This window comes from Esox lucius, chromosome 16 (assembly GCF_011004845.1).
Source record: "Esox lucius isolate fEsoLuc1 chromosome 16, fEsoLuc1.pri, whole genome shotgun sequence".
Taxonomy (NCBI): Eukaryota; Metazoa; Chordata; class Actinopteri; order Esociformes; family Esocidae; genus Esox; species Esox lucius.
Window position 1 is genome coordinate 33310117 of NC_047584.1, and position 144179 is coordinate 33454295.

At 44.1% G+C, this 144179-nt stretch overlaps 7 protein-coding genes across 28 annotated transcripts; 4 read left to right on the plus strand and 3 right to left on the minus strand.

Annotated features, from left to right (window-relative positions):
• Positions 1-1784: 1784 nt before the first annotated feature.
• On the plus strand, positions 1785-43337 carry mcf2lb (mcf.2 cell line derived transforming sequence-like b). 8 transcript variants are annotated; one of them, XM_029113651.2, is made up of 33 exons: positions 1785-2609; positions 17925-18008; positions 23548-23662; positions 28450-28540; positions 29588-29707; positions 29827-29943; positions 30896-31045; positions 31177-31301; positions 32022-32136; positions 32449-32568; positions 32694-32885; positions 32970-33161; positions 33398-33557; positions 33920-33984; positions 34097-34167; positions 34617-34683; positions 34799-34914; positions 35121-35190; positions 36170-36262; positions 36378-36470; positions 36628-36753; positions 36919-37140; positions 37380-37472; positions 37583-37661; positions 37828-37900; positions 38012-38103; positions 38502-38582; positions 38706-38765; positions 39292-39366; positions 40562-40662; positions 40815-40927; positions 41027-41130; positions 41447-43337. In XM_029113651.2, exons 1-33 carry the CDS (start codon positions 2003-2005, stop codon positions 41524-41526), a joined length of 4062 nt encoding a protein of 1353 aa, XP_028969484.2. In that variant the 5' UTR covers positions 1785-2002; the 3' UTR covers positions 41527-43337. The 8 variants fall into 8 exon arrangements, with proteins under 8 accessions (XP_028969484.2, XP_034142808.1, XP_034142809.1 ...); XM_034286916.1 differs by having other exon boundaries at positions 1788-2609; positions 37831-37900; XM_029113649.2 differs by lacking the exon at positions 1785-2609 and adding an exon at positions 7894-8314.
• A 1899-nt stretch (positions 43338-45236) lies between these two features.
• Positions 45237-51856, plus strand: LOC105016622. 7 transcript variants are annotated; one of them, XM_010880573.5, is made up of 8 exons: positions 45237-45531; positions 47870-47982; positions 48170-48207; positions 48330-48400; positions 48594-48660; positions 48826-49029; positions 49337-49408; positions 50775-51856. In XM_010880573.5, exons 1-8 carry the CDS (start codon positions 45283-45285, stop codon positions 50876-50878), a joined length of 918 nt encoding a protein of 305 aa, XP_010878875.3. In that variant the 5' UTR covers positions 45237-45282; the 3' UTR covers positions 50879-51856. The 7 variants fall into 7 exon arrangements, with proteins under 7 accessions (XP_010878875.3, XP_010878871.2, XP_010878874.1 ...); XM_010880569.5 differs by lacking the exon at positions 45237-45531 and adding an exon at positions 45550-46221; XM_010880572.5 differs by lacking the exon at positions 45237-45531 and adding an exon at positions 45553-46210.
• Positions 51857-52098: 242 nt separating this feature from the next.
• Positions 52099-64479, plus strand: phf11 (PHD finger protein 11). Of its 2 annotated transcripts, none has more exons than XM_034286765.1 (14): positions 52099-52849; positions 53315-53419; positions 53621-53754; positions 53889-53938; positions 56109-56182; positions 56343-56365; positions 59644-59705; positions 59807-59876; positions 60524-60555; positions 60760-60806; positions 61175-61247; positions 61731-62315; positions 63476-63547; positions 63734-64479. In XM_034286765.1, exons 1-14 carry the CDS (start codon positions 52724-52726, stop codon positions 63808-63810), a joined length of 1530 nt encoding a protein of 509 aa, XP_034142656.1. In that variant the 5' UTR covers positions 52099-52723; the 3' UTR covers positions 63811-64479. The 2 variants fall into 2 exon arrangements, with proteins under 2 accessions (XP_034142656.1, XP_034142657.1); XM_034286766.1 differs by having other exon boundaries at positions 52101-52849; positions 56115-56182.
• Positions 64480-64568: 89 nt separating this feature from the next.
• Positions 64569-76627, minus strand: LOC105016624 (RCC1 and BTB domain-containing protein 1). 4 transcript variants are annotated; one of them, XM_010880579.4, is made up of 12 exons: positions 74742-76622; positions 72601-72859; positions 72370-72520; positions 72075-72241; positions 71491-71649; positions 70905-71012; positions 70687-70829; positions 69467-69657; positions 68707-68833; positions 67609-67760; positions 67217-67347; positions 64569-65920 (listed from the first exon to the last, which is right to left on the minus strand). In XM_010880579.4, exons 2-12 carry the CDS (start codon positions 72724-72726, stop codon positions 65780-65782), a joined length of 1596 nt encoding a protein of 531 aa, XP_010878881.1. In that variant the 5' UTR covers positions 72727-72859; positions 74742-76622; the 3' UTR covers positions 64569-65779. The 4 variants fall into 4 exon arrangements, with proteins under 4 accessions (XP_010878881.1, XP_010878880.1, XP_019910219.1 ...); XM_010880578.4 differs by having other exon boundaries at positions 70687-71012; positions 72628-72859; positions 74742-76624; XM_020054660.3 differs by having other exon boundaries at positions 70687-71012; positions 74742-76623.
• Positions 76628-76791: 164 nt separating this feature from the next.
• LOC105016625 (importin subunit alpha-4) lies at positions 76792-95028 on the minus strand. 2 transcript variants are annotated; one of them, XM_010880580.5, is made up of 17 exons: positions 94757-95028; positions 89134-89178; positions 85102-85191; positions 84908-84937; positions 84700-84752; positions 84370-84465; positions 83706-83791; positions 83399-83485; positions 83127-83296; positions 81889-81933; positions 81662-81793; positions 81453-81581; positions 81251-81355; positions 80865-80936; positions 80552-80714; positions 80277-80371; positions 76792-79596 (listed from the first exon to the last, which is right to left on the minus strand). In XM_010880580.5, exons 1-17 carry the CDS (start codon positions 94823-94825, stop codon positions 79498-79500), a joined length of 1566 nt encoding a protein of 521 aa, XP_010878882.3. In that variant the 5' UTR covers positions 94826-95028; the 3' UTR covers positions 76792-79497. The 2 variants fall into 2 exon arrangements, with proteins under 2 accessions (XP_010878882.3, XP_010878883.3); XM_010880581.4 differs by lacking the exon at positions 94757-95028 and adding an exon at positions 89353-89376.
• Positions 95029-95462: 434 nt separating this feature from the next.
• Positions 95463-101792, minus strand: spryd7b (SPRY domain containing 7b). Its single transcript, XM_010880584.5, has 5 exons — positions 101527-101792; positions 101194-101310; positions 100475-100641; positions 96973-97075; positions 95463-96526 (listed from the first exon to the last, which is right to left on the minus strand). Exons 1-5 carry the CDS (start codon positions 101630-101632, stop codon positions 96429-96431), a joined length of 591 nt encoding a protein of 196 aa, XP_010878886.1. The 5' UTR covers positions 101633-101792; the 3' UTR covers positions 95463-96428.
• Positions 101793-102309: 517 nt separating this feature from the next.
• On the plus strand, positions 102310-105215 carry trim13 (tripartite motif containing 13). 4 transcript variants are annotated; one of them, XM_020054756.3, is made up of 3 exons: positions 102310-102413; positions 102568-102629; positions 103341-105215. In XM_020054756.3, the coding sequence occupies exon 3, from the start codon at positions 103344-103346 to the stop codon at positions 104538-104540; it is 1197 nt and encodes a 398-aa protein (XP_019910315.3). In that variant the 5' UTR covers positions 102310-102413; positions 102568-102629; positions 103341-103343; the 3' UTR covers positions 104541-105215. The 4 variants fall into 4 exon arrangements, with proteins under 4 accessions (XP_019910315.3, XP_010878885.4, XP_010878884.4 ...); XM_010880583.5 differs by adding an exon at positions 103182-103252 and having other exon boundaries at positions 102321-102629; XM_010880582.5 differs by having other exon boundaries at positions 102335-102409.
• The last annotated feature ends 38964 nt before the right edge of the window (positions 105216-144179 follow it).

Consider the following 144179-nt stretch of genomic DNA (forward strand, 5'->3'; position numbering starts at 1 on the left):
CTCAGTCCAGTTCTGTATGCTAAACAATCATGGGGAAGACTGCTGACTTGACAGCTGTCCAAAAGATGACCATTGACACCTTGCACAAGGAGGGCAAGACACAAAAGGTCATAGCTAAAGAGGCTGGCTGTTCACAGAGCTCTGTGTCCAAGCACATTAATAGAGAGGCGAAGGGAAGGAAAAGATGTGGTAGAAAAAAGTGTACAAGCCATAGGGATAATCACACCCTAGAGGATTGTGAAACAAAACCCATTCAAAAATGTGGGGGAGATTCACAAAGCGTGGACTGCAGCTGGAGTCAGTGCTTCAAGAACCACCACGCACAGACGTATGCAAGACATGGGTTTCAGTTGTCACATTCCTTGTGTCAAGCCACTCTTGAACAAGACACAGCATCAGAAGCGTCTCGCCTGGGCTAAAGACAAAAAGGATTGGACTGCTGCTGAGTGGTCCAAAGTTAAGTTCTCTGATGAAAGTACATTTTGCATTTCCTTTGGAAATCAAGGTCCCAGAGTCTGGAGGAAGAGAGGAGAGGCACAGAATCCACGTTGCTTGAAGTCCAGTGTAAAGTTTCCACAGTCAGTGATGGTTTGGGGTGCCATGTCATCTGCTGGTGTTGGTCCACTTTGTTTTCAGAGGTCCAAGGTCAATGCAGCCGTCTACCAGGAAGTTTTAGAGCACTTCATGCTTCCTGCTGCTGACCAACTTTATGGAGATGCAGATTTCATTTTCCAACAGGACTTGGCACCTGCACACAGTGCCAAAGCTACCAGTACCTGGTTTAAGGGCCATGGTATCCCTGTTCTTAATTGGCCAGCAAACTCGCCTGACCTTAACCCTATAGAAAAACTATGGGGTATTGTGAAAAGGAAGATGCAATACGCCAAACCCAACAATGCAGAAGAGCTGAAGGCCACTATCAGAGCAACCTGGGCTCTCATAACACCTGAGCAGTGCCACAGACTGATCGACTCCATGCCACGCAGCATTGCTGCAGTAATTCAGGCAAAAGGAGCCCCAACTAAGTATTGAGTGCTGTACATGCTCATACTTTTCATGTTCATACTATTCAGTTGGCCAACATTTAAAAAAAAAAAAAATTGTATTGGTCTTAAGTAATATTCTAATTTTCTGAGATACTGAATTTGGGATTTTCATTGGTTGTCAGTTATAATCATCACAATTAAAAGAAAATATATCAGTCTGTGTGTAATGAATTAATACATTATACAAGTCTCACTTTTTGAATGGAATTACTGACATAAATCTACTTTTTATATTACCAGCACCTGTACACGCCAGCGTCCTACATGTCTACATTGTCATAATGCGCGATCGGAATTATGGCCTAACGACGCCACTGCATTTCTATTTCGCTCAAAACCCCAGGGTTGGCTGCGCCTATCCATACAACACTGGCAAAGGTAGGCAGGGTCGTCAGATTTCAAACTGTAAACCACCCAATCACCCGCGGTCTCAAAAAAAATCGCCGGAAACCTATTTTATTTATATACAACCTTATCTGTAAATTACCGGACACTGTCATTATAAATTGCCCAGTTGTTAGGGAAATCTCCCTATCTGGCAATATTGAATGTAGGCTTCATAAATTTTTCTCGTGAATTGAGAGGGAAGGACACGTTGCGTTTGTGGTCTCTAAATGAGCGATTTCGGTCTTTCAGTCAGAACCAAGTAAGAAATTCACCCTATGAAAGGAATATCCATTCTCATTCAATAATTGACCAACTAAAACAAGTTGTTCAGCTACTCGCAAACCAATCGGTAGGAAAAAAAGTTATACTTGACCAAAATGTACGGATCAAATCTGGCCCAATATTGTTTTTGCAAAACGCCCACGACGGACCCACCCGATTAATCCCACAACTCGACGTCCACGGATGTCGTGTGAGTCTGCAAAAATCGGATGTATCAGCAAACCTGTCAACTCCCTAACGTCCCTGGAACCTGTGTGGGACTGCATGTTTGCGCATGTTGAGGGTGCATGCGTACCTCCGTGAGTCCGCCCAGGCTTTCTCCTTCCCTCCGCCCCCTCTCCGTGCAGGAATCCTCTCTGCATCTCTCCTTCACTGCAGCTGGGGACGTCTGCGTCCATCGCAGCTTCAGCATCCTCCCTCTGCGCCCCTCTCTGCAGCCAGCATCCTCCCTCTGCGCCCCTCTCTGCAGCCAGCATCCTCTCCTCTACAACATCTCTCTCTTCCCAGTCCTCCCTGCGGCCAGCTTCTCTGCTTGCTCCCTCATCATCTGCAGTGTGAGCCAGGCAAGCCTCCTGTCTGTTTCTCTCCCCTCCGTAGCATCCATCTTCCAGGATAGTGACTGCAGTGACCCCCCCCACCCACCTTGCCTCCTCTCCCTGGGCTACGCAGCTCCGTCGGTCCCCCTCAATCCCTCCTACACAACATCGTCTGTCTGGAGAACCAGGCGGACAGACAGGCAGGCAGGCAAGCTCCATCACACTCCAGCCACGGAGTCCTTTCTCTGGCTAGCCGGGCTCCCGATCTCCCTCCTGAGGATGATCCTGTGGATGAAGACGGAGGAGATGGCCCTTGGTGCGATGATTGAAAGACTCAGACTCGTCACCCAGAACATAGGTATGTACCAGCCTGGTTCTTTATGTGGGTTGTGTGTTGGTATGTCAATGACAGACTACCTGTAACACGGGGAGAAAATGTGATTATGTTCGCCTGTGTGTCTTAGGAACGCTTTAAAAACGTTTCTACACATGTATGTTTTATTGGTGTATATGTGGGGATGGATGTATTCCATCCCTGTCACTGACCCACCCATGATTCTGGTGGCGGTTCTGCTGTTCTGTGACGTTGTGTTCCGGGGCTAGATTATGAATATGTGATATACATGATGTGTTTGTTTGTTGATATCTATGGTAGATATGAGCCATGAGAGGGTTTGGTATATGGCCAAGTGGTTCCTAGACACGAGAGCCTGGATATGACCCTTAGCTGTGGTATATTGGCTATATAGCACACCTGCGGTGCCTTATTGTGACGTTATAACTGGTTCCCCGACAAACATCTGTAGCCTGACTGAGATAAGGGTTCAATTCCCCGCTCTGACCCTTTAATCTGTCTCCCATCTCAATGTCTCCAATCTGTCCTAATAAAGTGACATAATACCCCCAAAATCTATCTTAAAAACTGATTGATCAGTGGGAGTGTTTTATTTAGTGGTTTTTCCATCGACTTAACATGATGGTTTACTTGCATTTTGTCTACATATAATACCAGATGTGTCCTGATGAGATATAATACCAGATGTGTACCATGTTTAATGTCCTGCTGAGTATCCTCTCATGGCCACAGGATGGATAAGAACTAACCCTCTGGATAGATCTCATCCTATTAGTGTGACTCCTGCAGGCCAGGCTTCCTCTCTGGCTTTCTATTGAGTTACATCTCTGGCTTCATCCTGTTAGCTAACTGTCTGACCAGGCTCAAGAAACACACACACTCACACACGCACACACACAGACACACATTTTTGATACTTTAATTGAATCCACAGATCAAATTACTTAATAATAATCCTTTAAATGTCACAGTCATTGTATGCTAGGACACACAAAGGTATGAAAGCACCTTCTTCTCCACAGACCTTGGCTGCCCATAACATCTGTGACAGACCAGTACTGTTGCTCCAGTCTAAGGCAGGCCTGCAATCCCAGGGCCACATACTGCCAGCCTATGGTGTCTGGATGAAACCGCTAAATATCAGTTGCAATAACATAAACACACACACATACACACACAAACACACAAACACACAGGATCTACTTTAGGGCCATGTGTGCTCTTCGGTTGGCAGTGGTCAAATGGATGTTGGTCAGGCTTAGAGAAAGGATAGATCCTGACATCACACTGATGGTCCCTCCACTCTTCATCACACTGATGGTCCCTCCACTCTACATCCCACTGATGGTCCCTCCACTCTACATCACACTGATGGTCCCTCCACTCTACATCCCACTGATGGTCCCTCCACTCTACATCACACTGATGGTCCCTCCACTCTACATCACACTGATGGTCCCTCCACTCTACATCACACTGATGGTCCCTCCACTCTACATCACACTGATGGTCCCTCCACTCTACATCCCACTGATGGTCCCTCCACTCTACATCCCACTGATGGCTGGCCTCAAAAGTAGGGACAGTCTTGAGTAGTCTCTGGGTTGGAGACCAGATGCTGGTGGTGTTGGTAGGCCAGTAGGGGTCATCAAAACATGTAAAGAGACATTGTAAGGTGTCGTCGTTAGTTTAAACGAGTGTTCTGACTGTCTGTGGTCACTATAGAAAGAGTTGGGGTGTTAACCCTGTTGTCATGGATGCATTTCCAGTCTGTATCTCTTATCGTCATGGCCACCTAATCATCCCAAAAATGAACTCTATCATCCCCTCCTCCACCCATCAAAAACAGTGTGTGTGATACTGTAGGTACTAAATGTGTGCAAACAATAATGTTTATAAGTCTCCTGAAGGACTGAAAGGAGGCATGACTCAGCACTGCTTTAGCTATGGTTCTTAAGATACATGTTCTATGGTTTTACTGTACCCGTGGGGTCCGTGTTTGTGTGTGAGATGGAGATAGTGGAGAGGAAGGAGTTATGGACTGGTGAAAGACATCTTCAGGCTCTTCCATACTTCATGATACTGCAACAGAAGATTGAAGGTTTTATCCTGGGTTTTTTACAGCCTGCCAAAGAGGAGGATTCTCTCCAGCCATGAAAGAGAAATATGACTCTTACAGAGAGGAGAGATCCCCTAACCATGTTTTAACACAGAGAATGTGAGAGAGGAGAGAGAACTTGAGGGAAAGGGGAAGAGGGTGAGTGAGAGGGAAGAAGAAGCTAAGGAGGGAGAGAGCGGTGGAGAGAGACAGAATTTACTGCGACTGTCTAAGGAAGGATATTTAGTCATCATATATTAATGTCTGGGTGTCCAGGCAACACACACACACACCTTGGCTGTCTGAGCAACCTCAGTTGTGCTGCAGTTTGCTGTTTTTCTCATTTCTAGTCGTAACTGTGCCTCAGTGCAGAAAGACATTTTCTCTCGTCAGGATTAAAGAGTTGCTATCAGCGGAGAGTGGGCAGAGATGTTGGGCACCAATCACTGCTCTCTTCCTCAGTTTCCTCACCGGCTTATTTGACCTACTTCCAGTCCATGTATATTCACACTGACACATCTAGATCACACAAACACTGGCTGGGTATTTGTTGGGGTTAAATGCATGCGTGTGTGTGTAAAAGAGACATTTAGACAGCTGAAGAAATGGAGGGTTTGGAGACATTTAGACAACTGAAGACATGGAGGGTTTGGAGACATTTAGACAACTGAAGACATGGAGGGTTTGGAGACATTTAGACAATTGAAGACATGGAGGGTTTGGAGACATTTAGACAATTGAAGACATGGAGGGTTTGGAGACATTTAGACAACTGAAGACATGGAGAGTTTGGAGACATTTAGACAATTGAAGACATGGAGGGTTTGGAGACATTTAGACAACTGAAGACATGGAGGGTTTGGAGACATTTAGACAATTGAAGACATGGAGGGTTTGAAGACCTGGGCGCTTCAGCTTTGCAACAATAATAACATCTGTTGTTGACCTTTTGTCCAATTAACTTCCTGTCTCCTTTAAATTAACAAAACAAAAACAGTATCCGAAATAACATGATAATGTTGATGGTCTTGGATATATTTGAACGGTTTTGCATGTATGTCTTTAACATGTTGTATTAATCTGTCTTAATACTGTAGCCATCATGATGCTAGATCTGCTCAGTGTTACCTAGCAATGAAACACCTACTAATTCAAATTCTAATACTGAAATGTTTCTGCTAATGGGTTTAAATGTCAATGCTTTGACAGTTTTCAAATGATTTTAGAACTAGAAATCCCCTGTTTTTTACTGCTTGCCGGATTTGAGGCAGCTGGAAAAGTCATCAGGCATGTAGCCAGGACAGCTTCAGCTTGAGTCCTGTGTTGTTTTATGTTACCAGGATCTCATGCCTGTTTTAGATCAGGGTTGTTTAACACATCCCCTAGGGACCACCTGGGTCTGCCACAAGCCTGCCAGACAATTCCCAGGTTTTCCAGATTTATTCCAGAAAGAGTGTTGTTGCTTCTGTACCCCTCAGTGCTGTTCTCATCGGAGTGTATGTGAAGCACTGACTCTGGGGGACCATCAGCCTGGTATGGACTCCATACAGATGTAAATGCGGGTGAGTGGGGTTGTGTGAAAGCAGAATTATAGAGGTGGTGGATGGAGGCATAAAGGAGGTGCAGAGAGGTTAGGGTAGATGAGAAATTGAGGAGGTGGGAGATAGTGGATGAGGGATGAAGGAGGAGTTATGTGTTGCAGGATGGGGGGGTCTCTCATTTACAGTGTTGGGAAAAGTGTGTGTGTGTGTGGTAGTGTATAAAGGAGGGGTCAAGTTCACCTTCATGAGAAATAGCTGCAGGAGCAGAGGGAGGGAGGGAGGAGTGAATAGGTGTTGAGGGGGAGGAGGGGGAGGAGGGATGATGAGGCTGTTCTGTTGGCCTGTCCTCTGTCTCTGCAGTGTTCTCATTAGTATGGCAGAGAGTCCTCTTCCCTCCACAGCCTGAAACACAACAACAGCTACTCCCTGTCTGCCTGCCTGTTGGCTTCAGCTGTCTGCCTCTCTGTTGCCTTCAGCTGTCTGCCTCTCTGTTGCCTTCAGCTGTCTGCCTGCCTGTTGGCTTCAGCTGTCTGCCTGCCTGTTGGCTTCAGCTGTCTGCCTCTCTGTTGCCTTCAGCTGTCTGCCTCTCTGTTGCCTTCAGCTGTCTGCCTGCCTGTTGGCTTCAGCTGTCTGCCTGCCTGTTGGCTTCAGCTGTCTGCCTGCCTGTTGGCTTCAGCTGTCTGCCTCTCTGTTGGCTTCAGCTGTCTGCCTCTCTGTTGCCTTCAGCTGTCTGCCTGCCTGTTGGTTTCAGCTGTCTGTCTCTCTGTTGCCTACTGACGTCAGATCAATGTCTGTTTATATTTACGTTTGGTTGATTTGTCAGCCCACATGATTGAAATGTGAAATGTAGGGGGACATTTTTTTTGGATTTGGGTTTGCAGTCAGATGGGAAAAGTATTTGCAAATGACGTGGAAACAGCATGGATTCAACACATTTGAACATTTCTCATCAGACACTGCCTGGCTGCCATCCTCCTCCTCCTCATCTATCCACAGTTAGAGACAATGAGTCTAAAAATACGGCCAACTTCCTCATTTTGAATGACCAGCAACGACACTTAACATTCAAATCCTCCAGCAGTACAGAGCCTTTTGAACTGTTCAGATACGTCTGATTCACTGCCATGCATAAGGGTTTTCTTGTGAACATGTATAGAAATCTAGACCATGAAATTAGGGGATAGACGAGATTGGGGGTGGGGGGGAGAGAGAAGGGGGGGGAGAGATTACAGCAGGAGAGGCAATGGCTAGTATAATTAGCCCCAGCAGAAGGGGATTTGTGATTAAACGGCTGCCCCCCCCCCCCCCCCTCTCCTCTAAGTGTGTGTGTGTGAGTGTGAGTGTGTGTGTGTGTGTGTGTGAGTGTGAGTGTGTGTGTGTGTGTGTGCTGCATTATGGCTCGTCAAGCCATCGATAGCACGCCCTTCGTGAGTGTGTGTGTGTGTGTGGGTGTGTGTGTGTGTGTGTGGGTGTGTGTGTGTGTGTGTGTGTGTGTGTTCAGTGGTGAGTCGGATGTATCTTCTCCACTGAGTTCAGTCAGTCTATGCAGGAGGGATTGACGGTCACCATCTCACCTCTGTTGTGCTGCTGGTCTTTCTGGATCTCTGCTTGGACTTCCCAGGAAGCCCACGTCCCCTGGCCGCCTCAGGGCTGTGTGTGTGTGTGTGAGTGTGTGTGCGTGCGTGTGTGTGCACGCGTGTGTGCTGAATCACTCCCGTTTGCAGCTGAGCCAGGTCTTCTCCTGTGTATATATCGGACCAGAACCCCAGGGTGTGTGTATCGGACCAGAACCCCAGGGTGTGTGTATCGGACCAGAACCCCAGGGTGTGTGTATGAAACCAGAGCGGCTCATAGTGTGTATCGGAGCGGCGCCTGACAGGGAGATCCGAATGAGCGTCTGAGCGTCATGTCTGTCCATGAGCTCCTGCGGGAGGGTGCTGGAGAGGTACCCTCCCGGGTCATGAACACGTTGAGTCAGCTGATCCAGAGCCTGGACATCTCAGGCCTGTCGTCTTCCTTCACCCCCACAGCCAGTCGCAAGACCTCCAGGACCCACTGGGACTGGAACGGTAGGAGAGTGTGTATGTCTCTTTGTATGTGTTTCTGTGTGTGTGAGTGAGTGAGTGTGTGTGTGCATGTGAGTAGACTTGTTACCCAGCAGTGCTGATGTGGAACCCATTTAAAAGTATAAAAAGAGGCATCCAAGCGGTCATCTCCTCAGAGGGAGGCAACACAGCAGACAGAAGAGCCTCGCTGTGGATTCAAAAGTACAAAGACACGCGTAGTCTGTTGATGTGCTTGCAGCGACTCCGAAGTGATGCAGCAGAATGTATGGTTGTGTTAGCACAGTGTTGCGGTGTTAGCCACAACACAAACCAGCTACTGGGATTTCCTTTTTTTTTTTTTTTTGCTGTAGATGGTTGCACAGTGGGGGTTGATTTTAAGAGGGACCTGTGTAGCAGTAGACCCCCAGAGTGTGCTCTCCAGACAGGGTGGGAGACATGTTGGGGAAGCCCAGGAGAATCTCTCACAGACGGGGTAACAGCAGCACGGAGATACTGCCTTTAGTTCCACTGAGATCGCGTGAGTCAAACAGCATATCGGCTTAGCTGTGTGTATGCGTGCGTGCGTGTGTGTGCGCGCAATGGGTTTTTCTGAGCGTGTGTGTGTGTGTGTGTGTGTGTGTGTGTCGTGTCTAGAGTGCCCTGCTGTGATTTATTCAGCCTTGCTCTGTAACTCTTGTTGGTGGGTGCTAAACTGTCTCCATGACGGTTCTGCAGATATCTAACCCTGAGTGTCTGACTGACTGTCTCGTGGTGAGTTCTCTCTCTGCAGTGGTGAACATTGTTATGGGAGGTAGAACATTGAAAGGGCTGATGTAGATCTGGGGGATGTGCCCTTAAACCCTGTCATATCAATATCGTTTTCTTTTAAAATCCCTATGATAAGTGTCTGGTGTGGTGGGTTTAATACCGGTTCAGGCTGATCTATGTCGTGTCTGAGTCCTGTTCTACAGGTCTGTCTCCTCGCAGCAGGAGTTCTGTTGAAGTCGTAATGTGACTTCCTGATATGACTCTCTTCCTCCCCGTGTTGAGCAGAGGAATGGAAACCAACTTCCATCGCCTCACACTTATGAACAGAATTTGGCTAGAATGAGTCTTTCACAAAGGATTTCTTTGCATGTTCTCTCACTCTTTTTGTCTTTCTCTCACCCTCTCTCTCACTCTGTCACGCTCCTTCATTCGCTCTCTTTCACTCTCTCACTGTGTCTTTCACTCTCTCTCTCTTTTACTCTCTCACTCTCTTTTACTCTCTCGCTCTCTTTCACTCTCTCACTCTCTTTCACTCTCTCACTCTCTTTCACTCTCTTGCTCTCTTTCACTCTCTCTCTCTTTCACTCTCTCTCTCTTTCACTCTCTCCTCTCTCTGTCTCTCTCCTCTCTCTGTCTCTCTCCTCTCTCTGCAACCTTCATTAATTATTATTTCATGATAAAGTTTACCACAGTAGTCCACTATATTCTTCTCTCTCTCTGTGTTTCTCTAACTCATCGTCCGTGTCTCCTCATTCTGCTCAGAAAGAGTGGTCATTGGAGCAATATAACCCTAATAACCTCGGTCAGAGAGCTTGTCACACAAACATCGTCATTTCAAAATGCTACAAAAATAAAACCTTCCAGGAGATGAAATACAAAACTCTGGGATCATGAAGTGAGTGTGCGTTACGGTCCATACATGTAAAAACAGGAAAGTTAACATAAAAGTAGTTACAAAATATTCATCTGACAGTCACACAGTGACTGAGGCTCACTAATTATTGCTGCAGAGTACAGGGCTAGTTAGGATTGGGATCATTTAAGTAGAAAGGCTAAGAATGGCATCATTCAGGGGTCCATGTAATGGGCTCTTAATGGTCATGTTTAGTCAGAACACTGTCTGCCATTGATCAGTCCCGTTAGAATACAGGCTCTGAGGGTTTTTATTAGAATGAACTCTTTGAGGCTGATTGTTGGAGATAGAATGTTAGTTAGAATAGACTCTGAATGCAGTGTATCAACTGTTAACAGGGTTGTTGAATGGAGCTGGTCAGAATGGCGTCTTTGTCTTGTTGTTTCTGATGGGCTGAGATAAGGCGTGAGACCGGCCAGTGTAGGCCCAGCTCTGTTAGTACAGGTGAAGAATAAGGGAAATTTGCCCCGTCCTGCTGTCACAAAGACTTTCAGAGTTCTGACCAAGGATCTGTTCTGCCTTCCAGACAATAATGAATAAGACAAGGGGGCGTGATCTTAGATTACCACTCCTACTCCAAGATGCTTTCAGACCCATCGCTATGGTCCCTGAAAGGTAGAAGTCTGACAGGTAGTCTGTCTTTCATAAAATAAAAATTACAAATATGACCAAACACACCTCAACCGACAACATGAAATCTACCCAGAGGTAAACACCTCAACCGACAACATGAAATCTACCCAGAGGTTAACACACAACCGACAACATGAAATCTACCCAGAGGTTAACACACAACCGACAACATGAAATCTACCCAGAGGTTAACACACAACCGACAACATGAAATCTACCCAGAGGTTAACACACAACCGACAACATGAAATCTACCCTGAGGTTACCACACAACCGACAACATGAAATCTACCCTGAGGTTACCACACAACCGACAACATGAAATCTACCCTGAGGTTACCACACAACCGACAACATGAAATCTAGCCTGAGGTTACCACACAAGTTAACACACAGATTAACACGCTTGGGCAGCTAATGGTGCTGAGGTGGGCGTGGCCAGTCAGCTTCCTGTGGTGTAGTAGGTGGGGGTGTGACCTGAGGTGGGCTGGGCCTGCCAGCATTCTGTGGTGTAGTAGGTGGGGGGGGGCAAAATTGTAACTTGAGGTGGGAGGGGCCAAAATTGATTGGTGACTGGAGACACGCTACAGGCCATAGAGCAGCAAGAGAGGGACACCTGGGAACAAGAGAGGGAGGAAGGGGAGGAGTTAGAGGGAGGGTTGAGTGGGGGGGGGGTAAAGAGAAGGACGGGGGCAGAGGGAGAGCGAGGGAGGGAGGGAGGGAAATGAGTGAAAGCCGCATTCATACCTGGCTCAAGCTGCAGTGAAACCAACAGAGCAGTGAGAGGAACTCCAGGACACAGAAGGAGAGAGAGGGACTCCAGGACACAGAAGGAGAGAGAGGGACTCCAGGACACAGAAGGAGAGAGAGGGACTCCAGGACACAGAAGGAGAGAGAGGGACTCCAGGACACAGAAGGAGAGAGAGGGACTCCAGGACACAGAAGGAGAGAGAGGGACTCCAGGACACAGAAGGAGAGAGAGGGACTCCAGGACACAGAAGGAGAGAGAGGGACTCCAGGACACAGAAGGAGAGAGAGGGACTCCAGGACACAGAAGGAGAGAGAGGGACTCCAGGGGAGACCAGATTACGGACAGAGAGCCCAGGATGGGAGGTGAAAAGGAGGCAGATTCAGGCTTTGCAATGGAGGAAGAGTGTGAGGCAGAGTTGGACTCCAGCATGTCTGAGGAGGAGCAGTGGGAGCTCAGTGCTGGCCAGATGGGAAACGGAGGAAGGACAGAGGATGAGTGGGATGATTGGCTTAACATCCAGGGTCAGCTAGAGTGTTTACCTGGACGTCAGGGAAAGTTACAGTTGGTGTCGGACTTACCCGTGACACTGGAGAAACTGGAGGGTTCAGACATGAAGCAGCCACCAGGTGAATGTTCACGGGAAACATTGAAGCGACGGAGGAAGAATCATGGGACAACTGGGGGGGTGGAGGAGGGTTTGGTGTCTGGTGTTTGGATGGAAGGGGAGGAGGACAGACGTCAGGAGGGAGAGGTGAAGTTGCGTTTGGGGCCAGTGGAGGAGAGAAGAGGGGTGTCTGTTCGGATTTCTCTGGAGGAAGTGGAGAGATACTATCGCTTCTCTCGCTGTTGCTACTGGTTACATAGTGAGTGTCACTGCATCGCTCTGTGCCTCTCCTGTCTCACCTTTTTTCTGTCTCTCTCACCCATTCTCATTCTGTCTTTCTCTGCATCTTATGTTCTAGCATCTCTCTCCCAATCCTTCCCAATAATTTTTTGGTTGTGATTTGTCTTTCTTTTGTGCAATTGTTAAATTTTCCCTCCCTCATTGAATTTATAACCCTCTCTGACCATCCCTCTCAGACTGTCCCACAAGAGCGTCCCCATCTCAGACGGTCTCCCCATAAACCGTCCCCCTCTCAGACTGTCCCCCTCTCAGACTGTCCTCCTCTCAGACTGTCCCCTCCAGACTGTCCCCTCTCAGACTGTCCCCTCCAGACTGTCCTCCTCTCAGACTGTCCCCTCTCAGACTGTCCCCTCTCAGACTGTCCCCTCCAGACTGTCCCCTCTCAGACTGTCCCCTCCAGACTGTCCCCTCCAGACTGTCCCCTCTCAGACTGTCCCCTCCAGACTGTCCTCCTCTCAGACTGTCCCCTCCAGACTGTCCCCTCTCAGACTGTCCGCTCCAGACTGTCCCCTCCAGACTGTCCTCCTCTCAGACTGTCCTCCTCTCAGACTGTCCTTCTCTCAGACTGTCCCCATATAGACTGACTTTTGAGACTGCCCTGCTGGTGTGTGGCCTTGGTGATAAGGAAGTGGCTGTTTGTATTTGATCTTTATGGACATCATTGATGACATGATAACATTTCCTTTCATTGAATTTATAACCCTCTCTGACCATCCCTCTCAGATTCTGTGTCGGTACTCTAACCCCGTTAGAACAGATTCTGTGTCGGTACTCTAACCCCGTTAGAACAGATTCTGTGTCGGTACTCTAACCCCGTTAGAACAGATTCTGTGTCAGTACTCTAACCCCGTTAGAACAGATTCTGTGTCGGTACTCTAACCCCGTTAGAACAGATTCTGTGTCAGTACTCTAACCCCGTTAGAACAGATTCTGTGTCAGTACTCTAACCCCGTTAGAACATATTCTGTGTCAGTACTGTAACTGTGTAAGAACAGGTGTGTGAACCAATAATGTTTGACTCCCACAAACGTGAGCTGTAGTGGACAATAATCCCCCCGATGTAGCTATTTTAGGCCCTTAAGGCCATCATCAGCAGGTGGAGTGTGTGCCTGTGTATCTGTGTGTGTATCTGTGTGTGTATGTGTGTGTTTGTTTTTGTGACTTGTCAGGACATTTTGTCCCCATAACTATACTAAAACCTGAACAATGTGACTTGTGGGGACATTTTTCATGTCCCCACATTTCAAAAGTCATTTTCTGGCTCAGGGTTTAGTTTTAGGGTCAAACTTACAATTAACTTTAGAGTTAGAATTGGGGTTTCTTTAAGGTCCAGGTGTTGTTGGTTAAGTTTAGGGTTAAGGTTAGGCATTACATCTAGGTAAAGTTTAGCCATAAATGTTACTTTATTGAGGTTAAGGTTAGGGTTAGGTTAAGGTTAGGGTTGGGTTAGGGTTAGGGTTAAGGTTAGGGTTAAGGTTAGGGCAAGGGAGCATGGAATTTTGTTTTTCATGTCCCCACATTTCACAAAAAACAGTCTGTGTGTATCTGTGTGTGTATGTGTGTTTCTCTGCTTGTGTAAACATGATCAAAGAACATTAAAACTGTAGAACCACATACAGCACTTGGAAATTCTAGAGTCAGAGCACAAGAATAGCAGCTTATTAATGAATCTTTGGGATGGAAACCTACCAATACACACAAACAGTAATAGAAGTATGTTGGCTGTGAGGGGTCAAATGTTTGATTTCCTCTGCCGTAAGGATGTGGTTTTACATCTATGCATTCCACATATAACATGCATTCCACATATAACATGCAAGCCCTTGCAGACATGAGCAGCGGCAGCATCCTTACAGAATGATATGGTTCAGGGAACACCCACCTGATGCCGACCACACCCACTGGGCAGGCTGGTGGGTCATTGTTGTTTTATACTTTGTGGATGAAGGGAAGAGACATGATACAAGTGAAAGGGCCAGAGGACAGGGAAAGAGCAGCTCCAAGTGTTTTAGAGGTTGGTGGGGGGGGCGTGGGGGGGGTTGACATGATATCTCTGTGGGATCTGTTGGGGGAGGGGCGTGTCTGGTGAGACCGTGAGAGTGTCCATGAGCGGTCTGCAGGTGCATGAGAGCGGTTGTCTGTATTCTGCCTTGCTCGACTGACCAATCACCTCAGGGCAACTGTAACCAATAGGGGCATGGAACCAAAGTATCAGAAAGTAGCAGTAACAAAGGCGTGTACTGTAATTAGTTAGAGTTTTTCAATTGTGCAACTTTTGACCTGTCAGAAACCCACCCGCCCATCTGCTGTGGTTTCTGTTTCGGTTGTCTTTAGTCCCTCTTGGCTCAGCTCAGGTTGCCTCTCTCAAGTCCCAGGATACAAGAAAGAAAGGTTTTGTCTCTTCCACGATCAATCACTCAATTATTACCCTATATATCCATATCTGTAGGCAACCGCTTAGGGACAGTGGAATGACTGGGCTGGGGTTCATTAATACAACTTTAGCAGGAGCCTTTAGGTATGTAATCATTAAATACCCTGTTGAACTGACCCTGAGAGGATGTGGCTGTGCACTCTGACCTCTAGAACCTAGGACAGGTCTCTTTCAAGTGCTTTTCTAGTGCTCTGGGTCCCAGAACGTTAGGTGATGGCTTGACTCTGGACTCTATCATTCCTTTATGTTGTGTCTTTGGGGGGGTTCTGAACCCTGGATTAGTTTATTCAATTGCCACAGTCTCTGTGGGTTACCTAGCCTGCTGTCAAGCCAGATTAAAACCACCTGCCACTCTAAACCTGAGCAGAATGTGCCACTGCTCTCTCTGTGATGTCACGTAGGTGTCTTTCCTAATGTTGACAGACAGTCGAGTATCTCTGTGATGTCACATAGGTGTCTTTCCTAATGGTGACAGACAGTCGAGTATCTCTGTGATGTCACATAGGTGTCTTTCCTAATGGTGACAAACAGTCGAGTATCTCTGTGATGTCACGTAGCTGTGTGTGTGTGTGTGTGTGTGTATGTGTATGTGTCTGTGTGTGTGTGTGTGTGTCTAAGAGACATCTAAGTGTGATGACTGTAATTCTGGTGAATACAGTACACAATGGTTCTCAAATAACTCCTCTGGGACCAGCAGCTGTTCCATACCTTTGAACTGTTCCAGAGCTGGAACCCCTGGTCCACCTGATCCACCTGATCCACCTGGTCCACCTGGTCCACCTGATCCACCTGGTCCACCTGGTCCACCTGATCCACCTGATCCACCTGGTCCACCTGGTCCACCTGGTCCACCTGATCCACCTGGTCCACCTGGTCCACCTGATCCACCTGATCCACCTGATCCACCTGGTCCACCTGATCCACCTGATCCACCTGGTCCACCTGGTCCACCTGATCCACCTGGTCCACCTGATCCACCTGATCCACCTGGCCAACTGGCCATCCCTCTGTAGATGATGTGAATTAGATGAAATAGTTTGACTGTTAGTGTTGCATTACATTTGTGTCTCGAACCTTAAACGGATGCCCACTCTGGAAAGAACGGCTTGGCCTTTGAATCATTGAAGAGGTTCTCGATTTCCTAAGATTAGGACCGGCAGATACTTCTGTGATGCTGAACTTTACAACAATAAGATGTTGGTGGTATCAGTCAGATATTTCTTTCGTCATAGCGACTTCAACTTGTAATGTTCAGGGCAATGTGCAGTTATGACCATAGTATAAACAACTGGACCTTAGGAAACCCCATCTGTGTAGTGGAGTATGACAGGTTTGGTTAGGGGTGTCACATTCTTCAGACAGACAGGTTTCGTTAGGGGTGTCACATTCTTCAGACAGACAGGTTTGGTTAGGGGTGTCACATTCTTCAGACAGACAGGTTTGGTTAGGGGTGTCACATTCTTCAGACAGACAGGTTTTGTTAGGGGTGTCACATTGTTCAGACAGACAGGTTTTGTTAGGGGTGTCACATTGTTCAGACAGACAGGTTTCGTTAGGGGTGTCACATTGTTCAGACAGACAGGTTAGGTTAGGGGTCTGATGTCACATTGTTCAGACAGACAGGTTTGGTTAGGGGTCTCATGTCACATAGTTCAGACAGACAGGTTGTTGTGTCACCAAATGTCTACTGGACTGAGTGGTGTTGAGGATAGAGTTTGGGTTTTCAGGGTTCATCTTAGGGTTAAGGTTTAGTGTTCAATTTAGGGCTGGAGATTGGAAATATGTTGGTCCTCACAAGTATAGTGGGACCAACCTGTGTGTGTGTGTGTGTGTCTGTGTGTGTGTGTCTGTGTGTGTGTGTCTGTGTGTGTGTGTGTCTGTGTGTGTGTCTGTGTGTCTGTGTCTGTGTGTGTGTCTGTGTGTGTGTGTCTGTGTGTCTGTGTGTCTGTGTGTGTCTGTGTGTGTCTGTGTGTGTCTGTGTGTGTGTGTGTGTGTGTGTGTGTGTGTGTCTGTGTGTGTGTGTGTGTGTGTGTGTGTGAAATCCTATATCAGCGTAACAAATCACAGGGGCCTTCTGTTCCATCGATCGGTTTTGCTCCTGAATGTTAGTATCAGTTTCAACAGCAGGCCCCCTGCCAGACTCCCACAGGATACACACCTGTACAATGCCACTAGAACACACAGGGCCCTGTTTATACAGGGATGTAGATGTGATTTAACTACAGGAACCTGTTTATACAGGGATTTAGATGTGATTTAACTACAGGAACCTGTTTACACAGGGATTTAGATGTGATTTAACTACAGGAACCTGTTCATACAGGGATTTAGATATGATTTAACTACAGGAACCTGTTTATACAGGGATTTAGATGTGGTTTAACACACAGGGATCTGTTTATACAGGGATTTAGATGTGATTTAACTACAGGAACCTGTTTATACAGGGATTTAGATGTGATTTAACTACAGGAACCTGTTTATACAGGGATGTAGATGTGATTTAACTACATGAACCTGTTTATACAGGGATTTAGATGTGGTTTAACACACAGGGATCTGTTTATACAGGGATGAGAACTGGGCCAGGCTCAAATCTAACTGGTTATACCTGGGCCAGCCTCCAATCTTCTAACTAGGTAGAACTGAACGAGCCTCCAATCTGGAGTGATTACACACAGATGCTACATAAAAAACACATGCATTAATAATGCAAACAACTATTTAATACATCACTAAATAATTTAAACAACTGAATAATGTATCACTTGAAAATGTATAAATAGAGTTTTAAGAGACAGGCCTCCTTGTTTTGTTCTCCTGTACCAGACAAGACAACAGTCATTCTCTCCATGCTGGCCTGGGCTGGTCACAGCAGCCTGGGCCTGTAGTTATTCATCCCCCCATCCCCACCTTCACTACCTGGGGGTACCGTGCTCCCCGCTGCTCTCTTTTGGGGGTCAGGCCCATAATCGGATTATACTAATCCCCCTGATGGGTGTTCATGGGGGAAGGAAATGCAGTCGATCCTCCAGTAGTGTTGTGCATTAACCCTTAGCATTCTGCTGGTTGGTTGTAAATCTTTGTTTGTAAATGCAGTAAAGTCTTCAACTTTTGGCAGGGTTCTTTCAATTTATTCTATTCCAGATAAACCAAGTTTTAATCACTTACATTGTAACATGTACAGTACCCGGTTTGACTCTGGGCTTGTGTTGTGTTTCTCTGCTCCAGATGAGATCATGCAGCAGGAAAGCAGCCCCCTCCGTGCTGTCAACATAACCCTTGACCTTAGGAAGCGGTTTGCCTACCTCTCAGGTAACACTTTGTGAATTTGTCTGCCAACCTATCTCTGTCTGTCTCTCTCTGACAGTCTGCTTGCTTGTTTATGTCTGCCTGTCTCTCTGTCTGACACTCTACCTGCCTGTCTCTCTGTCTGACACTCTACCTACCTGTCTCTCTGTCTGACACTCTACCAACCTGTCTCTCTGTCTGACACTCTACCTGCCTGTCTCTCTTCCTGACACTAAACCTGCCTGTCTCTCTGTCTGACACTAAACCTGCCTGTCTCTCTGTCTGACACTCTACCTGCCTGTCTCTCTTCCTGACACTAAACCTGCCTGTCTCTCTGTCTGACACTAAACCTGCCTGTCTCTGTCTGACACTAAACCTGCCTGTCTCTCTGTCTGACACTCTACCTGCCTGTCTCTCTGCCTGTCTGTCAGTCGTTCAGTTGGCCTGTCGTATGACGTCTTCTTTACAAGAGCTTTGCTCATAACAGGGAATTATTTTCCTTTGTAGTGTAGCTGTCGTTCAGCTGTATTACCTGCTTCATTCTCAGTATTTGCCATTCAAATTTCTCCGCTCCAGTTTCCCTGCTTCTCATTTGGTTATCAGAGTCCAGAGGTGGACCTGCCTACCAACTCTGTTGGCTCTTTATATTTGCCTAAGCCTGTTAGTTTAATATCAGCAGGTGTGTTAATGTGTATGTCGGCCTCTGTTTGATTAGAGCTGATATGGAGACTCTGTCCATTCACTGGCTTTACTGTAGTTTGACTGGTAAGAAGCTCCACAGAGATCTCCTGGGATAGAAGCTCTACAGAGATCTCCAGGGATAGAAGCTCTACAGAGATCTCCTGGGATTGAAGCCCTATGGAGATCTCCTTGGACAGAAGCTCTACGGAGATCTCCTGGGTTAGAAGCTCTATGGAGATCTCCTGGGATAGAAGCTCTACGGAGATCTCCTGGGATAGAAGCTCTACGGAGATCTCCTGGGATAGAAGCTCTATGGAGATCTCCTGGGATAGAAGCTCTATGGAGATCTCCTGGGATAGAAGCTCTATGGAGATCCCCAGGGAGAGTGCATTTATTTGAAAAACAAAACAGGAATGCTATTGCATTAATGCGTTCTATACCTCATGGTATAGAACCCCCCCACTCCCCCGAAAAACACCCAGAGAGAGACACATACACTCACGCAAACAGAAATATTCACACATAAACACGTGAATATACGGACTTAAACAGAAACACACACTTATACACGTACACAAAGAAAACACAAGCATGAAAACACGAAAACAAACAGAAACATTCACCAAAACACATGCAAATATACAGACACAATAAACAGAATATCACCCCCTCCTAAAAATTACTTGTAAACCCAACCAGGTGTAGTTAATCACCTTCTTAATAGCACACGAAGCCAATTGACTTTCAACTGTGATCAGCTGTGGTCATTTTGATTAGCTCAGCATGAAACAAGCTTTTCCTGAAGCATTTCAGTTCTTGGTAGTGCAACTGAAAAACACAATCAACTATGGGTGGCAAGGCATTGTCAAAAGATCTCCGGGATAAAGTTGTGAACAGGCACAAGTCAGGAGATGGATGCAAAAAAAATGCAAAGGCTTTATCAGTGCCTAGATGCACAGTGAAGTCTATTATTAAGAAGTGGAAGGTATTTGGTACAACACAGACCCTCCCTGGGTCAGGACGTCGCTCCAAACTGGATGAAAGAGCCAGGAGGAAACTGGTCAGAGAGGCTACCAAGAGGCCTACAGCAACTCTGAAGCAGTTGCAGGAATTCATGACAAAGAGTGGTCATTGTGTGCATGTGACAACAATATCAGAAATTCTCCACAAATGTGGCTTCTATGGGAGGGTTGCAAGAAAAAAGCCACTCCTCAAGAAAGGCCACATGCAGTAACGACTGAGTTTTGCCAAAACACACATTGAAGATTCTAAGGCCACGTGGAAAAAGGTGATATGGTCAGATGAGACTAAAATTGAATTATCTGGCCTCAACGCCAAATGATGTCTGGTGAAAATCCAATACAGCTCACCATCCAAATAACACCATTCCTACAGTAAAGCATGGAGGTGGTAATATCATGTTATGGGGTTGTTTCTCTGCAGCAGGGACTGGAGCACTTGTCAGGATAGAAGGAAAAATGGATGGGGCAAAATACTGTCAAATTCTTGAGGGAAATGTGCTGTTCTCTGCCAGAAAGTTGTCAATGGGAAGAAGATTTTTCCTTCCAACATGACAATGACCCAAAGCACACAGAAAAACTGACCACACAGTGGTTGAAGGAGAAAAAGGTGAATGTCCTTGCATGGCCTAGTCAGAGCCCGGACTTAAACCCCATTGAAAATCTGTAGAATGACTTGAAGACAGCAGTCCACAAACGGTCACCATCAAATTTAACTGAACTTGAGCAGTTCTGCAAAGAAGAGTGGTCAAATATTGCAATGTCTAGATGTGCAAAGTTAGTAGAGACATATCCCAACAGACTAAAGGCTGTAATTAAATAAAAGGTGGTTAAACAAAATACTGACACAAGGGGGTGATCCTTTTTCCAAATTAGTGATTGTTTTTTTGTTTTTTTTCTGACATGTTGGTGTTATATCTTTCACTTGGATGTTATAAGTTGCACTGAGTAAATACAGCTGAATGAAACAAAAACAGTGTCTGTCTTCATTTCAGGCTGCAAAGCAACAAAATGTGATTATTTTAAAGGGGGGTGATTCTTTTATATACCCACTGTATGTATGTATGTATGTGTGTATATATATATATATATATATATATATATATATATACAGGTGCTGGTCATAAAATTTGAATATCATAAAGTTTAAGTTGATTTTTTTCAGTAATTCCATTCAAAAAGTGAAACTTGTATAATTTATACATTAATTCCACACAGACTGATATATATCAAGTGTTTATTTCTTTTAATTTTGATGATTATAACTGACAACTAATGAAAACCCTAAATTCAGGATCTCAGAAAATTAGAATATTGTGAAAAGATTCAATATTGAAGACACCTGGTGCCACACTCTAATCAGCTAATTAACCCAAAACACCTGCAAAGGCCTTTAAATGGTCTCTCAGTCTAGTTCTGTAGGCAACACAATCATGGGGAAGACTGCTGACTTGACAGCTGTCCAAAAGGCGACCATTGACACCTTGCACAAGGAGGGCAAGACACAAAAGGTCATAGCTAAAGAGGCTGACTGTTCACAGAGCTCTGTGTCCAAGCACATTAATAGAGAGGCGAAGGGAAGGAAAAGATGTGGTAGAAAAAAGTGTTACGAGCAATAGGGATAACCGCACCCTGGAGAGGATTGTGAAACAAAACCCATTCAAAAATGTGGGGGAGATTCACAAAGAGTGGACTGCAGCTGGAGTCCGTGCTTCAAGAACCACCACGCACAGACGTATGCAAGACATGGGTTTCAGCCGTCGCATTCCTTGTGTCAAGCCACTCTTGAACAAGACACAGCGTCTCGCCTGGGTTAAAGACAAAAAGGACTGGACTGCTGCTGAGTTATGTCCTCTGATGAAAGTACATTTTGCATTTCCTTTGGAAATCAAGGTCCCAGAGTCTGGAGGAAGAGAGGAGAGGCACAGAATCCACAATGCAGAAGACCTGAAGGCCACTATCAGAGCAACCTGGGCTGTCATAACACCTGAGCAGTGCCACAGACTGATGGACTCCATGCCACGCCGCATTGCTGCAGTAATTCAGACAAAAGGAGCCCCAACTAAGTATTGAGTGCTGTACATGCTCATACTTTTCATGTTCATACGTATCAGGTGGCCAACATTTCTAAAAAAAATATATATTTGAATTTGGGGTTGAATATAATATACAAGTTTCCCTTTTTGAATGGAATTACTGAAATAAATCAACTTTTTGATGATATTCTAATTTTATGACCAGCACCTGTGTGTGTGTGTGTGTGTGTATATATATATATATATATATATATATATATATATATATATATATATATATATATATACAAATATACTTAAACACTTATAAACACAAACATATACACACAGACACTTTCCCTGTCCTGCTGTGTTTTGCATGGAAGGTCACCTTGGGAAATACTACAGAGGCTTTATTGGATGCTCTCTGCCTGTCGGGGTCCATTTTGCTGAGAGCCATGTCTCTTTTCAGATGCAGCAAAACTGACAGAGCGAAACAATGACCAAGCAGTTCCTGTTGCTACGGTGATAATAGAAGAGGGAAAAGCATACTGATTAATATTCTAATCACATGGCCTATTAGAACAGGTGTGTGTGTCTGTGTGTGTGTGTCTGTGTGTGTGTCTGTGTGTGTGTTTGTGTGTGGATATCTGACTATTTGCCCAGTTTATGAATGTTAGAAACTCCGCATAAGACAGACCTTTCTCTCTCTTTCTTTTACAATTCAGTTGGGTTTTGTTGGCACTGGAAATTTGTTCAAACATTAAAAACATATATATATAATGATTAACTGAAGTTAAATTCACTGTCTCTTCTGTGCCCATTTCTATTTCATGTTTTCAGCAGGATTGGTTTATAATTCTTACTGACGCCCTCTAGTGGTAGTATAAATGAAGTTGCGTCAAGCATCACAGCAGAACCTTCTCAATTTTAGTGAAGTACACTAAACCTTCTCTGTTCTACTGAAGGACACTAAACATTCTCTGTTCTACTGAAGGACACTAAACCTTCTCTGTTCTACTGAAGGACACTAAACATTCTCTGTTCTACTGAAGGACACTAAACATTCTCTGTTCTACTGAAGGACACTAAACATTCTCTGTTCTACTGAAGGACACTAAACCTTCTCTGTTCTACTGAAGGACACTAAACATTCTCTGTTCTACTGAAGTACACTAAACATTTTCTGTTCTACTGAAGTACACTAAACATTCTCTCTTCTACTGAAGTACACTAAACATTCTCTGTTCTACTGAAGGACACATTAACTTCTCTGTTCTACTGAAGGACACTAAACCTTCTCTGTTCTAGTGACGGACACTAAACTTTCTCTGTGCTAATGGCTCATAGCAGTTTTACTTACTCAAACATGTTCTGAGGGCAGAAAGAAATGTGATTGGTACAGGCAAAGACCCAATCGAAATGGAGAGGAGGCGGTGCTCATGAATTCTTCAAATTACATCAAGAAGCGTGCAATTCCGCTAAGGTCTGCAAAAGAGTTAATAATAATGAAGATTACTTGAATACGTGCTAAATGTGATGTAATGTAGCTAACATTCAGTGGTGAAGTTTTGGTCTGGAAAACATTCACTTGCTCTTTCGATCCAGCTTGAAATGTTCATGAGCATCGTGTCCTTTGCGTTTTGATTGGGTGTTCGCCTGAACCAGTCTTATTGGTTCAAGCGAACATCCTGAACCAATACCCTGGACCCTGGATGTTTGTGTAAGTAAGACTGGTATGTGCTTCTAGCAAAGAACATTAAACCTATTTTCTAGTAAAGGAGAATGCCAGAGCCCTCTCTTCTAGTAAACATTCAGTTCTAAAGTCTTTTGGGTTTCTTTTCCCAGGGGGCCGAGGGCAGAACGGCAGCCCCATAATCATTTTCCCAGAGTTCCCAGCATTTGGAGAAATTCAAGAGAGGGAATTCCACAACGTGCTCACATACCTGACCAGCGTCCCCAGGTAAGACATCACTCACACCCACTCCCACTGACATGGCTAATCAGGAGGGAGCACCAGAGGGCGTTGTCAATCCAATCCAATCCAAAGGGGCTTTAATTGCTTTGGAAACACCTGGTCCTGTCTGATGGAGTACAGGGTTGTTACTACTACACCTGGTCCTGTCTGATGGAGTACAGGGTTGTTACTACTACACCTGGTCCTGTCTGATGGAGTACAGGGATGTAACTACTACACCTGGTCCTGTCTGATGGAGTACAGGGATGTAACTACTACACCTGGTCCTGTCTGATGGAGTACAGGGATGTAACTACTACACCTGGTCCTGTCTGATGGAGTACAGTGATGTAACTACTACACCTGGTCCTGTCTGATGGAGTACAGGGATGTAACTACTACACCTGGTCCTGTCTGATGGAGTACAGGGATGTAACTACTACACCTGGTCCTGTCTGATGGAGTACAGGGATGTAACTACTACACCTGGTCCTGTCTGATGGAGTACAGGGATGTAACTACTACACCTGGTCCTGTCTGATGGAGTACAGTGATGTAACTACTACACCTGGTCCTGTCTGATGGAGTACAGGGATGTAACTACTACACCTGGTCCTGTCTGATGGAGTACAGGGATGTAACTACTACACCTGGTCCTGTCTGATGGAGTACAGGGATGTAACTACTACACCTGGTCCTGTCTGATGGAGTACAGGGATGTAACTACTACACCTGGTCCTGTCTGATGGAGTACAGGGATGTAACTACTACACCTGGTCCTGTCTGATGGAGTACAGGAATGTAGCAACGACACCTGGTTCATGTATCCAGACCATATTTATTCTGAGGTGAGGCTGCTGAGTGTCTCTACATATGCCAAAGGAGAAGCGAGCCGTTCCCAAAGCTGCTCAGAGCAGATAGACAGATGGCCAGGGACATTCTCAGGCTAAAACCACCTGTGTGTGTTTGTGTAGGTGCATGTGTTTGTGTGTGTGCGTTTGTGTGTGGGTGCATGTGTTGGTGTTTTAGTGTGTGTGTGTGTGTGTATTTTTTTTGTCTGCGAGAAAGCAAGAACAAGGAGCTACAGAATCTTGAATTTGGAACCTTCTAATGATTAAACACAATATATATTCCTGAAAATATATTTGCCTAAATGTGTCCATTTTAAAGTGTAAATTCCTTTGAAGAGATGAATCTATGTTCCTTTTTGATAACCCTCTGACAGGGCATGTGATCTGTTCATGTCCTAATCCATATCCTGTTTTCCATCCGGTGGGAAAAGCCTGTTTACGCTTCAGTTCGCCAATTACGCTAAACGAATTAGCAGTGATGTCCTTGGGCAGAGACCAGGTTTGTCTCTTTCGTCTCCCCTCCCTCCCTCCCCCCCCCCCCCCCCCCCCGGGAGGTAGATGGGTAAGGTGGTAGGGCACTGACAGAAAGGTTTGCAAGAGACTGAAACATGAACTGGAACGTAAACTGAAATGTGAACTGAAATGGAAACTTAAATAGATATCTTAAAGCTTATTGAATCTAATTTTAAGTTGATTTTTCTGTCTGTCCTGAGGCAGTTAGAATGCCTGTCATATGGGGGGTGTTACCTCTTCCACTGCCCTTCGGTTAAGCAGTCCCACTCCAAAACACAGCTAAGAGACGCTCCACATACATTGAACAATCGCTCGAAGACCCAATTATTTAGACACCCCCTCAAGTTAATCCTTTACTAATCAAAGAAGAACTCCCCCATGAATATTTGAATCTAATTTCACATGCATTATCCCTCGGTATGTTTCTCTGTGTGCATTCAGCTGTGCCAGGGTGTGTTAAGAAACTGTTTGTGAGGAGGAAACAACGAAACCCTGGAAACCCTGAACCAATTCCTCTGTTTATCTTTTAATCTGGAATCCTTTGAACTGGATCTTACCTTTGTTTTATAAGACAAAGCAGCAACTCTAGTTGATTACATCATCTATACCCTGTACTTGCTTGACTATCTCTCTTTCCCTCTCTCTCTCATTCCCTCTCTCTCTCATTCCCTCTCTCTCTCATTCCCTCTCTCTCTCTCATTCTTTCTCTTGTCCCTTTCTTGATAGCAGTGGGATTTATTTGTATGGGAAGCCTTTGTTTGGCAAAGCAACTGGGTAAATAAGAAACTACTATCAATAACAGCAGTGACTCTAATCAAACATGATCACTATTGAACATTGTATCTCTTATATCTCTGTTAAACATAAAATTATTTCCAGCATAATTCCCTAAACTGTTCTTCATAAAGGTGCCAGCACAGGACAATCTTCCTTCTTCTACGTCTCTCTTGGTCTCCCTCTGTCTGTCTCTTTCTGTCTGTCTGTCTCTTTCTGTCTGTCTGTCTCTTTCTGTCTGTCTGTCTCTTTCTATCTGTCTCTCTGTGTCTGTCTTTTTCTGTCTGTCTGTCTGTCTCTGTCTGTCTCTGTCTGTCTGTCTGTCTCTGTCTGTCTGTCTGTCTGTGTTTGTCTGTCTGTCTGTGTCTGTCTGTCTCTTTCTGTCTGCCTGTCTCTCTCTGTCTGTCTCTTTCTGTCTGTTTGTCTCTCTCTGTCTGTCTGTGTCTGTCTGTCTGTCTCTTTCTGTCTGTCCGTCTCTCTCTGTCTGTCTCTTTCTGTCTGTTTGTCTCTCTCTGTCTGTCTGTGTCTGTCTGTCTGTCTCTTTCTGTCTGTCTGTCTCTTTCTGTCTGTCTGTCTGTCTGTCTGTCTCTTTCTGTCTGTCTGTCTGTCTCTCTCTTTCTGTCTATCTGTCTGTCTCTCTCTGTCTGTCTCTTTCTGTCTGTCTGTCTCTCTCTTTCTGTCTCTTTCTGTCTGTCTGTCTCTCCCTTTCTCCTGCACTGCGGCCGAAGCTGAAAATAATCTTTAGTCTTAAAATGTTTGAGCAGGAATAAGACAGTGGGAAGAGGAGGAGGAGGAGGGTGAGGAGGAGGAGGAGGGTGAGGAGGAGGAGGAGGAGGGTGAGGAGGAGGAGGGTGAGGAGGAAAGGAATAACGAGACAAATGATAAAGGAGAACAAACAAAAGAACGATAGAGGGAGTGAGAGAGAGAGAAACAGATAGAATGACAAGAAGAGAGAGTGAGAGAGACTGCAGCGTCCCTCCTGTATATCTGCCTGAGCCCTCCCCCACATCCCAGGCTGTTGACTGGCCGCTGGGGCTGTCTGTCAAAACTTAGCCACACTGGGAATGGCTGGTGGCACTGCAGACCCTGGCACATCATTGGTTGAGTGGTGAGCGAGGTGCAGTGGTCTTGCTCCCTGTCAGACACAGCACTGCTTGCACACACACACACTCACACAGACAGATACACACAGAGACAGATAGACAAAGACACACACACACAAAGACCCACACAGACAGATACACACACAGGCAGTGCTTCTTTTCTCCATGGTCTTTTTTCAGTATTTTTCTGTGGGAGCAGGTGGAATAGCAGAGCGTTTGTCGTTTGAGGAGGCGAGGAGACATTCTGTTATTCAGTCTGAGGAGACCGTTCAGTGTGTTTGTGTGAGTATGTTCTGCTGACAGGCAGCACAGGGGACACTCCTTCCTCCCCCTGACACCTCCTCCTGGGACTACGCTGGGCTGGTCGGAGTGGGAGAGGGGGAGGGATCAGGGGTGAGACGCTTTAGGGCCTTTTTAAATTTTTGGGGTGCAGAACTCCTACAACTCTGTGAATTAGACTCTGTCTCCTCTGGGGCATTCATACCTGGGAGTTAAACAGGCTAACACGTCTCTCCCCCTGGTCCAAGGACAGTGGGTTTAGTCATCTACACTTGGTTTGTATTCAAGCTGCCTAAACGAGGGTATTTCCTCTATTCAGACCTAACTGATGCAAGAACGATAGAACCAGAGTTGTGACAACAGAATCATTAGATCATTCTATTCATCCATTCATGACAAGTGGTCTTATTTTAACTGAATATTAACTAGAAAGTTATTTGTTAAAGGAAGGAGATTATATTAACTTCTATTGGTCTGCCAGTGATGGGTGGTGACATGGATCAGAGCGATACCACCATAGTGGAGATCATGGATCTCAGAGACCTTACTGTAGTGGAGGTCATGGATCTCAGAGACCTTACCGTAGTGGAGGTCATGGATCAGAGAGACCTTACTGTAGTGGAGGTCATGGATCAAAGAGACCTTACTGTAGTGGAGGTCATGGATCAGAGAGACCTTACCGTAGTGGAGGTCATGGATCAGAGAGACCTTACTGTAGTGGAGGTCATGGATTAGAGAGACCTTACTGTAGTGGAGGTCATGGATTAGAGAGACCTTACTGTAGTGGAGGTCATGGATCAGAGAGACCTTACTGTAGTGGAGGTCATGGATCAGAGAGACCTTACTGTAGTGGAGGTCATGGATCTCAGAAACATTACCGTAGTGGAGGTCATGGATCAGAGAGAGCAAAGCAGCAACTCTAGTTGATTATTATAATTGTTACCCTGTACTTGCTTAACTCTCTGTCCCTCTCTTTTTTGATCAAGGATCTGAGAGGCAGTATCGTAGTGGATATAATTAGTATTTGATTGTCATTTGTATTCTCTGTCATCATTCTGGGTCACTATTTATTATCTGGTCGTGTTCTGTCTCTGTGGTCCAGTGCGGTCTGCTGCTGACCATATTCCTGTCTCTGTGGTCCAGTTCAGTCTGGTGCGGTCTGGTGCTGACCATATTCCTGTCTCTGTGGTCCAGCTGTGGTCTGATGCTGACCATATTCCGGTCTCTGTGGTCCAGTGTGGTCCAGTGCTGACCCGTCTCCTTCTTTTTCCAGTCTGTCTGCAACAGGAGCAGGTTTCATCCTGGTCATCGACCGTCGGCAGGACCGATGGGCAGCTGTCAAAGGGACACTGCTCCGTATCGCAGTAAGTAATTGGTGTGTGTGTGTGTGTGTGTGAGAAACTGTCCCCCACACTCAGCCTGAGGGAAAGGGGGTTTGGCAGGCAGGAGGTGTCACGTGTGTCAGGGAAAAGGGATTAATATCCAAACTGCCTTAAGGGGGAGAATGTAAACCCCTACTACACACACACCTACAAGCATACGGACAGGCAGGGCCAGACTGAGAGCTGGGCGTCCCACGTCTCAGGGACAGACACTCATCAGGCAGAGAGATGATAGATCTGAGGAAATTAGGATCAAACCAGTGTTCTCCCCACATCACGTTTGGACAAAGGAAAGATGCTCGAAAGACTCTCTTATCTCCCTATTTTTCACATACTTTTTGAAAATACAGCCAGCAGATGTTCAGGCGGTCCCTCTTCACTACTCTCTTTCTCTGTTTTTCTCTCTCAGCTTGATGTTAAATGGATGTGGGGAGAGATAGATGGATGTGTAAATAGGCAGATGTGTAGAGAGATGGATGAATATATGAAGAGATGGATGTGTAGATAGAGAGGAGGATGTGTGGACAGAGAGGAAGATGTGTGGACAGAGAGGAGGATGTGTGGACAGAGAGGAGGATGTGTGGACAGAGAGGAGGATGTGTGGACAGAGAGGAGGATGTGTGGACAGAGAGGAAGATGTGTGGACAGAGAGGAGGATGTGTGGACAGAGAGGAAGATGTGTGGACAGAGAGGAGGATGTGTGGACAGAGAGGAAGATGTGTGGACAGAGAGGAAGATGTGTGGACAGAGAGGAGGATGTGTGCACAGAGAGGAGGATGTGTGGACAGAGAGGAGGATGTGTGGACAGAGAGGAGGATGTGTGGACAGAGAGGAGGATGTGTGGACAGAGAGGAGGATGTGTGTGTGTGTGTGTGCGCAGACTAACCTTATTCTTTTGGGGTTTTCACTTGACCATAGCTGTTTATCTCTCCCCCTATACAAACTAGTGTATGTGATAGCTACTACATTGTACATGCAGTCCTTTTGCCTTTCACTAATTTGTGTGTGTGCGTGCTTGTGTTTGTGTAGGGTTCGTTCCCAGGGAACCTGCAGTTGGTTTTGGTGTTAAGGCCCACCAACTTATTCCAGAGGACATTGTCAGACATCATGTTCAAGTTCAACAAAGACGAGTTCAAGATGAAGGTTCCGGTACGTACAGACAGCCAGTTACACATGAACAAACAGACCCCCTAACACAAATGAACACGCGGCCACAGACACACACACACACGTTTGGAGACAACCTTTTAAAGGGTTGTGTTGTGTAGGTGATCATGTTGAGCTCTGTGACGGAGCTGCACTCCTACATCAACCGGACCCAGCTGACCATCGAGCTGGGAGGAACGCAGGAGTACTGCCATGAGAGGTGGATCTCACACCGTACTGTGAGTGCACACACACACATCCAGCAAACACACACATCCAGCACACACACACATCCAGCAAACACACACATCCAGCACACACACACATACAGCAAATACACACATCCAGCACACACACACACATATAGCAAATACACACATCCAGCACACACACATCCAGCAAACACACACATACAGCAAATACACACATCCAACAAATACACACATCCAGCAAATACACACATCCAGCAAACACACACATCCAGCACACACACACATCCAGCAAATACACACATCCAGCACACACACACATATAGCAAATACACACATCCAGCACACACACATCCAGCAAACACACACATACAGCAAATACACACATCCAGCAAATACACACATCCAGCAAACACGCACATCCAGCAAACACACACATCCAGCACACACGCACATCCAGCACACACACACATACAGCAAATACACACATCCAGCACACACACATCCAGCAAATACACACATCCAGCAAATACACACATCCAGCAAACACACACATCCAGCAAACACACACATCCAGCAAACACACACATCCAGCACACACACACATCCAGCAAACACACACATCCAGCAAATACACACATCAAGCAAACACACACATCCAGCACACACACACATTCAGCTTCAAGTTCGATGCCTGCGGACACACTTCATACAGGAGAAAATATTTGAGCTGCTGACAGAGTTTGCCAAGCGACTGGCAACCGGGCAAACATGTCCCCACAGACTGAACAAGGACCTCTGTGCCAGTTGATTGTCGGTGTCCATGTTCTATGTGCCACAACACAACATCCAGTCACACTGGACACATCATGGCTGTCCGTAAGCCAACAGGCCACTCCCAGCATGCATCTGGTATTTGTTTTTGTTCCTTCGTTTTATCTATCAGGGTGTTTACATCTGTGTTTTATCCATTTGTGTTTAGGCCATTGAAGGCTTTGCGTTGATGGTGAAGAGTACAGCTCAGATCCTGCAGTCGTTTGGAACCGAACTAGCAGAGACTGAACTACCCAATGACATCCAGGGAACCACCCACCTACTAGCAGCACATGCCAACAGGAAGGACATGATCAAGGTGTCAGCAACAACCTGCCTTGTTTCCGGGACAGAAGGCTGATTTTGCTACTTTTTAGGTCACGTTTTCTAACCCCTAAGCTTCCCTGTCGTCGTGGGTAGCTGTCTTATGTTGTGTGTGTGTGTCTCCAGGAGGATCTGCTGCTGGCTCTGGAACAAGGCAACACACTGTTGGAGAGTATAAATGAACCAGTGGCCAGAGACCCGGAACACAACATGAACCAGGACGAACTAGAGAACTTTGCCACCGTACAGAGGTTAGAACACACCTTGGTCATCTACATCTCTGGGGTTAGAACACACATTGGTCATCTACAACTCTGGGGTTAGAACACACATTGGTCATCTACAACTCTGGGTTTAGAACACACATTGGTCATCTACAACTCTGGGGTTAGAACACACATTGGTCATCTACATCTCTGGGGTTAGAACACACATTTGTAATCTACATCTCTGGGTTTAAAACCCACATTGGTAATCTACATCTCTGGGTTTAAAACCCACATTGGTAATCTACATCTCTGGGTTTAAAACCCACATTGGTCATCTACATCTCTGGGTTTAAAACACACATTGGTCATCTACATCTCTGGGTTTAAAACCCACATTGGTCATCTACATCTCTGGGTTTAAAACCCACATTGGTAATCTACATCTCTGGGTTTAAAACACACATTGGTCATCTACATCTCTGGGTTTAAAACCCACATTGGTCATCTACATCTCTGGGTTTAAAACCCACATTGGTAATCTACATCTCTGGGTTTAAAACCCACATTGGTAATCTACAACTCTGGGGTTAGAAAACATTTAACCTTTAACCTCACAACACAGAGGATCATGTCCAAATGTCTCTCCTCTATTCCCCTGATCTTCTCCCCATTTCAACCATTTCTCCATCCTTCTCTCCCCATATTTCTGTACTTTTACCTCCTTCTCTGTCCTCCCTTTCTCTCATCCCTGTTGTCTCTCAGGTTGCTGTCCCAGTTGGATGAGACAGAGCGGGCATTTGACGAGTTCTGGTTGAGACATAAGACCAAGCTGGAGCAGTGTCTGCAGCTTCGCCACTTCGAACACAATTATAGAGAGGTGAGGGACACAACACACACACATGCACATGCACACACACACAGATATACACACACACACTAGTTACACTTGAGAACAAAACACCTTGATAGGCTTAGGATTAGAGTTTTAGGTTTTAGGGCTAGGTTAAGTTTAAGAATAGAAGTTTGGTTAGGGGTTTTGTTTAGGGCTAAGGAATAGGGAATATGGATTTCTGGGTCATGGTTATTTCTCAGGCAAGACAGGTGTGCACAACCGGTTTATAATGTGTATAATGGCCTGGTTGTTCATATGAAAACTGTAAGTCTTCTAATGGCTGTTATGCTGTACCAGGTGAGGGGTCAGCTGGACCAAGTGGCAGAGAGACTGACAGTTTTCTCTGAGGTGGGAATAAGCCCTGCACATGCCGATCACATCTTTCGCGAGCTGAGCAGCCATGAGGAAAGAGTCTGCGTAAGTAAATTGATGATTGAAAATATTATGAAATTATGAGGGTATGATCAAATAAATTGCTATAATCATCTCCCAATTTCCTCCCTCTTTTTCCATTTCTCTTTTCGCTTTCTTTCTCTTTACAGGAGGTGTTGGACCAAACCCAGGCTCTGGCCAATGAAGGTGACCAGTTGATCCTGAACTCTCACTATGCAGAGGACTCCATTCAGCCCAAATGCAGGGAGCTCCGAGCTTTGAGTGAGGAACTGAGCGCCAGCCTGCAGGCACGAAAAGACCACCTGCTGAGAGCCATGGAGCTGCATCGCAGTCTGGAGAGGGTGAGACACAGAGAAACACACAAACACAGATATACACACACCACAAACCTGTAAGCACCTTTGACACGTGTGCTATTCTCCCAGGCATCTATGTGGTGTGACAAAGGGGTCTACCTGCTGGCCTCTCAGCCTGTAGACAAATGTCAGTCACATGACGGGGCAGAGTCAGCCCTGCAGGAGATTGAACGTTACCTGGAAACAGCAGAGCAAAACCAACTGACTGATCCTAGTAACATCTACAAGGACTACGAGACGGTGATCAACCAGGAGTTAAGGGTAAGGAGATCCACAGATCAGACATGCGTTCAGGCCTGGATTCAAGTCATTCCAATGTGTAATCATTATGTGATTCATTTCAAGGAAAAGATGTGGCACAACTACCATCCTGTGACAGACCACGATTCATTTGGTCCTTGGTCCTCACCTTTCCTCATGGCCACCTCCTCACCTCCTCACCTCCTCACCTCTCTTTTCCCTACCTCTTTCCCTTCTCTTCTCGGTTCCTCTCTCAGGACCAAGTAGAGAAGGTGTTCCAGAAACAGGTGTCCGTACAAGAGATGTTTGAGAAGAGGAGGATCAGTCTGAAGAAGCTTGCAGCCAAACAGACCAGACCAGTCCAGCCTGTGGCCCCAAGACCTGAAGCATTTATTAAGTCTCCACTGTCCTCACCTGGTAAGTCCCGACAAACCACGTCCCGACAAACCACATCCAGACAAATCACGTCCCGATAAACCACGTCCTGACAAACCACGTCCCGATAAACCATGTCCTGACAAACCACGTCCCGATAAACCACATCCAGACAAACCACGTCCCGACAAACCACGTCCCGACAAACCACGTCCCGATAAACCACGTCCTGACAAACCACGTCCCGATAAACTAATATGTACATATACTCTGAATGCCACCTTTTTCATATACCACATTTGCTTATGTGCTACAAACAAAGGCTTTGCTGTCCTGAATTAATGTTTTTCTTTTCACTACAGTTAATGTCTTAACACTCCTCAATCTCTCTCTTTCTGCTTTAGCAAAGAAAGTTCTGGAGAAGAGCTGCTCAGAAGGGGACTCTGTGAACGGACTTGGCTGTAGGAAGGTCCGCAGATGTTCCTCTTGCTCTGGTCTTTCCCTGGTTGTGTCAGTATGCACAGTGTCCAGTGAGCCTGTTGCTCCAGAAGTTTTAGCAGGACACTGTTCTGTATTCTCAGGTCGAAGGTCAGCTGGTGAATAGAAGTACCTCTCTGTCAGAAGAGGACGAGAACCTGGCCATCCTCAGAAAGTAAGTTCCACTTGGTTGTGTGTGTTTTGTCTGATGTTATCATGTAAAACGCTATGCCATCAGTATGTTTTGCCTGTAGAACATCTGAACTGTAATCTCTCTCTCTTCTGTTCCCTGTCCTCTGCTTTCTCTCTTTTCATTCCCTGTCCTCTGCTTTCTCTCTTTTCATTCCCTGTCCTCTGCTTTCTCTCTTTTCATTCCCTGTCCTCTGCTTTCTCTCTTTTCATTCCCTGTCCTCTGCTCTCTCTCTTCTAATTTCCTGTCCTCTGCTCTCTCTTCTCTTTTCATTCCCTGTCCTCTGCTTTCTCTCTTTTCATTCCCTGTCCTCTGCTTTCTCTCTTTTCATTCCCTGTCCTCTGCTTTGTCTCTTTTCATTCCCTGTCCTCTGCTCTCTCTTCTCTTCCCTCCCCTGTCCTCTCTCCCCCCTCCCTTTCCCCATCTCTCTGTAGACATGTGATGAATGAACTGTTGGAGACAGAGAGGGCCTATGTGGAAGAGCTCCTCTGTGTTCTTCAGGTGGGTTTTATATAACAGATCTACGACCAGCTTACATTATCCACATCCTGAGTTCAACTACTGCTGCTTGGTCAACAAACTGGGCCAAGATCAGTCATCCTTGTCTGTCCTCCAGGGTTATGCCTCAGAGATGGACAACCCAGCCATGTCCAGCCTGATCCCCGCTCCTCTGCAAAACAAGAAGGATGTTCTGTTTGGCAACATGCCAGAGATCTACCACTTCCACAAGAGGTGAATGGGCTTCTCCTGTGGTTAAAAAGGGAGTTTACGAGGTGCTAGAACTGCCAGGCGTTAGGCATTGTACTGGAGAAGGGAAGGCCAAAACCTCGAGGACCTCATTGCCTTCTTTGCCTCAGCTAACACTCCTGACTCCAGTTATCAACTAACCATGATATTCAGTTTAAAACACAGTGAGTTGAATGATTTGGGTTTTTCAGGACTTTCCTGAGGGAGTTGGAAGAGTACCAAGACAGCCCGGAACTGGTGGGTCGGTGCTTTCTGGAGAGGGTGAGTGTTCTGAGATTAATCTGTAATATCATGTATCCTTCAGGGGATCCAGTGATCTAATCCGCTGCCTCCAGCCCACATGTACTGTTACAGGGAGGGTTCAAATCCAGCCCACATGTACTGCTACAGGGTGGGTTCAAATCCAGCCCACATGCACTGCTACAGCGTGGGTTCAAATCCAGCCCACATGTACTGCTACAGGGAGGGTTCAAATCCAGCCCACATGTACTGCTACAGGGAGGGTTCAAATCCAGCCCACATGTACTGCTACAGCGTGGGTTGAAATCCAGCCCACATGTACTGCTACAGCGTGGGTTGAAATCCAGCCCACATGCACGGCTACAGCGTGGGTTGAAATCCAGCCCACATGTACTGCTACAGCGTGGGTTCAAATCCAGCCCACATGTACTGCTACAGGGAGGGTTCAAATCCAGCCCACATGTACTGCTCCAGGGAGGGTTCAAATCCAGCCCACATGTACTGCTACAGGGAGGGTTCAAATCCAGCCCACATGTACTGCTACAGCGTGGGTTCAAATCCAGCCCACATGTACTGCTACAGCGTGGGTTGAAATCCAGCCCACATGTACTGCTACAGCGTGGGTTGAAATCCAGCCCACATGCACGGCTACAGCATGGGTTCAAATCCAGCCCGCATGCACGGCTACAGCGTGGGTTCAAATCCAGCCCACATGTACTGCTACAGCGTGGGTTCAAATCCAGCCCACATGCACTGCTAAAGCGTGGGTTCAAATCCAGCCCACATGTACTGCTACAGCATGGGTCCAAATCCAGCCCACATGTACTGCTACAGCATGGGTCCAAATCCAGCCCACTACTCTTTCATAAAGTCTTTCATCTTTCTCAGATTTGTTTGTCCAATAAAGAATAGAAAAACATCTCAATCATCTAGGTTGATTGTAGTAGAGGTATTTCCTCTTCACACCATTCTTATTACTCTTGATTTTGTACTCCATCAGATGACAGACCTGCAGATTTATGAGAAGTACTGTCAGAATAAGCCTCGCTCCGAGAGCCTGTGGAGACAATGCTCCGACTGTGCCTTCTTCCAGGTACACACCCGAAACATCTCTCAAAAGTCAAAACCAAAGACAGAAAGTTCTCTGGTCCTGAGGTAAGAGTGATTGTCTACTAATGATGTCTGCTTCCTATCGTCATCTGGACCAGGAGTGTCAGAAGAAGCTGGAACATAAACTGGGCTTGGACTCCTATCTCCTGAAACCCGTGCAGAGGATCACGAAGTACCAGCTCCTGTTGAAGGTGGAATCATCTGTCTCACGATCCTCAAGTTCAGAGCATTTATGTCCTTATAATTCCTAAGGTTTTGTTGTCGACTGTCATATGTCAACTCAATGTGTGTGTCTGTGTGTTTTATTCTCTGTTTGTGTGTGTGTTATTCCGTGTCTGTGTGTGTTAGGAGCTGCTGAAGTACAGTAAGGGGTGTGAGGGGTCAGAGGACCTCCAGGAGGCTCTGACCTCCATCCTGGGTATCCTGAAGGCCGTAAACGACTCCATGCACCTCATCGCCATCACTGGATATGATGTGAGTTCATCACAGCTTAATAATGCATGAAATGTCCTGCGTATTCCCTCCATACTGTCAGCAGGTCAGCATAAGGGCGTGTTTCAACATGTTCATATTAGAGATGCTGTGGACATAAAATGAACTCCTCCTGGTCTTCTGACCTGTGACCTCTCCTCCTGATAGGGCCACCTGGGTGACCTGGGACGGCTGTTGATGCAGGGATCGTTCAGTGTGTGGACGGAACACAAGAAAGGTCATGCTAAGGTCAAGGACCTTGCCCGCTTCAAGCCCATGCAGAGACATCTGTTCCTGCATGAGAAGGCCCTGCTGTTCTGCAAGAGACGTGAGGAGAACGGAGAGGGTTACGAGAAGGCCCCCTCCTACAGCTTCAAGCAGTCGCTTAGTGTGAGTCTGCCTGCCTGCCTGCTTGCCTGTCTGCCTACCTGCTCACCTGCCTGCCTGCTTGCCTGTCTGCTCATCTGTCTGCCTGCCTGCTCATCTCTCTGCCTGTCTGCCTGCCTGCTCATCTGCCTGCCTGTCGGCCTGTAGTGGATCAAACCTGCAAGTGTAATGATCATTAATACAAGTGAGTTAAAATGGAGCTTTCCAAAGCTAACATTTACCTGAACCCAATGTTCTACCAGATGAGTGCTGTGGGCATCACCGAGAACGCCAAAGGAGACAACAAGAAGTTTGAGGTCTGGTGCAACTCGCGAGAGGAGGTGTACATAGTCCAGGTGGGATCCGAAACAACGACCACATGTCTTCAAATGTCAATTACATACGGAAATCACCTCAGGCTCACTCTACTTAAATAACATCATGAATGTGTCTTGTTAAATTTCAGGCCCCAACAACTGAGGTAAAAACGACGTGGGTGAATGAGATCCGGAAGGTTCTGACGACCCAGTTGGAAGCGTATAGAGGTAGAGTGTCTGTGACAAACCTGGAGTCCAAGAGCCTGTCGTCGTTCTACGAGTGTATTATAACTATAGTTTATATTAACGTTATATCGTAGCTATGCAGGTAACTGTTACATTAACTGGTGATGGTGCCGTGAGACTGTAGTTGATCTCCCTGCGTACGTTCCAGAAGCCAGCCAACAGAAGCCCTCAGACGGAACCTTCCAGTACCCATCCATCACTGGAGGACCTGTGGGCCTCAGGTCAGTCACCTGACCCGTACTGACCAATCACAGAGTCAGGGCAAACCCAGAACACTGAATCTCTGGCAAAAACATGCTAATCTGACCTGTATGATCCTCCTGCCTCCTCAGTCCGTTCCGAAGAGGGGATAGGAGCATGAAGGAGAAGAAGGGAGAACCCAGCAGTCCCGACGCTAACTCCTCCTCCTCTCCAAAAACCAAAGGTGAGGGGGGAGAGTTATATAACAATGTTAATTTAAAAGCCATTCCTTAACCTCGCCGTTTTCTAACACAACCGTTTTCTAACACTTTCCTAAAGCCATTGTTTCATCCCAAATGATGGTGAACTAAACTGAAACTTACTTTGAGACTTTTACACTTTATATTATATTAGCTTCTCTCTTTGATGAGATAATAATCTTTCTCTTCACTTCTGTCCTACATCATTTGTTGTCTCCTCTTTACTTGCATCTCTTTCTTTCATGTTTTTCTCTCATCACTTCTGTCCCATCTTTTATGTCTTGTACACCTCCCCCGGGGGTTCTCTTCTTCCTCACCTGACACTCCTCTCCCTCCCGCTTCCTGCTCTGTCTCCCGTGCTCCCCTTGTTAACCTGGCCTAGACGAGGCCGTGACCAGTCCCACATCAGACAGATCAGCTAAAAAGCGCTTTACCCTGCAGGGCTTCAGCAACTTCAGCAAAGGTAATAGCCCTGGACGTCCACCAGGAGTCGCCGTAGCACTCATGTAAAACAAGCTACTTTATAAAGTAAAATCTGTAGCCGGCGACAGGACAGGTTAAACCAATAGCTCGTTTCCTTCCACAGAGCTCTCACCTCCTGACAATAAAAGCTTAACTTTTCCCAGGATGCCCCTCTCCCCGCCAGGTACTGGACAATTAAGCTGAAGACCATAGAGTAGAGCCTAGGTAGTGAACGTTGCCCCATAGCTTTAGTGGAAGCTGTAGCTTTCAGGAGATCCCTGTAGAAGTAGATCCCTGTAGAAGTAGATCCCTGTAGAAGTAGATCCTTTGTTCACTTGCAATTTGTGCCAGTATGCTGTGTACTGAAAGGTAAAAATATCAGTGCACAGAATAACATATTATTGAACAATGTTTATGGATGGTCTTTGTTCAACCTAAACAGAGAGTAAACACTGCAATACGGGTTTGATTGAATAGCGCTCTTAATGTAGTGCTTCTTTCGTATGCCCACAGCTCCCTGCATTCTGGAACCTTCCCTCTAAAGACCTTGTTACTACTATTGGTGTGTGTTATTTCAGCATTTTGCTTTTTCCTCTCTTTTTCTCATCCTCCTTTTCTCCATCTCTCTATTCCTCTCCCTGTCTCTCTCCCTCCCTCCCTCCCTCCCTCTCTCATCCCTCTTTCATCCCTCTCTCTGTGTGGATGGATAGGATCTCTCACGAGCCCCGACCATAAAACCAAACGTCATGAGATAAAGAGTGATCCCACTCCGTTCGGCTTTAAAGGTACAACATCCCATAATGTTTCCATCCGTCTTGTCACTGCACTGGATCATATTCAAATACGGATGTCAGTTTCTCCTCAGCGTCATGGTAACCATGGTTGACAGGGTGTCGCCTGCCTGCAACCGCAGTCATAGTAACCATGGTTGGTCGTTGGTCGTGGTTTGGCCCGTACTCTTTGACCGTGTTTCATTGTTGTGGTGTTTGTCTCTCAGACCCAGGCCCCCACGCTCCTCTCCACCTGGGCAGAGTCAGATGGCTCAGCTCCTCTAGTCTCTTACAGGCCAAGAAGAGAGGTACCGTACAGGATCCGACTGGACTGGACCGGTTTAGACTGGATTAACATGAGTGGTCATCACAAAATGGCTGCCACATTTCACTGAGAGATTTGTCTCTCGTCTTTCTCACTGCCTGGACACTTCCCTGCCTGTGAGAATGTGTGACCACTTAAACATACATCTGTTGATCCTTTTATGGAGACACAGTCTGCTTCCTGGTTGTTAGTGTTTGCGGTTCTGCATGGTCCAGCACCAAAGTAGTATCACCAGATCAGTGGGTTTTGACTAGAGGGGATTCCGCTAATTTCTGAAGAAGTATTAAGTATTAACGCTGCAGGTTAGGAGAACAAGGTTAACATTAGGAGAAATCACACAGGAGAACTAATGAAAGGTTAGGAGAACTAATGCAGCAAGTTAGGGGTTAACTTAAGGTTTGGGAAAGCACGGCCCCCATGGTGGTTTAATGCACTGCAACCCACGACGCCCCCTACTGACCGTGGCGAGGAGTCGCATATCGACCGTGGCGCAAAAGGGCCCCAGACTTTACCACCTCGTCGTCGTTGTGAGTCCAGAGCCTGCAAGTTAACTGTGGTTGTAACTTCCTGGTGGACAGATTTTTAACCTCCTGCAAGCCCACTAGGAAGTGCTGCAAAGAGGCAACACTGCAGGGTCCTGTTGGCAACCAGAAACATGGAGAGAAAAGAGGGTATGTTTGAAAAAAGAATCTGACATCTCTTGGACATTAGCGTGTTCCCTTCTAGTCCCGACAGGGTGTGTTTCCACTCAACTGATTCCTGTTCTCTGGCACTGTGGTCCAGCTAGGGGTCGACCCACCCAGTCTCAGCTCTCATTGTACCTCACCTGTCCGGCTGTGTTTTAGACATGACCCCACATGTGCCATCTCTCCCTCCCACTGCCAGGCTGGACCAAGGGCTCACTCTCCCTGGACGCCCAGGACGGGTACTCGAGCACCGAGGAGCCCCTGAACTCCGACCCCGAGGACGAGGGGGGGAAGAAACTGGTGAGTGACGGGTGTTGACAACCAATCAATCAAGGGCTTTTTACATCAGCAGCTGTCACAAAGTGCTTGCAGATACCCAGGCTGAAGCCCAGAGGAGCCAGCAATGCGAACAGAAATCCACATCCAATCTGACACTTTGTTTCTGCGTGCAGCATGCTGGGAAGTATACCGTCGTGTCTGACTATGAGATGGGCGGAGCCCAGGACCTGTCAGTCAAAAACGGTGAAACAGTGCACCTGATCAGAGAGGGAGAAGACGGACAGTGGTGAGCTAAAGGGCTGAAATGTAAACTGATCATGATGTCATAGCGTGGTAACACATAGAAAAGAGCTGATCTGGATTGTGTGTTTCAATGTCGGTGAAGGTTGGTGAAGAACCTGAGGACTAGACAGGAGGGCTGGGTGGCTGCAGCAAACCTCCTCAGTCTGATTGGACAGTCCAAGTCCTGCCAGTCTCTCACAAGCTCAGGTTAAACAGCGTTTTTTTCTGTCTAGGTAGAAGCATGCATGTGTTACCTCTACTCCTCTGTGGGTGTGACCTCTAACCTCTGCTCCCCTGTGGGTGTGACCTCTGAACTCTGTTCCCCTCTACATTTTATCCCAAGCCACTGCTCCCCTGTGCATATGACCGCTAACCACTGCTCCCCTGTGTGTGTGACATCTAACCTCTGCTCACCTGTGCGTATGACCTCTAACCTCTGCTCTCCTGTGCGTGTGACCTATAACCTCTGCTCACCTGTGTGTATGACCTCTAACCTCTGCTCACCTGTGCGTATGTATTCCAGAGGGCAGCGGGTCTGGGAACCTCAGCACTTCCTCCAGCTTCTGTGAGACCTACACCAGCTTGTCTGACATTAAGCCCTGAGCCTGCTCCCCTTCACTGGCTGGAACAGGCCTGTCCAGACCCAAATCGTCCGGCACAGCTGGTGGTTCCCCCAGCAAGACAGCACTTTCTCCTATCAGCCAAACCCAAATGCCCCCCTCCTTCCCCAGAGGCAAGCCTCCGGATTTAGGACGTTGGTCTTCAAGAAGATGCCAGCAGAAGATTTTACCCAATTTCAATGTTGCAGTGACCAGTCTATTTGAGTGGTGTTATTATGGAGGATGGACTCCAGCGCCTGGGTGTAGTTGGAAAGACCTGGTGCATTGTGGGAGGCCAGCAGCTCCCTCCGTTTATCCACAGGATGAGAAGGTGGGGGTTTAGACATAGATCTGCAGTCAGCTTGGCTCTTTGTCTTGTTAAGGGTGGCAGAAGGTTCCGCTGATTCCAGGGTGGCTAGAATCAGTGACACTACAACCAACTGAAGACGGGACCTGAGATTCATTTGGAGCCCAGGGGCACCGACCTCCAATTTTTATTTTATTATTAATATTTATTTGTATTTTTGTTAAGAAAATAGCTAACTTATTAAATGTCAGCATATTTTGCCATGGCGCAGAGAAGAAATTACTAGTTTTGTATGGCTATTCTACACATGAAGCTGACAGTCCTGTAATTGTACACATTTAGCCATTGCATTGAGAAAACCTAGTTGTTTTATAGCTCGTCATTCAGTTGTTTAAATTTTGCCATGAGGCTGAGATACATTTTTGTAGTTTTGAATCATATTTCCTTCACATTCTAGTGTCTGGAGGCCCCAGACCTGCAGAAAAACATCCAACCCACCTCAAATTATTATATATTTTATTGCCAATCTGGAGGTCGGAGGTTCGGGTGACCCGGCCAATGTGCTGGTTCATTCATCATTCCTGCTGACCAGTGCCAGCCCTAGCCTTTTGGGGGCCCTAATCAAAATTTTATTTGGGGGCTCCCTCCCCCCTAGCGGTTGGTCCCCCCTAGCGGTTGGGGGCCCTAAGCACTAATGCCTATGTCACTAATGCCTAGGGCCAGCCCTGCTGCTGACAAAAGCATTCTAGTATTAATTAAAATCCTAATTCTACAATGAACCCCTGTACCTGCAATAGGGTTAAAGACATGGTTCATGTTCATGAAGACAATTGTAAGGACTATATCACATGCTGTCAGTCTGAAACGTAGTGCGTTAGATTGTCTACAAATAGCTGGTATTTTTCAAATATAATGTTATTGTAAATAAAAGATAATGAATGCAATGGACAATATGTATGACATGTTTAGCCCTCTAGATGCTACTAGTCGCCTCATATATGTTACCATGACGACGACTTCCTTACTGTTTCATCTCTTTCGAAGGCCACTTGAGTAATGGACAGTTACCGTTTATTAGAAAGTCAAGGGAAGAGAAGGACTCCTGTTATTCCGTGATGATGTTACATCCTAAGTCTTTCTATCCCTGTGATTTTACATTCTCTCTCTCTCGTCTTCGTAAATAGGATATCCTGTCCAGCACCATATATTGTCTGTGGTTCAGACAGATAAGTCACGGCATTCATTGTCGTTAGTCTTCTGTCCCCGTAAGATGCCTACAGATGAAAGTCTTTCGGATATGTATTGAACATGACTGTGGTGGTGATGTAGCTTCCTGTAATCGTTAAGGTGTTCTCATCCATATGTGCTGTGGATCTGTCTTTTGTTAACGATGCAGAAACCACCATGAGGTCTGGACTTGTTTGTTGTAAAGCAGTCATCATGTGTATGTAGATATTGTTTGCTCTCGCACTGTTCTTTTTCTATTAAAGCACTGGTAGTACAGGTTATTATCTGCTTCTGTGTGGGTGTGTAAAAGTGTGTTGTTTTTGTGTGGGTGGGTAAATGTGTGTATGTGTATGTGTGGGTGTGTAAATGTGGGTGTCTGTGGGTGGGGGGGGGGTGCATACACATACATGCTTTACGATCCTGTAGGGTACCAAAATAATTGTCTGTGTGTGTGTCACAAAAAACATTTCCTACAGTATGGGAAAATAACTGAATTGACCTAGGAAAAATATCTAGATTTAAATGAAAAGTATTTTTAATTTCAGTGGACTAAAACATCCAGGAGATTAAATAATCCCAGACACACCAGTTCAAACTGGTTGGGCGTTTTTTGAATAGAACTGAGATCTTTTCCCATGTTTTTGTTTGGTCCAATCATCATCAAGCATGACATAAGCAAATATGCAGCCCCGATGCTTCCTCAGAGCATGCTGCAATTAAGAAAAGTTTGTATACGCATTTCCTCATCAACATTATATGCCTGGGTGTTATCTCGGTATGGAGAGGATGCATGTGAAGTTGACTGCAGAGGTGACAATATTTCTGAGAACTATTTTTGGATGAAAAATTCTCAGTATATTTTTGAATAATATTTTCATTTAATTACAGGTAGGGTTTATCGTAATCTAAAAGTCAGCTGATCAACAACAATTATCATCATCAGCATCATCAGAGACCCTTCACACCCATGCCTGGTTTGCCCCCCTACCATCTGTTTGCCCTCTTCCCATCAGGCAGGCAGTACAGGTCTCTTCGTTCCCGCACCAGCAGGCTCAGGAACAGTTTCTTTCCATCTACAGTAACCCTGCTGAACTCTGTGACCCATCTCATCACTAACCATACCAACCCGCCCACAGCTTAGTACCGCCTCTCAAGGACCTTGTTCACTACTCCCTTGTTGTACTGGACTCTGACACTGTATTTATTTGCAGAGTCAGAATTTAAATGTTTACTTGCATTTGCCTCATCGCACAACCATTCATTTCCCACTTGTGCATACATATATTTAATACCACCCATGTTTGCATTCATTGCTCATTTAGAATTGCCATTTGTACTGTATTTGCACTCATTGTAAATCTATACATTCCACTTGTAACACACTATATCTAATATTTGTAAATTTCCTGCCCACTTCTATTTGCACTTCTGGTTATATTCTAACTGCAATCAATCCACTACGAACATAAATCACAGTTGATATATAAAGACTTCACTGCAAATCCAAGACGGAGAGACCCCTCCCAGATTTACCATTCTGGTTTAGCAAGCACAGAATTTAATTATTTTCTGGGGGGGCATATTGAGGAACTTTGCTCTTCTTTCCTTGGTATATTTTGTTTATTTCTTCCTTTGACTGGCAAAAGCAAGAAGAAAAACATCCAGTAAATGTTTTGTGACAATTCCTGGTTTGCCCGCTTGTTTGTATTCCATGAAAATGTATTTGTTCCAGTATTTCTTTTTAGAGTGTGGAACCCTCTCTGTGTATGTGTGTATATGGGTGGCAACCAGGTTGGGATGCCCAAAAAAAAAATGTTTTTTTTATTGCTAAATGTTATTTGGACTGTGTATAAGACGCTTACACCTGAGCTATAGGAACCTTTGTTAGTGAACTTCTTTGCACGCATTAAACAAATTGCAGCGGCCACAAATAACGCGTTCCTTTGCTCAGACCCTGCTGACACATGCCAGATCTTACAATGCCTGGATACGTTATTTAAGTACCGGCTAACCACATCAAGCGCTATAGCAATCTGGCAGTAGATGACGAGGTATACACAATCGATGACGACGCAGGCCACCATTGGTCGGTGCGTGCGACGTCTGAGCAGGGAAACGCGACAACAACTGAATCACAATTACCATTATCCAAAGGACAACACTCTTGAACCTGCAGCGTTAGTTTACCGGTGCGCCACATAAATAAGATAAAAACAACAACAAAAAATGGAAATCAAAAAGCATACCACGGAAAACCAGAATTTGACTGAAAAAATTAAAAATAGGGAGCTCAGAATTGTGAAAAACAGAGCACGGGTTAAATCAAATGTTTGGAATCATTTTGGAATAATCATAAACGCTGAGAAACAACATGTGGATGGATTCGCAGCTTGCAAAAAGTGCAAACGGGTGTTAAGCTATGATAGTCAAAGAACAGGCACGTCCAGCTTGAAAAAACACATTGGGAGATGTACGGTAAGACGGCTATTGGTTGGACAGTAGCGGACTGTAGTGCATAAGAGCTAGTTTAACATGTACACTTATTGTCTATATCTCGGGTCGGGTTGCAGTTCTCGTCCATGCGGTTCGGGTTGGGGGAGGGTACAATCTCCAAATTGCGGTTTGCAGTCGGGTTCTACCGATGTATTGTTTTAGAGACAGTAATGATCTTTGGGGTGTGCTTGGCAGACATACATGCATACGAGGTTATGTTAAGGTGCTCGTGTGAAAGTTGGCTACTGTAAAGAGTAATCATTGATTTATTGTGTCCAAAATGTGCTTTGAGGTGTCAGCAAAGTGGAGCGAAGAAATTCGTCAGTTCAAGTATCGCGCATGCGCAATGATATATCAGTCTAACCCAGAATTCTAGGTTGGTAGCAACTGAAGCTATTTCAAGAGAGATTTCCATTACTTGAAATAAAATTGACGCTGTGAGACATGGAAAGTACAATCAGAGACCGTAAAAAATATAGAAGTCACACTTGGAGATATTTCAATGAAATCTCGTTCGAAAGTGTGACATGCAAGATGTGTGGAGCTGTTCTGAAGCGGACGAGCGGTAGCACAACATCCATGTTGAACCATTTAGAAAGGATCCATCATCTGTCGTTAAGACATATCAAAACACAGCAAGAGCTTATGGATATCGCTAGAGGTAAGACACATGTAAGTGTTTTATATAGTTATTAGCCGGGGATATTACGTAACTACATTAAATGTGTTTGATATCTGTGGACTGGTCTACAAGTTTATCGGCTTCGCTGGATCAGGTTGTACCGTATTTACTCTTTCACGGTGTCAGTATTTTTAATTGCAGGATTTAGTTTCACCACAAATGCTGTTAATACGGTATATGGTAAAACGTATTTCAGTCGCTAGTATCCTTTTCGATCGGGCGGCGTCATATACATTTATATAGTCAAGTTTTCCACTGATGCTATTCATTCATAAAATGTCTACGCCAAGTTTTCCCAGCGTTGGTTCAAATGCGCGGCGCAGGTTCGACAGAATAGAAGCTTCGGTGGCAAAATGTAAACACTGTCGCGGGAGTTTCAGGTGTAAACGAGGTTGCAATAGTGGAAGGATAAGGCATTTGGAATCTCGACATCTGAAAGGGCGGTAGCATACATAATCAAATAATTAGAAAAGTGTTTTCAGACAAGGCGATGACAACAAGACAAAAGCAACAGAGCAATGCGTGGAGTATTTTGAACTGCCAAAAACTCGTTTTAAAATTATTGACAACAAAATAGTCAGTCCCTTTTAATTTCCGGGGTTTGGCACACCATTCACTAATGTATCTAATAAACGCCGGGTCTAAATTCATTATTGTAAGGCATGGCGCCTCCAAGAAGAAAACACGACATCAAATTCAAGATGGCAGTGATCAAATTTGGAGAGCGAAATTCAGGCGAGGCAACAGCCAGGCATTTTGGAGTAGATCCAAAACGAGTGAGAGAATGGCGGAGTCAGAAAGTCGAACTTCAGCGTTTGTCTGAGGTGAATCAGAAGAGGGCTAGACTTCTAGGTGGTGGGAGGAAAAAAGCAAGTATTTTAATAGATGCTTGGCTCAAATAAAAGCCTGTGTCTAGTTCAGGTTGTATGCAGTGCTTAAAGCTATATCATAAGTTAATAATACATTATATTTCCACTAAACAAATGAGCAGATTTTAGCTTTTTATGCTGCCTGAAAATGTTTGTTTTGGAAAGCCATGTATGCTTGATAGCATGTATAATAAAGACAAACCATAAGGGGTCTCAGAACTAAAGATGTATCATTAAAGGGAATTAACAGACGATTAAAGACGATTAAAAAAATTGAAAAGCTGCCTAGTTTACGTAGTCCAAAATATTATACAACCTACATAAAGGAAAAGTCTGTGATTGTAGAAAAGGCATTAATAGGAATGGAAAGGGGCGCTAAAAGGAGCACAGCGCGGAAGTATATCCAGTAAAGGCGCGTTTGTCGAATATGCAAAAACACAAATACTAAATTATCTGCATGTTAAACCACATTTGGTACAAACACCAGGCTTTGAAGTGGTCGCTTTAGGTAGTAAAACAAACTATTAGCAGTGTATATAGCTTTTATCGTTATCATCCATCACGCAAGTAATTATTTTGGAAAATATATAACTTTAAACTACAAAACCATACAAAAAGCCTACGTGGTCGTAATTTTATTTTCAAGCTATAGTATTTTGTATACAACAGCCAAGCTATGTGTTTCTGTATAGATTTGGTAGTGGAAATGTAATATGCTTGCTTCAATTGGAAAAAGTGCCCTTGTTGATTAGTATTTGTTTTTCTTCAGTCATTGAAATACAATAAAAAAGAATCAACGGTAAAAGTGGAGAAAACGTTATCTAAGAGCACTCATGACGAGGATGAGGAAGAAGAGCTGCGCCCCAAGAGGGAGATGTCAAAGTGGGTATCCTGTAAATTGTTAGATAAAACAGTGGCCCCATCTTTTAGATTCTCTCTAAAAGAATTGTTCTCAGAAACATATTTAAACTTTTTAATTATTGATGTTTGATTTCACAATTCTAATGTCCAAGACATTTTCAAGGTTGTGATAGTTTGTGGGTTTCATTTTGTTTCTCTTTTTCTCCAGGGACAATGAAAATGCCTCTCTGGTAGCCTTGACAGAAGGTTGGTATAATTTCTATGTGTTTTATATATATCACATTATCATTGTAAGATGTTCTGTATACGTGAGCTTTTAGCTGATCATAGAAACCTTTTATCTGTTTCTCACCGCCTTGTGCCTGTAGTGGGGGCCCCAGAGCAGTTTGAGTTTCAGTATGGACTTGAAGGACCAACGTTTCACACTGATAACGGGGAGGTGAGTTGACACATGATGGAACGTGGTGATGAAATGAGGTTTTTCTCTTCCAGTTTTTATCCCATTGTGCTCCACACCCAACTTTTAATAGTTGAACATCTGTCCATGTGCTACCAGGCATGAACTTAGTCTACTTTTGCTATTCCTTATACTCAAACGGTTTGAGTCAAACCTCCTCTTTTCTTCTGTTCAGGACTCCAAGAGACATCTGTCCATTATCAAAGTGGAACAACTAGACCCTGTTCTCCCGGAACAGACCGGTAGGTGTGGACGGTCTCTTGATATATTCGATGTTTAGGATTTATTGCTAGTGTATGTACTAAACTAGTTTGAGATATAATAATTTATTGGGCTATCTCTGGTCAACCTACCAGTCAGAACATCCAATATTCCCTCATTCCTGGTCCAAAACATGTTTTCCCCAGACACCAGCTGTGGTTCTGGGTCACCCGATGGTTCGGGGCCCCCTGGCTCATCTGGGTCTGGCTCTGGGTCCGGTTTGAGTCCAGCTGCACAGTTCTTCGCCAAGTGCCACCAGGCAGGCTGCACACAGTTTGTCTTCTCAGAGTTCGCTTCACGCCTCAGCATAATCACTGAACGGATCACATCCCAACAGGCCAGCGAGGATGGTAAGTGATACCAGTCCAGTACATTGCGCTGACCGGGACTCTGCTGAGACTACTGATTTGAATGAGTATTCAATATTCTGGGTGCGGGGCTAATCCGAAAGATTGTCATTAAATAGGAAGCTACTCAGTTCAAGAGTTGACGGTACCTGATTGGCTGAAGTCCAGCTGATGATTAAGGAAACTTCTGATTGTAGCACAGGATCAGAAAAGGGAAAGATAGTAACAAAAATGACGGCCCCTTTCCACTGGGAGCGCCTCCTTGTTGTCTGCTTAGACTTATGAACATTTAAAAAAAATCTGTTCACAGATTTCAACCTCACCCTGAAAGTGCTGGAGGCTTCTGGGATGCTGCCAGACATCTTTGCTAAGAGAGACCAAGGTGATGTATTTCATTCACCTGCCCCATGATTTACAATTGTTGTAGTGCGTTTAACCCTTTGCTCCTCCATATTGGAATCCTGGTGCGTAACCATGACTACCTAATCACAGACTCAGAACAAAAATATTTAGTAATGATTGATTAGGTTCTGGTGGAGCTGTTTGAGAACCGGAAATGTGTGCCAAACATGGGTGGAACCTCCTCTTCCCTTTCAAACAATTCAAAGATTTTTCCGTCAAACATTTATCGGTCTGAACGGCAGTGATTTATAAACTGGATGATTAGCTTTAGTAGTTTTCAAATTGTAAGTATAGCTTACATCACAGTGATGGATTTAAAAAAATTAAACATCTTTTAAACTTTGTCTATTTGGACTTTAGTCATAGCTAAAGAGATGAGAATCTCACTGAACTTTGGTTAAATTAGGGGTTGAAGTAAGCTGTTTCTACATCACCTCATACAAATGAGCGAACATGTCATCAGAGCCGAGTTGGTCTGGATATTTTAGGGAGGGGCTGTCAGAACCAGGGGACGGCGGGCCGTCAGAACCAGGGGACGGCGGGCCGTCAGAACCAGGGGACGGCGGGCCGTCAGAACCAGGGGACGGCGGGCCGTCAGAACCAGGGGACGGCGGGCCGTCAGAACCAGGGGACGGCGGGCCGTCAGAACCAGGGGACGGCGGGCCGTCAGAACCAGGGGACGGCGGGCTGCTGGACTTTCATTGTCTTCGGACACTGCAGTCTGAGGACGGGCGCTACAACCATATGCTGGTATTACTGAAGTGCCCTGCTTGGTCACGCGTGCCAACCTCGGCGGTGTCCTGTCAGCAGACATGGGTCCTGGAGGAAAGATGCCACTCTAATGCCATGCTAGGAGGACATGAGATCTTGTCCCACACCTCCCGAGTACCAGGCTCTAAAGACTCGTTGCTGCCACTGTCCAAAGTCCTCCTGGCTGTGTTGCAGATCAAGACGATACCTGACGATTTCAGCTGCCAGTCTGATAACCAGCCCCCTCCACCCAGTTGTCTCTGTCCTTGTCCGTCTGGTCATGTTTCTGACCTTGTTTAGGATTTATAGACTCTGGATACAACCCAAATGCATTTACTAATTATTACAATTTGTACTCTTAAAATGTTCACCCTGCACAGACAGAAGAGGACTGGTCACCCCTCTGAGCTTGGTTCCTCTCTAGGTTTCCAAAATGTTGGTCCCTTTTAGGGAGTTTTTCCTAACCACTGTGCTTCAACATTCTTGTTGTTTGCTCCTTGGGGTTTCAGGCTGGGTGTTTTGTAAAAGCACTTTGTGACAACTGCTGATGTAAAAAGGGCTTTGTAAATGAATGTGATTTCTCTCCCGTTGCTCAGAAATGGAGAAGAGACTGAGGGAGCTGCAGAAGGAGACGGAATCACTGAGAACGGCCCGGTCTGCCATGAGAGATGCCTGTATCATGAGCTTCTCTTCAGCATGACAGTCCCCTGCCCAACACCACACCGGGTTCTTTGTAGATCATGTCGTTATTTGTTTCCCTTCGGGACCAAAGAAGGATTATATCAGTCTGGGTACCCAAACTTGCACTGGCCAAACGCTCCGCCCACAAACGTGTTTGTTCTCTGCAATGAGTCTGGATTAGGGTACCTCTATTGATTTTTAATACACGCTTTCTAACCGTTTTGATTGGTCACAGAAATAAATTGGTTATCACAGCCAGAACTTGTGGTTAAATTAGCATTTCGAAAATGATTTGATTCTGATTAGGTTGACATGATTTGTACAACATTTCGACGTCACAAAAAACGTCAGTGGTGACAGTCTCGGACTGATGTAGTGAACGACAGAGTAGCAGAATATTCCGATTTTGACTCGTCGGGCAAGAAAGGTTTGGGACCTGGAGGTTTTAGTGTGTCTGATCACCTGTTCAGGAGAACTCACATGCCTACTTCAGGAGAGTGGAAACGGACTCGTAAATATTTCTGTTTTTCAAGGATTTTGTCAATCGTTGGAATCATAAGTAGACAGAGGAAAAGGGTGGATGCATGTGGAGACGGAGGTCAAGGGCGGAGACTGGTATTAAACTTCGTTCCCCCTTGTGGTGCCGCATGTGTTCAAGGATCTGGGACTTTTACCACTAGAATATGGATCCACACACAGATCCTACATTTAACCAAATGTAAATCAATGAAACTGTGTATATTTGCCATATTTTTCTACCTCTTGTTAAAACTTTTTAAGTCTGTTATGAAGCAGTTTATTGCAGCATGCCCACTGAGTTGGGATATGTAAATAACTAGTAGATCATCTCTGAAGGTCAGAGGTTGTAACAGATGTAATGGTTAGGTCAGTCTTTTAGGATGACTTCAGAAAATATTCAGACCACTTTCTCAACATTAATTTGTAACTGATGTCATTTTTTCTAATAATCTTACACACATCAGACCCATAACGACAACGAAATTTGAGACAATTTGAAAAAGTAAATATTTAATGTATGTAAGTATGAATACTTCCCCAAGCCACTTATGTAGTAATGTGTCTGTAAACCAATGGATCAACTTTCCGGTTGAATTGTGTGCTTGTGTACCTGAGCAAAGCTGAGAGCTGTTGCAATGTTTTGAGAATGCATTAAACATCGGTTTTGTCAATTAGAAATAGCCTTTAAATTATTTAAGTTAATTTTGTGCTTACAACTACAGAAGTGTAAATCTTACATTTAACTTGTTTCTTTCAGTATTTGAATTTCCGAATGGACAACGTTTTTCTTGCAGTTACTAGATCTTTGGCTTCAGTGGCGTAGCTGTCGGCAGTGTGGCTGCACCTGGGCCCGCGTTGTGGGCCGTGCAAATAAATATTTATTTTATATTGTGGTATTCTATATGATTATCACATTCATACGTCGGCTGTGAGGTTTGTGGCGACTGTAAGGAAAGGTTGCACCACGGCCCGGGGTCATCACGCTACGTCACAATTTGGCATGCATAATGTAGGCTGCACAACCTCTCTCTGGGTCCCCCAAGTGCACTGAAACTGATACAACACCGAGTTTTGCTTTCGCATTCCGAAGAAACGAAACTAATCCACACCACAACTCTAGGGCAGCGTTGCCAGATAGGGACGATCACCTATGTTGAGCATTTTTAATGATAGTGAGCGGGCAAAAATGGGCCTGGGCAGGTCGATTTACCGATAGGGTTGTATAGAACACTGGGCTAAATGCAATAAAATCTGGCAACCCTGTTTGAGGGGTGATGCAACGGACGTTGTCGAAGCCCGCTGAAACTTGCTAGAACCTAATGTTTTTGGTAAATAAATCTCAAGAATGGCTCCTGATCGAAGTGGAAGAGAATTGGAAGAGCAATGCCTACTTTGTAAAAGTTCTGAGGAGAATGAGACCACTGGACCGTTATCGACAAAAGAGAATGTTACTGCCCACCAGAACTGCTTGGTAAGATTTATAAATCTGGGTTTCTGTGATTAGTCCCCGGGGTTACGTTGTGTTGCTTGTGAAGATTCAATGATGGTAGCAGACTAGTAACGACACCCTTGCATGAAAATTGTACAAAGAAATTGGATTATGTAATTATTTTATAAAAAAAAAAACATTTGTCACGCAATTGCGAAAACTATTCATAGGCCTAGCTAATTATCCAAAATCCTAAAATATATTACTACTACTTTACTCCATCAACCCCCCCCCCCCCCCCCAAAAAAAATAACGTTTTGTACTCTGTTGTTTTTAAACAAACATCTTAGAAGCATCTAATCTTAAACTCATTAGTGGCCTGTCACTTTATATATTTAATTTGTTTTGTTAAATAATATTGATCAAAAAAAATGTTATCATCTGTCCAGCTTTTTTGGGGAATTCTCGACGGCCCCTTAAATTCTTCTCCATATGTTTTGTGTGCAGTTCTACTCATCTGGGATATTTTGTAAATGCACTCCTGAGTTTGACGACTTGTTTGGTTTCTCTGTGGAAGATGTCCGCAAAGAGACAAAGAGGGGAAACCGACTGGTGAGGTTATTTGAATGTTCCCTGTGGTTGTTTCAGCGTTTCCCTTGGTTGTTTGAACATTGTTTGAAAGAATTATGCCCAACACAATCATTTTAACAAATTAAGTCAAATATGTTTTAATAATGGTTGATGTTTAGTCCGGTGTGATGGCTTAGCTTGGCCTAATATCTTGGTAAAAGCTGTTCTCTTCCTCCAACCCAGACTTGCCATAGGTGTAAGAAGAAAGGGGCCACGGTGGGTTGTGAGGTGAAACACTGTTCGAGGTCCTACCACTTCCCCTGCTCTGTGCTCGACAAGGCCTACATTAGCGAAGACAGCACAAAAGGGGAATATATGTGAGGCACAATGCTTTCTTTCCTAATGAACAACTGTAAAGTACATTAAAGAGAACTTGTTCATAAATTTGGTACTACCAGAAACCGGTCAAGACCTTGGTATGGAATGAGCTTCTCTGCGTTTTTTTTTTCAGGATGTACTGTCTGAAACATAATCCAAATTCATCAACTGAGATGGTCGCTGGTGAGTTTTATGTCCGGATTAATTCTGGCAGGCTAGGTAGATTGCTAGGTATATAACAGGAATCAGTTAATCTCCCTGTTTCCATCTGGATGTGATTAGTCTGATCAGTCAGACAGGGCATGTGTTTTCTTGGCTTGTATCCAGTCCAGCTGGTCGTTTCAGCAGAAAGCAAGGAGTGAATGAGATGTTCCTTCGGCTGGTTCTTGACAGTTGTTTTCTCCAGTCCTTGTTGTGAGGAATCAAATGCAGATTGAAATCCCTTATCAGTGTCAATTTGTAAACTAAGTATTTAGCAAGTAAAATATACATAAATATACATAGTTTTTATTCTGCTTTGGATTATTTTTGGTAATGATTTGACCAACTTTATTCTGGGCCCCTCCCACACATTGAAGCTCCGCCTCCAAGTGCATATACAGTGGGGAGAACAAGTATTTGATACACTGACGATTTTGCAGGTTTTCCTACTTACAAAGCATGTAAAGGTCTGTAATTTTTATCATAGGTACACTTCAACTGTGAGAGACGGAATCTAAAGTCCAGAAAATCACATTGAATGATATTTAAATAATTAATTAGCATTTTATTGCATGACATAAGTATTTGATCACCTACCAACCAGTAAGAATTCCGGCTATCACCGACCTGTTCGTTTTTCTTTAAGAAGCCCTCCTGTTCTCCACTCATTACCTGTATTAACTGCACCTGTTTGAACTGGTTACCTGTATAAAAGACACCTGTCCACACACTCAATCTAACAGACTCCAACCTCTCCACAATGGCCAAGACCAGAGAGCTGTGTAAGGACATCAGGGATAAAATTGTAGACCTGCACAAGGCTGGGATGGGCTACAGGACAATAGGAAAGCAGCTTGGTGAGAAGGCAACAACTGTTGGCGCAATTATTAGAAAATGGAAGAAGTTCAAGATGACGGTCAATCTCCCTCGGTCTGGGGCTCCATGCAAGATCTCACCTCGTGGGGCATCAATGATCATGAGGAAGGTGAGGGATCAGCCCAGAAGTACACGGCAGGACCTGGTCAATGACCTGACGAGAGCTGGGACCACAGTCTCAAAGAAAACCATTAGTAACACACTACGCCGTCATGGATTAAAATCCTGCAGCGCACGCAAGGTCCCCCTGCTCAAGCCAGCGCATGTCCAGGCGGTCTGAAGTTTGCCAATGACCATCTGGATGATCCAGAGGAGGAATGGGAGAAGGTCATGTGGTCTGATGAGACAAAAATAGAGCTTTTTGGTCTAAACTCCACTCGCCATGTTTGGAGGAAGAAGAAGGATGAGTACCACCCCAAGAAGACCATCTCAACCATGAAGCTTGGAGGTGGAAACATAATTTTTGGGGATGCTTTTCTGCAAAGGGGACAGGACGACTGCACCGTATTGAGGGGAGAATGGATGGATAGGGCCATGTATCGCAAGATCTTGCCCAAAAACCTCCTTTCCTCAGTAAAAGCATTGAAGATGGGTCGTGGCTGGGTCTTCCAGCATGACAACGACCCGAAACACACAGCCAGGGCAACTAAGGAGTGGCTCTGTAAGAAGCATCTCAAGGTCCTGGAGTGGCCTAGCCAGTCTCCAGACCTGAAGCCAATAGAAAATCTTTGGAGGGAGCTGAAAGTCCGTATTGCCCAGCGACAGCCCCGAAACCTGAAGGATCTGGAGAAGGTGGAGGAGTGGGCCAAAATCCCTGCTGCAGTGTGTGCAAACCTGGTCAAGAACTACAGGAAACGTATGATCTCTGTAATTGCAAACAAAGGTTTCCAAAAAAAAAAAAAAAAAAAAAAATCTTTTCTGAGGTATCAAATACTTATGTCATGCAATAAAATGCAAATTAATTACTAAAAAATCATACAATGTGATTTTCTGCATTTCTGTTTTAGATTCTGTTACTCACAGTTGAAGATTACCTTTGATAATAATTACAGACTTCTGCATGCTTTGTAAGTGGGAAAACCTGCAAAATTTGCAGTGTATCAAATACTTGTTCTCCCCACTGTGTGCCATACAGCATGGGTTCAAATCCCTCCCACTGCTCTTTCCACAAAAACTCTTTCCTGTATTTTTAAACATTGTTAATATTTATGAAGGATAAAATGTGAGTGGAAAGGTATGTTTATAAATGCATTTCTTTATGTTTTAATTTCAATTGACTTAGAGGCTGGACCCTCATCACACAATAATGTCTCCAAAACGCCTGAAAACCAACATCAGAAAACACTCAAGGTCTATATTTGAGCATTTTATATTTAATATAAAAGTAACTTGTACTTTTAATGTACTCAATGTCCTAATCTTAATATAATCATAAAACAATATTGTGTTGGTAATGTTATGGTAAGACAATCTCCTAGTGTTAATGGCTTTCTCTTTGCTGTTGGAACAGAGACGACTGAGCTTCTCTAATGAGTAAGTATAGGTTTAATGTACAGTGCTTTTGGAAAGTATTCAGACCCCTTCATTTTCTCCACATGTTGTGTTATAGTCAGAATTTAGAATGGATTACATTTATAATTTCTTTGCTATGAACCTAAACACAATCCCGCATAGTGACTGAAATGTGTGCAAATGCAAGTTAAAAAAATTCAATATTTCATGTAAATAAGTATTCAGATGATGTGCTTCGGGTCCCTGCTATTGTGAAAATAACAATGCCGACTGTTTTGAGTACAAGCTAGTTTTGAGTACAAGCTAGTACAAGCTAAGCTATCACTATTCCTGTGTTGATTAGAAATAGAAGGAATCGTGAGCATGCAACCCATAAAGTAAACTTGTCTAATCTGTTAACTGTAACACGTCAACCTACTAGTCCAGGAACCCCTATTATATCTATTAAGCTGGCTTTACTTAAGATCAGATCTCTCGCCAACAAATCATTCTTGGTCAATGACATTATAATATCCTACAACCTAGATGTTATGTTTCTCACTGAAACGTGGCTAACAGAAGATTGTAGTACTACTATTCTTAACCAGACAGCAGCTGAAAAATGTGGCTATATGAATATGTGTCGAAATGGTAGGAAAGGAAGAGGAGTGGCTGCCCTATTCAAAGATACATTCCAGTGCAAAGAAAATACACTAGGTAATTATATTTCATTCTAGGTAACAGAATACCTCTGTTTTACATTGAAGGGTACCCCCAAAATTGTATTTTTAACCATTAACAGACCTCCACGATATTCTGCAAATGTTTTTGATTTTGCTGAACTACTCTCTGTTATATCAGTTGATTATAACATGTTTATTATTACAGGGGATTTTAACATCCACGTAGATAATAGTACAGACAATAGTGGCAAATAACTTTTTGCACCACTCTGACACTTTTGATCTCACTCAACATGTGAAATAGCGTACAAACACTCAAGGCCACATTCTAGATCTCTAAAGGTCTGGATATTTCCTCTGTCATGGTTAAAGACTTGGCCCTGTCTGATCATTTCTGTTTCTTTTTTGATTCACTTATCTCCCCAAATGTTCTAGTAAACTCTGTTTCTGTTAAGAAAAGGTACATTAATGAGAGTACAAATGCTCAGTTTGTTGAAACCATAGCTATCTCTCCAACAATAATTGCTGAGTCGGTTGATGTACTCCTGGATAATTTTAATGCCAAAATATTGAATGTCATGGATCGTGTTGTACCGGTAAAGGTAAAGAAAACTATGAGCAAACAGAAAACACCATGGAGAACCACCATGATGGTAAGAACCCTGAAAAGAGAATGTAGGAAAGCAGAACGTAAGTGAAGGAAAACTAAACTTCAAATCCACTATGACATCTATATACAAAGCCTTGGTAGCTTCAACAATGAGTTACACAGGGCCAGACAGCAACATTTATCAGGAATGATCAACAAAAATATCAATAATACCTGCACTCTATTTGTCATGGTCGACAAGCTTACAAACCCAATAAAGCAGATAGCGTCAGAACTCATGTCCACTGTGAAATGTAATGAATTTAGATGAACCATCAGAACTACACAGTCTAACAAGGACTCTGTACCATCACAACGACCACCAAGACATAACTTGGTTATTATGTCGCATTTTAATACAATTGATCAAAAATCCCTAGAAGAAACAGTTCGACATCTTAAAGCTTCCACTTGCTGTCTCGACACACTGTCATCAGACATTTTTTTTGACAGTTGTTTCTATAACAATGGACCTACAGCAAATAGTTAATAGCTCTCTGCAATTAGGCATTTTCCCAATGTCTCTAAAAACTGCTGCCATTAAGCCCCTATTAAAAAAGAGAACACTGGATGCATCTATAATGAACAACTATAGACCTGTATCAAATCTCCCTTTTCTAGCCAAGATCATTGAGAAGGTTGTCTTCAATAAACTCAGCAATTTTGTGACCTCAAGTGGTCTCTTAGACACATTTCTGTCAGCTTTCCAACCTCACCACAGTACTGAAACGGCCCTGATCAAAGTTTTAAATGATATACGTCTGAATACTGATTCTGATAAAATAACAGTTCTGGTTCTATTAGATCTCAGTGCAGCATTTGACACTGTAGATCATAGAACACTTATAGGTAGGCTGGAAAATTGGGTAGGACTCTCCGGGACAGTCCTTGATTGGTTCAGATCTTATCTAGATGGCTGGAGTTACTTTGTCACCATTGGTAATCAGGAATCTGATAGGGTGGCTATGACATGCAGAGTTCCCCAGGGATCAGTTCTCAGACCGCTTTCTTCAATCTCTATATGCTACCTCTGGGCCAAATTCTACAGAACAACAACATTAACTACCACAGCTATGCCGATGATACTCAAATATATATGGCTCTCGAACCCTATGACAACAGCTCAATAGACTCTCTGTGTCACTGTATAGAGCACATAAATACCTGGATGAACCAAAATTGATCACAATTAAACCATTATTTTGTGTTTGGCAACAAAAATAAAATAAGTATTAGTAAAGAGCTGGATTCTCGGGCCCTTAAAACCAGGGATCAAGGGCGTAATCTTGGTGTTCTGACTCAGACCTCACATTTACCAGTCATATCAAAGCGGTCACCAAAACAGCATTCTATCATCTAAAATATATAGCCAGAATCAAAGGCTTGGTGTCCCAAAAAGACTAAGAGAAGCTCATCCATGCTTTTATCTCTAGTAGGGTTGACTACTGTAATGGCCTCTTAACTGGACTCCCGAAAAAGCTGTAAAACAATATAAATAGACTTGCTTGCTTTATTCAGCACTTTGTAGAAGTGCCTTTGACAACGATCACAGCTTTGAGTCTCATTGTTCCTTGCAGAACCTCTCCAACTCTTTCAGATAGAATGGGCAGCTTGGGTGAATCTGCAGGTCTGCCCACAGTAATTCAGTGGGGTTTGGCTGGGCCACTTAAAGATATTCCCAGACTTATATTAAAGCCGTTCCAGCTTTGTCTTGTTTGTGTGCTTCCAATTATTGTTTTGCTGGATGCATCTGAACTCAATGCGGAGTGTCATGACCAACAGTCTGAATACTTCTATACATGAGATTTAATGTGTCATTTTCAGTAGGTACTTTTCTTTTGATGCTGTCCAGCTTTCCTGTCCTGTCCTGTTTGATGTTTTAAGTGCATGTTTCTTTCTTTTTGGTTGTAAGTGAATGAGTCACACATCCGACTAGAATATTTTGTCATTATTTTCTAACTAGTATCTGTTCTCTCATTCTGTCACAGACAGGAAGTGACATCCCAAAAAAAGGTTAAGGGGAGGATAGTGGATGATTCCTTCTGCTCAGGTTGCTATGTCATTCTAGTCACATCTTTTCCTTTCCTTCATTTTATAAAAACCAATATATAAGCGATACATTGTATTCATTAGTAGTTTGATCCTGAACAGGTGGAGATGTGGATGAGGCTGACATTGGGCTCCCCCCACTGGAGTCGGATCTGGAAGACTCTGCAAACCAGTGAGTAATGGGCTCAATTAGTTGTTTGTGTTTGTACACAACCATAGGTGCAGAGCTACTATAGAATACTTAATTAGGACACTTAGAATACTTAATTAGCTTAAAAGGCTAATACTGTTCTTTTATTAAGAGAAGAAGAGGCAACAAGGCGTGTCATTGTTTAAAATGTAGTCTTGTAAACAGTAGAGGAAGAGTTCCACTCAGTGCCCTTTTAATAACTAATGCTCCTAATTCCGTGATTTTTGACAATGTTTGGCCCCGCTGGATGTCAGGTCAATCAGACTTAGTTATGCCAGTGTCAATCAGACTTAGTTATGCCAGTGTCATGTGACATGACCGTGGCCCGTGTGACGCTTGGTGGAGGTGGGAACAGGCCAAGTCAGCACACTACAACACATGTTCAAGTATAATTGAAGTAACAAGTAAACACAAAATATTCAGTACGTATTGTATTGGATCATAAGGCACAAAAGTCTATGTTTGGTCTGGGAAGTGAGAAAACACAAGCGTGGCACATTCTTGGTGAAGTTGTTTTTATAGATGGTGGTCTTTTCGGTGCTGAGCTGTTTATTGTACAACAAACATTTAGGTTGCATGCCCTTGTGCTGTGTCGTGATACTGGAAAAATCATATTTCTCTATTCACAGAACTCCTGCGGAAGTCTCCACACTCACCTCAAGTAAAATACACACACACACACACACAATGCAATACACACACACACACAATGCAATACACACACACACACACACACACAATGCAATACACACACACACACACACACACACAATGCAATACACGCACACACACACACAATGCAATACACACACACACACACACAATGCAATAAGGCTCACTATCAAACTGAACTTGTTTTTCTCAGAAAACGCGCTTGAAGATATAGATGACGATGTAACAATCATTGACTCAGTAGGTTACACAGCTTTCTGAGTATTGTTTTCAACTGTACAGTGTCTCTGTCCCCGGCAACTGTAGAGTATATATCCCTGTCAACTGTATGGTATCTCTGTCCCTGGCAACTGTATGGTATCTCTGTCCCTGGCAACTGTATGGTATCTCTGTCCCTGTCAACTGTATGGTATCTCTGTCCCTGTCAACTGTATGGTATCTCTGTCCCTGTCAACTGTATGGTATCTCTGTCCCTGTCAACTGTATGGTATCTCTGTCCCTGTCAACTGTATGGTATCTCTGTCCCTGTCAACTGTATGGTATCTCTGTCCCGGTCAACTGTATGGTATCTTTGTCCCGGACCAACTGGTGGTTTGATCTCCCTCCAGGATTCAGAGTCTGAGAGTCTGCTGTTGCCGGTCACTTTGTGTTTGGGGTCTATCAAATCCTATCAGGAATCAGGTGGCTACATCCCTCCTCCTGCATTTCTTCACCTATCAGATTAGTTCTAGAAAAAACACCAGTGGAGAAGTGTCCGCTGATGCAAAACATTATTTTTAGAATGAGTACTTTCTCAAAGTAGAAAAATACTAATCAGTTTATATAGAGTACTGTTGTTATAACCAAAGAGAACTGTCTCATCTTGAACTACAATGTTAAATCTCAAAGCTCAAAAAGTCCAGTCAGAACCAGTTTCATCCAGGCTCATGAATCGGACATTGATTCAGTGACTCTCCTTCTACCATTTCTGTACTTTTGCACATATTCTAGACACGTACATAGACACAAGTAATTTGTCTCTAGGAGACACAGCGTGACTGGTCAAAAGACCAGTTTATGAAGAGAAACATCAGAACCGGCTGTGTCTTCTCTGTCCTCCCAGAGGGCAGCTCCAAGCCGTCTAATACAGCTTGTCAAGATGTGGTTCTGTGCTTCACCTCTTAGGTCGACACGGCGGCTCTCTCACTGCGAGTCATAATCCCATCTCGCCTGCCGACACCGGCACCCCGGAATGCACAGTCTCCCGGTCAGCGTCCCCTGTGCCCCCGGTCTCCCGGTCAGTGTCCCCGGTCTCCCGGTCAGCGTCCCCTGTGCCCCCGGTCTCCCGGTCAGCGTCCCCTGTGCCCCCGGTCTCCCGGTCAGTGTCCCCGGTCTCCCGGTCAGCGTCCCCTGCGCCCCCGTTCTCCCGGTCAGTGTCCCCTGTGCCCAAGGTCACCCCAGAGTCCCCTTTCTCCCCAGTCTCCCCAGAGTCCCTGGTCCCGGCGGTCCTCACTAAGTCCCCTGTTGCCCGGAAGTCCATGGTCCCCCCAGAGTGCCCCCTGGTCGCTGCGTTGCCATCTTCCTCCGTTCCTTGTTTTCCGGGTCCGGATTCACCCAGCGGTTCTGCTTCTGACTCCAGCACTGCGGTCAGCAGAATGTTCTGGAGGAGGTGCAATGAGGCTCAGTGCACAGAATCCTTGTTTGATGCCTTAATATTGGACCTGGTTGGCATGTCCAAGAGGATCATTTCAGACCGGGCCAGTCAGGAAGGTGAGTGGGACAGCTAGGCGGTGAAACCAACCCCCCCAACATATCGATCACTGCATGGTTACAATAACCCCCCCCCAACATATCGATCACTGCGTGGTTACTATTAACCCCCCCCCCCCAACATATCGATCACTGCATGGTTACTATTAACCCCCCCCCAACATATCGATCACTGCATGGTTACAATAACCCCCCCCCCAACATATCGATCACTGCATGGTTACTATCAACCCCCCCCCCAACATATCGATCACTGCGTGGTTACAATCAGCCCCCCCCCAACATATCGATCACTGCATGGTTACAGTCAAACCCCCCCCCCAACATATCGATCACTGCATGGTTATAGTCAACCCCCCCCCCCAACATATCGATCACTGCATGGTTACTATCAACCCCCCCCCCCAACATAACGATCACTGCATGGTTACTATCAGCCCCCCTCAACATATCGATCACTGCGTGGTTACAGTCCCCCCCCCCCAACATATCGATCACTGCATGGTTACAGTCAAACCCCCCCCCCCCCAACATATCGATCACTGCGTGGTTACAGTCAAACCCCTCCCCCCAACATATCGATCACTGCGTGGTTACAGTCAACCCCCCCCCCCCCCACATATCGATCACTGCATGGTTATAGTCAACCCCCCCCCCCCGACATATCGATCACTGCATGGTTACAGTCAACCCCCCCCCCCCACATATCGATCACTGCATGGTTATAGTCAAACCCCCCCCCCCCAACATATCGATCAGTGCGTGGTTACAGTCAACCCCCCCAACATATCGATCACTGCATGGTTACTATCAACCCCCCCCCAACATATCGATCACTGCGTGGTTACAGTCAACCCCCCCCCCCCACATATCGATCACTGCATGGTTACCCCCCCAACATATCGATCACTGCGTGGTTACAGTCAACCCCCCCCCCCCCCCCCCCACATATCGATCACTGCGTGGTTACAGTCAACCCCCCCCCCCCCCCCACATATCGATCACTGCATGGTTATAATCAAACCCCCCCCACCCCCCCCCCCGACATATCGATCACTGCATGGTTACTATCAACCCCCCCCCAACTTATCGATCACTGCGTGGTTACAAAAGCATATTTCATAACTCTCATTTAACCTCTGTCACATCTGTTTTTTCAGATTGTGACCTTGCTCTGAACGTGATGAAGGCTTCTGGGAAATTACCCCAGATGCTCTCACAGCAGGAAGACGGTGAGTTAGTTTGTTAATAACGGGTGAACAGGTGTTTGTGTTGCGAATAAGCTGCTTGTTTTCAGCCCCTATGACGAAGCCTATATTTGTTCAGACCACACCCCCTAGTGTGCTTCAGAAGTGTTTCTGTGTATTGCCTTAAAAAATACCAAGTCAAATGTTATATCTTCTCCTTCCTTTATTCAGAGTTTAAGAAGGCACAGAGTGAGCTACAGAGAGCTGCAGCAGCCATAAGGGAAGCCAGATCAACTTTGGAGAAATAAGCAGCGCTGCCAGACAAAACCCCATCTCCTATAATAGTGGTGGGGAATTACTTGTCCTTATGGGATTTTAGAGTTCTGCTGTGAAGAAATGTGTTCTACTTTCAAACCTTCTTATAATCTTAAAAACTAAAATTTTATGCTTTCAAACCACAAACTTGGGAACAAATGATGAAACAAGCAGAAGTCCAACAAAGCTCCTACAATCACCGTCCACTTTGTGGTATGCCTGTCTCGTACCCGGGTCCCTGTTTACTGCCCTCCATTTCAAGGTTGACATTGTGCTTCCAGAGAACCTGCTACACACCACTACTGTAAAAAGTGGATATTTCAGTATTTGTGTCACTTTCTGTCACCTGACCTTTCTCCTTTCATGAACTAGTGTCCGGTGAGTGTATATGTATAACTTCTGTACTGTGGACCTGTTTTGGTTCAGTCTAGTCTGTATTAATTGTGACTGAGCCAACACACAGCACTCTGCATGGGAGCAGTTAACAATGGAAACAGTGAATATACATCACATTATTGCGATGAACTTGTGCAATACAGGATTTAATCAGGGCCTAACAGGATTTAATGGAGGTACTGCCAAATCATGTCAGGAGAATTGCCGGCCCATCACAAACTGCTCCTCCTCATTCTTCTGTTTAATAATTTGTATTTGCTCACTTTTTCATTCTAGCCAAATGCATACATTTCTGTGATGCCATATTTGCATTTTTTAAACAATGTTGTGACATCCTTTGCATTTCATACATACAAGAATCCACACAATAATACCAGTCAAGTAGTTGTATAGTTGTGAAATCACTTAAAATGTGGTAGGTTTTGAACTACTATCGATTTAGTAATCAAAACTTAGCCCTTCTGTCAAAGAAGCCTTTTCTATCCAGATCGGTTTCATCAGCTTGCTTTGGCGACACATTGGAGGGGCTGTGAGTTTGCCAATATGAAGGCATAGTCAGAGAAAAGACAACTGCTTAGTTTTAAAATTGTTACTGTACTTTGTATACAGATGGACACTCATACACATACACTCTCCTTGCTTATTTGGCCATCTTGACTGCAGGTAATTGTTTAAAAATAATATTTTATAGGAGGAATCACGTGGAAGTAGTATGACTGTGAAAATATTACTGATAGAACATAGACTTGTATAATCTTATGGTGATTAGCCCATAAGATTATAGACCACCTCGTAACCCCAGATCCTCTGCAAAATGCTGGAACATTGAAGCGCCAGAGAGATCTGTACATAACCATTACTCATGTAATCACTCTCTCACCCAGAATCCACTGCACATCACAAAGTGCAATTGTGCTCCTCATTTGCCAAGAACAAAACAATCCACACATAAGAATGGAAGGAAACAGGAGTTCTACCCAACAGAATGCATAACTGGTTCTCATACAGAGCTCCGCCACAGTTTGCCTACTCCATACGCTGCCATCACTGCTGGATTTAACTCAGACTGATATGTATATTTCATGAATGGAATCACTGAAGGATCCTACATGGATGTTCAAACCTGAACAATTTCCCTTCACAAAATTCAATGCGATTGTATCCTGTGCTATTACATTCACACCTGTTGTTTTCTCAGAATACTGCAGTAACTGTACGTTTGCAGACGTCGATTCAGTTTTAACCTAGCTGTACTACACGGTTCTGTGGAGCAATCAGAGAATAAACAGATCATGATCCCCAACTGGCATTTTTCGGCAGACTAAAGAAAAGCACAGTGGAAATCTACCGGCATTTAAACACCTCCTCTAAACTGTTCCATAACACTCTTTGGGCAGCAGTCAGAGGAGCTGCTTCTAAATGTCTTCTGGCACCCAACAGTTAGCCACAGTGCTAACAGGGCAGCCTGACGGCTGAGTATCAGGCTGCAGGGCCAGGACCTGGTTAGCTTAGCTTACGCCGAGCCACCATGTGATGAAGACCACGACAGGTGAAAGGGTTCAGGGGTCAGTTCTTGAAGGCTCCGCAGCGGCTGGCTCGGCAGATGAACTGTTTGAGCAGGTTACCCTCAATCTGCCAGAAGGCTGCAGTCTGGGTCACCTCTGTCAAGCGGTTCACACAGAACTTAAAGCAGAACTCCTCCAGGTCCTAGAAACACAGTTAATAGGAGATTAGCTCTCCAACCAGGAAATAAGCTGTCACTGTGGTCCTGTTCCTTAAACAAAAATAATAAAGAATAAACAATTGATAAGGGTGAGGAACTGTTTATCCTGTTCATTTACTTTTTACTACATGCACTCTAATGCAACACATACCAAACCCTTTTGTTGACTTCATCGGGTGTGATGCTACCTGTGGCTATCACCGGTAACTCAACCCCATCACACCTAGTCACCGGTAACTCAACCCCATTACACCTATTCACAGGTAACTCAACCCCATCACACCTAGTCACCGGTAACTCAACCCCATCACACCTAGTCACCGGTAACTCAACCCCATCACACCTAGTCACCGGTAACTCAACCCCATCACACCTAGTCACCGGTAACTCAACCCCATCACACCTAGTCACCGGTAACTCAACCCCATCACACCTAGTCACAGGTAACTCAACCCCATCACACCTAGTCACAGGTAACTCAACCCCATTACACCTAGTCACCGGTAACTCAACCCCTTCACACAGTGTCACCGGTAACTCAACCCCATCACACCTAGTCACCGGTAACTCAACCCCTTCACACCTTGTCACAGGTAACTCAACCCCTTCACACCTAGTCACAGGTAACTCAACCCCATCACACCTTGTCACAGGTAACTCAACCCCATCACACCTAGTCACAGGTAACTCAACCCCATCACACCTAGTCACAGGTAACAACCCCATTACACCTAGTCACCGGTAACTCAACCCCTTCACACAGTGTCACCGGTAACTCAACCCCTTCACACCTAGTCACAGGTAACTCAACCCCTTCACACCTAGTCACAGGTAACTCAACCCCATCACACCTAGTCACCGGTAACTCAACCCCATCACACCTAGTCACAGGTAACTCAACCCCTTCACACCTAGTCACAGGTAACTCAACCCCTTCACACCTAGTCACCGGTAACTCAACCCCATCACACCTAGTCACAGGTAACTCAACCCCATCACACCTAGTCACAGGTAACTCAACCCCATTACACCTATTCACCGGTAACTCAACCCCATCACACGTAGTCACAGGTAACTCAACCCCTTCTCACAGTGTCACCGGTAACTCAACCCCTTCACACAGTGTCACCGGTAACTCAACCCAATCACACCTAGTCACAGGTAACTCAACCCAATCACACCTAGTCACAGGTAACTTAAGTTGAGGGTTGAGTTACCTGTGACTAGGTGTGAAGGGGTTTTAAGTTACTTGTGGCTAGGTGAAGGGGGATGGGACTGACCTCTGCATCATAACGCACAGCTGCAGCAAGCAGGGAGAAAGCATTCTCCACGGTGATGCCTCTCTTGATGGTGTGCTGACACAGGCGCTTGAGGCGTTTCTCACAGTAGGACGTGGCCAGATCGAGCAGACCTGCCAACCACAAGTCACTTCAACTGGATGTTTGCTCACATTGTTTAGTTTCTTATGTATGTTTTGTATGGACCGTCGCAAAGGCTTAAAATCAAACCCTAATCTAGCAGTTCTGATTTTATTAACAAAAACCTACAGGTGGCAGTTCAACTGGACCCAGAGGAACCAATAGGAGCTTATAGCATGTGCCTGAAACCTTTCCCTATTGAACAACTCCCCTGTCAGGAAGGCTTGGTGGGCGTGGCAGACTGTGGTACTGACCAATAGCGTCCTCCGGGGGCAGGTCTACGTTGTCTGTGTAGAGGAACTGGAGGAAGGCACGGTAGACAGGATAGGGGAACTGGTTGATCTCAATCACCTCCTTCATGTCCTCATTCCAATGAGACTGGAACATAGACCGGAAGTGCTCACACCTAGAAAAAGAGGAAGATAAAGAGGACAGTTTTTAGCCAGCTAACATCTCAAACTACCCTTCATTTAAGAGTGTGTTTTGTTATTCTGAATTTTCCCCGCACAAAAAATATTTGCAGTGGATCTAGTAAAATAGCTGGACTTACTAGCCCATTCAAATATAAACTGGGGATGTTAGCTGGCTGACAGAAACATCTGTGAATGTTTGGATGTTAGCTGGCTGACAGAAACGTCTGTGAATGTTTGGATGTTAGCTGGCCGACAGAAACGTCTGTGAATGTTTGGATGTTAGCTGGCCGACAGAAACGTCTGTGAATGTTTGGATGTTAGCTGGTTGACAGAAACGTCTGTGAATGTTTGGATGTTAGCTGGCCGACAGAAACGTCTGTGAATGTTTGGATGTTTGCTGGCCGACAGAAACGTCTGTGAATGTTTGGATGTTAGCTGGCCGACAGAAACGTCTGTGAATGTTTGGATGTTAGCTGGCCGACAGAAACGTCTGTGAATGTTTGGATGTTAGCTGGCCGACAGAAACGTCTGTGAATGTTTGGATGTTAGCTGGCCGACAGAAACGTCTGTGAATGTTTGGATGTTAGCTGGCCGACAGAAACGTCTGTGAATGTTTGGATGTTAGCTGGCCGACAGAAACGTCTGTGAATGTTTGGATGTTAGCTGGCCAACAGAAACGTCTGTGAATGTTTGGATGTTAGCTGGCTGACAGAAACGTCTGTGCATGTTTGGATGTTAGCTGGCCGACAGAAACGTCTGTGAATGTTTGGATATTAGCTGGCCGACAGAAACGTCTGTGAATGTTTGGATGTTAGCTGGCCGACAGAAACGTCTGTGAATGTTTGGATGTTAGCTGGCTGACAGAAACGTCTGTGTATGTTTGGAGGTTAGCTGGATAACTTGCTCTTGCTCCATGAGTCAAGTAAGCACTGTTCTGACCTGATCTTCAGGACAGCTTTGTGGACATGGATGTATTTGCCCTCCACACTGAACTTTAGGTCGGCCGTATCCGGACTGTCAAACTCCTTCTTCAAAGACTGGGCTACTGTCAGAAAGTCATCATGCTCTGTAGACCACAAAGACACAACGATCGTCTCATTCTGTAAAAGTTAAATTTCCATGGGTTTTTGGCAGAGAACCAGAAGTTCATGTCTTCTCATTACTGGGCTGGTGGAATTGAGTTCTGCTTGATAGGGGACTGAAGGACAGTCTAAAATCATACATCATATTTTCAAAAGGCATCCAAAAAGGACAGCAAAGTGAGACACCCCCACTTAACCAGAGTTCAGCCCCCGACATCCACTTAACCAGAGTTCAGCCCCCGACATCCACTTCACCAGATAGTTCTGCCACCGACACACCCACTTCACCAGAGAGTTCAGCCACCGACACACCCACTTCACCAGAGAGTTCAGCCACCGACACACCCACTTCACCAGAGAGTTCAGCCACCGACACACCCACTTCACCAGAGAGTTCAGCCCCCGACACACCCACTTAACCAGAAGGTTCAGCCCCCAACACACCCACTTCACCAGAAGGTTCAGCCCCCGACACACCAACTTCACCAGATGGTTCAGCCCCCGACACACCCACTTAACTAGAAAGTTCAGCCCCCGACACACCCACTTAACTAGAAGGTTCAGCCCCCGACACACCAACTTCACCAGAAGGTTCAGCCCCCGACACACCCACTTACCCAGGGAGAGGAGTCTCCACGTGACGGAGGGCGTGGCAAAGCAGGCGAAGACATCGTCTGTGCAGGAGAAGAGCGTGAGGAATGGCAGGACAATGGACTGACCCCGACACTGACCCCACATGTAGACCTGTCCACTCTGGGTCTTGGCTGCGGACGTGTGTGTGGAGTGGCAGGCTGCGATCTCTACGATCCTGTTGGAGCGAGTAGGATGTCAAGGGGTCTGCATTCAAACTGTCCCTCAACTCTGTCTGTCGCTGCTGATGAGACTACTGCGGGTTTGGGTACACATGGCCAAGTCCATTCAAATGTATTTGAAAAAGAAAACAGAAAAGGAAACTTTGGATGTGTCTGTAGAATCCTTCGGGGGAAGGTTCATGGCCCAACATGTGAAGGGATGGATTTTGACAAGTTAGTGATATTATACTAGAAATAAGCTTTATGGGTGTTTCATGAAATGGACAAGCTTTTTGGGCAGAACAAAGGCATAAATCTTAGGTCAAAACATGAATTTACAAAATGAAGAAAAGCCTTGCCTGTACACAAAAACAATCAAATTAAATGTATTTAGTTTACGTTATAACTTTAAAGAGGATATTTTGACTGTTACAGAATCTAAAATAAACATTTTAATTAAAAACGAAATACTGCCAAATCCCCTTGTCTGGAAAGTACAGTGTTGTTAGAAGAAAGAAATGAATAAATCCAAGAATCATATTAATATGCAGATATTAGTAATTGTTTTAATAAATAATACACCCCAGAATAAGTAGACAATAGCTTCTGAAGCTAAGATATTTTACTATCCATCAACTTTAACAAATAACTGAATTCAATTATATTGGCAGTAAAAAAACTAAAAAAACTTTACAACTTTAGATTGTATAAACCCTTGCGGCTTTCAAGAGTAAGTTTCAAGCGGATCCCAAATGAGCTGCATATTCTACAAAAACCTTTCCTAGAAACCCTTTAAGATGTCATGCAGTCTCTGCAGACTGAACGTGATTCGGGCCTGCTGGTTCCATCTAATATTCATGACTCTGGGGAAACAAGTTCTGTTCTGCTCTGAAATGCCAATACTTATACTAGTCAAATAAAGTCTGTACGCAAAATCATAAGCAACATGATCATAAGGAACATGGTTTCTATTACAAATTGTCAACTGTATTATTGACCTTGACTTGGAATCTACCTCAAACACACAGACAGACAGACACACTCACCTCTCCTTCTCAGTCAGGATCTGGACAGGGCTCAGCTGGTTGCTCTTGTTGCCCGTCCCCAGTTGCCCGTAGGTGTTGGCCCCCCAGGCATACAGCAGGCCCTCATCAGTTAGGGCCAGGGAGTGGGCGTAGCCCGAAGCTATCTGGAGGGGGAGAAGGGTTTCTCCTGGAGGAAGGTTTGTGTGTGTGCGTTTGTGTGTGTATATGTATGTACTTACTTGTAACACACGCAGTCCCTGCAGACCCACCAGTCGACAAGGGGTCAGCTGATTCCCGTTGTTGCCCAGCCCCAGTTGTCCGTTTCCATTGTAGCCCCAGCCGTAAACCTAGGACACACCCTCTCCCTAATGAGTGTTCTGCACAGTCTCTGCCTGCCTGGAAACCTGCTACGTTACAACCAAATACTGAAACTTAATATCATACCCACGTCCTCATTTATCTTGCAACCCAAACTCGGCCCAGCCAAGGACTACGCCACACTCAGGGATGTCTGTTTCTACTTGGAAAGGAGTCTAGACCCAAAAACTGATGGGTTCCCTCTGATTCTTCCCAAAAATCAATAGGTTGGGCCGAAGCCAGAACACACAAATACTTTCATTTAGAAAGATTTTTCATTGGCTTTGATACTCTGACTGGTTATAGATAATCCAATCACCGATGGCTTTTGTTTTGTAAAACACTTATCATTTTCTCATCACTTAAACTAACGCAATGGAGGGAGTCCAGATTGAAATGTCTAGCCAACATTAGAAGCCTTTAGTTTAAGTCATCAGAAAAGGTCAAACTGAGGCCACTCTCACTCACCTCTCCGTTCTGGACCACAGCCAGGGAGGAGGTTTGACCGCAGGTGATGCTGACCACCACCTTGTTCTGCAGACAGTTGGACACTCGTCGGGGGGTGGGCTGGTTGGCCGTGGAGCCTGACCCGACCTGGCCACAGTTGTTGTACCCCCACGCATACACCTGACCAACCAGACAGGACAGATAACCACGTTGAACGGAACGACTGGATTTTAGACACGGCTCACAATAGGAAACTCCACGGTTACAGCTACTATAACAACCTCCTCCCTGACAACACAACCCGGTTCATTCTAGAACGGTTTCACATTCTCCGGAGCCGTGACCTGGCACAGACTCAGTGAAAGAACACGGCAACAAAAGGGCCTTTATAGCAGCGCTTAGGATGGCTGGTTTACAGTAAAGTAGTGGCTTTCGACCAGGACCCAGCAGTCTGGAGCTGTTTCTCAACCTCGACCCCTGGGCTTTGGAAGGCGGTTTGTCAGCCCCCCCAGTAGGTTAGCTCACAGACACACAGACACAACCCTAACCCTAGCCCCCATCTCTCCACCGCTGTCCATTCGCTGTCAGTCCGTTTCTCCTCTTACCTCACCAGCGTCGGTCAATGCCAGGGAGTGATGTGACCCACAGGCCACCTCCGTCACCCTCTTGTTGAGCAGGTTGGCCGACACCAGAACCGGAGCCACACCCTGGTTGGTGGTTCCGTTGCCCAGCTGGCTGTAGCTGTTGTGACCCCAGGCAAACAGCTCGCCATCTGAGACAAACGATGTAGGAAAACGATCAGCCCAGAATAGTTCCAGACTCAACGGCGGCTCTGTTGTGAGACATTTGTCCAAGGCGATCTGGACGCGTTTTCGTGGTAGACACGCTGGGACTCCTCACCCTCAGAGGCCAGGAGGACATGGGGCCCACTCCCGTAGCTGAGGCTGACCACTTTCTTCCCACACAGGACGTCTAGCTTCTTGGGCAGGATGGAGCTCTGGCTGTCCCCGGTGCCTAGGCAGTTACTGCAGTTCAGCCCAAATGCCCACACCTGGTCGAGAGAGAAACACAGAGGGAGATGAGGTTCTGGCGTGTGCACAGCGTGTGTGTCGGCCTCACCTGAGCACCTACATGGTCGTTTTTCGTGATGTAGATGACCTCGTTGGCAGAGGTCCCGAACACGCAGGCCTGCCGAATGGATGACAGCACCTGGTCTCCCAGCAGGCTAAACAGAGGCCATTTCGTCACATCCACCATAGTGTGCCACCGGGGGTTGCCGGGAGGACTGGGGGTTGCCGGGAGGTCCGGGGGTTGCCGGGAGGACCGGGGGTTGCTGGGAGGACCGGGGGTTGCCGGTAGGGCCAGTTCCACAGTCTGGGCAGGTTTTACCCTGAATATTACAGACAAGAAAGAGACAGTTTACAGTCAGCTCAATCAAACCCATAATTTCACAACCAGAGCTCCCAGGCTGCAGCAGCAACCTCTAGCCACACTGTTCTCCCATTGGTATTTAGAGGATGTGTAACCAATCAGAAAGAACAAATGAGCAGACAGTTATTCAGGCCTTTAGTTTTAGGCTGGAACCAATATGGGTCAGGGGGGTTAGTGTTAGGCTGGAACCAATGTGTGTCAGGGGGGTTAGTGTTAGGCTGGAACCAATGTGTGTCAGGGGGGTTAGTGTTAGGCTGGAACCAATGTGTCAGGTGGGTTAGTGTTAGGCTGGAACCAATATGTGTCAGGGGGGTTAGTGTTAGGCTGGGACCAATGTGTGTCAGGGGGGTTAGTGTTAGGCTGGAACCAATGTGTCAGGTGGGTTAGTGTTAGGCTGGAACCAATGTGTGTCAGGGGGGTTAGTGTTAGGCTGGAACCAATATGTGTCAGGTGGGTTAGTGTTAGGCTGGAACCAATGTGTCAAAGGGGTTAGTGTTAGGCTGGGACCAATGTGTGTCAGGGGGGTTAGTGTTAGGCTGGGACCAATGTGTCAGGGGGGTTAGTGTTAGGCTGGAACCAATGTGTCAGGTGGGTTAGTGTTAGGCTGGAACCAATATGTGTCAGGGGGGTTAGTGTTAGGCTGGAACCAATGTGTCAGGGGGGTTAGTGTTAGGCTGGGACCAATGTGTGTCAGGGGGGTTAGTGTTAGGCTGGAACCAATGTGTCAGGGGGGTTAGTGTTAGGCTGGAACCAATGTGTCAGGTGGGTTAGTGTTAGGCTGGAACCAATGTGTCAGGTGGGTTAGTGTTAGGCTGGAACCAATGTGTCAGGTGGGTTAGTGTTAGGCTGGAACCAATGTGTCAGGTGGGTTAGTGTTAGGCTGGAACCAATATGTGCAACAAGAGGAGTGGATTGGGAAACAATGACCTTGCCTGTGAGCTCAGTTCCATGTCCAGTGGGACATGTATAAAAAAGTCGGGGAATAGTTGCTCAGAAAGAGCTTTGTTTTATGATCAATTCTCAACACCTCTGATACCGATACTGTACGAAATATGAATCACTAAACTTGTTGGAAGCAATACAATTATTTTATATATCCACTTTAATTTCCCTGTATATGAAAGAACACCTAAGAAAAAAAAAAAAAACTTATATGGCAACATAGCAATGTAAATAAATATATAAATACTGTGTATTATTGCCTGCAAATATTTCAGCTAATTCGTTTTTTTGTATAGCGGTTCGGTTTTCTCCATCGTTTACTAATTGCAGACATTAGTAGTTGTACTTGAATGCTGTTATTGGATGCATTTATATAATATTGGATGCAAATATGCATATTATATTATTGTATTCATTTTATTGTTAGTAGTAGCCATATTATTCTTGTTACGAAGTATTGATTATTTTATTTGTACAAGCTTGAGAAAATCAAATTTCTATTTTCTGACACTAAACAAACAAAATTCTCGACTGGCCAGTTCAGTATCAGAAGGCAATTAAAAATGAATGCCTTTATTTTCACACCAATCTATTTAGCTATGGTGTGGAGATATTTCACAGTCCCAGCACACTGGAGTTAACTTCAGTACAGTATTTGAACTGGCAGAATAACATTAGCAAAGACAGCAAGCCAACAAAATATTTCAGTTGCAGCTAGTGGGCCTACTGCTAGTTATCTCATATTCGCCATCTACAAAAACAGGACACAATTAGCGTTCATTGACAAAGTCTACCCATGGTCAATAATAACTTGTCCCATTAGGAAAACAAGACAATAAATGTTTTAATTAGTAAAACGACAATCATATATGAATAAGATGTTAATCTGGTGCTATTACCAGCGAACCTCTGACCAGCGGAATTTTTCCTCCGGCCAAAACCAGCGACCACATCAACTCCACACGTTGACCCTTTTTCTGTAGATGACGTTGGTGTGTCCGGAAGTTAAGGAGACTATAACAAATGTCGTTCACTATGAAGTACCACAACAAACTAGACACGACCCCATTATTAGATTGTCCCACTGCCACTCCGGTCGTGAGTTTATTGACCCCGCGCAGAGCGAGACGCCGTTACATGTCCGGTCAGATCTCTCTCTTGGTCCAGTTTTTCTCCCAGTTAATCCTAAGGGTTATCAGGTGATTTAGTGGGCGATTCCTGTGTTGTTCACTTTAAACTAAGCAGAGGTGAATTTGATCCATAGTCTTGGCAGTAAGACTGAGTGACTGTGCCCTTCTCTTTGTCTGAATAACAAGAAGTGTGTACCCACAAAAGTTGCTCCACATGTTCTTGCGTCAATATTAGCCTTTTAGTCTTATCCAAAGCAACAGTGAGTGAATTTATTTTCCTACCGTCCTTTATGGGAGTTCAACACAGAAACCTAGCTTTTTAAAGGTTATGTACAACTGTGTGACTCGGTTGGCTATGGTACAGTAATTGTTACATACATTTGTAATAATTATCTTTAGAATAATTTATTGTTTGCCGCAGATGTAAGAAATATTGTCAGAGTCCAGCTGTGCGAAACGAGAATTGGCTGAGAAAAACCCACGTAGCTGTAACAGACCAGGGCTGCGATTATAAAATCGACTATCAGCCAATTTCATTAATGTTATTTCGGTCTGATTTTGCCGTTATCTGAGGATGTGGTGTGCCGATGACGCGCAAAAACGCTAACAATAAAGGCACCTGCGACACAGGGCCTGTTTATGCACTTTTGTGCTTAGTCAGACGTTGTGTTGTCTGGACCTAAGTCTAAGTGTCGGATGATCAAGTATGCAGTTTAACAAACGCATTTTATCACAAACTTGATACAGTATCTGAAACCATGATTGCGCGGAGCATGCAGAGTGTCTAACTGGAATTGGAAAACAGTTTACCCTGAGAAACAGAAGGCATGCTTATATACACGATCTCAGTAAAGAACGTGTGGTGAAATTCACTCTTTGGATAAAAGTATTCAATGGGAGTTGAGGTAATGGTTTGGCCTTAGACAATTGGAAATACTTAAATCCATTTTATTAACCTCTTACACTATGTTTAGCTACTGTGTCTACTACCCATTCATCTCCTTAAATTTTACATAAATTAGCAGATGCTCTCATCCACAGCAAATGACAGTAGTGCATGCATGTGTTCATACAAGCCCTGTGGTCATAAACCCAGTTGGGTTTTGGGTACATTGGATTTCCAGCATCATGCGATTCCTGCTGAACTACACAGGTGTGTCTCCTCAACACTGTCACTAAAACATTTTCATGAAATGACAGAAGATGCAATACCACATGACACCACAAAGTGGTCTCCTTACATCAGCCATAACACAACCAGTTAATCGTTTCTCTAGGTTTACTACCGTGGGGATGGATGGGACCCATTTATGATAGGAGCCATTGACGGCTTCCGCGTCTTTACAATGTAGTCAACTGGGTGGGACTTCATTGGCTGATCCCTCCTAACAAACTGCTTCGAGATCACATGAATCCAACCAGATCGTCACAAGGGATCAGCCAGAGCATTATACTTGTGAAAATGGTGTATAAAATGGAGAATGACATATAGGGCTGTGATCATATATAGGGATTGTTCCTCTGTCCCTTCTTTGTGGTTGCAATCGATTGACACCACCAGACTGAAGAGATTTGTGAAATCAGAGGTAATATACATAGATTATAATGTTTCTAATTTGTCCCGGGTCTCCCCATTGCATTGTGCCTAGGAAGTACCCAAGCTGATGATCTTGTTCTTTTTTATGCATATTTGTCCAGTAAACTTCTGGAAGTACCACAGCTGCACTTCATCCCTTCTTTCAGACATTCCCTCTACCCCCCAACACACACCCCCACCCCCCCTCACCATTAAAGTACCCAATCAGAACGCTTGCAGCAGTGAGTTTCCAACGGCTAACAGCAAGTTTATTTTGGTTAGGATCAGTAATACAGAGACCATGTCCTGAGGGCGAGATGGGAGGAAGTGATGTCGTCATCATTATCCCCTGATTTATTAGCAGAATGTGGCGTAGATGAGTTTATGGTGTGTTACTGGTTAAGTACGGGATACAGGGTAGCACTGTGATGTCATAACGGGTTACAATGCTCAGCCTTATAAATATATAATATATATTTAAATGAGAGTAGAACATTTGCCCTCTACAACAGAGAGCAGCATTGATCAATCCCGGGACAAACTCCAGCAATAAAGAATAAATCAGATGCCCCACATTTCCGATGCTTCAACAGCTTCTAGACTTTTGGTTCTTTTTCCATTAGCAGTTGTTTGCCTTTCCGAGAGCAATAACTTTATCTTTGTGTAAATGAAAAACAAAAGGCACAATGAATTTCAACTCATTCTCGTCTTTAATTTGCACAAGAGTTGAAAGCATCAGTGAGCCACCTTAAAGAGAAGAATTCAAATCTAAAATTTATAAAAAGATAAACAGAGGCCAAAACGCTGTCTGTTGCTACACTCTCTATTCTCTTATTTAAAACAACTTTTCTCACGCAAGTAAAAATCTTGCAACAAACATAAGCTTGTATCGTTTTGCAATACAAGGCAAAGAAATTGTAATTCTTTAAAGTGGCTCGATCTTCCTACACGGCCTGACTGAACAGCCCCTCTAAAGTAAATCCATAATAAACAACTAGTCCCAAAACAAGACAGGGCTGCTTTAACCCCCCCTCCCAACTGTCTAACAGCAGTTAGTAGCACAAAGGCTGGTTCAAACCTACAGCTGTAACAGAGGATGTACCTGGTGCTAGCACAGGAGTGGCTTCTAAACTACATTGGCGACTGAATGACTCTCCCCTTCCAAGGTGAGACCTCAACTAGAAACGCTACCGCGGCCAAGTTTGCACTGAAAACACCAGCGTTTGTTGTCTGCTATTTGAACAAGCCACAACTGAGAAACGGTTCAGGCTGACCTCCTGGACATGACCTGGTACTGTTCAGGTTGTCCTCCTGGACATGACCTGGTAAGGTAGGACAGTAAGCCCCTACAGCTGGACAAGTCTGTTCTCCAATTCATCACAATACACATTAATGTTAAAAATTAAGATAAAACTAAAATCAAAAATGACAACAGACCAATGACCTCCCAAAACATCTGACAGTAAGTTTTCAGGTCTGTCTCAATAGGCTTGTCAACTGCAGCAGCTTTGTACAGGCGTTATGGAAATATATTTTATATATTCAAGAGACTAATTTAAGAGAGACATTTCTTTTGTACAATTATTTAGATTGGTGATGACCTCATCAGAAAAAGGAGCTAAAACATTTTGTAAAGTTCTGTATAGGTCAAAGTTTTTTTTCTATTCTCCCTTAGTTCTGTCTTCAGCCTGAGGATCTCTCCATTTCCACAGGAAGAGGGCAAAAACACTGGACCTCAAAGACAGGTGCATAAGACTGAAGATAAAAACTAAAAAGTCAAAATTGCGAACATGGAAGCTCCAACACAGTTTGGACCAGAAAAAGCCAAACTAAGCTTCTTTCTTTTTTTTTTTATATGCTAAAGAGAAACAAAAATCCCAGATTTGATTGCCAAAAACAGGTTGTTTGAGTTTTTCTGGTGTTGAAGTGTTCAAGTGAGTCTACATGTGAGCTCTTCTGAGGGAGAACCCAACAGTGACATCACTACCAGCTCCACAGGACGTGACATCACTTTTGCAGCAGGATATATGGTCCTCTGGGAAACAGGGTTACGGTGTCGATGTTCCGTCCCAACACCCAGAGGTGGTTTTCCCGCAAAGCTTGGCTTCCCGGATCTGTGAAAAATTTACCTTTTCGATTTTGCTCTCCCCTGAATTAGAGCAAAATTGCAAAACAAATTGTATATTTCCTCTTGAACCAGTTGTATGGTGTCATTTAATACAAATTAAAAAAAATGTAAATGTGAGAAGTATAAAAGAAAAAAGTATTTCATTTTTGTGACATATCAAGTCTGTCAGTCAGCCACAAAATCTTCCTGGCTAAAGCCTGAGGGAAATCATGGCTTGGTTCTGGGGGAAAATCTTCAAGGGGCACTGAGACACTCAGACATCACCAGAGAACAGAAGAGTGACTGTGTCCATAACAAAGTGGGTGAATGAGAAACCAGGAGACAATCCATGAGTAAAGAAAAATAAATAAACCGCAAACAAACAACAGCGTCCTTTCTCCATCTGTGGTATAATGGCATCTAAATCAAGTATGCGCTAATTCTTTCCAAGTGTCAGTGTTCAACTGTTTGTTTTTGTGCCTGTGTGAGTGTGTAGTGACATTTGGCAATTCAAAAATATTGCCGCAAAGGCTTCTTCTTTCTTCCTTCCCTCGTTCCTTGTTATTTTTGAGTGACATTTGACAGCATTGACTACGACTCCCCGAATCCCCTCCCTAGATTGGTCCTGGACGAAGTACCAGGAAACGCAGGGGTCGAGTTGCCAGGTTGAGTGTTTTCAGGGACTCTTCAGAAGTGAAATATTGCAGTGGTGCTGGGTGACCGTGTTGAAGGGGATAGTGATGGTAGGTGGACTCCACCCATCTGCAGAAGGTTGCCTGGTTGGAGGAGAGAGATGGATGAATGTCTGGGTGGGGTTGACCGGTGCAGCTCAAGACTGACTCCTAGAACTTGAACTCCTTCGTCTGCAGGTTTGTGGCGGGGTCAAAGTTGAAAGTCCCTCCTTGAGTGGCTTCAGGAATCAAGCTGGGATCCTCGTCGATCTGGAACGAAGGAAAAGGAGGATGCAATATTGATTTGTCTGTAGAGAGACGGGCATGAATTACAATGACCAAATATGCAAATATGAATTAAAATAAATATTGGCATATTGTACTGAAGTGGGGACGCACAGATACTTGGTATTGGCTGGCTGCTTTAAATTGTGACATTTCATTTTGCTTTCATCTGAATAGACATCCAGCATGCTCCAGTTCTTTTTATAATAGTTTTTTATATGTATCCTAATTTATTTACTCTCTGTTGCAGTTTTATTTATTAAATGTATATCCAGGCATCATATAATGTACAATTACAGAAAGAGAATGTATTTATTATCATGCAATTAACAGATACTATCAGACTTATTTTTGTGAGTGAAATTAGAAGCATCATCAGAAGCAAACATTTTAATGAATTTTGTCAGGGGTACGCAGGTACATGAAACACTGGCATCAAACTGGGGTATATGAATATGGACCACTGGTATCAGATTGGGGTATATGAATATTGACCACTGGAATCAGTAAAGTATTCTCCTAATGGTGCCTCTCTGACCTGGATATTATCATTTAATAAGCTCTAGGTAACAAAATCCATCAGTCTAATTTAAGCCACTGAAATAAAAAAGATGAAATACTATAAGTAGTAACTTAAAAATCAGTGTTTCTTTTTTGTAACTCACATCATCGCCTGAAAAGTACTGGTCAATGATCTCAAAGGCCAGTTTGTAGATGTCCTCATTCTCGTGTTGCTGAAGGTTCTCAATCTTTTCTAGACCTGAGAACAGAGGTCAGACACACCTTCAGCGCTGAGCACAAGATGCGCACACGCGCACACGCGCACACGCACAGAGAACCACAGACAAACAGATCAATCAAAATTATGATATACATCCTTTCTACATCAGAAGTTACAAGTCACAAAGACACACGCACAGACAGACACGCACAGACAGACCTCCACACTCCTCTATGATCTCAGCGATGGTGCTGGCCTCGTCTCCAGCCATGATGAGTACGTTCTTGAGTCCATCCAAGACCACCTGGACCACCTGGGAGTCCTTCACTGACAGCAGAGTGCAGAACGGAGGCACCACATTCTGCTGCACCAGGTACTCCACCTACACAAACACATCAGCACAGCCTGGTCACGTTCAGCACTGTGTCGCTACGCCACATCCTGCCAGAGCCCCTGGTATGGCAAACGTCTTCGCAATATCAAGGCTGTTCTGTGTGTGCGCGCGTATGTGTATGTATAAAAACAGACCCACCTGGTCTTTCCTGCCACTGATAGTGAGGTTGCTGATGGCCCAGGCTGCCTCCTTCTGAGTGCCAAAATCCCCCTACAAACAGACAGACAGGCAGTCATCAGCACAGACACCATCTACAGACAGACAGCCTGCCAGTCATCAGCACAGACACCATCTACAGACAGACAGACTGCCAGTCATCAGCACAGACACCATCTACAGACAGACAGCCTGCCAGTCATCAGCACAGACACCATCTACAGACAGACAGCCTGCCAGTCATCAGCACAGACACCATCTACAGACAGACAGCCTGCCAGTCATCAGCACAGACACCATCTACAGACAGGACTACCGTCTCCACACCTCGATGATGGGAATTCGGCCACACCTGTGTGTTTGCTCACCTTGGCCAGTTGGTGGATGATCAATGGGATGAGGCCTGCATCAATAACCGCCTGGACCTGTTGTTGGTTCCCTGCCGTGATATTGGACAGAAACCACACTGCTTCCTGGGAGGAAACAACCACAGACAGTAATGGCGTTAACGGCCCGGCTTCCCCCGCCAACCTCAGTCCCTTCTCATCTGCTGGGAAGGGTGTGTGTTACCTTGTTGATCTTCTCCTTGGGGTGCGTGAGCAGGTTGGGGAAGTGCGAGAGGACATCACAGTTGAGCACCACCTGAGTCTGTTCGTCTGTCCCCGTCACAATGTTCCCCAGCGCTCTCAGAGCCGCCGTCTGCAGGACATGACGACAGCGTCAAAGTCAAACTCTGCGTCATGTTACCGGTTAACACGCAATTATATGCCCCCACTTACCTGAACTTTGACCTCCTGGTGGCTAAGCAGGGGGACCAGGAAGGGAACCACGCCAGAGTCTATGACCATCTGGATCTGTTCATTCCCACCGTCGGTCAGATAGGACAGGGCCCAGACGGTGTCCACTAGTATCTACACACACGGAGACTTTGACTGGAACCGCTGATCTCAGACTGATAAGGACATCATACACCAAGGCTGTGGGAATTACACACACTCATACTTACATTGATGTCTGTGTGGTATATTAGAACACACAATGCAGGGAGAATCTGGTGGAAAGAAGAAAAAGACAAAAAGAGAAAGAGAGAAATGGGAATCATGAGTCCAGTGAGGTTGCGTGGCCTGTCCCGCTCTACAAATTGATGCAAAAGTGGAGAACCAATTTGGTTCATTTAATCAATCTGGTCCAAACATGCAGCATGATGCTACGAAAACCTGAGGAATATAAATCTGAGGCACTGGCATTCAGAGGCAGAAAATTGCCCCCCTAGGTCTCTGGGGTAGAGGCAGGGGCCCTCCGCTGGCATATGCATTATATGCTTCTGATATTTTACATCAGGTACTATTCATTTCAAAGTGTAGTATGTAGGATATTTTCCTTGGAAGATTTGACACAGGTAGCGACAATGCAGCCAATCCTGCTCCAGACAATCTTTAGCCAATCACCTGTGGCGAGGCAGGGCTTGGCTTCGTTTGTGAACACGTATACTGCCTGAAAGTAGCAAAGGTCCACGATAAGGAGCCAAGAAAACAATTGCCAGACAGAAGCTAAAATGGCACATAACACACTGAAACATGACTGTTGTGGAACTCAAAATGTTAACTGTCCCATATTAGTCAAGGCACATCAGATAAGTAACCAAAGTACATCAGTATGAGATTCCTGAACTCTCTAAAGAGCACATACCCACTCTTTTAAAAGCGTTGATCAATAACCTTGATTAACGATGACGTCAAATTCATATTTGATTGCCAGTCAATGATCTCACAGACACTACAGAAAAACAGTTGCGCACAGGCAGACAGGCAGGCAGGCAGAGACATTCAGGCAGGCAGAGACAGACACACAGACAGACAGGCAGGCAGACACACACAGACAGACAGGCAGGCAGACAGACACACAGACAGGCAGACACACAGACAGGCAGGCAGGCTGACAGACAGACAGGCAGACACACAGACAGGCAGACACACACAGACAGACAGGCAGGCAGACACAGACAGGCAGACAGACAGGCAGGCAGGCAGACACACAGACAGGCAGGCAGACACACAGACAGGCAGGCAGACACACAGACAGGCAGGCAGACACACAGACAGGCAGGCAGGCAGACACACAGACAGGCAGGCAGGCAGACACACAGACAGGCAGGCAGGCAGACACACAGACAGGCAGGCAGGCAGACACACACAGACAGACAGGCAGACACACACAGACAGGCAGACAGACAGACAGACAGACCTCCTGCACAGTCTCCATGGGGGGGGGTGGGTCCTTGTTGCGGCAGAGGTTGACGATCACCCAGGTGACGTTGCGGAGGAAGGTAATGGGGATGGAGGGGTTAATGAAGGACAGCAGAGGCTTGACCACGCCCAGGGAGATGACGTAATCTCTGCACTGTGGTCCGTCCCCTGGGGGAGGAGCGTCACAGGTCAAGGGTCAGAGTCACTTGGTTGGTTCACTTATTCCAGATTCCAGACACACAAATAGAATGTTGAGGACGTAATTCTCACCTATGATGTTGCCGAGCGCCCAAACCGCCTGTTCACACACATTCTGATGGGGAGAGTGGAGGAGCCGCAAGAACAGAGGAACCGCATCTACACACACACACACACACACACACACACACACACACACACACACACACACAGTTAGAATTGACCGGTCAGTGCCCTAGGCTGGTCTAGCAAGCAGCTGACTGACTCCAGGGTGAACTGCTGCAGCCCACTCTTCATTATCTATGTGAAAAGTTGAACATCCCTGAAAAAATATATGAAGGTAAATAAGTAGCACATCAGAAGCAGCCTGTAGACTCACTGGATTTGACCACAGCCTGGGTCTGCTGTGACGTTCCAGATGCTATGTTTGTCAGGGCCCAGGCTGCCTCGAACTGGAGGGACGGACTGAAGAAGACAGAAACAATGAGCCCTCCCACTAATCCAAACCGTTCTCTGTTGACCACACACACGCACGCACACACGCACGCACACACGCACACGCAAACTAAAGCGGTTTGATCATTGAGCCTGATACACTTCAAGAATGTGACTGTTTCTGACTGCAGTGGTTGTTGCTATGACAGCTCTGCATCCACATTGCATCACTACGGCAACCCTCCAACCCAGACAACCCCACCCTCACCTCTGTCCTGGTTGTGTTTATCTGTCTCAGGGGTGGGTGTGTGTGTGTGTGTGTGTTGCCCTGAAAACAACAAGGTCCTGGGAATGGGGAAACTCCAGAGGAAAGGAATGCCTTTTCATTTGAGTTGAAAAAAAATATACTCACGAACAAACAGAGAGACAGACAGAGAGGCAGAGGGACAGAAGAACATAGACAGACAGAACTTCTGCGTCATGAACTCGACAGCCCCCCTCCAGACCCACAGCAGACCCAGCCACCCCCCCCCCAGCGGCAGCCCCCAGTCCCGTCCTCCAATCAGGCAGGGCAGGGAGGTGTCTGGCCTGAGTATCAGTAGACCCACTTGTCATCTCGCTCCAGACATTTGACCAGGATGGGCAGGATTCCAGACTTTATCAGGTCATCGATGGGAGGGTTTCTGTCACTGGAGAGGAGTTTCCTGACCAACACAAAAACATTCCAAGTTACAATGATGGAATAAAGCACTTGAAAATGGACACAAAGCACACACACACACTCACACGGGCACACTCACACACACACACACACACACTCACACACACTCACACACACTCACACACACTCACACACACTCACACACACTCACACACACACACACACACGGGCACACACGGGCACACACACAGGCGCACACACAGGCGCACACACATACCTAGCGGCCTGAACAGCACTGAGCTGGACCACAGCATCATCACTGGTGGCGTTCTTCAGCGACAGAGAGAAAACAACAGAACACGTTACAGCAACACACTCTCAGAAATGAGATGGGGGGGGGGGGGGGGGGGGGGGGTTTGTCGACGAGAGATGGAGTTTTTTCTTTTGATGTAGACCAAATGTTTGTAGACAAAGTTGACCCTTACCTGTAAGATGGCCTCTAGCGTGACATTTTGCTGTAAACACAAAGAGGGACAACATCAGAACAAAGACCAAAGCTGAACAAGGAGAGCAGCAGTGACACAGACCAACAGCCCCCGTCAGTAATCACAGACCAACAGCCCCCGTCGGTAATCGGGTGCTGGAGATCACATGCATGTGCACACAGACACACACGCACCCCTTTGGAGTCAGAGTCAAGGTCAGAGTCTTCCAGGCTCTCCTGGTGAGGAACGTTCCTCTTCTTCAGTAGATGCTCGTCTCGTTTGTTCTGAAGACGACAGCGAAGAGGACAAAGAAAGAGTTCAATAATAAATCACCTGATGAACAACATCCTAACATAAGCTGACCTCACGCCCCTGAAGTGTGTGTCATCTCTTGTACCATAGTTGGTCCACCCAGAGATTTACCGGGTCAGTGTGGGACAAGAAACACATCCTGTGTCAACATGGGAACATCCTACTTTGTACACACACACACAGTGAAGCAGGAAAAACACAGACACATAGCACGTGAGTGAGTGGAGGGAGGGAGGAGATTCCCTTGGCCTACATTCCAATGTGCTCTGCAGTGTGGAACAGTGCGTCACTGTCTGCTGATGACTAACTAACCCTGTGCGGTCCTCTACTCTGCCACACTGGAATGTAGAGACAAAACCCTGGCAATCTCAACATAGCCCGTCACGCCTTTCACACAATCACCCTACATCACCCACCCCTCCTAACACACCAAACCCACCCACCCCACTCGTCCTAACCCACCAAACCCACCCACCCCAATCATCCTAACCCACCAAACCCACTCATCCTAACCCACCAAACCCACTCATCCTAACCCACCAAACCCACTCATCCTAACCCACCAAACCCACCCACCCCACACATCCTAACCCCACCTAACCCACCCAACCCAATCATCCTAACCCACCAAACCCACCCATCCTAACCCACCAAACCCACCCACCCCACACATCCTAACCCACCCACCCATCCTAACCCACCAAACCCACCCACCCCACTCATCCTAACACACCAAACCCACCCACCCTACTCATCCTAACCCACCAAACCCACCCACCCCCCACCAAACCCACCCACTCCACTCATCCTAACACACCAAACCCACCCACCCACCCATCCTAACCCACCAAACCCCACTCATCCTAACACATCAAACCCACCCACCCCACACATCCTAACCCACCAAACCCACCCACCCCAATCATCCTAACCCACCAAACCCACCCATCCTAACCCACCAAACCCACCCACCCCACACATCCTAACCCACCCACCCATCCTAACCCACCAAACCCACCCACCCCACTCATCCTAACCCACCAAACCCACTCATCCTAACCCACCAAACCCACCCACTCCACTCATCCTAACACACCAAACCCACCCACCCACCCATCCTAACCCACCAAACCCCACTCATCCTAACACATCAAACCCACCCACCCCACACATCCTAACCCACCAAACCCACCCACCCCAATCATCCTAACCCACCAAACCCACCCATCCTAACCCACCAAACCCACCCACCCCACACATCCTAACCCACCCACCCATCCTAACCCACCAAACCCACCCACCCCACTCATCCTAACACACCAAACCCACCCACCCTACTCATCCTAACCCACCAAACCCACCCACCCCACTCGTCCTAACCCACCAAACCCACCCACCCCAATCATCCTAACCCACCAAACCCACCCACCCCACCCATCCTAACCCACCAAACCCACTCATCCTAACCCACCAAACCCACTCATCCTAACCCACCAAACCCACTCATCCTAACCCACCAAACCCACCCACCCCACACTTCCTAACCCACCAAACCCACCCACCCCAATCATCCTAACCCACCAAACCCACCCATCCTAACCCACCAAACCCACCCACCCCACACATCCTAACCCACCCACCCATCCTAACCCACCAAACCCACCCACCCCACTCATCCTAACACACCAAACCCACCCACCCTACTCATCCTAACCCACCAACCCATCCTAACCCACCAAACCCACTCATCCTAACACATCAAACCCACCCACCCGAATCATCCTAACCCACCAAACCCACTCATCCTAACCCACCAAACCCACCCACCCCAGCCATCCTAACGCCCCCCACTTCCAGATTTCACTCTTTTCCATCTCTCGATCTCTCAACCAACAGACACAGTTCATCAAAACTATATGTTTTTTTTCAAATCCCTTGCTTAGGGTATTGTTTTAATGTCAGAGAAATTAAAAAAAGATGTGAAGTAGAAAGAGCAAGGAGTGTGTGAAAGCCTACATGAGGGTGGAGTGGGAATTTGGGAAGAGGTGGAGAGATCACGGAGTCAATGAGGAAGTAACCCAACCTGAAACCTTTAGTGTATCAGTAAAGCACTAATGCTAGGGGGCGAAAAAAGGGTCAATTTGTCCATTTGACTCTCAGAAGTGAGTGACAGAGACACCTGCCATCTCACGCTAGGAGGCAAAGGTGAAAGAAAAGCAGCAGCATGACTGTCACACTAATTGGCTGTCTGGATTCTCTGTGTCAGGTTTCAGATTAGACATCCAAATCCAACGAGCCAGCAGAGCAAGTGTCTCACGATAGATTACAGCTGGATATTCTTTTTAATCTCTGCTAAACCCAATGGAATGCTAGCTAATCCAGGTTCCTGTCTCCAGATGCTGGCCTTGGCTGTTACTGATCATCACTTAAGTCAACACGGTGCAGTAAACTGTGGAGTGGCTTGAACGAGCAATTGAAATGTTTACATATGAGGAAATGTACAAGTTCCTAGTGGGTGGCCAAAAAGCATCATAACTAGCAATGTCACATGTCCTGGTTACCTCGTTAGCCTGGATGTCCTTTAACTGTGCTGGTTACCTCGTTAGCCTGGATGTCCTTTAACTGTGCTGGTTACCTCGTTAGCCTGGATGTCCTTCTACTGTGCTGGTTACCTAGTTAGCCTGGATGTCCTTTTACTGTGCTGGTTACCTAGTTAGCCTGGATGTCCTTTTACTGTGCTGGTTACCTAGTTAGCCTGAATGTCCTTTTACTGTGCTGGTTACCTCGTTAGCCTGGATGTCCTTTAACTGTGCTGGTTACCTCGTTAGCCTGGATGTCCTTCTACTGTGCTGGTTACCTAGTTAGCCTGGATGTCCTTTTACTGTGCTGGTTACCTCGTTAGCCTGGATGTCCTTTAACTGTGCTGGTTACCTCGTTAGCCTGGATGTCCTTTTACTGTGCTGGTTACCTAGTTAGCCTGGATGTCCTTTTACTGTGCTGGTTACCTAGTTAGCCTGGATGTCCTTCTACTGTGCTGGTTACCTAGTTAGCCTGGATGTCCTTCTACTGTGCTGGTTACCTCGTTAGCCCGGATGTCCTTTTACTGTGCTGGTTACCTAGTTAGCCTGGATACCCATGGTATTTAAGGACAGCGTGTCATCAGACCAAAGTAGTTGCTCTCATATTTTGTGACTTCAAACTCATTTTGTTTTCTGATGCCTTTTGCTTCACTCGATTTTACTCTTCACCTAAAGTAGAGTGTGTTTCCATATATGCATTTCCTGGAGCCCATTCAGTGGGTATTTTGATTAGCTACAGGTCAGCTTCCTCTAAATGCTTTTCCAGAACCCTTTATTTTCTGCCCCACCAGTTTTCATATTTGTTTTGAGCAACACTCTTGTGCTTGTTTAGTAGTGAACAGAAATTTGGGCAACACTCTTGTGCTTGTTTAATAGTGAACAGAAATTTGGGCAACACTCTTGTGCTTGTTTAATAGTGAACAGAAATTTGGGCAACACTCTTGTGCTTGTTTAATAGTGAACAGACATTTGGGCAACACTCTTGTGCTTGTTTAATAGTGAACAGAAATTTGGGCAACACTCTTGTGCTTGTTTAATAGTGAACAGAAATTTGGGCAACACTCTTGTGCTTGTTTAGTAGTGAACAGAAATTTGGGCAACACTCTTGTGCTTGTTTAGTAGTGAACAGAAATTTGGGTAACACTCTTGTGCTTGTTTAGTAGTGAACATAAATTTGGGCAACACTCTTGTGCTTGTTTAGTAGTGAACATAAATTTGGGCAACACTCTTGTGCTTGTTTAGTAGTGAACATAAATTTGGGCAACACTCTTGTGCTTGTTTAGTAGTGAACAGAAATGTGGGCAACAAAGCCATGAATTAAAAGGCTTCTCTTACCTTCCTCAGCTCAACGGTCACGTCGTTCCGATGCCTCCTCATGGTCTGGAAAACAAGAACACAGACAGACGAGACGTCCAATCATCAACTGATAACAGAAACCCATTCTTAGCATGTCACTGGACTAATTCATGGAATTTAGAAGAAGCATCAAATATGCATGTTTAATACATTTGACTGTGCGTATGAGTTGTAGTATTTTCCTGCTTTGACCAATACCTCATAACGCACTACGAAGAGACTAGGAACAAATAAATAAGCTGCAGACTGGCAGCAGAATGTACCAGACACCCAGGTGGACCCCCATGTGTTTTTAGTCCACTCATGACTGTTAGCGCTGGTCCCAGATCTTGTGACTGTGCTCTGTGGTTCATATTGCCATCCTAAATAGCCTCTTACATCACATGGGCAGTCGTGTTTTCCCAGCCTTTGGTCTGATCTGGTCAAGTGCCTGACTGAGGAGGCTGAGCACAAGAAGACAAGCCCCCAACCCCTTAACCGCAAGCAGAGCCCCTCTCTTCTCTCTAATTAAATGGTCTGTAGGAACAATGAAACAATTCCACAGCAATAGGAGTTGTCTTAATCTACCAAAAGATATTTCCCTCAGAACTTTCCTGATGGGTCCACCCACGTGGCTGAGGGACACCTGAGCTGTCTTGACACTGCACTGACTGAGGGCAGAAACGTGTGAAACAGTTTTACTACATCAGCTATTTAGCCGGCCTGATAACGAAGCACTGCATGCAGTCTAGAGCCCCAGTGGCTGGATGTAATGGACAGCTGTCCAGCCAGGCTAAAATGCACTCTGCAATGACCCGGGGGCTGTGAGGTTGCTCCCCGCTGACCAGTGACCAACCAGGGCGGGCGTTCTCTCAGCACAGGTCATTCCTCTGACCCCTACATCTGGATTATTATGGGGCAGGTGTGGTTTGGTGAAGGCTTTTGTTCCAATATAACACACATTATATGAATCCTGAAACCCTATGGGAGCAGCCAACCTGTAAGATCTTCTGAGAGACAATCCCCCTTGGGCAGAGAATGACATTAGAAGTTCACTCAAATCCACCTGACTTGCCAAGAAGTAACCCAGTTGTTTAAACAAGATCCAAGCTGAAGACATATGATTAGTTATATATTGAAGCCCTCCTTCCCCCTTTCTTGAACATAAATAATCAAAGAATTGAAGCACTGACTGGGGTGCTAAACCATGCTCTGAGGAATCAGCGCAGACTTTGAATTTGAAGCATCAGGCTATCAAATCCAATACCCACAAAGTGGGAGTTTACTACCGGACACAAGCATGTTGCCGACATATTCCCGGCATTAAACGGTTTAACAGCTAGCTAGCTTCTCAACCCAAGACACTGCTGAGAGTTGATAAATAATGGCTTCAAGTTATGTTGCCAAGTTTAGCGTGGCTACCACTGCTTCTCGCTTTCCCTCAATCGGCATGGTTGCTCTTTTTGCACAAACAGCCATTGAGCTGAAATTGAGAGAACTACACTGCTCAGTTTAAAAATACACCGGCCAAGTTTTGAAAAACACGTATTTCTAACATGCAAATATTCCCAGACAAAAATCAAGTTGTTATTGGAATAACAAAATCATGTCCAATGCACATCCCTAATCCATTTGCCTCTAAACTCATGGGAGTCCTGGGTCATGCAGCAGGGATAATGACCCTACAAACGCTGCCAAGGAGTTTTTCAGGGTAAAAAAAAAAAAAAAAAGAATAGCAAGTTCTTGATTGGCCAAGTCAATCACCTGATCAGAATCCAACTGAGCATGACTTTCACATGCTGAAGAAAGGACTGAAGTCAAAAAGGCCCTGAAACAAGCAGGAACTGAATATGGTTCTAGTACAGGCCTGGTCCAGCATCACCATGACAATACTCAGTGCCTGGTGATGTCTCGGTTCTAGGCAACCAGTACATGGAAAGGAAAAGTGACCGAGTACTAAACAACCACATTATTCTAGCATACGTGACTCCCTGGCCTACAGTATCTCACAAAAGTGAGTACACCCCTCACATTTTTGCTAATATCTGATTATATCTTTTCCTGTGACAACACAGCAAAGTGTCAGAAATGACACTTTGCTACAATGTAAAGTAGTGAGTGTAAATTGTCTGTCCCCTCAAAATAACACACACAGCCATTAATGTCTAAACCGCTGGCAACAAAAGTGAGTACACCCCGAAGTGAAAATGTCCAAATTGGCCATTTTCCCTCCCTGGTGTCATGTGACTCATTAGTGTTATAAGGTCTAAGGTGTGAATGGGGAGGTGGTGTGTTAAATTTGGTGTTATCGCTCTCACACTCCCTCATACTGGTCACTGGAACTTCCACATGGCACCTCATGGCAAAGAGGATCTGAAGAAAATAATTGTTGCTCTACATAAAGATGGCCCAAGACCCTGAAACTGAGCAGCAGCACGGTGGCCAAGACCATTCAGCAGTTTAACAGGACAGGTTCCACTCAGAACAGACCTCACCATGGTCGACCAAAGAAGTTGAGTGCACAAGCTCAGCGTCATATCCAGAGGTTGTCTTTGGGAAATAGACATATGAGTGCTGCCAGCATTGCTGCAGAAGTTGAAGGGGTAGGGGTCAGCCTGTCAGTGCTCAGACCATACGCCGCACACTGCATTAAATTGGTCTGCATGGCTGTCGTCACAGAAGGAAGCCTCTTCTAAAGATGATGCACAAGAAAGCCCGCAAACAGTTTGCTGAAGGCAAGCAGACTAAGGACATGGATTACTGGAACCATGTCCTGTGGTCTGATGAGACCAAGATTAACTTACTTGGTTCAGATGGTGTCAAGCGTGTGTGGCGGCAACCAGGTGAGGAGTACAAAGACAAATGTATCTTCCCTACAGCCAAGCATGGTGGGAGTGTCATGGTCTGGGGTTGCATGAGTGCTGCCGGCACAGGGGAGCTACAGTTCATTGAGGGAACCATGAATGCCAACATGTACTCTGACATACTGAAGCAGAGCATGATCCCCTCCCTTCAGAGACTGGGCCGCAGGGCAGTATTCCAACATGATAACGACCCCAAACACACCTCCAAGACGACCACTGCCTTGCTAAAGAAGCAGAGGGAAAAGGTGATGGACTGGCCAAGCATGTCTCCAGACCTAAACCCTATTGAGCATCTGTGGGGCATCCTCAAACGGAAGATGGAGCGCAAGGTCTTGAACCTGTGGAAGAGGACTCCAGTGGCAACCTGTGAAGCTTTGGTGAACTCCATGCTCATGAGGGTTAAGGCAGAACTGGAAAATAATGGTGGCCACACAAAGTATTGACACTTTGGGCCCAATCTGGACATTTTCACTTAGGGGTGTACTCAATTTTGTTGCCAGCGGTTTAGACATTAATGGCTGTGTGTTGTGTTATTTTGAGGGGACAGCTAATGTAAACTGTTATACAAGCTGTACACTCACTACTTTACATTGTAGCAAAGTGTCATTTATTCAGTGTTGTCACATGAACAGATATAATCAAATATTTACAAAAATGTGAGGGGTGTACTCGTGTTTGTGAGATACTGTAAATCATTGTACTATACCGTGTGCAGCGTCTGCCGTAAAAAGGATTGGCGTCGCCTTTTGACGTCACTTGATCGGTGTCTTGAGCCAGCGGTGGAAGACACCATGCCAGCACCATGCCAGAGCAAGTCCAAACACGATTGACTTTGCAAAAGCAGAAACGGACAATTGGCCATTCTCAAGGTTCAACCATAAGGCAGGTTGCATCTCACATGATGTCCCATGAGGCTATGGTGTGAGCCCCTACTGGGTCAAACTATCCTGGGGTTTGGTATGTTGGTCGGGTAACTTAATCTGGACCATACTTATGGTCAACCACAAGCTGGGGAAAACCACAGTGACCGATTTGCCCCCCTGCCCTCCAAACCGTCCCAACTACGGAGTGGAAGCTAGACTTTTTGTATTCAACAAAGCTACATTGTTGCCTTGCCAAGACTGTAGCTCTTTGGGCGGAGCCAAATCAACACAGAAAACAGATTGGTAGCCAAACTATGGTTACAGAATTCAGATTGGTACCCAAGAATTCTTACTTGGTAGCCTATTTTTAAACATATCAAAAACCATTGAGCTACATTCTGAAGCTGGAGGGGGTTGGGTGATTATTTTATTAACTGATCTTAGCCTTAACTACTGCAGGAACACAGAACTCTGCTACCTGGGGTCTTCTACCTCCTGCTGTCCCCAGATAGGGTTGTACCTCCTGGGAGAACCCAAGACAGTACCCCAGGACTACAGGAATAGCCCATCTGGCCTTGACTGCCTGTCAGTCATAGTAGCCATGTGTTTTTCACGTTGGCTCTTGGATTCAAAACAAGTTGGTCTGTCTGTCTATTTCCAATAGTTACTGGTGGTACCCCAAAACAATCCACTAATAATCAGAAAACTAATTCCAGTAGTATTGGGCACATACGATTATTACCATGAAGATATAACTAATAGTGTGTGTGCGGGCGTAAATGTATGATGTTTTAGCTAACCACTGAATCGTTTTTTACAGATATGTAACCAGGGAAGTATGCTAAGAACACGTTCTTATTTACGGTAACAACCTTGGAGCAATTAGGGTGCGGATATTGCGACATGGATTCAAAAGTGAGGTCAGCATGTCATCGTTTTTGATAATACCACCAGCACCCGCCGAAAACATTGACAGCTGTGCTTACGAGTCTGATGACAGCTCAGCCACAAGATCCTGAGCAATGTAGATAAGATGCATTGCTGGGGGTAGCATTTTTCACGCTAACGTTAGTCTGAAGTCCTACAGAATAACATCAACGGCGTCATGTCGTACACTAGCAACTGTACTATGTATACGAACATTTGATGCACACTCCGTCGTTGAAGTTGACCTGTAGTTAAGCTTTTTAACTACTGTTTACAGCTACTGTAGCTAGCTAGCCAGCCTCTACGCTCCGGGAGATCCATGCGTTGGGACACTAAGCCAGTGTAATTACAGGATCGTAGAGAGGCTAACAGCTACAGTAGTTAGCTAACTATCAAGTTAATTATAAGACAGGGCGTGTGTTAGCGTGGTCAAACGGTAATAGGTTAAATTAGTTAGAATGATAAACAAATTCGCGTATTAGCCAAACTAGGTAGTTATCGTCTATACTATGGATTCCGCCGGTTATCAGTAAACATAAACGTTAACGACGTTATCCTGCTGTCAAGTCAAAGCCACCGGTGCCGGTAGCTGCTTGCTAACGTTAGATGTCTTAATAGTAACATAGTTAATGATAAGCTGTCTGATTGCCTCCATCCTATAGTTGCAAATTGTTGTCAAATTGTTGGCCTCGGTTGTCTGTAAAAAACGGCGGACATTCAAACTATTCGATAGGGAATATGGGCCTTCTTAAACCACACCCGTTCGTTAAAGCTAGTGATGGCAACGAACTGGAGAGGAGGAGGATATTCCAAATAAGCTCAGTGACAGCAAACATTGGCAGGTTGGTAGGTACCAGCTAACGTTAGTTGACTAGCACGGCTTCATCAAGAGACTGTCAGACAAGGCCGGGTAAGGTAAAATCGCACACGGGATCATTGATAAACCACCCTGTCCAAATGCTCTCATACCTCGACATCGCGTCCCTTGTTTTTGAAGCTTTTGATACGGTGGTTATCCAAGCCGGCGTTTTCTGCCATGGCTGTGTGCTGGGTTGAGACTAGTACTCCGGCGTTCGTGATCTCCCGTGAAAGACGGAGCACGATATCTACGCTGCGGATTACAGCGGGGCCGGCTAGACGTAACCGAACGCAGCGGGGTAGTGGGGAGGAGCTCAGACTGAGACGTGTTGTCCTATTTTTTATGGGATCCTAGCCACAGACGGCATCACATCCAGAGGCCGTATAGCATGGTTAATCCAGAGATTAACATTATTCAAATAAGTTGCTTGCTTCTAGCAGTCTGTGTCACTTAAAGTGGTCAACAAAAACCTCTTAAACCGCATCATTACGTATGCATGCACCTTGTGGTCACATATGTCAGTAAGATACTTTGGCGGAATCAACGTCTTTCCCAATATAACGTGACGTTGCACGAACCACTTCGCCTAGAGACATCTGGTTTTGGTGTGTTGATTATTCTTCACATCAAATGTTAACACTGGTAAACAACAGAACACCTGAACATGTATGCAGTGTATATGTAGTATCAACTAAACACATCTTATCACTTCGAATAAGTACACAGTATGATTCCTTAATCAAATTATAAATTGTGTGTTCACGGGCAGTTTGTTCAAAAATAAAACACAAACGAATAATTCAATCCAGGACTTCAAAAAATTCAAATGCTTCCAGAGACACATTTTCTTTATTGTATTCAACATTAAGTATTCCGATTTGGTTTAATAATATTCAACATACAGTATCTCATTAGTGCAAACATAAACAAGCGTTTAACATTTAGACAGTTTCACAAGGCTTCAAAATGAGGATATGCATCTATCAGATCTTTGAAATACAGTGTCAGAAAATGTCACCATCTACTAACACATCCAACGAGCACAGTATCACCAACTGGCTGACATTAAGAAACCTTTAGAGCTGTAACAAATTACTGTTAATGACAGATGAAAATACAACAAATCTATAATACAAAATCAAGAGTTAGATGTTAATGATGAGGTACACAACAGAAAACATTGAGCATTAGTGTCAGGTACAAACAAATAAATAGAAATATATTTGGGTGTGAATGCCTACTTATCAATAAGGCAGAGAATGATCATTGACGGATTACCTTCCATTATTAAACCACACACATTTAGGCAGCCATACTAGAACATTCACTTGACATGGCTTCTGATCCTGTGAACCCTCATTGTACCACAGTGCAGTCAGACTTAAAGAAAACACCTAAACATCGTTTAACCTTTAACTCTGAAAGACGCAGCAACAATAACCGATTGTGTCAATACAGGATGGTTGTAACTTAAGCAAAGCGATGTTCTCTGACTTGTCTTTCAGCTGCAAACATGTCACTCACACACACACACACACTTTGGTTACACTATGCCCTTACTCACTGACCGGGATCAGTTCTTACTCTTCCAGGGTTGACATTAACTAAGTGCAGAACTACCAAACTGGACCCTGAACAACTTTAAAGCAGAGTGTAACTAGGACACAGCACAGTCTCACAAACCAGACAAAATAGGTGCCAGATGTCTGAGGGGCAAGGAGAACAGATGGGGTGGGGTTTATATAGGTGTGTGTAGCCCTGGAGGGATACAAAAGGTGCTGCTCAGAAGATCTGCTGCTCAAAAAGAATCTTCTCAAAGCCTTGTGGTGCTGTGTGGTAGAAGTCACTGAACTGGCAGTCAAGGATGGCGCTGTCATCCACTAGAACAGAGAGCAAATCAACATTGGTTTAGTCAGGGTTTCATGACGGTACTTCAGCACACAAAACTCCCTGACTGGATTACAACACTAGTAACCGCTTGGGAAATATGGTGCATCTGCTGGTTGGGTTCAGTTGCGTTCACCTTATACGTTACCAAAAAACCCCAGACACACAGCCTTCCATGAAATGGTTTGGACACTCCTGCCTTATAGGTTACCAAACAAGGTGTTTCAACTAAGCATGTAATGCCCTCTACTGGCAGGAAAATAGAACATGCAAGGGATTTCTGTCAGTTTTCACTCAAATGGGAATTTACAATACCTTAAGTTTGAAACATTGTATAATTTGAATAAGATTAGTTTAATTTCTGACATTGGTGGTGATCCTGGCCTAGAGAATGAATGTTATAGTGCATGCAGCAATTAATACACACACAGACACACACCATAAACCACAGGATACACTGTTCCTCGTATCCCTGAGGCTGGACAGTGCATATTCTTCCCATTCAGATAAAGATTCAGCTCCACATGGTCATATGTGATGCCCTGAGACAGAAAACAAACAGTCAGTTCATTTTGGACAGATCTTCAATCAATCAAATTTATTTATAAAGCCCTTTTTACAACAGCAGTTGTCACAAAGTGCTTTACAGAGACACCCAGCCTTAAACCCCAAGCAGCAAACAACAAGTGTTGAATTTCAAAAGTATCTTCAAAAGTATATCAACACCAATCCAAATAGCCAGTGATCAGTTCACTGAGCATTAGATTTGAGGACTAGTGGTTGACACTTTCCCCTACAGTAGATTATCCCAAATCAGGGTTAAAACACATTTTGACAGATTGGATTCCATGACTGTTCTATAACTTTCTACCACATTTGCTGGACCAACAGTTAATGTACACCAGGAGCCTGAAGGCCCAGCAGCTTCCCTGGAGGAGGGTTGACCCTGGATGGAAGTCTTTTCATACAGCAAGCCCAGACATTTTCTTTAGGAAATGTCCCTTTTCTAGGGCGTTCATATTGATCTGAGCCTCAGTTTATTTAGCAGGCTACCCAGTACCATTCTGTTTCAGCGGTACAGTTGAAGATTCAAGCATGATGCCATTAAACCACAACAGAACAGAATCCAAACTAATTAAATGCTGAACAGGCAGTTTATTATTTTTTCATTAACAAAATTGGTCTAAACCACTGCCTCTGGTTCAGTTTCAGCAAAAACTCCCTCCATCTTTTCCCACTTGTCCAACAAAGTATTTAAAAAAAAAAAGTATTAAAATAAATTGCATAAAAAGTAAATAAAATAAATGTTTACATATTAAATAATGAATGACCTACTTTACATGGCCTTATTCCTGAGTGTCAGTGTAAAGTTGTTTTGGTGTAATACATTTTATAGCTAAACAAGTTTGAAATGCTTAGCTTAACTAACCAGGGTCCTAGAATGTATTGGCTAGCAAGTTCATCTGTTCTTTATCTTATTTTATAGGCTACGCCTGTTCTGCTGTAATCTGCCTCCTGCTCCTTGAATGACTCACCACTCCCAGACATACAAGATATTGGCGTGTGTACACACGCATGCATGCACGCACAGTAGTGTGATATTTAAAAATAAAACTGTAGCTACATTACATTATTCCAATTTACAAACTGCATTACCATTGTTTCAGACAAAGACCAACTACTAATTCCTGCTCTGGTCTTGTCCATTTTGAAAACTGTCTGGTGAGATGAGGTTGAACATGGGAATACCTAGAGGGGCTACAGGTGGCTGAAAACAGAAGCACATGTTTCCTTTAATTATATAAACAGAGCTAGCATTTACCAAAAAGCATGCTAGTTCCTTTTGGTTGATCGTGGAGGTGAGATTAACTACACCACTTCATGCTTCTGGAAAATTACAGCTGCGTTTTAGTTTCCCAAGGAGCCTTTTTGCTCCAGTAACAGACATCTATGGAGTCCATACAGTTCCCCCTATCTGCCACCAGGGGTCTCTTTGTCCCCAACCTGGGGTTTTACATGACTGGCTGGTTTGAGTGCCAAAAGCTTAGATATATACCTTGTACAGTGTCATAAAATGACTAATTAGAGACAGTTGATCAGTTATTGAATGGTGGCAGGGTTGGTGTGGTGGTGGCGTTGTTTATGTTGTGGGGCAGTGTTATGTGGTGGCATATTAACCATATTAACACCCCCAGCCTTGTTTCTTAAATATACCATCATCACATGGAACGTCAATCTCCAATGACTCAAACAGCAAAATCACCATTAAAGCGATAAACCTCTCACGGTTCAATTGGGACTGAATAGACAGAATCCAAATCAACTTCAATACAAAGAGTGGAAAAGTGAATTTCTGAAGCCTGCTAATCACAACTACCTCTAGATGTGAAGGTTTCATCAGAGTATCCTTGCCATTAAAACATTTGTTCCAGCATTGGCAAGACCAACCATCTCCATAGTGAAGCAGTCATTTCTGGTGTAATTCATCGGCTTACACTTCCTGGTTAGTTTGTTAGTTAGAGTTGGTCACATGACCAGTCGGGCAGGAGGAGCCCACTAAAAGTCCTAAGTAGTGGTGGACCTCAAGTGCCCCCTGGAGACCGGGTCCTGCTGAATGAAGACACTGCAGCCTGGAGTGGATGCTGGTCAGCAGGTGCAGAAACCAGACACTCTGGTAATAAAAAGGTAGACTTTCTGGCATTTATTGCTATGGTGATAAAATGCACTGCCCGATTAGAACTCAAGAAAGATTGAAATCATATACGCAGCTGAACACTTGGGATTAATATGTAGGTTGCCACAGGCAAGGATGTTGGAGCGTTTCAGCCTTCTCAGGTTCCCAGACAACACTTTCAATCAGCTGAACACAAAGTTCCTTCTGCTTTTAACCCAACCCCTCCAAACCTTGAGTTTTGCTGAAGGACTCAAGGTTGGCGGTTCTTGGATTCAATCTTGCAACCTTTTAGATACTGTATATTTGATACTGTATAGCATTTGGATACTTCTGGATTTTATCATTTTCTTAAGGGATTTAAAGTTCTAGTTTACCCTTTTCACATTTGGATTTCTGTTCGATTCTGCATTTTGAAATGAGCTGTAATGCACATTTCCAGGGTATAGTCCATACTCAAAAGAATGGAGTGGACACCATGATAGAATTATTTTAGAACGTGTTTATGGTTTTAGTCCCAAATCACCTGGAAGTGTTTAAAACTGTCATCTTCATTGCCACTGAAGAGGTTTTGTTTACCAGATGATTATTTAACACGTTTGACAAATATTCCATGAGCTCTACTTTGTTTGACTTCTATTTTCTTATTGAAATCACTAAGTCAAAGTCCATAATTGAATATTAATAAAACCAGTTCAAAACTAGGCTGAAATAATAGGATCTATATTCATACAGTTTATTAACTGTGTCCAGTTGGTTGATGTACTGTACTTCACAGAAAAGAAAGCTACAATAATTGGCTAGAGGAAAAGAGTGTGATGTACCTGAAAACTGAGTGGAATGAAATAAGTTCCCTTTCCTACTTTCTCAACTCAAGCAACGTATACAGAGGTCGATTCTCAAATAAGTGTATACATTAATTTGTTTTAAACTGATTGCTTTTTCACTCTGCCATTTGCCTCATATACAATTGTCCCTACGGTCCATCTTATTAACACCTAGGCCCCCCCTCCCCCACTAACACCTCCCCCAACTAGGGAGTCCCATGGGTCACTGAGTATTGGATATCCTTACCGCAAGTATGCTATCAATGAGGGGCAGACACTCTTCTACTAACCAAATCACTCACATCTCCCCGACCTAGCATTCTAGGTCACATCTCCTCGACCTAGCATCAAAAGTGAGTGGTATGAAATAAGGTCCATGGACAACACCCCCCCCATACAGTACATGTATGCCAACAACAGCACCACAACACCAGTAAACTCACCACAATATCCCCCTCTTGGGGAAGGCTGTTGGCAGGCAGGCGGTTCTTCTCCTCGTTGTTGTGGTAAATCGAGCCGTCATGTCTCAGGACGAGGCTGTTGATGTCCCGCCCCATGGGCACCTGACTCAGGTTCACCTTCTGCGTGGCCACACCCACACCCCAAACACCTGCACAAGGAGGTCAAAACCGCTAAAGCAGGGTGATCACACCTGATCTTCACCAAGGTGAAAACATATTGCCGTATTGTCATTTCAAATAGGAGGTGAGCCTTCCTTTCAACATTAAACATCCATGTTTTGGTTATGTTGGAGGGTCCAGAACTTGTAGTACAAACCATTTTGGATTTAAAGGAGCATGATGGCATCAGACAATTTGATGCAATATTTAATTCGGCACTGCTTAGCAACTGTCTACCTTGACTAAGTATGGTGCTCAAAAGTAAAAAAATAAAAAGCTTTGTAGCCCATAACTGAAGTTGCTGCTAAGCAATGGAATTGGACAGTAATTCCATGAAGAACTTTAACGACGCACCTATATACCCGAGGAGAGGGCATGTACAGCCCATTTAAAACCCAAAACCATCCATGCCGGGAGGCTGCCGGGGACGGAGTCCATCTAGTCTTCCTGATGCACACCAAAGGATATGCCCCATTGTTGGTAATCTATTGTATCTACTAAACAAAGATGGACCGTAAATGGCCTCCTTTTGAATAATTTACCTGTGGACTGGATCTTGAACTCAAAGTAACTCTTGTTCTGGTGCAGGGGTGCGTTGGCTAGGCAACCACCGGTGCCACATATCCTCCGGCCACTTTTGACGATGACCACATCAGTGCCTGTACAAAAAGAAATCAATACTTGTATTACAAGACGACGTGGTCCAAAACATCCGAACCGAAATTAGATGGTTCATAGTACCTTTAGATGGGTCAAAGTACTAGCGTAGGAACGCAAACAAGCTAACCACATCACGTTGATGTGTTAGCTAAGCTAACCAGAATGGGCTTATATTAAACATTTAACATCAATTTCTTAAGTTTTTCGCATCTCACCCATGTGATGCGTGTCTAACTGGACGGTGGGCATTTCTTTGAGGGGAATATGCCCCGTTCCTCCATCTCCGCAGCAACCCAGACAACACGTAAACATTGCAGCCATTATTGCACACTGGCCTAAAATATTATCCGGAAATAAAGGCACGTCGACGAAGTCAAAGAGCGCTGAAGGAGCTCGGGAAAAAAGCTCCAATCATAATGAAACAGCGGCACACAGTGGCAAACGGGCCAGCGTCAAGAGAGATATATACGACCCCATCCAACGCGTCCAATCACATTGCTTGCGAAGATATACGCAGCCGCTCCTGATGGCATGGAAACAAGGGAAGAAAATCAAGGTCAAAATATGTTTTTACACGTGACTTAGTAGCTATTGGTTATCAATGTGTCAAGCTTGGGACACATGATGGCATGATCATATGATTAGAGAGTGGAATTCCATCCCTCAAATATTGGGGCAAATGCATAATAATCACCCCCAATACTGTTGCTGGGTAGGCCTGTACATAACGAGTGTATGAAGTCGGTAGTTCAGTAGCCTATCACCAAGTTCCTGGGATCAATTTCAATTGGCAACTTAGTATCCATGCACTGAGCTTCAGTGTGGTTGACAATTAACAGTATAAACGCACGTGCTAGTCCTATACCCTGATGTTTAAACTTTCACACAAGAATCGATTATCGTTACTCCATAAAGGCGTTTAAAACGGGGCGACAGAGACAGTGATCAAAAGCCGGGTGACTAGTAGAGGTTGACAGCCTTTCACGATGTAATGTTTTGCATAGCAACAGCCCCCCTCCCTACTCCAACTTGCAGGGATCCTCTGCATTTTTCCCACGAAAAGGAAAACGCACCGTGATCGTGGAAAGTGAAAAATGTGTAGGTAAAACCGTCCTCCATTAATATCACTGAGATGGTTTTTCCTCCTTCGCGCCACTATATCGGGTGCGTTCTAGTGTGCGCTATTTGAATCTGGAAAGTTCGCCACGGTGAAGTGCTGTGGCCATGAAATAGTTAACTTTTTTTCTTCCGGAAAGGGCGAAGTCTGCACAGCAACAAGCGCCATGATTGCGTTGCACTGTGTCTCAGTCAGCAGCTGGTGAGTGTTTTTTTTGGTCCAGTTGCATGTTGCCATAGGACTGCAAATGCTGTCATAACCATCCTCAATGCCTTGGCAATAGGATATACTTGTCTGTAATCTAAATTATTGACTTCTATTCGTTTATAGTCATTGGTAAGAGTAGGTGTACGTTTGTTTATGTAGCATAGCTTCTATTGCTAAGCAAACGTTTCAGTTGGTCTGTTAACAGTGAGCGGGAACTTAGTTACCGTCTTATCTATAAAAAGAACGGTTGGATGAAACGGTCCTGTCGTGCCTCTCTAACCATTGCGTGTTATGTTGTCTCCGAAAAAAAATCTCGTGTGAACACTAAAACGTAGGTCGTTGAACGTAAGGAAAACTCTGCTCTTTAGCGAATGGTCTTATAGCCAAACACTCGGTGATTCCTACGATGTTCCCTTGGACTTTCTATTTTCATCTTCTACGCTTGTTTATCTACGCTGCTCTTCCTTTTGAAGGTGGCTGAATTTTAACAGTCGCTAGAACAGTTACTCAGTGCGTTTTATTCAGTGTTGTCCTGCCTTATTCTAGTGATGGGCATTTCCACCATCATCACTGCCTCTGAATGAATGCCGTCGTGGTCATGTAGATAAGCCAACCGGGTAGGTATGACTGATGGTTAGTTTATTGATCTGTTATTTTCAATAATCTTGACACTCAATCCTGGTTGTTGTTTTTTTTTTCCTTCAGAACATGGAGCTTCTAGAGGAGGACCTCACCTGCCCAATTTGCTGCTGCCTTTTTGAGGACCCCCGAGTTCTGCCATGCTCGCACAGCTTCTGCAAGAAGTGCTTAGAGGGGATTCTGGAAGGGAACAACCGAGGTCCGGTTTGGAGACCCCCGTTTAAATGCCCCAGTTGCCGCAAGGAGACTCCTCAAAACGGCATAAACAGCCTCCAGATAAACTACTCGTTACGTGGAATAGTGGAGAAATACAACAAAATCAGAGTTTTACCCAGAATGACGCAGTGCCAATTCCACAGTGGTCAACCGCTTAATATATTCTGTGCCACAGACTTAAAACTTATTTGTGGATTTTGCGCAACAACTGGCGAACATAATGGACATAAGTTCTGTGCCCTGGAAGACGCGTATGAGCAGGAGAAAGCCGCATTTGAGGATCTGTTCCATGGAGTGGAGAGCTGGCGCAGCTCGGATATTCTATCCTGCCTGGAGACACTGGAAGCCAGTAAAAAACAGGCACTTCAGTTGGTTTCCAGGGACGCAGAGAAAGTAACAGACTATTTCGCGAAGCTGATCAGCACTCTGGACCATAAAAAGAACGAGATTCTCTCCGATTTTGAGACGCTGAAGTTGGTGGTGATGCAAGCCTATGATCCCGAGATCAACAAACTGAGCGCCGCGCTGGAAGAACAGAGGCGCGCTCTCAGCATCGCGGAGTCCTTCAGGAATGTGACCGACCCTCTCTGCTTCCTTCAACAGATGCAAGAGTTCAGGGAAAAGTTGCGCATCGTCCGGGAAACGCCGCTGCCCTCTCGGACAGACATGGATGTCGGTCCCCTGGTCAGGAACTTCGATGTCAAAGGCTGGGACTCAGTGAAGCTCAAAGATGTGGACACGCTCTCGGTCCCTCATGAAAATAGCGCGTATCACTCGACAACCCCGCTTGTCGGCGGCAGAGCGCTGGGAAAAGCTTTCTTGTTTTGTGTGTGCCTGTCGCTATGCGTGCTAATGCTTCTGCAGCCCGTAAGCCTGACCGTGGTATCTGCCCAAGTCTCCTCGCTCGGTCAATCCTACCTGCCGCCTGTGACAGAGGAGTGGAAAGAGATGATGGGCGCCTGCGTTTTCCTGATGGACGCCTGTCACAATTGTATCCTGAACCTCATAAATACAACTGTTGAGTTTATTGGCTGCTGTAAGTTTCTTTAGATTTCCGAGTGTTATTTTTGCCACATGGATCTCAGAAACAAGCTATGGTCGATCGGATTAAAAACCTATATGTAAAAGCTTTAAGTAGATTTACACTACAAAGCTATTCTATTATTTACAAGCACACATGTATCATGCTTTTAGTGTTATTTTATATAGTATATAAACTAGGGATAGTCATACCAAACTAAAGTGACTAATCAAACACTAATGAATGTTGTCAGTTATGTTGGTGAATGTTTTGCGGCAGCTCTGCCCTGGAGCAAAGGGCATCCTTCTGAAAGCCATACGATCACACTAACACATTCACAACCAGCACAGATCATAGCCTGAGTCAACTCATTTTAATTTACTTTAATATCCGTTTAGATAGGCCTAAGTTGAGGAGTCAGCACAATATTGATATTGTGATCTCATTGGTCTTTTTACCAGTCAGAAAAGAAAAAAAAAATCCCCTGATGTGATAAGATCTGATGTGATTAAAAGAACTGTTAGTGTCACTAATATCAGAATTTGGATGCCTGACTAAACCAATCATATTTACACCGGACATGAATGTCTAAGTTTGGTTCCCTTTGCATTGCAATGAATGAGTCTGTTGTTGTGAAAATGCCACCATAGAGCCCCATACCCTGTCACCAGCCTCATCATTTACCTAATAAAACTTAAATTTGCTATTTGTCATTTTAATTTCTTAGAGACTTAAAAGGGGGTTCCACCAACGTTGTGGCTGCTATTTTACACACGCACTTTCCCAATCGACGTCACGGGTGAAGCCTCGCCGTGGGCGCGCACACAGCTCAGGTCAGATGAAATACTGACATTACGGACACTGCAGTGTTCCCAAATCTGGTTTGATGCTGGCCTTCCCAGTGGATCCATCTTCGTTGCGCGATTCAACCTCCGCAGCGGTCATGGTTAAATGTTGCATAACCAGGCCTATAAAAACATCTGTTTGACTTACATCTTTTATTACTTCGTTTTCATTATTACGAAACAATGTTTTGGTCTTTAGTATTTATACCTTATGACCACTATGCACGTTGGTATTTTTCTGTAATAAAGGGAATTGTGGTGGAAATTTGAAAGTTGATATGCCTATCTAATTCAGAAATTCCATTTGCAACAGCTAATTATGCACATCTGGGATGCGACAGAGCCTGAATCAACCGTCCCAGTGGATGTTAATGTGGCTCAACTTAAAATGCCACGGCTCTTAATAAATGGCCATGGTTTGTGGTTCGCTATGCATATGCATCCATTACGCAAGTGGATAATTGCATTATAATTGCATAGCTACACAATATAGCTACTAAATATAATTTCAGTTTTAGATTGGGTTACTGTAAAAAAAAAAAAAAAAAAGAAGTATACATTGCACTATATCAACCATAGGTCTACATCAGGCCACACCTTTCAAGGAACATTGTGGCAGTGCGTCGTCTTACAGGCCAAAATAACATGGAAGCTTCACATGTATGCGCTATGTAAAATATTAAGTGTTCATTGGTCCTGTCCTGCGGTTTTCACTTTTCTGGAGGAAACGAAATCCTGACCGAAATCCCAGGATCAGACCATAAACCTAAGAACCTATGATGTAAGCACTGACCAGAATTCAAGACCGACGTCACGGCATGTATAGGCCTATATATAGCCCAAGTGTTGCCGGGCAAATAAGGCAATGGAAATGTTAAATTGGTCTCTCTTTTCTATAATGACTACATTTATAATATATAACAAATACTAAAAACAATTCTGATGTATATCTTATTAAATAGACATGATCGATACATTGATGCTACAAAGGTTTGGCTGACTGCAGGGTGATCATGAAATGTGAAAGTGTTGACAACATGCATGGCGACATTACATAACCATATCATCATATTAGTTATAAAAAGTTCAAATAAATTCAATATACTAAAAACAATTCAGCCGGCGCCTCAAATGCCCTATGTGGCGATAATTGCGCAATCAACAGAACTGTAGGTTCACTTACAATAACAGAACAATTGACCAAATATGTAGTTGACCAAATAATTATAACATGTGTATTATGATAATTTCTATAAAAATAAAGCTTATTAAATATTTTATAGACTAGCTATATCACCTGTCTGACTATTGCCTGTTATTCTGAAGTGATTTAAAAATAATAATATGAACAAAAACGGTGAATAAATGCACAATTTTATGACCGGAACAAACCAAATCTAAAATAATTGATTACATCAAATGCGCGGCGATGAACTGGGCAGCCAATATTTTTCGATTCTCAAACATTTCATTTTTAAAACGCACCTCATCTACAGATGTGGCATAAAACTATACATTTCAATTAATATTCTCAAATAATTTCACAAAACAATGCCGGAAAAGGCAATTTCGCCCATTGGCCCAGGTGAATAGAGGATTTCAATGAATGTTTGACTGTAGATTAGGAATTAATAAAACGAAATTGGGGCTCTTCAAAATAGTTGAAGACAAAAAACGTAAATCAATTGTCAACATCACAATTGGAATTCTCTTTCGATAATTACAAGCATTGACAAATGTTGGGAAGTAAATAAATTAATGCATATAGAGCTATTTTCAACTAGGGTGGAATTTAGTCTATAGGCCCTACAAACTTTATACACACACACACACACACACACACACGGCCCGCAAAAAAATTATAATCAACTGAAAAAAATATAAATAAATCACCAAAGCCTATACCCTAGGTCAGCTGACATAATTTAGCATTTAGTCTCAATTACACATTTAAGGGCAACAATCATACTTAGCTTTATCAAACACAGCTGCTTAACTTGTGGGCTGCGCATCACTTTGGGACCAAATGAACAGTGGGCGCATTGCTTTCATTTCTTATAGACAAAAAAAGTTAGCCCCCAAAAAATAGGATATTTTCTTAGAAACCACGCACTATAAACCGTTTATCTGTCCTTCGCAGCGAGTGATAAAACCATTTCCTTTACCGGATTGCAGCGATCTGCAGTTTGCGCATAACAAATGTCACGAAATCGGGCCTGATAGCCAAGTAATAGTTCAGGAAATCAATTTACTTACGTTTTTCAATAATAATAATAACAAATAAGCTACAGGCTGTAGAAAAACCAGCAGGTGATATACATTATGACTCGTCTTGACAGCATGCGAAGAGGTTCTTAGACCATGTGTGACAACTTCCCGTATAAAATCAGATTAAAATCTTATCTGACACAAACAATATGTAGGGTATCCTGTGAAGACCATCTGCTTGTAAACTAGTGATCGAATGGACACTAGGCCTATCGGTAGCATATACGCAGACCACGTCAGTGAATGTCATTGTGACATTTTAAATACCGGCAGCTTAAATTCCCTGAAAGCAAATCTGAAATCAGTGCACCTTAATAGGCTGATCAAGCATTGTAATGTTGCACTCATTAAAATAACATTGACAGAAAAATAGTCTGGTGAGTTAGTATTAGGCAATGTAGCGAAAGGCTGTGTTGTCGAGTCCGGCTTGCATGGGGTCATAAAATCATAACTCGCATGTTTCAGAGTTAGGTTACGGATGACGGACCTCTACGCCACTATACGGTCAAACTTGCCCCGTCTACGCGCCAGATCAGCCAATCACAGGTGTTACATACGCGGTGAACACGTTGCTGTAGAAAAGGTAAAACTCGCAGGTAACATTCCCTCAAAAGTGCATGAAGAGGTGTTGACACTAAGGCCTGCTGCAAGAAATATACCAAGCTAATCTAAGCGAACAACACTACGTTCAGTCTTCATTAGTCCATACTATGCTATATAGGATTAAGCCAAACCCCAATTTTACTTATTTAGGAAAATGTCCAGAGGACGCCATTTTCTTGTGCTATTGAAAATAAAATTGCCACGGGAAAGAAACCACCATAAAATACCAAAAATCTGTTTTACATTATTATATCCTACACATTCCGTTCACACTCAAATGGACATTATTCCCGAATATCTAAAAGCCAATTTAGCCTCCGGGTGGGCCCAAGCCCTAACCCGTCAAATTAGACAGATACGTAGGTCGTAAACCTCCAGTGTCTACCAACACTTATTTGGTGTATTCACGTCACATAGGTTCGTCTCTCCCAAAATAATACGTGGGTAATTTGTAACGAATTATGTCTGTTGAGACTTTTAAGAGCTGGTGCCCCAGCTATAACTTACTACTAGTAAAATATTTGCTAAATTCAGAACTCACCCGTTTCAGTAGTTACATTCTCTATTAAGATTTACGTGTATTTGAATGGTTATACGCCAATTATTTTTTGGCATTAAAGGATACATTAACAGCATATTAGCCCTGTTGTTACAGCCTATACAATAACTGCCCTGAACAGCAAACCTTTGGTGTAATGAGAATAAAATAAAAAAAGGAAAATGTGCGTGATTTCAAAACGTTTATTAGAAAATGCAAGGGGGAGTTTTCATACAAAAGCAAAACATTAAGGGCCAACGAAATCATGCAAACAAGTTATAATTTAATGTGCAAAGAAAATAATCAAGTGGATATAAAAATACATTAACATATTCCAAAACAATGAATGATGAACTAAAATCCTAAATTCCAGCAAAAACAAATAGTAGCAAAAGGGACAATATTCCACTTGTCAACCACGTCTGATTGTACCTGTCCTGAAGACGATGTCTTGCGGGGGTTTCCTCGTCTTGTTGCAGGGACGCAGAGGGACTTGCGGTTAGGTCAACGCCGGTCGGCAAGTGGTCAGCTTTGCTTCAGCAGCACGATCAATACTGGAGGCTTCAGCAGTAGTTTAACTCCAATATTTACGTGCTGCTACAGCAAAGCAGCCGGGGACGGCAGGTGGACCCACACACACACACACACACACACACACACACACACACACACACACACAGCCTCTTCCGGATGGTTCTGGGCCCCAGTCTTCCCTGGCGTTACTGCTGCAGCACAGCATGGCCTGTATCTCTCCGTTACCCACAAACCATTCTGTGCTGCTACAGCACCACCACCACAACAACCCGCTCATCCTCGCTCACTCTCCCAGTCATCCTCACACACAGCCTCCCTGTCATCCTCGTTCTCATACACACTCCCTGTCATCTCCTCTCACACACACAGCCTCCCCGTCATCCTCGTTCTCATACAAATTCCCTGTCATCCTCTAACACATAGCCTTCCCCGTCATCCTCGTTCTCATACACACTCCCTGTCATCCTCTCACACACACCTCTCTGCCCTCAGCAGTCACTGCATACACTCATCCTCTTCTGATTCGCTCCCTCTCCTGCATACACTCTTCCTCTGACTAGCTCCCGCCCCTGACAAACAGTCTCTCTCTCTCTCTCTCACACTCATACACACACACACACACACACACAGTGAGAAAGCAGCATCCAGATTGTCTTTCGGTGGCTGAGGGGAACTACAGGACTCCAGTCATCTGAAAAACACAACAGAGGAGAGAACGAAGTGAATACAGGTGAACAGGCCAATAAGGACAAAGCAGTGAGCATGTTATCTTCTTCTCTACTCTATAACAGGTCACACGTATGTGTGTGTGTGTGTGTCACAGATCAAGACTGGATTAGCCTAATTTAACAGGTGATTTCTGTTTCAACTTCAGCAAGGTTTTGCTAAACAGTGGAAGAATGTTTATCAATCTGGCCCCAAGACTCAGATATAGAGGAAAGATTGTTCATGTTCATCTTTTACAGCCTTGTTATTTCCAAAGATTATATCTGCAGTACAAAACCCCAGACATGTTGGCATTTAAAATACTCTATTTGCATGGCAATACAAATATGATCATTGCAATGCTAATTTTGACGAGCTCAGTTCAAGAACGGATTCTGGAAGTTCATTATTACTCACACCATCTAAGATGACTGGGAGCGCTGCTGTCACCATTATATCGAATAAATAAATATCAAATCACCAGATCAATGTCCATGTCATGAGTTATTAAAAACTAAAAATATAAACTGCTATAAATAAAGCTGCCAAGTCACATTCAGTCAACTGAATAGAAGAACGTTGACGAAAGTCTGAATGAAACATCCTCCTAACTTCCTCTGCTCAAAGGGGAAGCTATTGAAAGATGTGGCAGAAACACAGGCCAACGGTTTAGAGTGGCGATCATTATGGTGTGGGATGAACTGGCATTATGGACATAGTGACTTTAACACTTCACTAAGAGGCACTTACTACTACTACTATTGAGTTGAACGGCTGTCCCACCCAGGCACCTTAAAATGTATGTACCATCTGAGTAAAAAAAAAATATTACACTGGTTCCAAATATTGCCCACTTCAACTGATTCCATCAGATATTCCATTAGATATCAATTATTTTTTTTATTTTTTATTTACAGCTGTAACCAACTCAACCAAAGAAAAACTAAAAATAGGACAATCGTTCATTAATGATTAACTCCCCTTAGCCCAGACAGAGATCTTTGTAACTTATCAGTGTGAAAAACAGGACAACAAATCTGTGTACACCAGAAGGAGCCAAAACAAGCGTATGAACTGGACTGACAGGACATAGTCAAAGCTTCAAATAAACTTTATAGGCATTTGACACAACAGCACTTTTTTTCTATTCCATAAACAAGTGTCTATAGTGATGGTCAAACAATGACTATGTCACCAAACTCTAAGTAGATGTTGAGAAGGGAGACACTGGGCTATTTCAGAGGGCCCCCAGCCTCACATGAGACAAGCAAAAAATATTTTAAAAAACAAATACATAGTTTATAAATATTATGTATTACTAATTTGTAAAGGACCAGCAGCACTGACTGTAAGCAAAATAATATTTCACCAACTATATGTTTAAAAGACTACATTTTCACTCAAGTTTCACTACTTTTTGAGAACGTAAGTTATTACACACTAGAATTGTTCTTGTTGTACTCAAGATTTTTAATTATTTAATTTTCAGATCAATGTGTCTTTTTACAAGCAAGCAAATGTTTTTTTAACTACATTTTTCCCCAATTTATTTTCATTTTCAATATAAGATTTTAGAGAGCACGAGTTAGAACTTTCACTATTAAAGGACTCCCTGTGTCTTTTACACAGATAACTCCTGCTCAATTGTGGTCAGCAGGATATTTCCTACAATAGAGAATCACACTCCTGGTGTACTTAACCAGGACAGAGTGAGAGGAACACCCCCCCCCCCCCCAACTGTTCTCAGAGACACAAATATTAATTTACACAAGGTGGGTCGAGAAAACTAAAGATTGCGATTTTTTATAATATACACTAACATGAAAGCCCAGTTTCCTTGTATTAACACTCAGAGAATGAGTCAAATAGCAACTGACAACTAAATCTGCAGAATTGCAAACCACATGTGACTTGATATGAAGAGAACACTTCAATATTTTCTTTTTTTCAAATGAGGTTTTTAGGGGTTTCATATTAACGTCAAGTAAAGAAGAACAACACTTCCATAGTTAGACCTGTCATTTTTTTTTACCCCATTTAATTTCTTAATTGAAAGTTTGAGACAACCAAGGTGCACTTTGGTCATAAAAAAACAACTCCCTGGCATTACTGCTTGAATATTGATGCTTTAATGAAATGTAAAAAGTGAATCATTGTACAATAAAGAATTGTTTGTGTAATAAAGAATGAAACAGTGTGTGTGTGTTTCACCTTAAAACCCCTCTCCAAACCAGTAGCTAAGCTACAGCTCACAGAATTACTTTATATAAATTGCAATATATATTTCAATAACTAAAATGCATTCCACCACCCCAGTTGAGAGAAATATTAAATTAAACTTAAATTGATCTGATAAAAAAAAAAAAATAATAATTAGGTCACACATTCTCTGGGCATATTTTCCTATCCTCAGCTCAACGACCATCATAAATGAACTCACGTGGACCAGGTGATTAGAGGTGGCTTGAGACTATGCTGGTGGGCCAAGATGAATCCTGACTGCTGTCCCCCCTGACCAGGTGTTACAATAACCCAGTATCCCCACACAACACACTAACCTTCCCCTGTTCTCTTGCTAAGGGGGTAGTGTGTCTGGGCATGTCCTTTTCACACTCTTCAGTCTTTTAACCCTTTCCTAAGGCACTCACGCTCCCAACCATCAACTCAAAGACTCACCTGACCCTGAGGGCAAAGGTCAAGTGACTCCCTTACACGGGGGCATGACCCCCCCCCCACCCCCCACCATCGATGTCAAACCCTTCTCTTGTCAAGTGCAATCTGAATTTAGGTTTCAACACACAATTGTGTACACAATATGTTCATACTCTGTGTGTATAGGCTAAGAGTAGTTTGTCAACTAGGGGGAAAAAAATATTTACAAAGATGCTGGCTGATAATTTTTCTATGGGGGGGGATGAAGTACATTTAAAGTTTTTTGTCATTTAATGGATTAAATCAATCACACTGTTGTCCTTACAACCAGACTAGTTGAGCGATTTTGTTGCCTTTTACAACTTCATTTTTTTGCTAACTGATTTTATGTACAATGGACAGTCAAATTGTCCTTATTTTAGGTCGCAAATAAACCAGTATCCCATTAAAAAAAAAGCCACAAATTATGGAAGTCAATTTGTACATTAGGTAAAAATATAAAATCTACATTATTATTAATTTTTTTACTTGACATTAATTTTACAGGGAAATATATCATTATAGGGTTCTATTTTTTTATAACATGACACACACACACACACACACACACACACAATAATTTTACTGTGACTGGCAGAACCTATGAGGCTTTTGCAATTGTGCTGAAGGTTCAGTGCAACATTTACTTGTGCAAGCTTCTCACACACCCTTTGACACATCTTAAAAGTAGTGCGCCTAACACCATACCAGGGAACCGGTGGAATTTGAAAAAAACCCAGATAAAATCACCACAAAAAAGAACCTGCATCCTGACCTTGCCACGAGCAGCACCAAAGACCATGAGATGAGTGAAGTTTGAGTCACACTCAGACGCTTAGTTGTGGAAATGTAGAGTGCCTTCAGAAAGTATAGAGACTCCTTCACTTTATCCACATTTAGCTGCTAGGGTTAAATTATAATTGATAAAAAATTTTAATAAAGTACCAGTCAAGTTTGGACACATCCAGGAAATTTGAAATTGAATAACCTACACCCAATACCCCATAATGACAAAGCAAAAGAGAAAGAGAGAGAAGAAAGTAACATTTGTGCTAATTTATTGAAAATAAAAAACTGAAATGACTACTGTAATATTCAGATCCTTTGCCTCAACACTATATTAAACACAGATGTATCTTTTGTCCTTTGATCATCCTTGAGAGTCTCTAGAACTTGAGAGTCCGGCTGTGGCTATTTCAATTGATTGTACATGATTTAGAAAGGCCTGTCGATAGAGGGTCCCACATTTCACCATACATGTCAAAGCAAAAACATTTAGAGGAAATCTCTTAAGATCTATGAGATGGAAATGTCAAAGCATATGACGAAGGTTTAAAAAAATGCTATAGCAGTGATGGAACAGTGGCTTCTATCATTTTGAAATGGAAGAAGTTTGGAAACACCAAGATTATTCAGAGAGCTAGCTGTCTGGCTGAACAAAATAACCAAGAAGGGCCTTGGTCAGGGAGGTGACCAAGAACCCAATTGCCACGGTAACAGAATCTGCAGTGATCTGCCAGAAGGACAACCATTTTTGCAGCAGCAATCAGGCCTTTATGGCAGTAAAGAACACATGACGTTGCCACTGGAAGGACACAAAGCATTAGCAAAAGGATTCTCTGGTCTAAGGAAAGCAAAAGCAAATGATTAGGCCTTAAGCATGGATGATGGAGTATCATGGTATGGGGATGCTTCTCAGCAAAGGATTGGGTAACTGGTAAAGATTAAGGGACAGATAAATAGAGAAAAACAGAGATTAATTTAAAACACAAAAACAAACCCTGAACCAGAACACACAGGACCTCAGACTGGGATGAAAATTATTCTTTCAGCATAACAACCAGATACACACAACCAAGGTATTGTTGAAATGGCTTTGGGATATTTCTGTTTTTTAATTTTCATTACATTGGGGCATTTGTAAAATTTGTATTGCTTTGTCATTATGGGGTATTCAGTGTAGCACATTGAAGACAATTTTTTTGTATTAATTATAAAATAAATCCATAACACAACATTATGTAGAAAATGAAGAGGTCTGAAAATGATGTATAGTCTCTGAACAAAGTTATTAATGGAAACCAACTGACAAAATCCAGTAACGTTCAAATCTGCAGATGTCAGCATTCATATAGTTAAACCTAAAGCTGACCAGTCCAAACTTGGTTTGGGTGTCTCCATGTCTTTCAGAGAGTTAATATATCCTTAAAATAAGGGAGTTTTATGTGCTGTCTAACAGACGAACGGTAACCATATTCTGGAGAAGGGTGTGTGTACAGGCAGGCAGGCAGGCAGGGAGGTGGCGGAGGTTTAGTTTATTGTTTATAGTAATTTACACCAGGCCTGTTATCTATAAATAGGAGCCCTTCTCTGCCATAGAAACACCAGTCATGCAGTTGTGGGTGTTAATCCAGCAAAAACTACAGCAGCTCCATTCCCACAGAACACAAGGCAAACTGAGTGGGGCACCAACCCACGGGCTTAGAGCAAAGTAGATGAAAAAACGACCATGTCAACCTGTTACAACTGTGGGAAGTGACCCGTGTGGATGAGGCTACATGTAACACTTCCTTACAGAGGGAATATGAAAAGCAAAACGACACTGGTGATTTTACATTTTCTGCTAAATGTTTTGCCACATTAATTACTAACAAAAAAGTCCACAAAAAAAAATACAGTCAGGAAAAACCTCCAATACGAAACAAATATTTCTGGAAAATGTGAGGTAGGTGCAACACCACAATCAAAAACAATTACTACGCTTTTTTGTGGTAACTTGTCTCAGTGGTCACACAGTAAGTTCAATACACCTCTGACTCAAAAGAAGATTCTTCAACTATGTAGCCAGTGTAAAAGACGACAACGTCAGTTGTTTAGTTTGAAATGCAATCCTGCGAGCGTACCATAACAACCACGGCAGTTGTTTATGCAACCCAAAAACAGCCCCAATCTGGGTCAGGTGGGCATAATCTCAAAGCCTGTTCTATGGCCAACATGACTATCGAAGTCAAAAAATATGATCTTACCGCTTTAGGCTGTCATAGAGCCTTTCAGATTGTAATTTTGTTGCACACAGAAAAGATTCAGGAGTGCATTCAGGTGCATCTTCTGCCTGGCCTTTCCTTTTCAACAGACCATCACAGGTTTATTCTGTTCAGAAAAACCAGGGGTGTCATGTTTTACTTATACATCAAACGAAGTGATTGTAAACCTTCAGTGTGTTAGGTTTGATGATAATGGAAATGGTAAGTGAAAATATGGACTTGGGGGAATTTGTCTTGAATGGCTTGAGCACAGGGTAAAGGCCTGTTTTAATCCTCACTGTAATTTTAATCCCCAAAATATATTTGAGTCCTCTTTCCCCTCAGACAAAAATGTTAAAAAGTTGCCCGATTAACAGGAGGGATGGGGTTCTTGTTCTGTCTTTTTGTCAGTAAAACCCCAGAGAGCTGTGAAGCACAGTGTTTGAGCTCTGACGTCACATATAGAATGTTACTGTACATCCAATGAGTTTCAACATATTGCCCAAATCTTCCCATTAAAATTCTGCATACAAGTTCGAAGTGTAAGGTAGTACTCAAGTATATTAATGTTTATGACTGGGAGCACAAAGAGAGGAAGCTGGAAAGCCTCGTGGCTCCTCCATCCATGTAGAAGAGAAGAGGTCTAAACAGAATTCAGCACATTTAAAAATCAAGCCAATCATAGACATATTGGTATTGAGATCAAACGTGTGCGTAGTTGCATTAATCCCTGTTTGTATGCGGGGAAACATAAACCTTGATATCCTTCACACAACCAGCTTTCAACTCTACATACCAGTTACGTGGGAGTGTAATCTATATTTTATAAAATAAATAAAAACACCTGCCTCCGCCAATACAGGAAACTAAAGAAATTCATGTACTTCATGAATTCCACACCACCCTGTCGGCCACCAGAAACACCCCGCTAACTCTGAGCTTGAGGTGTTTTGTTGTGTCAACGCACCAATCCAACCAAGCTGCTGCCGTCCCCCTCTGAAGCTGTTGCCGGGCCAGAAAAGCCATCAACAGGAAGTAGAGAAAGCAGAAGCTCGAAGCTGGCCGTTTTAGAGGCCCAAACCGAGGTTGCCGTGGTACAGGACTCAGAGAAAATGACATCAGAACCCTCACAGGCTCGTAAACGCCAACACAACGCCTGCCACACTACAGTTATCATCTCAACACGAGAAGAGCATACCAGAAAACCAGCAGAGGGAGATTAGAATCCAAGCTCAGTGTGTGTGAAGTATCCAAACCAGTCACACACTCTCTCACACACACACAGTCAGCTAACGACACGCTTTGGCCAAAACTCACCCTGGCTTTAAAAAAAGCCCCAACTCAGAGTAAAGTTATTCTGTAATGCTTTTCTTACAAATTCATGAGAAGCCTTACAAATTGTGTGTGCGCACATGTGTGTAAAACCATATAAAACACCACATTTTGGGTCCCTTAAAAATGTATAGCAACACACACACACACAACATAGAGCCAGTCTATGGTTACATTATCCACATGGAGAGGCCCAACAGAGAGCTAGACTACGGCCACATCCCCACATGGTTACATTATCACATCCCCATATGGAGAGGCCCAAGAGAGAGCTAGACTACGGTTACATTATCACATCCCTCATGCCACATCCCCACATGGTTACATTATCACATCCCCATATGGAGAGGCCCAACAGAGAGCTAGACTACGGTTACATTATCACATCCCTCATGGTTACATTATCACATCCCCATATAGAGAGGCCCAACAGAGAGCTAGACTACGGTTACATTATCACATCCCCATATGGAGAGGCCCAACAGAGAGCTAGACTATGGTTACATTATCACATCCTCATATGGAGAGGCCCAACAGAGCTAGACTATGGTTATCACATCCCCATATGGTTACATTATCACATCCCCATACATTATCCCCCCCCCCCCCCCCCCGCACCATGATCTCCTTTTAAATATTCCAAGGGTCCTCTTAGTTTTGTGGAAAAGCAACCAAACACAGACAATACATTTGAAGAATGACCCCAAGATCTTGATTGGTTAGTATTTCGGTCCAGGCTGAAGTGACTGGTAAAATACACTGTTTCAATGAGATGGGAAGTCAGACTTTGTGGACAATGAACATAACGGCACAACCAGACATTTGTTAACATTTAAATAAGTGGGTTTTTAATATTGGCATCAGTGTTAACTTAAAAGAACACTCCAAGACCTGTCTGCAGTCTAGAATCATTACATAACCACTGTGTTTAGAGTTCGGACAGAAAAACCACAGAATTCAAACTACAATCACAACACACTGTTCTACTTAAAGATTAAACTATATTTATTAGGAGATTAAAAGGTTTTACACTGTCCTGTATAAAACGCTAATAAATCCAAAAACTGCACAAGGAGGTGTAACATTTTACCCACCATTACAAACGTACAAATTGACAATGAAAATATTGCATCACACAAAACCAAGAGCCTGTTCTTGGTAGGCATATATTACAGGGGGCTCCATTCAGTAGAAGGTCCAGGTGTAATCATGGCTGTGTGCAAATGTGACACTAGGCCTGCACTGTGGCCTATGCAAAAACTGCCGCAAATGCAAAACAGCCGAGGAAAAATGCATTCACGTCAGAAGGAACTTGATAGGTTTCAAATGATACAGGCAGTTGTGACATCCAAACAGTAGCCAAACACTTAAAGGCGGAAGATAAGACCTTTAACATATTAACTCCAAACAAGAAATGAAAACGTGGAACCCCACAACTGACCAATTATCAAAACAAAACAAAAAAGTAAAAACAACAGGATCCTGTTAAGTAGTATCCTGTTTAACCAGTGAGACCATTATTGCTTCTTTATGACCTGCCTTTGATAGGACTGAGCAGCGGAACCTCTCCTCGTGCATGAGCTCTGGAAAATAACAACAAAACCTGTGAAAACCTGCTTGCATCATGGTGAATCTGAATATGGCTGAGTTTCTGCTGCACGGGGTGTTTCTCTGTAGACCAGCCACCACACGTGAGCACAGAGGGAGAGCACAGAGGCAGCACAACTCCACCAGGAAATGGGGGTGGGAACCCATTTTGCCAGAGGGGCCTGAGAACACAGAATGATGAGTCACAGAATGTCATACTAACGTTCTAGACCGACACACTGTTCACTGCTGAGCTCAGCCGACTGGCACCGAGGAAGAGTTGTTCCTTTTTACGACTATGACTGAGCAAGCGCTAATACGTTACAGGCCCAAGAATAGGCATGAGGCAAAAATTTTTTTAATGCGTATTATAAAGTGGCCTGTGCCACTTAATTTTCGTCCACTTCCTGGATATACTACTGTGCCAACACAAGGGCCACTTCTTGAGAACATTCTAGACAAAACTTGCTGTAGCGGGGAGCGTGTGCTACCTACCACGCTCACAACAACGCTGACTTATGTTGCACTGGAGGCTTTCGTTTTCCTTCCCACCTCTGGAAAGCAGAGGTGTAACAAGGCGGTAAAAACAACATCTGAACTTGCCACTTCAAGTCAACCATATGAACAAACCAATCTTATCCACACGGTATTAACCTAGACATGCAGACCTAACACACCACTTTTCAAATTTTGACATTTTACTGTCGAATGACAACGCAACAATTTCATATTATCAAGATTTACATACAGAAAGAAACAGACAAACAAAAAAACTCACGCATTACCACCTCTAAAGTGTGGTTTTGAGGGATTTTCCCTCACACTAAGTTTGGCACAGATCACAGGAACAAAATGCCACCAGAACTACACCTGTCTAATCAGTGGTCTAGAGGACCCAGCCAATCAGCAGTTTACTTGTATTCATATTTTAAACAGAAGTAAACTCCTGCCAGGGTGCTTGTAGGCCATGCAGAAAAGCTGCTTTTAAACTCCATTACTCTTTCTGGAAGGAAAACTAATTAATGAATATGTAATTAGACATTTTATTTTATAACTGTCCGGAAACCTTGGGCAGGTACTTCAAAATAAACACCAATCTGATGTAGCTGGCCATAGTAGGGTGGCCTGATTGATGATGAACACTGTACATGACAATACACAGGTACTCTACACAGTAATACTCGCACAATACACACCATCTTATGTTAAGTCTAACATATATTTCCCTGTATATGACTGAGTTCTGAGTAATACTATGCCTGGATTCAAAAGCACGCATTTTAATATACCTTGAAAATCCATACGTGGTTATACTACACAGGCCAGATTCAACACAGACATATAACCCCGGGAAAACGTTATGCTAAATTAAACCACCGACGGAATCAAACTCAAGAGAAATCAAAATTCAAGAGAAAAGTTTGAGAAAAATGCCCAAATGAGTATTTATACATATTTAATGTTGAACATATGAGAACATTAAAAATAAACTAGTAGGAAGTGTTCAATTGATCGGAATAGCCTAGGTAAAAAAAATAAAGCATCTACTAATAAATAAAATAAAAAAACATGCCAGCTGCCTCAATGCAAAGCGCCTGGGACCAAGACACGTGGAAAACCGCCTACGTTTTCATTCGCGTTAACCTTATTTTGACATCCCATGACAAGAGCAGAAACCTTTACATCAATTAAGATAATTGACAGGTCAGGGACATTTGACCCCAACAGCATTGGCAGAACATCGAGTCGCCTGCTTTTAAGTTGACTAAAAGAGGCCGTTCTGGGCTATACAAATAAGAAGATTGTTTGGCATAACTGTAATTGTTTAGCCGAAAGGTCAGGATAAAAACGGTCGAAATAACTTGCCTATACATAGTGGTAAATAAATATTTACATTTCCTTGTGGTGTAGGCTAGGTCTACATTTAATTGGAGATACGTTATACACAGCGCCACGAATTCAGCAGGGTCAGAAAAACGGGAGGAATAAAGTATTACTCGTGTGAGAGCGCCTGTCCTACCCCATTGAATATGACTCGCCGTGGAATAAAGCGCACAAGTTCCTGAACTGGCAGCTAGATAAAATTGCAGCAAAGCACTCAACTAAGTCCAGTTTTACTGCAGAATACTTTTTTTAATGCAGCGCATGTTCTGTCAACATACCTAGTGATAAGTGTCGAGAGTGAAAACAGATTAAACATTGTATCACACAGGCATTCAAGCAGCCTTGACAACCGCTTGAAGGCTACAATGTGTATTAAAAAAAGCGTGTGCTCACGTAGGCTTCTGGCCACAGTAGCAAACTTGCTAAACGCATGTTGCAATCACATAGGCGAGCGCCACATTGTAACGACTGTCTGAGTAAACACTCCCTCTTAAAATAGACAAGAAGTGATCGCGCACTGGCTACGTTCTCATTTTTTAACAATTCAGTAATCTAGAAGAGGCTCGTATCTAGAACGATTTGCACATTACCCTGCATACATTGTCATACTTATCAACTAGGCAGCAGATCAATCCAATGCAAAAAAAGATGCCATGTCAAATAACCTAAAGATAAAAAAAAATGTATAATAGACCGCAACTGTTCGAACAGACAAAATGCGTGGGCATACATGTCCTACAATACGTAGGATATTCGTAAGGCAAATTGCATCGGGATGTTCAAAACACACATGACTGTCACTGGGCAAATAGACACCGCATCTCAAGCTGCTGATATTGTTTTCGATTTGCTGGGTCACTAACAAAAGCTCTCTAGTTAGTTCAAACAGTAATCAATCGACAAAACAATGTTGTGAAATTATTTCAATCAGATGAATCCTCTACTGTAGAGGATAAAATATTGAATATGTACCGACTACATAAGTTTTTATAATTAAATAACTAAAATACGTAAATAAAATTCAAACCTCATGAAAATGCGTCCTCCACTTTACACAAAAATGAAAATGTCTTTAATCATTACATCGTTTTCAAAAGGTATCCAACGACATCAAGCGTCAGTTCATTTGTTGTTGACAGCCATGCCGTCTGTTTCTCCAGTGCCTCCCGCTTTTGCACCTCCCGCTCAAATTGAACGTTACAAAAAAGGACTAAGATTAACAAAAATGTCAATTCCACCGGTCATAGTCCACTCACTCGAGCTTGAAATAATTTTATCAAATTTTTGATTATTTTTAGAAAGGTTCACTAATTTGTCGCAAATTTATTTCTAAATGTTGCAATTCTGCATCGAAGCCAAGTGAGACACCCCTTTCTTCTCGCTAGCAATGCTATCATTAGCTAACTAGCTATATAACGTCTCCCCCGGTCGATACGGCGTAGCCTTTGACTCCCTTTCCTTGATTTATTTCACCGTCCAGTTGTTTTCTTTCCAGGGACAGTTTTTATATATCGTTGTCTTTTTTTCCCCGAGTCTCCAAAATAATTCCGTCTCTCTTTCGACAGCTCCAGCCACTGACATGCCCTACTCGCAGCAGCCGCTCCTCGCAGCTGTTGAAGCAATCGCAGCTCACTCGAAAATGGCGCCGAAAGATACTCTCTTCATTCAAATTCGTTAGAGCCACCCCTTCTCCCCATTGGGCATATCGAGAGTGAGCTCCGTGCAGCGGATTGGAGGAGAAAAATGCACTCTCAAATGATCTTGCAGCCCACGCAGCCGTCTCTTCTATTGCCAACCGAGGGGAATTATTAACGCTTTAGTTCCCGAAAAGAAATTGCACATCGCGTTTTAAAACGTTAAAACGTATAATAGCACATATAGTCATGTATCCATACTTACACAGCAGAGTTCCTTTGGTTTTTAACGCAAAGGTATTACTCAAATACAGATATGTAGGTTGAAATACATGAATTCGGATAAAAAGCGAATATTTTCCAGGTTCAATGTAAAAAGCAAAAGAACACCGTAGCCTACCTAATACGAAATCCTCCCTGACAAGGCAAACCAGTGATAACCCGATTTTCTTACTAAATCGCGCTGATGTGGACTTTTAAACCTTTCAAACGATCTGAAATATGTGGCTTAAGCAATTGAATAGCGGTAGGCAACACTTCCAAATAAATATTTAAATTTTCAAATCTTCATTTCAATGAAATATTTCGCCAATGAGAACTGTCGGAATACATGGTTCAGGGAAAATTGCCTGTATCCCTAGTCTGTGGATCATCTGCCTAGGTTAAGAACCAACCTAATTAAAAGAGGACATCGTGTAGCTTGTCCTCTTTGGTTTGGGTCCATTTCAGTGACCGAGAAAGTCACAAGCGTTATGCCCAACAGAAAGTGTAGGAAAATAACTGCACTATCTCCCCGACCAAGCATAGCAGCAGCGCAGAGCTCGCTCACCCCACTGGTGATGATGCGTGAGGGTTAGGTTTGGAGGAGAGACGGCGGTCGCCTCGCGGCTCCCGGTCACTCCCGCCTCATTTCGAACAGCCATGGCAACTTAAAACGCGGCAGACTTTGTAAGGCTGCTATGAACTGAAGGCTGTAGGCTACTTTTCTCGCAGACACATGAAAGACAGACACATGAAAGACTCCCCCGTTGTGTACGTGTATGAGTAAGGAAAGAGAGAGAGAGAGAGAGAGAGTGTGTGTGTGTGTTTGACAGGGAGAGAGTGACTGAGTGAGTGAGACTTGGCCTATTATATCTGTTTATGCTGAACTGTAGGCATAGCCAGGGTTGTGAGATGGATTGCTGCTTGGTTTACACAAATGAATTATTGGTAGCATGGTGGTAAATGTGATTGCCTCCACACACTGCCTCTCAATATCACCATACAGGAGGAAATTACATAGGGTGATGATCAGAAGAGTAGGCTTATAAGCAGGTTAAGAGGTTTTGCCAAAAAAGGCACAGGCCTAACCAACAAGCAAACAGCTTCTGACTCTTCCTGTCATTAATTAATTTATACATTGATATCGTACAATGACCTTCTCTATATGTGTTTGACAGTATCATGAAGCAGATGCACATACTCGCCTTCAGACAAGCCCTGATCTGACATAACATCAAAGAATATCAGCATCGAGTCCCTGCTGTCCCACTTGCCCCTGTCTCATCTACAGTGATGCAGCCTAGCTCAGGGGATGGAGGATTTGTCCAAGAATGCATTTCTTACATCAGTTCCTGAGACTACATACAGCCATGTACAGACAGGCAAGACCAGGCCAGGAAAGAGGAGGGTTGGGCCTGATATCACCTCCAGCAGTGTGTTCACCTCTAGCAGAATTAAACACAGACAGCCATTTAATCACACAGATATACACACACACCTATTGTATTGCCATGCTCTAACTCACTCACTCAAACACACACACACACACACACACACACACATATACAGACACATACAAACACCTGAGGTGTACAATACTGAAACGCACCCAGCATCTGCTTTGCTCCAGACCCAAGCATCATAGGGGACAGGTATGAGTCATGATCTTTCTGTACATTTAGTCTATTCTGACTCGATATGTTTTCCACCATTAGCAACACACACATCTAGCACCATTTTGAGTGTAAATATGAATGAAGGTGGTTCTGATGTAAACATGAAGGACATCTTAGGACTATACAATTATTTTATACAGAGGCAAAACATTGCTCCTGATCACAGCAACATTTAACTTTTTGTTTCTGCTAACTTTAGTCTAACTTTAGTCTAACTTTTAATTTGTATTTCTGCTGTCTTCGCAATTCTGGCACATGTTAAATTACTTTATGAGAACACTCAGTATATATATTAAATACTGGTACTGCTTTTGGAACCAAACTACATCTGAAAATGTAACATGTGTTTGTATTCTCAGTAAAAGCTTGGTTGAGAGAGTGAACTAGAGAGTGAGAGACACTTCTCCAAAAAAGCTTGGTTGATAGAGAGAGAGAACATGAGATATAGAGAATGCGAAAATGTGATATATATATATATATATATATATATATATATAGAGAGAGAGAGAGAGAGAGAGAGAGAGAGAGAGAAAGGACATACATTCATTGTGTACATGCCTGCTGATACGTTGTGGACAATGGGGACAGAGAGGGAAAAAACATACTTGTTTACAGATAAACTGGTTTGGACAGGAAGTTAGTTAGGAGGAGCTTCATGTTGTTAAACGGGCATGTGGAGAGGCTTGGATGAGCCAGCAAAAACACTCACAGCCTGAAGAGAAAGTCCTGATAATAGCCCAAATTTACACACAGACAACACACACAGCGTCTCAGTTATCAATATGATCAGGAAACTTTCTTCTGAAGAAAAAAAGAAGAGGGAAAACAGTGTTAGAGTGAAGCAAACCATAATTGCTAAAAAGTTAAAAGCAACTACTTGGGCCCGAAAATGCTGTTCAATTCTTTGCTTCATCATGACATGAATCTTAGAGATCATTTGACCACGCGGGTCTCCCATAATGCCCAGGGTCAACCCATCCACTGGAATACTACTCAGTTTGTTCTGCATTGTGTCACTGTCACATGAGTACACACAAGCGCGTGCATGCATGTACGCACACACACACACACACAGCTTTGCATTAAGGAGGGAGAGATCCTTATGACTCACAAAAACACAAGTCACATGTCACCACACAAATGAACCACGCAGCACACAAGGATTCTTCTTCTCTTCCTTCCCAAGGGCCGTAAATGAAATCTCATAATGCAGCTCTTCATTAGGGGACGTTTGGAACAGACAGGGGGACTCCACCCTGCCTCCTTCCTTAGAGGGGAGGGTCAGGGGGGGAACAAGAGCCACAGTGTGGTGTATCAGTGGTGGTGGCGCGGATTGGGCACAGCGGGTGGACAAAGCACACGGTTTGCCTTGGTGGGATGGCCTGTTTGGCCTGGCCGGGGCCATCTGAGCTGCTTCTCATTGGAGGAGCACTCAGTTCTGACTGTGGTGTTTTGGAATGCCACTTTGAGGATGGCCCCCTTCACACGTCAAAACAACAATGTCACATGAAACGGAAAATGTATGCGGGCAGTGTGACAGTTCAACCATCACACTTACATGCATATTACATGTGGGCCTATTTATAGCACCCACACACAAACACACACACACAAACACACACACAAACACACACAGACACACACACAGACACAAACACACACAGACACACACACAAACACACACACACTTCAATTCCTGACAGACCTTGTAGAGAAACAGACAGAAATATATGAGAAGGTTGTGTGACCTTTAGGTTCCTCTAAGTTCCGTCTGTCCATCATTCCCTCTGAAAAGTTGTCCATCCTGCAGTCTGACGGGCCTCCCGGTCTGTCCCGTAACCCACAACCCCCATCAAACATGACGGGCCTCCCGGTCTGTCCCGTAACCCACAACCCCCATCAAACATGACGGGCCTCCCGGTCTGTCCTGCAACCCACAACCCCCATCAAACATGACGGGCCTCCCGGTCTGTCCCGTAACCCACAACCCCCATCAAACATGACGGGCCTCCCGGTCTGTCCCGTAACCCACAACCCCCATCAAACATGATGGGCCTCCCGGTCTGTCCCGTAACCCACAACCCCCATCAAACATGACGGGCCTCCCGGTCTGTCCTGCAACCCACAACCCCCATCAAACATGACGGGCCTCCCGGTCTGTCCCATAACCCACAACCCCCATCAAACATGATGGGCCTCCCGGTCTGTCCCGTAACCCACAACCCCCATCAAACATGACGGGCCTCCCGGTCTGTCCCGTAACCCACAACCCCCATCAAACATGACGGGCCTCCCGGTCTGTCCCGTAACCCACAACCCCCATCAAACATGATGGGCCTCCCGGTCTGTCCCGTAACCCACAACCCCCATCAAACATGACGGGCCTCCCGGTCTGTCCCGTAACCCACAACCCCCATCAAACATGACGGGCCTCCCGGTCTGTCCTGCAACCCACAACCCCCATCAAACATGATGGGCCTCCCGGTCTGTCCCGTAATCCGCCACCCCCATCTTGTATGTGGCGCCGCTGCAAAGGACAATCAGCGTTCGACCAGCTATTTATTTTGAACACTACATGGTTCCTTGGCATTGTGCAGACCAAATCAGTCACACAAAGTCTCCTAGCCTTGCCGTCTCAACACAGGGCTCACCCGGACAGACACAGGAAATCCCTCCTGTGTGTGAATGTTTCGCCTTCGGCTAAAACATTTTTTTTAAATAACAAAGCAAATACACACTTGAGCCATGGCCAAATCTAGACAGCCCCAGAGTACAGTTGGTAATCTGTCAGGACTCAGTGTGTCCGTAAACGTGACGAGATGACGGGGGGACTTCTTCAAGATGGACCCGTGTCACATTACCAGAACTCACACAGTAGACGAACCCAACAAAGTAGGAGATGCCACTTTCACCCTGCTACATCCATAGAGAATGATAGAGGCCCCTAGTGGCCAAAAGGCAGGTTCAGCTAGGGCAGCGCCATCCAGGACTTCCACCATTTTAGAGTGGTCAAATTCTTGAAACTTCCAACTACATTTGATTATCCATCCCGATAACCGGGTCATCAGTAAGGATCAACCAACTGGTAAAAAGATCACTGACTACTTCAAGATGGATATTGTCTTTCCCCCCCCACCGCCCCTCGAGCTCACAGGCAACATAATAGGACCAGATAGTATATGGATCCTTTTGCTTTTCTTCTCTTTGGCATTGCTAATAAAAACACCCTTTACAGCATGTTTGTAACCAAACGATAACAAGAGCTGCTAACAGTCATTCAGTGAAGAGTCAGAGTGAAAGAGCACTTCCCTAAAACTTTAAAATGGAGAAGTGCGTAACGCAGTGGCTATGATCAGCTGATGAGTGAATATGAGGGCAGCTTGTTTAAATAGCACTGACAACTCCTGATAAAGGAAATGTTTGGGGAGGGGCACATGGCCTGTTTACACAGTAAAACGATGTATTCAGAAACTACGATCAATTCTCCAGAAAAACAAGTGTATTTAAATAAGGACTTTACACTATTTAAATAAAAAGTGTTACTTAATAATTGTGATGAGGGAAACGTTTATACATATATTTGCATATTTGTACATTATTCTAGATTAGATTTGACTGTATCACAGTATTCTTTTTACACTCGTCAGCAGTACTTTCACCAAACCTCCAGTATTTTTCTTTCAAAGCTTGTTCTTGGTCATTTTTCAAATAGTAAGATAATAGCTTTTCAGGACATATTTACAAAGAATTTAAAACAAAAAAAAAATTTGAATAAAGTTTTACAGTTCCATCCAAGTAATGTTGTATACAAAAAACACAACAGCATGATGGAAGCAGGATGTCTGTAAAATATTATTTATGTTGACAGACACATTTTTTTCTGTCCTTGCCTTAATGCATAAATATTGACAGCATCTTGGGTGGAAACCTGGCTGCTGAATAGCAATGAAACACAGTATTGAATTAAAATGCTATAGAATAATGACAAGTGCAATAATATCGTATTGGCACCTGTATCGTGAGCTCCCTAGCTAGTCTTATAAAACACTACCAAATAAAGTTCTGTACAACCTTACAGAGAATATATACATTTTATGACAAACAGGATTACTACATAACATCAGGGAGCAGGAGTAACCCTGTAATAAATGACATAACATCAGGGAGCAGGAGTTCCTCCCAGAGAGGAGGCCCTAATGACACTCCCAGAGACGCTCCATTGACGGATTCTGGGGGCTCCTCCCCCTCCTGGGCCCCTCCCCCTCCACAGCCCCTCCACAGCCTGTCGCCCCTTCCAGGAGCCCGTCCCCCTAACTCCAAAAGACATCGGCAGTAGCTGCCCCCCCCTTGTACTCCTGTCAGCAGGGCATGGGGGGGGCACCTGCCCTCGGGGTGGAGGGCAACCCGCACACTTGTGCAACATCACATTCATCAATGGCTAATAGTTGCTACCAGGTCACCCTGAAAACACAACATCGACCTCTGACCCCATTGTAGCACAAAGCCAATGCACCGGTCACACAAGCCCTGAGTACACTTCCTCCTCTCACACACTCTCACACACTCTCACACACGCTCACACACTCTCACACACGCCACCGTGGACTGGACACAGATGTGCAAAGTTCAGCACCTTCCCTACATAATCATAAGAGACACACTAGCTGAACTAGCAGCTAGTGACAAATAGACATTCATATAGTCTAGTAGGGAAAACAGACCTTTTTGTATGTGCTAAATGATATCACATGCTTGGGCAGTGGACGACTTTCTGCACAAACAGCCAATGTCTGTCACAGTCCAGTCTAACACACACACACACACACACAGCACATTAAGCTTTCTGTCCAAAATGCCAGGAATACAAACTTAATTAGACACTATACACAGTCAGCATGCAAGAAAGCCCAACAACTGCTGACCAACTTCAGCCCGGCACTTGTTTAAACCATAAAGAAGACAGCAGGTTACCATCCATATATTACCAACTTCATAGACCAGGGCCATTCAAAACTGGCCCCGGGGGACGAAAAACTTCCTGTATTTGTCGTCTCCCTCTAAACAGGGGCTGTTTCATACACCTGGACAGTTTAATGAACTACCAGGTAAATGCTAAAACTAGAACTGTAGCAGTCTTCCAGGACTTTATTTGAAGAGCCTGTTTGTGGAAGGACAGATACACTCACCTAAAGGATTATTAGGAACACCTGTTAAATTTCTCATTAATGCAATTATCTAATCAACCAATCACATGGCAGTTGCTTCAATGCATTTAGGGGTGTGGTCCTGGTCAAGACAATCTCCTGAACTCCAAACTGAATATCAGAATGGGAAAGAAAGGTGATTTAAGCAATTTTGAGCGTGGCATGGTTGTTGGTGCCAGACGGGCCGGTCTGAGTATTTCACAATCTGCTCAGTTACTGGGATTTTCATGCACAACCATTTCTAGGGTTTACAAAGAATGGTGTGAAAATGGAAAAACATCCAGTATGCGGCAGTCCTGTGGGCAAAAATGCCTTGTTGATGCTAGAGGTCAGAGGAGAATGGGCCGACTGATTCAAGCTGATAGAAGAGCAACTTTGACTGAAATAACCACTCGTTACAACCGAGGTATGCAGCAAAGCATTTGTGAAGCCACAACACGCACAACCTTGAGGCGGATGGGCTACAACAGCAGAAGACCCCACCAGGTACCACTCATCTCCACTACAAATAGGAAAAAGAGGCTACAATTTGCACAAGCTCAACAAAATTGGACAGTTGAAGACTGGAAGAATGTTGCTTGGTCTGATGAGTCTCGATTTCTGTTGAGACATTTAGATGGTAGAGTCAGAATTCGGCGTAAAACAGAATGAGAACATGGATCCATCATGCCTTGTTACCACTGTGCAGGCTGGTGGTGGTGGTGTAATGGTGTGGGGGATGTTTTCTTGGCACACTTTAGGCCCCTTAGTGCCAATTGGGCATCGTTTAAATGCCACAGCCTACCAGAGCATTATTTCTGACCATCCCTTTATGACCACCATGTACCCATCCTCTGATGGCTACTTCCAGCAGGATAATGCACCATGTCACAAAGCTCAAATCATTTCAAATTGGTTTCTTAAACTTGACAATGAGTTTACTGTACTGAAATGGCCCCCACAGTCACCAGATCTCAACCCAATAGAGTATCTTTGGGATGTGGTGGAACGGGAGCTTCGTGCCCTGGATGTGCATCCCACAAATCTCCATCAACTGCAAGATGCTATCTTATCAATATGGGCCAACATTTCTAAAGAATGCTTTCAGCACCTTGTTGAATCAATGCCACGTAGAATTAAGGCAGTTCTGAAGGTGAAAGGGGTCAAACACAGTATTAGTATGGTGTTCCTAATAATCCTTTAGGTGAGTGTATGTTGGTGCAAACACTGCAGTCCCTGGTGAATAACAGCCATTTTGTAGTGACATGATGTGACTTCCTTATAGCCTGGAAAAAATATTATCTGTGAAGTATATGCTCCATGCTGCGAACAAGAACTGCAAAAACTATACAACTGGTTGAAAAAAAATGTTAAAATGTTGTTAACACATTTCATAGGATATATACAAAACCCCTTCAATGTACTTTCACACTTTGGCGGTCTGAAATCAGAAGGGCTCTTGAACTCCTGCGGAAGTCCCGCCCTACGACTGCTGTACCCCGATGATGTAACCATTTTCCAAATATAGCGTGTTGCTTATGGTTAAGCAGCTTTACCTCTGGCGGAGGCTGCTGTCATTTAGGTGACGTCACCGGGGTAGTGTTATTATTGTAAACAGCCCGCCTGCTTTCCACTGACGCTCTCCACCGAGCCGACTATCCCCAGTCCTTTGTTCCGACAGTGAAAAGCTAGGCGCGACAAAGCAATGGGTCAAAATATGTTTTTCTGCACAAGTGGTGGATTAAAAAACGGAACACTGTTGAAATGCACGATAGAAACCTGGTAGTATGTATAAAATTACAAGTAGTAAAAATTAATAGGCTATGGAGTTGTGGCATGTTGATTATCCATCGAGTAGGCTTTCCCATGAAACCGGCTCCTCGCCATTATAGCATTTGGCAACAATGATATTACGTTGATTCTAAAAGAAACAAAAATTTAAAGCATGAATGCCAAATATGTAGCCGACAATAAGCTAAAGAATAAGGTCTAGAACGAGTCTATACTAATTCAGCTACTGATGTCAGAAAGATGTGTAGACTACCCAAGACAATGTCACCAGTGTTATCCACTTAAAAAGATTAGTTAATGGCAAATTTGTTCCCAACTCAAAACAAAATGTATCAACTTGGTTTTATTGAAGCGCCGATCATAATCATTCAAACATGAAGCTGATGGCACTTTGTGTCACAATTCAAAAGAAAAAAATCGCAAACAAACCTGTAGTCTAGCGAAATTATAATTTCTCTTTGGCATCGAAGTCCATCAAGGGGATGCAACTGGCGAGATCGAGAACAATCTCGGAATCAAAAGCAAAAAGTTGAAAGAGTACGAATGGTTACTGACACTTACTATGCGCCTCGGAGACAAGTGTTCTAGTGGGGCGACACAGCTCAACTCGCTGCAAGATATATAGGCCTACATAATTATATCCCCAGCTCGATATTTCCATCCATTTGGCAACAAGGATCCATGTCCCGATTAAGTGCAGTTTCAGCAGGCTTCAAGGAAGTTGTTCTTTTGTTCCAGTATTTATAGGTTGCGTCAATGTTGCGAAAAGGGGGAGGCGGAGCGGTTGCACAAGAGAGCTAGCTAGCGAGAGAGGGGAGGAAGAAAAGACAGTATATACGCGCAAAACATTCTCGCGCACGATGCAGCCAAGACGGAAAACTCCAGGTTCCAAATGTCAAATAAAATTATCTGATCCGATCAGGTCACGTGCCTACCGAACAATCAGCACCCGTCCAAACTCCAACACACCAGAGCCGAAAGACAGACTTCCACCAAGGAAAGGCTACGGGGCGCTCGCCGAGCGCAGTGGAGACACCCGGAGCGGTGTAGCTGACCAGCAGATATAGGACCGGGAAATGCAGGGAGACGCCAAGTGAAAACCCAACTCTTCCTACAGCGCCGTGATGTATCAATCAACGCACTGGTTTAAGGTGTTCCCTCGCCAATAGTTGGCAAACTGGAAAGCTATCTGGAGTGTACGGGAGGGAGAACAACATACAGTTTCAATATTGTTTTCATTTTTCTCAATTTGGGTTGACGCCTGAGAAGCTTCGAACCGTAAACCCCCAATAGTTTGCAAAAGACGCCTCGGAGTGTCCTCAGATCAAAAGGTGAGCTTGTCCGTTACCCGCGGTTACCATGTTGTTGCATCAGGAAGCTCGCTTATAACAATGTTGTCACCATCAAGAAGCCATGTTCTCATCTCCTCCCTATTTCATTAGTCAAAGTTGACAGGCAACAGACGGGATGGAAATTACTGTCATCACTGCATTCATGTGATTCCTTTGTCTATTCTATACTGTCCAAAGAATATTGCAAAATGAAGGCCTCGTTTTTACGCAAATGCTATAAAAACAATTACGCAGTCTGTCCTATCCAGAGGCTGCAACTTTTGAGGAAAATAAAATGTACAAAAAAAGACTCAGAACTCAGTGGATTAGAGAACCAACAATATATGCTACTCTGCGCCTCATAAATAACAGAACAATGAACACAATAAACACCTGTGTAGCAGACTGCTCCGTCTCTCCAAGCGCACCGCATCTTTCCAAGTACAACACGCAACTAATATTATAGCCAATAGGGACCCTCATTTTTACCTTAGAAGTAGCATGGGATGAAGAACCAAGTCTAGACTGCCCTCTGAACATCTTACAATAATAACCCATGCACACGATAGGTAGCAGTAGTGCCCATTTTTGACAATGTGATACAACAGACACGCACGTGCAAACATAACCTATTTTTGCCACGCGGAAGACTGTCCCATTTTGTGAACAAAGTCGTGACCGACCTGTTTATGTGAGATTACATCATTCTGAATGGTCTAGTTCATGGCACGCTACGTCACATACGTGACTTTCATAGAACGTAGCTCAACCTGCACGAAATTTGATATTTTTATTTATTTTTATTTCTTAAATGTACTGAAGCAACGACTAAAATAAACTAATTACATGCAAAGTGCCGCCTGCAGCGGTGCTTTTACACGTAGTCATTAAAAAACACGGCGAACATTAACTATAAAACATAAAGCCGCTTGGACCCCATATTACCCTGTTGCATTAGAGCCTCTAAAATGACAAGACCAAAAACTAACATTTGAGTTAATTTCCACCCAATCCCTCCAAGTTCTCTGCGTTTCTGGTTTCATTTGTGTAAATTATGTATATAGGCGACATACACTACGGGTCGAGTTAATAGCCTTGCACAGCTTAGCCATTTCATATTGTGATTTTCTTCTTGAGTGTACTAGCCTGTTTATTGATCCAGATCTCGCAAAACGGCAAGCATGGGTCTTATTTCTAAATCAAATCCAGTTGTGTCCGTCATGGATTTGAACAATAAGGATATTTTCCACACAAACACCCTCAAACCAGAGGCTCTAAAGGCCTGCGTGGCCAATGTATTTTGGCCAGTTAGGCCTGTACTGCGCATGCATATTAGTTTACACTGAAACTCCAAAACTTACATCTAGTATGACTAGTGGAGAAGTGAATTAGTCGATAAATAGGGCTGTTATTGGCATAGGGTTTATCATGTCTGAATGAATGTTATAACAATGTTATGCTGGTATTATTGGAGAGTCCAGTGACCCACAAAACCGCATAAAGTTGTATTTTTGAAGGGACGAAGCGTTTAGGAAGTTGTTTTAAAGTGTTCTATTTATGGCAGAGAAAAACATTGCTCTTGCACATAACTGTTTGCACAGCTGAGGTGATTTTCCAGCAATTACCTATTCCTTTTTTTCAAAAGCACTATACCAAAAGGAAATTAAATGAAAAGAGAATTTGAGGAAACAGATGTAAACTTCGAAATATGACTTCGAAAAGTAATATTGCACACATATTCTAAAATTAATTTCAATGTAGGTTCCGGCTATATAACAAAACCTTGTATGACTGTTTAGAAATGCTACTTATTTGTCATAATAATAACAGGCCGTGCTGTGTGTAAATACAAAAAGTATTATTATTATCGAGCATGTGTTTCTCTAATAGGACAATTCATCAAATAAAGTAAAGAACTCAGTTTAGGTTAAATTTTATCATGGTCCATATTTGCATTTGCTATGGTTCGTGTGGGGTGTAGGTTCATATTTGTATGTATGAATCACAAATCGGTTACATACGGAACACATATCGAATTGCCTCCCTTTGAACATTTATGAAAGTATTTGGTAAGTTATCCGCCTTAGTTATCCTGCGAAAAATTAAGTTTGATATAATAATCCATTAAGCCAAGCAAGTAATGACATTCAGGCGATAGCCTACGGATTTTTTTTTTTTGTGAAGGACACTCGCTGAAGTCACATGAAACAATCAGATTAAGCATATCAAATATATTAAAATATCCAGAATAAATGGAAATTATCAAAAGTCATTGCAATATTTTTCTATTATTCCAAACATTTTAATATCTTTCTCTAAGAAAATCAACTTTTGTCAATACGTTAGATTAGCTACAATTGTATTCATATTTAATCGTAACTTGAAATTCACAGAATTCGAAGGGGTAAAAGGGACATATATGCAATTTATGCACAGTATTACATAAGGAAAAAATTTACATTCATAATTTTCTGTCCTTGACACGCAGTGTAGATACCCGAAGAGGACAGTATTGTGTTAATCTTATAACCATGATGCCCTCAAAGTAATTAAATTAGCCTAACTATATTTTCCACTAATTTAAGAAGTCACACATTACACGGCAGTGACCACTCACATGATTATTACCAGTGACTGCTTACTTTTTGTAGCCCACTACTCACCACCATATACATAAATGAGCCTGAAGAATTTTCAGTGGTTCCCAACCTTTTCTGGGGACTACCAAATCCCTTTCCAAAACTCTTTGAAGACCGGCAGCCTTTTTCAGGTCTGGTAAAGTCCTTGGTGAGGTAACAAAATGATTAAATATTAAAAACACTCAGTGGAGCTTAAGTGTAGTATATGTTATCATGGTAAGTAACAAATGCAGGTCTATGATGTTAAACTAATTGCAATTGTCAGTAACATTGCTTATAATTATAGCCTACTAATAATACTCCTAGTTATAATTATTTTTGGAATAAGAAACTACTCCCAAAATGTCCCTCGCTTTATGTAATACAGAGAAGTGTCCGCGGACCACAGATTGAATACCAGTGGTATACTGCAGGTCACCTTTTGCATTACGGACAGAGCCTAAATGTGGTCATGCATCTTAATGTAGTCTTGTCTTCAAGCCTCTGCCTTCACGGTTTCAATGTGTCACCATGAATATGTTTTATGCTAACAGATCCTCGCGTAGAGACCCTGGTGCGAGTTCAGAAGTATTAAACCAAACCAAACTGGTCATCTGACGTCCCTTGTTCCCGTTTCTGGCGGAAGTGGGAGTGCCACAGAGATATCACACCCTCAGGGTCATGGCATGAGGAACTAATTCGATCAATCGTATAACTCATTCCCACGTATCTTCGTTCCAACGGAATCCATTTTTTTATATTGGAAATGTGGAGAAATTAGGTATTGATTATTTTTGTCTTACTGGACGAACACTTTGACCGGATAAGTATTATCATTTCCACAGTGGTCTTTGAATTGGCCACCTCATTGCACACACACACATCAATCTGCTAATTTATAGCCGTTAATTGCGTGTGTTAGTGAATAGTTTGCGTGTTTGTCCACAGTGGTCACAGTATTACAATATCAGCTCATTTACATGGTGCGTGGGCAGGAGCACAGTCAGAATGCAAACAGGACTGGCTAATCATAAGACTGATCTGACTCCCGAAAGGTCGTTCATGCCACAGCACACCAGTATTTAGGCTCAAAGCAAGAGGTACTTCTGAAGAGGTTTCCGGGGACCTAAAGTTGTGCCATAAATATTAGTTTCGTAAGGTTCTGTATGAAATTATCTTTTCATCGTTTCGTTCAGTGTATAGAAAAAATTATAATTTTAGTCTCTGTGTGCAGGTAATGTGCGTTCTAGGAGTGTGTAATACCCTGTGCTTGTTAGTGTATGTGTGTGTCTGTATGTGAAAGAGTTGTGAGGCTGGTTCCACTTGTGTTCCAAACACAGCGCGGTTGTCTTCAAAGGAGCAGACAGATCTGTGCGTGACAGACAGCCAGGATGTCCTCCTCCCGCCAAACGACCAGGCCTTTGATTTACACTGAGTGTGCGTGTCATGTGTGCGTGACGTGTGATTGTTTGTGTGTGGTGTGTGTGCACGTGTGTGTGCACGTGTTTCAAACATCCTCCAGATTCCTTACTGCTGAAACGAGAGGGAAAACGTCGAACAATGACACAGAGAAAAGTTTTTCCCGGGCAGATAAGCATCTGGCTGAATTGAAATGAAAGTCTATGTGAAGTGAAGGAGAAGACCAGAAGATGTCAAGGCCTTCTGGACTCAGATTTGAGGATGGTAAAGGTAAGGGTTACGGTTTGGGAAAGGCTTGTACAAAGTAAAACCTCTCTTTGTGGATCAACTCACAACCTTTGGAATTGTTCAGGTCCCAATTTCCCCTAATGAACAGTCGTCATTAAGTCATTATTGACCCACCTGGTTAGATACAGACCTCATCCTGCACAGACGGCATGTATCCAATTATTATTGTATTGAAATGTTCCCTGAAGGGGGAAGGGTTGGCGTAGGACTAGAAACACAAAGGGCAATAATGACATGCAGAACACCAACACAGCTGTTTAGAGCTGGCTGAAGTTAAGCAAAAGTGCCCAATTGCAAATTCTCTGTCTTCAATGGCACTGACCTCCATTCATATGCAGTAACTAACAACATTGTATTTTAAATGTGGATACAGGATTTGTTTTTGTTTTTTGTTTTACAAACAGGAGACTCCATTATAATTAAAGAGATGAGGATTGCCATGGAAATGATTAAAATAAGACAGTAACGCCACAATACTGTTGGACTAACCTAATTGTAACAGATATTTAGAATCTGAGGAAATGAAAGGTCATATTGTGCTCTGATGATGAATCACACTGATACACCGATGCTGTGTGTGTGTGTGTCTCTGTGTGTGTATCTGTGTGTGTGTTTGTGTGTGTATCTGTGTGTGTGTATCTCTGTATGTGTGTGCGTATCTGTGTTTGTAAGTGTGTGTGTTTGTGCATTATGACGTGTATCTGTGTGTCTTTGTCTGTCTGTGTTTCTATGTGTGTGTGTGTTTGTCTGGGGAACAACATGTGTGAATGACTCACACTAAAACAACACAATATCTGAGCCACCAGCAGCTTTTTGTCTTGTAAACATGAGTCTTATGGGTTAATGCAAGCCATTTTATGAACAATATACAGGAAAAAACACATTCAAAAATAGTTTAAAGCTGCTTAAGTTATAATGGTGTGACACAGTGTTTTAAAAGTGAACTTAATATATTCATGCTTAAATGTATCTGTGTGTACAAAGTTAGAGCACGCAGCCCTAAAGTTAGAGGCCACAGCCCCAAAGTTAGAGGCCACAGCCCCAAAGTTAGAGGCCATCGCCCCATAGAGGGACAGCCCAAAGTTAGAGGCCACAGCCCCAAAGTTAGAGGCCACAGCCCCAAAGTTAGAGGCCACAGCCCCAAAGTTAGAGGCCACAGCCCCAAAGTTAGAGGCCATCGCCCCATAGAGGGACAGCCCAAAGTTAGAGGCCACAGCCCCATAGAGGGACAGCCCAAAGTTAGAGGGCGCAGCTCCAAAGTTAGAGGCCACAGCCCCAAAGTTAGAGCCCACAGACCTAAAGTCAGAGCCCACAGGTGCAAAGTTAGAGTCCACAGCCCCAAAGTTAGAGCCCATGCGACATACCCTGATTCCACAGACACAGTCTGATCCCATACCCCCAAAGTTAGAGCCCACACCACAAAGGTAAAGCCCACAGAAACAAAGTGAGAGTCCATAGCCCCAAAGTTAGAGCCCAGAGCCACAAAGTCTGATTACACTGCCACAAAATCTAATTCCACAGCAACAACTTCAAACTTGGAAGCAAAAATGAGCTTTCTGGCCCAACCTTATTTTAAGGTTAACAGTGTAGTTAGAAGTAAATGGATCCTCTGGAGTTTCTACATAGATTTTTGGACCTGTACATTGAATATATTTATCCACTGAATCTTGAGGAGTATAACTTATGAATGCCTCACATGTTCTGCTGTACCCAATAAGAACCCACAATGTCAGCTTTTTTTACTCCAATGTTTGTAAGCAAAGTAAATTCAAGCAAACAATTGACAGCCTGAACACATTCTTCTGGCTATAACTTTGTCACCATGGAGGGTCAGTCTTTGCATCCATAACTCTTTGAATTACAGTGGTTACATGAAACCTGATGGGGTCTGGGGTAACTGAGTTGCAGAGCATTCCCTTGGGATGGCAGGGTTGGTTTGACCTCCACATGGGGCTAGTACCAAAAAGTGAGAAAACATTCTAAAATGAGAAATGAGAATGTATTCTCAGTCATACTTACCTGGTAAAATAAGGGTAAAAAAACAGAAAATATTTGCCCTCCTGACTGTAAGTTCCTCTGGATGAGGTCTGTCTGCTGAATTACTTAATTACTGAATTAATTAAAAATCCTCCAGAACCATCCTTCAGCTTTTCTACAGAAACATGGATGAGGATCATGTTTTTATTTTATTTATTTTTTTAAATGCTGATTCCTGGTATAAGGTTAGGGTTAGATTTAACATCACATTTTAAGGAGATGAATTGTAGAAATAGTCAGGGTTTATGACTTTGTGGTTTCAGAAGCTAGTTACTATGGCTTGTGTGTGTGTATGTGTGTGTGCGTGTGTGTGTAGTACTGGGTGAGGCTTCCCTGGGTCCTGGTCAGAACTAGGTCAGAGGAGACGGCTGCTTGGTGAGTTGGAACGGTGCTGCTCCCTCGCTCAGAGAGAAAGAGAGAAAAAAGGAGAAGATACTCCCCATCTTGGATGGAAGGATAATTAGAGACTGTTTGACCTATTTGTCCCTTAGAGAACCAACTGTTGGTCATTTCCTTCCGAATGTTTATCAATGTACTCGTTCACTCTTTTGGGGATGCCCTGTCAGTGTTCTCAGTGTTGAATCGTGAATTTGGATCAATTGCATTTCTTGATCAACACTGTTCAAGTGTTTCAAGTGTTGTCATATGAATAGCACACCCCTATACAATGCAAATTCAAGACATTCATTTACTTACTTATTTTTCAATACTTATTTAAAACCATCCACTGAAGACAGTCATGTTATTCACTGGACGTTACACACTGAAGACAGTCATGTTATTCACTGGATGATACACACTGAAGACAGTCATGTAATTCCCTGGATGATACACACTGAAGACAGTCATGTAATTCACTGGATGTCACAGACTGAAGACAGTCATGTAATTCACTGGATGATACACACTGAAGACAGTCATGTAATTCACTGGATGATACACACTGAAGACAGTCATGTAATTCACTGGATGATACACACTGAAGACAGTCATGTAATTCACTGGATGTCACACACTGAAGACAGTCATGTAATTCACTGGATGATACACACTGAAGACAGTCATGTAATTCACTGGATGATACACACTGAAGACAGTCATGTAATTCACTGTATGTAACACACTGAAGACAGTCATGTAATTCACTGGATGATACACACTGAAGACAGTGGAGAGATAAAAGGACAGATAGACACAGAGTGACAGAGAAACAATTTATCACAACTCTGGGGAAAAATAGAAAACTTTAGAAGTAGACATAGAAGACTGGCAGTTTTGTTGTTGTAACGAGCCACCCAACACATGTGTTTTTCATTCTAAAAATCAAGTCCTTAGTTTTTTCAAAAACATTTTTTTATAAAATCTACATTTTCACTGAGTACCTAAAATAGTTCCACTTCCACCACCACTGTCTGTTGTATTTTTTTATTACATTTCTTTTTTGAATGGTCTGCTTACCTGTACAGACGTATTTTGATAATTAATTAATTGATTAAAATGCACTTACTACTAAGCTATGGGTTTTTTCACCTAGCACTCACCTAATATGTAACAAGTAATTTTGTAACATAAAAATACATTTTAAAGTCAGGTTCCTACATTACAAACATACTAAAAGTCTAACAAACATCCACTTGAATGCTATAAAACACCTGTGTTGCTTTCCATGGATGCTTCTCTTTCAGTGACTGGCTTCCTACATGACACTGCTATGGGAAAATTCATCAGACTTGTATGTCAACAGGATTCATTTAGAAAACTAACAGGAAGTGAAAGGAAGTCCACACACACACACACACATACCCGGCATTGCATTTGAAGTGAGGACATTTTGAACTCTTAATAAATATATTTTCCCACATCCTAGCCCCTAACCAGTAACGTTACCTGAAGCCTAAAAAATTGTAATAGCTATGTGAAGACTGGAAAAAAGGTTTTACTATTCTAAAATGTTGTCGCTTAAATAGTGGAGAACTCAAACAGGTACTAAGTTGGATAGCAATTACCCGATATATGCACCCGATATCAAGATATGTCATCCAAAGCATATTTGCTGCTGTTCTGGTTCTTATCATTTTGCTTGCTCAACCAGGAAGTCTACACCGGAATTATTTTGCGCTGGAGGGAATCGTATCCAGGATCTTCTACCTTGATTGCTCACATTCACCACAAGGGCACAATTATACAATGCTACCTTTTTCAGGTACGGTCACATTCTGGGGTCCCTCTGGAGGAGACAGGTAGAGCCACGTTCTGGGATCCCTCTGGAGGAGACAGGTAGAGCCACGTTCTGGGATCCCTCTGGAGGAGACAGGTAGAGCCACGTTCTGGGATCCCTCTGGAGGAGACAGGTAGAGCCACACTATGGGATCCCTCTGATGTAGACAGGTAGAGCCACACTATGGGATCCCTCTGGTGGAGACAGGTAGAGCCACACTATGGGATCCCTCTGATGTAGACAGGTAGAGCCACACTATGGGATCCCTCTGATGTAGACAGGTAGAGCCACACTATGGGATCCCTCTGATGTAGACAGGTAGAGCCACACTATGGGATCCCTCTGATGTAGACAGGTAGAGCCACACTATGGGATCCCTCTGATGTAGACAGGTAGAGCCACACTATGGGATCCCTCTGACAGAAACAGGTAGAGCCACGTTCTGGGGTCCCTCTGATGGAGACCCATGAAGTCACGTTCTGGGGCACAGCTAGAGATTAATCAGAGAAGCCTGTGACTAAGATTAGCTGAGAGTAGGAGGGTGATGATGACCATACACTTAATGCAATGAGAAAAAGGTGGAGAGATGGAGTTATGGAAGGAGAGATGGAAGAAGAGAGCCAGAGAGAATGGAGGGAGGGAGGGAAAGAAAGAGGGTAACCCATTCAATGCCAAGGGTAAGAATGAGAAAGATGGAGGGAGAACTGGAGAGAACCAGATTTGGGTCTGTTTCAGGGTGATGGAAGGAAAGCGTGGGATGCAAGCTCCAAACAGGGCCTGAAATAGCCTTTGTGTGTGGGCAACCATCACACGTGTGTATTTGTGTATGTGGTATGTGTGTGAAAGAGGACAGTCATTCCTCACATCCGGCCATGAGATAATGTTTATCCCACAAGCCAGATGTGTTTGTGATGAGTGTGCATGGGTTTAGTGTGTATGTGTTTGTGATGAGGGTGTGCGTGGGATTAGTGTGTATGTGTTTGTGATGAGGGTGTACGTAGGACTAGTGTGTGTGTGTTTGTGATGAGGGTGCATGGGATTAGTGTGTATGTGTTTGTGATGAGGGTGAATGGGATTATTGTGTTTGTGATGAGGGTGCGTTTGATTAGTGTCTAAGTGTTTGTGATGAGGGTGCTTAAGACTAGTGTGTATGTGTTTGTGATGAGGGTGCGTGTGATTAGTGTCTATGTTTTTGTGATGAGGGTGCATGGGATTAGTGTGTATGTGTTTGTGATGAGGGTGCGTAGGACTAGTGTCTATGTTTTTGTGATGAGGGTGCATGGGATTAGTGTCTATGTTTTTGTGATGAGGGTGCATGGGATTAGTGTGTATGTGTTTGTGATGAGGGTGCATGTGATTAGTGTCTATGTTTTTGTGATGAGGGTGCATGGGATTAGTGTGTATGTGTTTGTGATGAGGGTGCATGGGATTAGTGTCTATGTGTTTATGATGAGGGTGCGTGGGATTAGTGTGTAAGTGTTTGCTATTAGTGATACTGTGTATTTGATGTGAGAAGACGTTTGTGTGTCTGGTGGAAATGTGTTTGTATGTTGTATGTGTGTGTGTGTGGTTATGGGTGGTTTATAAGGCCTGGTTCATGTGTTGACAGTCTGAAATGTTCTCTTTGTTGCGTTTCTTTGTAAAATGGTTCATTCACACAATGATGACATATTTCAGTGTTGTTCAGGCTGGTCCTCATCCTGAGTGTGATTGAGGATAGTCATCATCCTCAGTGTTGTACAGGCTGGTCCTCATCCTGAGTGTGATTGAGGATAGTCATCATCCTCAGTGTTGTACAGGCTGGTCCTCATCTTGAGTGTGGTTGAGGCTAGTCATTATCCTCAGTGTTGTTCAAGCTGGTCCTCATCCTCTGTCTTTTATCCACACAAAAGCTTTAAATATAATGTGTGTGTAAACTCTCCCTATGCTTAGAGGGAGTGTAGCGAAAATACACAAATACAAGAATTGTTAATTTCACCAACATCTTAGCCCAAGTGTTTTTAGACAGGTTATAATTATAAAAATAAACATTTACTCTGCATCAGCATCCTGACTTGGGAAAAATGTGTTTACCTACAGTCTGTATACCCTGAAAAATGCCATTCTCTAAATGAATAAGGTTGTTTTAATACAAATATGTTCACAACAGCTGTTCTGGGGCCTCAGAAATTCTTCAGGTCCACCACCATCAACTTGTATCTCTCCAATCTACAAAAAGAAGAAAAAGTATATTTTCTAGATTAAACTCAACTTCATGCAATTGTCCTGTACTGCAAACACATACACATTAATGTCCTGTACTGCGTGTGCTAATGTGCTAATGCATAGATTCAGAGTACATGAATCAGGGTGGTCAGCACCGTAGTCAGATATGTTTGCAATAAGTTACCGTTTTAACTTCTCAGTCCGGACTGATGCAACAGTGCAGCGGCTCAGGTGTGTGAAAACCGCTTCTGGGTCAGGGGAAATAGTCTCCCTTCTGGGTCAGGGGAAATAGTCTCCCTTCTGGGTCAGGGGAAATAGTCTCCCTTCTGGGTCAGGGGAAATAGTCTCCCTTCTGGGTCAGGGGAAATAGTCTCCCTTCTGGAATTAAAAAAATTGGTTAATTCATACTGTTCACAGTAAACGTTTTACTGTGTTAGCGATTGTGAAAATCTGTTAAATTGAGATGGCGGGACCATACACAGTTGAGGCTTACTAGGGAGACACAGTGGAGAACAGCACAGCCAAGTGGACATATGAAGAATCACGTGGAGAGAAATCAAAGGAGATGGACATTGTCTGGGTTTATGTGTGTATGTGTGTGTGTGTGTGTGTTGAGATATAAATTAATGAAAAAAATACAAAAAATAAAAAGAAGACCAGGAAGGAAAGAAAGACAAAAGACTGATAAAATAGGAATAATTGTAGATGTTGATGTATGTTTAGCTCTCTCCCTCCCCAACTCCCCCCTCTCTCTCCCTCCCCAACACCCCCTCTCTCACCCTCCCCAACTCCCCCCTCTCTCTCCCTCCCCAACTCCCCCCTCTCTCTCCCTCCCCAACTCCCCCCTCTCTCACTATCTCCCTCTTTCTCAGTGGTGGAAGCTAACTCACCAGGTCCCTTGGCTCCAGCCCATAGGATGATGTCATTTTGGATGACATCACAATGCAGTGTCACCTCTCCCCTCCTCCCCTCCTCCTCTCCTTCCCTCCTCCCCTCC

Bases quoted from the DNA above. Each gene is read 5' to 3' on its own strand.
- mcf2lb (XM_029113651.2), top strand. From the start codon at position 2,003: ATGCGTACCTCCGTGAGTCCGCCCAGGCTTTCTCCTTCCCTCCGCCCC. The intron at 34,915-35,120 runs GTGAATGGGCTT...TGGGTTTTTCAG, and splicing joins ATCTACCACTTCCACAAGAG to GACTTTCCTGAGGGAGTTGG. The intron at 40,928-41,026 runs GTGAGCTAAAGG...ATGTCGGTGAAG, and splicing joins GAGGGAGAAGACGGACAGTG to GTTGGTGAAGAACCTGAGGA.
- LOC105016622 (XM_010880573.5), top strand. From the start codon at position 45,283: ATGGAAATCAAAAAGCATACCACGGAAAACCAGAATTTGACTGAAAAA. The intron at 48,208-48,329 runs GTTGGTATAATT...TTGTGCCTGTAG, and splicing joins TCTGGTAGCCTTGACAGAAG to TGGGGGCCCCAGAGCAGTTT. The intron at 49,409-50,774 runs GTGATGTATTTC...CCCGTTGCTCAG, and splicing joins CTTTGCTAAGAGAGACCAAG to AAATGGAGAAGAGACTGAGG.
- phf11 (XM_034286765.1), top strand. From the start codon at position 52,724: ATGGCTCCTGATCGAAGTGGAAGAGAATTGGAAGAGCAATGCCTACTT. The intron at 53,755-53,888 runs GTGAGGCACAAT...TTTTTTTTTCAG, and splicing joins AGCACAAAAGGGGAATATAT to GATGTACTGTCTGAAACATA. The intron at 56,183-56,342 runs GTCTATATTTGA...CTGTTGGAACAG, and splicing joins AACATCAGAAAACACTCAAG to AGACGACTGAGCTTCTCTAA.
- LOC105016624 (XM_020054660.3), bottom strand. From the start codon at position 72,726: ATGGTGGATGTGACGAAATGGCCTCTGTTTAGCCTGCTGGGAGACCAG. The intron at 71,013-71,490 runs GTGAGTGAGAGT...GGTGTGTCCTAG, and splicing joins CTGTGGTCCAGAACGGAGAG to GTTTACGGCTGGGGCTACAA. The intron at 65,921-67,216 runs GTCAGTCCCATC...CTGTGTTTCTAG, and splicing joins CTGTGCGTTATGATGCAGAG to GACCTGGAGGAGTTCTGCTT.
- LOC105016625 (XM_010880580.5), bottom strand. From the start codon at position 94,825: ATGGCAGAAAACGCCGGCTTGGATAACCACCGTATCAAAAGCTTCAAA. The intron at 80,937-81,250 runs GTGAGCAAACAC...GTCTGTTTGTAG, and splicing joins TCATCCACCAACTGGCCAAG to GGGGATTTTGGCACTCAGAA. The intron at 79,597-80,276 runs GTGAGTTACAAA...CCTTCGTTCCAG, and splicing joins AGTACTTTTCAGGCGATGAT to ATCGACGAGGATCCCAGCTT.
- spryd7b (XM_010880584.5), bottom strand. From the start codon at position 101,632: ATGGCTGCAATGTTTACGTGTTGTCTGGGTTGCTGCGGAGATGGAGGA. The intron at 100,642-101,193 runs GTAAATTATTCA...CTCCTTGTGCAG, and splicing joins GTTCAAGATCCAGTCCACAG to GTGTTTGGGGTGTGGGTGTG. The intron at 97,076-100,474 runs GTGAGTTTACTG...TTTCTGTCTCAG, and splicing joins CCCAAGAGGGGGATATTGTG to GGCATCACATATGACCATGT.
- trim13 (XM_010880582.5), top strand. The intron at 102,630-103,340 runs GTGAGTGTTTTT...TTTTTCCTTCAG, and splicing joins TGTGTCTCAGTCAGCAGCTG to AACATGGAGCTTCTAGAGGA.